At 35.3% G+C, this 144,179-nt stretch overlaps 3 protein-coding genes and 1 pseudogene across 9 annotated transcripts; 3 read left to right on the top strand and 1 right to left on the bottom strand.

The window, feature by feature from the left end:
• Positions 1-7,579: 7,579 nt before the first annotated feature.
• LOC149538672 (putative pentatricopeptide repeat-containing protein At3g13770, mitochondrial) lies at positions 7,580-94,588 on the top strand. 7 transcript variants are annotated; one of them, XM_089800001.1, is made up of 5 exons: positions 7,580-11,012; positions 12,543-12,633; positions 14,759-14,859; positions 79,188-79,261; positions 94,317-94,588. In XM_089800001.1, exon 1 carries the CDS (start codon positions 7,918-7,920, stop codon positions 10,654-10,656), a length of 2,739 nt encoding a protein of 912 aa, XP_089656127.1. In that variant the 5' UTR covers positions 7,580-7,917; the 3' UTR covers positions 10,657-11,012; positions 12,543-12,633; positions 14,759-14,859; positions 79,188-79,261; positions 94,317-94,588. The 7 variants fall into 7 exon arrangements, with proteins under 7 accessions (XP_089656127.1, XP_089656132.1, XP_089656131.1 ...); XM_089800006.1 differs by lacking the exon at positions 94,317-94,588 and having other exon boundaries at positions 7,580-9,781; positions 10,169-11,012; positions 79,188-79,774; XM_089800005.1 differs by lacking the exon at positions 94,317-94,588 and having other exon boundaries at positions 7,580-9,289; positions 9,458-11,012; positions 79,188-79,726.
• Positions 18,734-21,800, bottom strand: LOC149538673 (uncharacterized). The gene is made up of 6 exons (XM_089802486.1): positions 21,590-21,800; positions 21,098-21,485; positions 20,598-20,896; positions 19,743-19,965; positions 19,479-19,617; positions 18,734-19,045 (listed from the first exon to the last, which is right to left on the bottom strand). Exons 1-6 carry the CDS (start codon positions 21,798-21,800, stop codon positions 18,734-18,736), a joined length of 1,572 nt encoding a protein of 523 aa, XP_089658612.1.
• Positions 30,547-31,575, top strand: LOC149538674 (uncharacterized). The gene is made up of 2 exons (XM_089802914.1): positions 30,547-30,770; positions 30,877-31,575. Exon 2 carries the CDS (start codon positions 31,035-31,037, stop codon positions 31,461-31,463), a length of 429 nt encoding a protein of 142 aa, XP_089659040.1. The 5' UTR covers positions 30,547-30,770; positions 30,877-31,034; the 3' UTR covers positions 31,464-31,575.
• Positions 94,589-102,111: 7,523 nt separating the features above from the next.
• On the top strand, positions 102,112-122,494 carry LOC149538675 (uncharacterized; annotated as a pseudogene).
• The last annotated feature ends 21,685 nt before the right edge of the window (positions 122,495-144,179 follow it).

Here is a 144,179-nt window from a genome sequence, read left to right on the forward strand (position 1 = left end):
AGCCTCACCTTGGAAAACTTAGGAGGAAATTAATCACTCAACTAAGTTACATCAAGGGGCACATACATCTTCAGGATTGTTTCTAACTTGTCTCAAATTGTTGATTGACTGACTTTACTTAATACCAATTCATAAATTGTCTTGCGACAAGAACATTTTTGGCTTCCTATAGCAACATTTATTTTCTGCGCTGGCTTAACACATATCGACTAGACTCCTCCTCATTGACTTTGAGATATATGGACAACTTACTCACATTCAAATGTAAAATTGAATATCAAAACAAATACAAAGTGATTATAAATCAACAAAAAACTGCATTCAAATCCACATCATCTCTCTGCATGCGAGATATAAAACTCGAGTACAAACTGACCACCAACCATGAAATATTTAGACACTTACAACTTCTACATATTCCATATATAAAACAACAATTTCCCTTATCGCATATCGACTATGCGACTTTCAATATATCAATGAATACATAAGGATATTTACTGAATTCACTACTTTTGCTCCGCACAGGTATAACCAGAGAACACAAAAACAAGAAAACAAAAGAAAATGGAAACAATATGATACATATCCCTCCATGATCTTAGAAACTAATCATAGAGAGTTTAACATACTCCCATCAACTACTACGACCCTCAAAATAGTAAATGTTTACATTCACGGTTCTAAAAATCAAATGTTATGTAATGAATTTCGAAACAACAAATTTAATATAGATTCAACAATAGATCGATACTTTGTTATTCTAAAACAAGGTCATCGATTTGATCTTCTAATTTAGAGTATTGGGTTTTGGAAAGAAAACAAGGATTCACACATTCAAAATGAAAATCATAAAAATTAGGAAAAAACCAACTCAAACTTTCTATTCCTCTGCTATATTTGATCCTCAATCCAATTACAAATCTGCCTTTTCAATACTTTCCTATCTCTAGTGCGGGAAGATGAAATATCATCCAAAATCAAGAACACAAAGCCATTTTTCAAATCATGGGGAATCAGAATCTGCTGCCAACTTCCTATAGTTGTTGATTGTTTAGTTGGTTTAATTATTAAACACACAAACATACTTGAAGAAAACTATCTCAACATCCAAATGAAACACACTTTGTCTTAAGTGGCTATAATTGGAGAGTTTATTGAATCACTCCTCCCTTTATGCCACCACAACATAGGACTTTTTTACAAACATTTAAAATTGAAAACATACTTAAAAAATTACATTAATTTTCTTACATAACTTCTTATAGCATATTTAACCATGTTAGTTCCTATAACATCTGTTTGATCTGCCACTGCAACACTCTACTAGTACTTTTCCTATCATCAATATTACCTTCCCAATCTGCATTAGTGGAATAATATAATGTGAAATCCTTAGATTTGTCATACCATAATCCATAATTTAAAGTACTCTTCAAATATCTAAAAAATTCTTTTCAAACCTTTTAAGTGTGTTTCCTTAGGTTCAACCTCAAATCCTACAAGAATTCCAACTTCATTAGATATGCCTAGTCTTGTGTGTGTTATATATTGTAATCATCATATCATAGACATGTTTATAGTTTGAAATGCATCAATTTAATCATCAATAGAAGTCAACTTACAACCTGCAACCATAGAAGTACCCATTGGTTTACAATTTTATATTCCAAACTTTACCAACAAGTCCTTTAGATACTTTTTTTGTGATATAAAGATCCCATCCTTATTATGATTTATTTGAAAACTAACAAATAATTTCATCTCTCATATGATATACATTTCAAATTCACTCTTCATTTCTCCAGAAAACTTGTTACTCATATCATCGTTATCAACAAAATCACCAAAAATAATATCATCACCAAAGACTTCAACAATCAAAATAACTTTGGGATTAGTTCTCATATTCAAAATGTTCTTTGCACTACCTTTCCTGAAACCAAGATACAAAAGATACCTATCCAATTTTTCACAACAAGCTATTGGATCTTGCTTCAACCCATATCATGCTTTCTTCAATTTGTAAATTATTTCATCTTGTCTATTAGAGAAAATCCATTAGGTTTCTAAATTAAAACTTATTCTTCTAGATCCTCATTCAACAATGTAGATTTCACATCTATTTGATAAACCTTGAAATTCTTATTAGCTGCATAGGCTAAAAATAACCTTACTACTTCACTTCTAGCCATAAGAGCAAATATTTCCTCAAAATATATACCTTTCTATTGCAAATATCCTTTACACACTAATGTTTCTTTATTCCTCACCACTTCACCTTGTTCATTCATTTTATTCTTGAATATTGTTGGTTATTTTTGCCCCCATTCAACCTAACATTGATAATTGATTTAAGAGAAATTCAGCGGACTGGATTCCTTACAAAGGGATATCATCATGCTAAGGTTGGTGGCTAACATTTTATGTTAGCTTGGTTTGTTCTTGGTTGGGCTAACCAGCTTGCAAGATCTAACGGCTCCCATATTTTTGTACACTATCTCAACATCCTCCCAAAAGTGTGGGATGCTGCCACATCTCACCATTGCAACATTTCTTCATATTGTGGAGTCTCCACAAGGCTCCAAGGTCTAGAATTGTGCCACATATGCTAAGTGCTCCAAACAAGTTAACTCCAGTGGGTCTACGGGTGACATAGGCTTATTGTCTGTGACTGGTCCACACACTTCCATATCAGTAGTTGGCAAGGTCCAAAGTTTAATATGCATGCTAACGAGATCGTGCAAAGTGTTATTATTCTGACATTTATTCATGTTTTAGAGTCTCTATAAGGCTTTGAAGTTTGGAATTGTGCCACATGGTGGAGGATCCCATCTCTGATGCTTAAGTCAGCCCAATATGCACACTCATAGATTAACAACAAAGATTCAACAGCAGATTAAAAGATCACTGTCTGTTCTGTCAAACAACAAAACATGTCGACGACTCTCACATTATTGTGATACATCTGTCCATCCTCTTGGAAGTGCAAGATGTTGTCATGTGTTTCCATTTTGGCATTTCTTCATGTTGTGGAGTGTCAGCGATGCTCTAAAGCCCAAAATTGTATGAAAATCATTGGATGTGGTGCATCTTGGAGGGTTTCCTTGCCGCATCTGGGTTGTCCACCTCAAGGGGAAGATCTACACCGATGGTGGTGATGTAATCTCTTATTGGGGAGATTCCCTCACCATCTGGGCTATCTATTGCGAAAGAGAAGATCTATCTGGATAATTAGCATTCAATTTTGGGGAAATTAGTTTCCTCCCCACGGTCAACCCTGCATGTTGTGGGTGGATAACACATCCTGTTATCCTTCCTTGCATTTTTCTTTATCCATGGAATGCCATAAAAGGCTTATTCTTCAATGCCCAATGACTTCTTAGGCCTTGTGTCCATGATGCCAATGTACTCCATGCCTCTTTAATGCATGAAATGATAAGATTTTTGGCAATTTGATCTCTTGCAACTGGATGCATTATTTTTTGCATTGCCTATTCTTTCCAGTAGCAATTGCACTTCATGATTAGATTTCATTTTGATTCTCAATTATTGATCTCCTCTGCAACTCAACTCTACCTTGGTTGAGGTTTGAACTCAATGTAAACATTAGAGTTATCAATCTTCTTGCATTGCTTTAACCCATGATTCATCTCTACAAACTTCATTGAGAATCAGAATGAAACGTGATCATGAAGTGCATTGTATAAATTTGATCATTTCACATGTGTTAATGCCTCTATCATGTTGAATAAAGTGTGTTGATAATTTAACTCTATGGTTGATTTGAGGGTTCCTGAAGGGTTTTAATATGATACTTGCATCATAGATGTCTACCTAAAAATTCCACACTCTTCACAATATACATTGAATTTGTTTGATGTGAATTCTCCACCTCTATATGATCTTCAAACCTTATTCATTCTCTTTTTTCTCTTTGTAAATTTTGAACTTATCGATGGCTTCATATTTTTCCTTAAGAAATGCAACCCACATCATCCTAGAATAATTGTCAATAAAAAGAATAAAGTATCTCTCACTATAGTATGTTCTTGTCTTAGTAAGACCACATATATTTGTATGCACTAGATCTAATATTCCTTTAGTTGTGTGTCTCTTGCTTTGAAAGCTACTTTTGGTATGTTTTCCCATCACACATTCCTTGCACGTCATGTTAGTAGGATTTACTATCTTTGGTAGATCTTTGAAATACATTACCTCTAGTCTTCATACCAGATGTGATCATGTTTCCTAATTGATATTTGATTGTACATATTCCATCCTTGAACTGCAAATGATAACCCTTGTCCACCAAATGGACAACATTTAACAAGATATGCTTAAATCCATACAATAATAAGACATCCTTAGTGTTATCTTTTTCCATCAAGAGTATAGAACCTTTTCCTTTAATCAAACAAGGAGTGTTATTACTAAATATAACAACTACACCATTATACTTAGTCAATTGCACAAACTTATCTTTGTCACTTGTCATGTGATATGAACATCCACTATCTATGATCCATTCAAATTTATTTTCAACATGTGAGACTAATGATTTTTCCTCGTTTATAGGACTTTCATCTTTAACAACAACAAAACCAATTTCATCATCATCACTATCTTCTAATTCATTGTCTAACACTCCTTCACTAGCATAATTGAATTCTTTGGGATATTTAGACTTGTAAGGCTTTGGCTTGTACTTAGGCACTCTATCTTGACATACATTAAAAATATTTTAAAGACAATTTTCCTTCATATTTATCTTTACTTCCATATTCCCTTTTTTTGTAACCAATGCTTCAAGATCTTCAAGCTTCTCTTCTTCTTCCACTATCTTTGCCCAATCCTTTGCATACTCACCAAGATTACCACAAGCTTTACTAGTAATAGCGCTTTTTGTTAGCATCTTCTTATCTTTATGAATAATAGCCTTAAAAGAAGATTCTACTTTAGGTAAAATATATTTTAATCTAGAAGTTTCAAAAGCTCATAACTTACCATCCAATATTTCCTTGTTGAATCACTTGACGAGAAGTATCACTTCTTCAATAACCATGATCTTGGTGCCATAAGTTGGTGTCAAAGATCTCAAAATATTTTGTATAATCTCATCTTCCATTATGGTTTCACCACTATTCCTTATACCAGTAACAATCTATCATACCCTCTAAACATAAGATTTGATGGTCTTATCCTCCTCTTGCAATCTTTTATTCTCTAACTTTTCTTTCCAGTTCTACAACATGCCTACTTTATGTATTTGTCTCCTTCATACAATACTTCCAACATGACAAAATTACATGAGATAAATCTAATTCCTTGACCTCACTAAACTCGACTTCAGATAAGGCACTAATTAAGACTTCCTTGGCAATCATTTTACATGTGAATGCTTTCTTTTCCTCATATCTACATGAAGATAGTTCATTCTATAATTTTATATTCTTTTTATTCTTTGTAATTTCCAATAATCAATACCCAAGTAGATCAGATGTGCTCTCACCTTTTTCTTCCAGTTAGCATAGTTATCACCATCAAAGATTGTCCATCTTGTAAGTCATCTTGGATCCCTTCAAGTTGCTAAGCTTCTTTCTTAAAGAGGACCACAAGCCTTGATACCAATTATTAGTAATAACAATCCACACCACACAACTAGGGGGGTGGGGTGTGAAGGAGTTGTGTGCAATAATTATAAACTTCAAACTTCTTATCAAGTCATCAACCAAGAACAAAATAGCTTATAACAAGATAAAAGACAACACCATGACACTACAATTTTTGTTTATGATGAAGATCCTGTTAGGGGAAAAACCTTGGTGGGGATGATACTAACAAGGGGATGATACCGACAAGAGCATGAACTGATATGAAAATGTCCTTTTTAGAAGACCTAACCTTGATAGGAGTCAATATAGTACATTTAGTACATTTGTCCCTATTAAAGGACTAAACATTAGCTAAAAGGTAACCTTGTTTAAAGGATTTGATGAGAACAAAAGACTCATTGCCAAAGCACATTGTCCAAAGAGAAGGTTAAATCCACCTTCAAGAATACTCATTGTTTGAGATGTGAAGGTTAAAGCCACTTTCAAGGACTTAAAAAATCTAAATAAGGAACTAATTAATGACAACACACCTGCCTTAATAATTCTAGTGAAATTCACTTAGGATAACAAATTTCACCCATATCTAACCAATGACAATGCACTTGCCTTAACAATTATAGTGAAATTTACTTAGGATAACAAATTCCACCCATATCTCTTATCGAAGAATCAAATAATTCATCATCTCTTCTCTGATATTCAACATCAAGGTTCGCACACATAATAATCATCCCATACATTACAACCAAGGAAATAGTTTCCTTTAGACAAGTTACAACCAAGCAAGTAGGCCGGTCTATTAGAACTTCCGCAATGCACAAATAAACAAATAGACCAATGTTAAGATGCACACAACACCTTAAACACAATTCTACAACAATTACATTAATCAAATTATGCACCATGATCCACAATTAACACTCACCAATTTAATCAACATGCTACACCAACACGTTGGCTCCTAAAAGCAATAATGCATATGCCACACACTAGCATTAACCCATCATGAACCAAGTGACTCACAAATCTTGAAGCATACACTATGTTGTGTCTTCTACCATGCTCTATGCTTGCAAACCTTACGTCCAACTCGCCAACATGCAATACCCAAAATATAGCAACTAGCTTTGGTACAATTCTCTAGCACTAGCCTACAACTAGTCTTAACCAAAATATTTGTAACTCACTCAAACCATCACATAAAGAGTTGCAACTGTAGATATAAGGTCCTACACTCTTCTTGCGATATACATCAAAGCTCACGTACTCATTAATTCCATACACTATCCATATTGATCTAATCAATAGCTTGTAACACACAAAATCTAAGTCTATCTAGTTCCATTCTTAAACTCTAGGATAAATGTTGACACCAATGACAACACCCATGACAAAACCTACATGCCAACAACAATTCGAACTCAATTATCTCAACAATCTCCCCTATTTTCAATATATGCTTTATATATAATAAGACTCTTAACATAATCAATTTATGCATCTATGTAAGTATTGATTTGAATGACTATTGTTTTTTTCAAAGAATATGCATGTACAATCCGCAACCATGCTACATAATTTTAGAGGTATGCCCTCGTATCACTACCACTACTCTATAGTACATACAACCTTAATATGTTTGAATTTTAAAATTTTGATTTAAGACTAATTTTGCATACACCAAGATTGACTTGCAGCTCATAGAATTGACTTAAATTAACAAATGCCAATTTACATGAATGAATTAATAATACCAATAATGAATGTGTAAAAATAATTGTAAATGAGTTAATAATAATGAATTTATAAAAATAAGTGTAAATAAAATAATAATTATATGTATTAGAAAATGTATAAACAAAATACAATATATTATACTTCTTTAAACTATAGTTTTAAATTGATATTGCTTTTATATTTCTCCTTAAATTTTTCATCAACATGGCACTTTATATAGAATTAATCGTGTTTTTTAATATTCTACATCTTCTCCGCATTATAGATCATAAAATGAGATTTCAAAGATTGTTAGAAAAACTTGAACACGATTAAAATCAGAAACAATATCAATTTAAAATATAATATAATTGTATGAAGCAAAATAAATCTAAAATAAAATGAAAATGAGTGTTGCAAATTTCCCAAACCTGGATTTAAATTGCAGATTTTGAACGACGCGCGTGGTCTTACTTTGAAGAAATACAACGATCGCTTTAAATTCAGCCTCATGAAATGCTGGAGAGAATCGTCCCATCTATACTGTTACCACTGAAACTATGAAGTCGATGCGAAAAACAAAAAAATGTCTATATCTGCTCGACGCACTTTTCTGGAAAATAAGCTTATCAACATGTATGCCAAGTGCGATAGTTTGGCTGATGTTCGTAAAATATTTGATAAAATGACAGAACGGGATGTGTTTTCATGGAATGTGACGATTGGAACTTACCAAAAACATGATCGTCCTCGTGAGGCGTTGGTTATTTTTCAGAAAATGCAACAAACATCAGTTCACCCTGATCACTTCACATTTGCCACCATTCTTCCAGCTTGTTCTAAAATGAGGGATTTGCAAATGGGTATGGATATCCATCAAAGTATAATAGAGAAGGGTTGCTTTAATGATGTGGTGGTTGGCAGTGCAGTGTTAGATATGTACGTAAAATGTGGGAGTATATACCAGGCAAGGGAGGTGTTTGACAAAATGCATCAGAAAAACGTGGTTTCCTGGAATACCATGATTGGAGGATATGCTCAACATGGTCACGTTGAAAAGGTTTTGGAGACTTTTAAGCAAATGCAATTCACATGTGTAAAGTCGAACTCTTCAACATATGTGAGTATCCTCAGAGCATGTGCCAAAACTGGCGCTTTGAATCAGGGTATGGAGGTCCATCAAAGAATATTTGAAAGCGGATTCTTGGGAGATGTCTCCTTTGCAAATGCCCTGATTGATATGTATGCAAAATGTGGAAGCATGCAGAAGGCTGCAGAAGTGTTTGACAAAATGCTTCAAAGGGACACGGTCTCGTGGAATGTGATGATTACAGGACATGCAAAAAATGGTGATGTTGGCGAGACTTTAAGGCTTTTTAAAGAAATGCCTCAACGAAATGTGGTCTCATGGACTGCATTGATAGGAGGATTTGCACAAAATGGAATGGCTGAGAAGGCCTTGGAGACTTTTAAGCAAATGCAATTGGCAGATATAAAACCAAATTCTACAACCTTTGCGAGTGTTCTCCCAGCTTGCACCCAAATGAGATCTTTAAAGGAGGGAATGCATATCCATGGAAGCATAATTGAAAGCGGGTTTTTTTCAGAGGTTGTAGTAGCAAGTGCCCTGCTAGATATGTATGTGAAATGTGGAAACATGCAAAAGGCACGAGCAGTATTTGACAAAATGCCTGAAAGAAATGCGGTCTCATGGACTATGATGATTGCAGGGTATGCAAAAAATGCTGTTCTTGAAGAGGCTATTAATATTTTCAAAGAAATGCCTCATCGAGATATGATCTCCTGGACTGCGATGATTACAGGGTTTGCACAAAATGGGCTTGTTGAAAAGGCGATTGAGACTTACAAGCAAATGCAATTGGCAGGTCTAAAGCCAGACTCCACGACTTTTTCCACTCTACTCCCAGCCTGTGCCAAAACAGGAGCTTTGAAATGGGGTATGGACATTCATCAAAGCATAATCGAAAATGGGTTTCGGCTAGATATTGTAGTTGCTAGTGCTCTAATAGATATGTATGCAAAATGTGGATACATACAGAAGGCTTGGGAAGTCTTTGATAAAATGTCTCAAAGAAATGTTATCTCATGGACTGCGATGATTGCAGGATTTACACAAACTGGCCTTGTTGAAAAGGCCTTAGAGGCTTTCAAAAGAATGCAATCGGCAAGTATAAAGCCAGACTCCACAACCTTTGCCAGCACCCTTCCAGCGTGTGGCAAAATGGGAGCTTTGGAACAGGGCATGGAGTTCCATCAAAGAATAATTAAAGGGAACTTTTTGTCAGATACCTTAGTTGCAAATGCCTTGATAGACATGTATGCAAAATGCGGTAGAATACAGAAGGCCCGTAAACTGTTTGACAAAATGTTGGAACGAGATGACGTCTCATGGAATGCGATGATTGCTGGATATGCAATGCACGGCTATGGTAAAGATGCTCTTGAACTCTTTGAATTAATGAAACAATCTGGAGCACATCCTGACCATGTAAGCTATGTTTGTGTTTTATTTGCTTGCAGCCATGCTAACTTAGTACAAGAGGGTTGTGAATACTTTATTGGCATGAGTGACTGTAATTACATTAAGCCTATAACTGATCATTATGTTTGCATGATTGACCTTCTTGGTCGTGCTAGCTATCTAGAGGAAGCCATGAATTTTATCATCAAAATGCCCATAAAACCTGCTGTGGTTGTGTGGAAGTGCTTGCTTGGCGCTTGTCGATCACACAAGAATATAGGGCTTGGAGTATTTGCAGCAGCTCTTCTTTTGGATCTGGATCCTAAAAATGCTGCACCTTATGTTCTTCTGTCAGGCATCTATGCAGAAGTGGCCAGGTGGGATGATGTTCAAAAGATAAGGAGATTGATGAACGATAAAGGACTCAAGAAGATACCTGGATGTAGTTGGATTGAACTCCATAAAGTAGTACATGGTTTTTGTGCAGGGGACAGATCACACCCTCAAAAACAAGAGATCTATGCAATGTTGGAAAAGTTGTCTTGGGAGATGAGGGCAGCAGGTTATTTTCCAGAGTCAAGACAGGTACTGAATGATGTGGAGGAGGAAGAAAAAGAGTTTTTTCTTTGCCACCATAGTGAGAAACTGGCAATTGCATTTGGATTGTTAAACACGTCCCCAGGAATAATTATAAGAGTTGTGAAAAACCTTCGAGTATGCTCTGCATGCCACACTGCAACCAAGTTTATCTCCAAGATCACTTCAAGAGAAATTGTTGTCAGAGATGCAAATAGGTTTCATCATTTCAGCCAAGGACATTGTTCTTGTGGAGATTTTTGGTGATGCCAAGTGAACTAAGCTGTTAACTGCATTGCTTTATCTATGACATGGTGCATTGTGCCAAATTTGCAGCAATACATAGACTTTTGGTTTTATTTTCCTTGTATCTAGAGTTTCGGCACCCCAAGCATTTGGAGAGCTGGTCTGGGCTGTTGACTTCATAAAATCAACTGCACTGTAAGCATCACTCCTACTGAAGTGGAAAACTTCACTTTAAAGTTCCTCAGAGGTGTCATGAAACTGTTTTTCTTGAAGCCGCTACATCTCAGGAATGGCAGGAAGAGCAGGTTGAAATCGGAAAAAGCTAATGGAGACCAATATTTGATGGAAACAGGAAGACTTGTCATCCGGCAGGAAATGTAAGAGAAGTGCTTACAATCAACCCAATATTTCTTATTGTCTTAAACACCAAATTTTGTATTTTGTATGGTTCTTTTTTCTATTGCAATTGTTTTATCTTTCACCTATGTCAGGTGTGCCATTTGTGATAAAATTATACATGGACCTGATTTATGTATACAATTTTGTATGTCTCTGCGAATTTTAACTACTTTCCATATAGAGATTTCTGTTACTGCTTCACATCGATTTATTGTTGTGCACTCATAATCTGTTTCTTTTTTTAATCAATTGATTGTATTCAGTCAGCAAAGTAACAAGAATCGGAATTGGCAAGGCCGAATCAAATCGTGAATCGGATACAAATCGGCAAATTAAAAATACCCTTGAAATTTAGTAACTTATTTCATAAACCCTTTATTGCTGATTCGATTCACCGATTCAAAAAAAATCGTTTGGCTTGAATCGAATTGCTGAATCGTGTGAATCGCCATGATTCTTGGAACCAGAATGAGAAAAATGAGTATATTTTATACACGCAGAAATAAAATGCCCATTTTGATTGTACTGCTTAAAATTCGTAAAATACCATTTATAATTTAAATAAGTCTTTTATAGGATGATATAACTGTGAGAGAATAGAGAAGTAAAAATCCTATTTATATAGCATTGTAATTACATGAACATCTATATTGTTTTAGAAAATTGTACAAAATAAGTTTTATAAGTATATAATTGTGAAAGAGTCGAGTTATGGATAATTAAGGGAAGCCCATGGTTTGTAGGTTCAATTGAATAGAGAAAGGAAGGTATTTGCCGATTCTAAGATTGAAACACAATGAACTCAAGAAAATAAGTACCAGAAGTACTTGGTAAACAACATAATAGGAGACATTGCAAGGATCTAGGACATTATAGTTATAAATTAAAATATCATCAAATTGGGTAATTTTCTTGAGTTGCAAACTTAAAAACTAGGATAGAGTAAATCTCATGTAGAAGACACTGAAATAATGAAGACACTGACATTATACTTTAGGTTTTTCATTAGTTGCATGCCTTAACAAAAGATAATGAAGACACTCACATTACACTTAGTGATTTTTATTTTCTTTTGCAGATTTTGGGATAAACTATTGTTATAGGGATGGAATTAAAACTTAAAAGTATTTAAAAAAGTAATTTAGGTCATTACTTTCTTTGTTTGGTTAACTGGAAGATGCTTGGATTTGGTCACGAGAATAGAATATTGCATACAATAAAACAATTTATTTTATATAGAAAACCAAGAATTTTTTTTTTTTGGATCATTGTTGGAAAACCTTTCCCCTTTTGAGTTTCTTAAATTGAGATGGCTGAAGCAAGTATTGGCTTTTCCAAGCTTAGGATTGTTACAGGGCTTTATATTTAATTTGTGTTTGACTTGTGCTTGTTTCACTGTGATCTTTTATGTTTGGAAAATATAAATACATTAAATGCATTTATTATGTATAAACACTTCTTGCCCTTTGGTACTGTTTGTCTTTATAACAACTACCTCCTTGTTATAGGTACATCTTTATGCAAGTATGAATGATGGCGCTATTAATGATCACGGCCCCAAAGAAGACTGACAAGTTTGTGTTGAATGTTTAACATGAGGTAATGATCTTTGTTTTGAGGATGTCCCTCTTAATTTCTTTTTGAAATGTTTGAATTTGATTCTACAAGTAAATTTGTGGAACCTTTTACGTATTGTATTTGCTGGAAAATAGCTTTCAAGTTGTGCTCAAGAGTGGGTACTGTACCACAATCTCATGCAATCAAATTTTTAGGTATATATAACAATGGTTTTTTCTTTTCCCTTTAATCAAGTAACACTGTCCTATCATGTCAAACCAGCTAGGTAGAAAAAAGCCTATTATCTCAAAGAATTTAATCCCACATGCGAACATGACGACAAAGAATATTTAGGAGCTGATATCAAAGGAAAGGCAAAAATCCTAATCGCTCAATTGAGATGTGGTTCCCACCGTTTGAGATGTGAAATTGGAAGATGGAAGGTTCCTAAGGAAGAGTGGGAGGGCAGGATTTGTAGATTTTGCAATAAAGGCATGGTAGAAACAGAGTGGCACTATTTGAAGGATTGTACAGCATACAAAGACATTCGCAGCCAACACAAAGAAACGCTAAAAGTGACCAACATAAAAGACCTTTTCGAAGGACCAAGACTCTTCAAGGGGGCCATCTTACTTATGCATATTCACAACAAAAGAGACAGGCTGGAGATATCACATCAGGCTGACTAGTTGTTTTACATGGGTTCCTTAGGCTTATGGCCTCGTGGATGTCATTAAAAATCTTTCATTCATTCATTCATTCATAAACATTACCGTTGGTTCTTTAAAAATACTCTTCTTGGTTTTTCAAAAAGATGAGCTCCAAATCCCTTATCAAATGGGGTTTCCTAATTTGTCCCTATCCCTTTAGGCCTTTGTTAAAATATTTGTCAAACCCTTGATGGCGTTTGATGTATCTCAACCAAAATAAATTTTACTCAACTCATCCTTAGAAATATGTTTATGTTGAGGTGGGTTCATCGAAGGTCCTTAAATGATCTAGAGATATTTATATTTGTGATTATTATGCCAAGAGGTATTCTCCAGTCACATACTAAAACATGTGTCATTTCTACATGACTAATTTAATTTGATAGCTGTTCTACAAGCTGTTACAATGGGAGAGGAATGTGATGGCAGTTACAAATGCAATGAACTGATTGCCATTCCATAGATACAGTAATGAATTCGACACAATCCCATTGGTATGTTCCACACATATGGCTTGCCACTCTGTAACGGCTGCAAGAGAACTGTGGGCATGTCCAACTTTATAGCAGCTCTCCCAAGGTCTGAATGGATTGGATCTTCCTCATCAGATTTATGACTTTCCACATTATATTTCATGGATTTAGATTTCTTGATTTTGGCTTCTTTCTTTGATCCTTGCCCGAATCCGTCTCTTTCAGTGATTCCTTGAAAGATGCCATGGCTGATAGTACCTATTATGTCCAGGCTCAAAATCTAAGGCTTTTTTCCTCTATAATGGTTTTATCCTTTCAATGATAGCGCACAGAAATTATTTGCAGATTGACACAATAGGAGTGGCAAAAGTAGTTTAGATAATGCCATGAATGGGAACAAGAGTGAGAATGACAACTGCATGTAGACAAAGGCAGGCTGGTTGGTTTAATCTGGAAAAGATATATAATTTAGTTTCTCATAGATTAATCACAAAAAATTGAGCTACTTCGGAATGAAGCCCATTGGTTTACACAATGTGCTCGTCAACTTAAATAATGAAAATTCGTTGCAGACAATGTGAAATGCCAAGATTAATGCCAAGGCTAATCTGCCTATGGGCACTGTCTTTCCTTTCTGCTGTCCCTGTTCCAGTGTTGCTGGATTTTCACTGCAGATGTGTCTCTCGGCCAGACTATATATTTTAATTTTAATTTATTTTTTCCATTTAGGTGATGCGTACTTCTTAGCTACTGTAAATGCAAAACTGCCACACATATTCAATGTAGGGAATTCATAAGTATGTGTATGTAATTGAACTTGAATAGGAAATCTTTTTAAACATTAATATATATTTATAATCAGCAAAAACAATTTGAAGAATTCATTGCTTTTATACTAAAGTAATATATTATTATTGGTTTTAGGGCTTGCTGGTCTGGATTCAGCTGGCTTTAAGTTTCCTTTCTATTTTTTTCTGAATCCAGGTTCCATGGATACAGTTTGTGATGCTTTAGGCAAATGGGGAAGCAGGTTGGTGGGGCCACAAAAATATCATGGGAAATAGCTGGAACTGTTTGGCAGCATTGTAAGTCCTACATTTTATCTCATTTCTTGATCTTACAGGTTTTGAATTAATTCTTATATGTTATGACTAGCTATGCTAGAATGAGCAGTCTGCAAATTAGTGACTCAATGATTATCATTTTGTCATCACAAAATGGAGGCAACACTACGAAACTATTCCAATTAAGTTTCAAATTTCTCTAAGGTAACTCACTATACGATTGGCAAAAATTGATCAATTAATCTTCCCCAATCCATATAGCAAGTCTTTTTACTGAAGGTTCTCGTCCAGTCGTTTTTGTTTTTCAGTTTGGTAACCTATACTTGATTTTTGAGGCCTTCAAAGTCCTTGAGTTTTTGAGTGTTTGTTTGGTTTGCTTTTGTCTTTTTGTTTCCTTCAACCTCTTGCTTTTGGTCATGCCCTCGTTTCAAGCTATCTTGGGACTTAATCGGAGTTGTTAATCAAAAGTTATTAAGTGCATGTGTAATTGGGTTTTAGAACTCCGACTTCATATTTTAAATATTAGACTTTATATATTGATGTTATGTTGCACTTTTTGAAATATATGACTGAAAATCACTTTATATTATGTTTTTAAGTTATAGAGTTGCACTTTATAACTTAAGTGATTTAAGTTATATAGTGCACTTTTTAATCTAATTTTATGTTGAGTTGCACTTCATTGTTTTAGCTTAAATCACTTAAGTGAAAATCTCACTTTTTCAACCCATTTACACATGACACATAAAATGTTAAGTGTAAATATGTAATAGACCCCAAAAATTGAGATTCACTCAAGTGAATCAATTAAACATGTGCTAAATAGAAGCAATAAGTTGTGCAAGTTATAAAACATGTAATTGCACCCAAAAAGTGTGATCTTGCTTGTGTTTTCTCACACCAAGAGGCAAATTGCACCTTCTTGAGACAAATGCATATTGCATATTAGATATTTTTGAATATGCAATGTATATTTGGTTTGTAAACCACAATTTGGCTTGCAAAATTACTTGTTTCTCTTCAAAACAACTTGGCTGGGTAGTTTTACATGCATTTCATTTTGCAAATCCATATTTGTTCATTTACATGTAAAATGAAATGTGTAATCCACCCGGAAAAGTGCAACCAGCTCTAGGCTTATATTTTTATGCAATAAGAAACATGTAAATGCCTTGGAGAAGTGTGATTTGCATATGAAGGCAAACATGCAATGTGTAAATAGTCTCCTAAATCACAATCTGCACTTTATCTTTGTTTTTAGAACATGTAAAGCACCATTAAAAGTGTGATTTGCATGGGAAGCTTAATGTGCAATATGAAACATGTTTTGCAAATCCTGATTTGCATTGGAGAAGCCATTTTAAATATGTAAATGGGCTGGAAAAGCCCAATTTTCACCAAATGCTCGCATTTTGACACAACTTCTCTCCATTTAGGCATTTGCATATACACTCCATTTTAGAAATGCATTAGGTCATATAAACCTTGATTTGCTGGGTGTTTGAGTTTTTACCTCAATTTGCTGGGTGTTGAGTTTTTACCTTTGCCTTGCATATTTTAAATATGTATTTGCTCACAAGAACCCTGATTTTGGGTGTTCTAAGCAAAAACGTCATACATAGAGAGGCAAATACACCCATTCTAGACATGCAAAGTACTTGTAAAAGTGCGTCTCTCTTGGGCGTTGAAGCTAGAAGCTTTTGATGTGAACATTTGCTGCACTTTTAACACATGCTAATGCCTGAGAAAAATGTGATTTGCATTTGAGGAGACATTTGCAATGACATTTGCATCATTTACATCATTTAACAAACGCATTTGCACACGGAATGTGTGATGTAAGGCTGGAGTTTGAATTTTTCAAAGACATTTTGATTTACACATGCAAACACATTTCTAAACCCCAATTTCGGAGGAGACTTTCATTCCAACTTCTTCTTGTTCCAAGTTTTACTCTTTGCTCTCCAAGTAAGTTTAAGATTTGGGTTTTGTTTGTATTTCTTGATCATTTTGCTTATTTGATGCATTTTTTTGCTCAATTCTTTACAATTGTCTAGTTTCAGCCCTAACTTTTTGTTCGAAGTTATTAAATAAGTTCAAAATTCTCATTCTTTGTAAATACAGAAGGTTTTTACATCCCTAAAACAAATTTGCATTCAAGAGTGAAGTGCTGAAAACTGAGTCAAACTTTTTGTTTCTTGTTTTTGTATATACTTTGTGTGTTTGTTTTTAGTTTTTTTTGTGAAAGAACATTGGAATTTTTCTCCAAAGAATGCAAGTTTTCCACATCCAATCCATCTCCAAAATTGTCCAAACTCTGCATTTTCCGAATGTGTAATCAGGCTTCTAAAACCTGATGCATATTTACATAAGATAAAAATAGTGAGTTTTTACCACATGTAAATGCATCTCAATAACCTGATTTTGGGAAAAAAGCTCATGTTTTTAACATAAAACTCTCATCCACATACATATACATTCTCCCAACTTTGCTTTCTTATCCATTCAAAGCAAAGCGCTGTTTTACCTACATTCCATCCACCTTGTAAAACCTGATTTTTGCCATTTTTGCCTAAAATACAAGCTGCTCCAACCATTTCCAACCTTCCAAAGTGTTTGATAAGTATCTAAATCATACATTGAATGCTTATCCCTCATAGACCTATCTTTGTGAATCAAATTCCAAAGCTTTCATGGAGCCAATCACATCAGATGAGGTTTTCACTCTTTAGAACTTTCATTTTTCAGCTCAAGATATGTTCGAGAAATATGCACCTTCAAAAAGGAAAAGTAAGAATGAAATACCAATGTGACAAGGAACAACCACATAGTGCCCCATCTCAGGTTTCATCCTCCTTTGATGAGATCATTAACACGGAAGTTGGTCATGTTGATATGGCAGATTCCTTACAGAGGATTGAGATGTCTTCTTAGCAAGACATATTGCTGATCAAGAGAAGTAACACTCACTTGGCCTCTGCCTTTCCCATGGCAGCTCTTGAGCCTGAGTTCATAGGGAAATGTGCAAACCATTTTGATGCCAAATCTAGGACAGTGAAAGATGCAAGTGAGACAGTTGTTCTCAACCTACATCTAGATGTGATAGAAAAGATTTTCAAAGTTTCAGAAAATCTAGAGTGCGTGGATCTAACCACTTTAAAATCTTTGCAGCTATGGAATGAGAACAAGCCTGATTACATCAAACATTCTAACGATAAGTGGTTGATCAACAAGAGAGAAAATTTCTCTAGATGGCCTAAAGTAATGTACATGACTGATTTCTCCCAAGAAGTTGACAACTTGATCACTCTTCTAAGTAGAGTTTGTGGCTTCAAAGAATTCAATCACTTTGAACCATGGATGTAAGTTCATCTACTAGATTCTTGAAAGGAGAGAACACATTTATTGGGGAGATATCACAAGTACAAAAAGATGTGAACAATTGGTTAGTGTGATGAGCTCTCTCTCATTCCACACGAGTTCTTATCTGGTTTACATTGCTGCAACCGTTGATGTAAAAATCGCCTGAGGAGATTAATTGCCTAGGCCTGAAAAAGTTTAATCGGGAAAAATCGGGAAAAAATCGGGAACTAAAAAACCACTAAATTTTAATAAAAGAATGCGATATTTTTACACAATCCAATGTTTTCTTGCATCTAATGACTTAATTACTAACAATACATTAGAAACAATCATGTTTAGATATATATCAATGCAAAAAGAGTTATTAATCGGTAAATTACTAACAAGTAAGTAGTGACAAGTTGTAAATTACTAACAACTAACAAGTTCACAACACATGAGAAGTATTCTCATGTGTTAAAGCGTCAAATGTAAAGAGTTCAAATAAGCACATCAACATGACTACAAATAAGTACAAATGTCAAATACAGGACTACATCTTCCTCTTCCCAGTCGCTTTACTAGCGAGTGCGGGAGAGGGTAAAGCTCTAGAACTAGAACCCCGCAGGGTTTGTGCCCGTGTCTGTGTCTGTGCCAATGTAGGAGATGGTGTAGCTATAGAACTAGATGTTGGTAGCTCCACATTCGCTGCGCGCAAGATGTCAAGGTCCTTTGTAGTAAGCTCAATGTCATCATCCTCATCATCGCCCTCCTCGATGTCATATCCAGTTCCACCCCCTTCCTCCTCTGCAGCCTCCTTCTCCAAATTGGAGATGTCCTCTTGTGTAAATAAGGGAGCCTGCTCCTGTGCCGTTCAATCATAATAAGGATCTATCGCATCCAAATCAATTGGCCCAGGAGGATCTTGTTGTGCTTTTTTCATGCGCAATTTAAGATTATATTGCACATAGACCATGTCATTCATCCTCTTTTGGGACAACCTGTTTCTCTTTTTTGTGTGGATGGCCTCAAACAAACTCCAGTTGTGCTCACAATGTGATGCGCTGCAAGGTTGTGATAGGATTTTGAGAGCAAATTTTGCAAGATTTGGAGTGCTTGCACCCCAAGTGGTCCACCAAACCATTGCATCACAAAAATTGAACAAGTTAGAAAATACTAATAGACAACAAAAAGTGAAACATAAATGTTAATTTAGCATTTGAGATTCAGAAGTTTGCAAATGTATTACCTGGGGTTTGTGTAAGCCTTGCTCTCTTGCAGAGAGAAGTGGAGAACACCTTGCCCCTTGCTAAAGTGAAGATCTCCTGCTCAGCGATGATTTTATCTCTTGTTTCCTCGCTGGTTACCATCTTTTTGACGCACTCACTTAGGCCTCTGATGACCTCTCCATCAGGATCTGCATATGTACCATCAGCCCTAAAACCAAAAACCAAAAACAAATAAGTCATGCAATTTTAGTACACACCCAACACCCTACGAAAGCAAAATGAACTCAAGTCTTCGTTAATTTAAATTTGAGTAAGAATGAGCTTACAGTATACCTAAAACGTGGGTTGAGGAAATATCCTGCTGCATGAATGGGTTGGTGGAGCTGATTATTCCACTTTCTATCAATGATCTGCCAAATGGGTTCATATTTGATGCTTTCCCCCTTGTAGTAATTTTTGACAGATTCTTTGGCCTTGTCCATGGCCTCATATAGTTCACCCATTGGCGTTTGGTCTCCATCAACCAAACGCAGAACTCTGACTAAAGGCTCAGATACTTTCAATATAAATTTAAAATTAGTTGACAAGTTACAAAATTATTATTTACTTGAGTTACAAACTTAGTATGTTATAAAGTTGTGAAGTGTAAACTAAAACTTAAAGTTTTGTAGTTACCTTTACTATTTCATCAGCCTTATCTTCAAAATATTTATCAAACACAATCTGCACAACATTCTCTCCTTCACTCTTCTTTGAAAATGTGGAAGCAAGCCATTTTTTGGAAACAAACATTTGCTTCAAAGAAGCCAAATTATCGAGAATGCTTTGCAATGTCAAAAAAATCGTTGCAAACCTTGTAACGGCAGGCCTGACAATTTCTTTTCCATCAGTGTGCTCTCTCATTAGGCTAAGGACCCATGGGTGATTGTATATGCATTTTGTCACCCGCCTTGCATCCTCCACAAATGGAGTGACCCACTCAAGTTTGCCCATGTCCTCCAAAAGAAGGTCAAGGACATGTGCTGCACACGGGGTCCAAGAGAGAGTGGGGTGCCTCTACTGTAGGAGTTTTCCTGCCAATTGTAAAAGCAAATACTAATTAGTTTCCAACTTTTCAAAAATATCAAACTATTAAAAATTCTTCTTGTGAAATTCACAATGCACATGCAACATAAAATTACGGTTTACCGGCATATACATATGTAGCAGCATTGTCTGTGATGATTTGCACCACATTTTCAATGCCAATCTCTAAGACCATGTTCTCCAACATCAATGCCAATGTTTGAGCATTTTTTACCTTGTTGGAGGCATCGATTGATTTTAGGAACACCACATTATCATTACAACAGGCCAAAAAATTAATTATGGTCCTGCTCTTCCCACTCGTCCACCCATCAGAAAGAATGGTGCAACCAAATTTTGTCCATTCTTGTTTCTGTTCTTCAACAAATGCTTTGGCCCTCTGAACAACATTTCCAATAAGCCTACAAAAACAAAATTTAGTTATGTCTTAGATTCTTAGTAATTTAAAATTGATTTAGACTTTAGTAATCAACATTATAATTTCTAGATAAATTAATTAAAATTTAGAACTAAGTAAAAAGTTAAAAATTAAAAGGAAACCGAGTGTAATAAAATTATTCGCTTATCTGCCACCCAACACAAAACGAGGAGGGGACTTGTACCCCTTTCTTGCAACTGTCAACCTTGTGGCCAAAGCCTCCCAATAGGGACGGTCAACAACACTAATAGGAAGGTTGTTGAAAACCCAAAAATCTGCTAGTGCATTGTCCAACTGGTCATGGACCTCCTTATTCCATCTAGTGGCCTCTAATGAAGGTTGTGCACTAGGTGTGTGCCTCGGCACAAAATAGCTCCCTATCCCAGAAGCACCTGCTGATCCTGATGGTGTGGAAGTGCTAGGAGGTGTAGGAGTGGGAGTGGGAACATAACTCATGAAAGAAAAACCACCTTGTTTGCGGACACGCGGCCCACGATAAGAGCCGGCCATGCTCTCAATGGCTGCCTCCTCCTTCTGAACATCAATGAAACTGCCCTGGGTCTCTGCTATGGCTGCCCTAACATGCAATTTATTCCGCTCTCTTTGCAATTATTTTTCTCTCCAGCTGCGAGCAAGGCATTTGAAAACCTTTTTATTTCTTCTGTTGTACTCTCACAAGGATTCGTATCATGTTTTGAGATCCCTGCGATGTGATATTTGAACCGGTAAATGCCCCTAGATATTACTTTTTCACATCGAATGCAAATCACTTTGGTTGGTTCATCGGGTGCTTCATAGGCATATTTCCATGCCTGATCTCTCGCATTCTTTGGCCTGGTGCCAATGTAGCCTGAGGGGCATGGAGTCAATGGCCATTTGTCTGCCATTTAAAACTGCTGCGGGCTGCCTACACATACAAATTTTTAAAAAAAACTATAAATAAATTATAACAAGATCAAAGTTAACAGTTAAACAAAGAATTCAAGCAACATTCCAATAACAACGCCAATAAATTGAAATCCAAATAACATTCAAACAAACTAGCTGCTAGGGTTTCAAATTTTTCAAAAAAGTGCAAATTTCTAGCATAAATTCGATCTAGAATGGAAAAAAATGCAAATCAATGCATTTAATCTTTCTTACATTCATCAAATGCATTCCTAACTAATTAGGAATGTATTTTTATCCATTTACATGTAAGAAAAAAAATACAATCTCTTGCAAAAATAAAAAACAAAGATTCAAATCACTTACCTAGTAACGAAGAAATCAAATCAAAAGGCCTCCAAATGCACTCGATTCCACCTGTTTCTTGTCAAGAACTCCTCCTCTATCCTCTCCTCTCCAAAACGCCCTAAGCAATGTAAAAATAGAATGAAAAAAATGTGTTTTTTCGTCACTTTATGTGACTGCCAGGTGCGGGCGATTTTTTGCAACAAATCGCGATTTTTAGGCGATTAATTTGCGATTTTTTGGAAAAAATCTGCAAAAAAAAATTGCGATTTTTGGGGCAACTAAATCGCCGGCCCCAAAAAGTTGCGATTTTATCTCGCATCGCCGATTAATCGGCGATACTCACATCTATGGCTGCAACTATGGGGACATTCTTAGGACTCTCTACCAAAGGAGACAGGCCCTAGTTCCTATCTGGAGCTCACTCTTACATAGAATAAGTACCACTATAGAAAGGGCACATGATGCCTTCTATGGGCATTTCAAGTGTCGCTTTGACAAAGATGAAGAGGGTGTCTAAGGAAGCATGGGGAAAAGTGAGTAATAATGGATGCATGTTACTATAATTTCCAACTTTCACCTACATGAGAGTTGGCTGCTTCGAAGGAGAACCCAACACTTTACCATGGTATCCTACTGATAGGATTATCTTCATGGAATTGGCAAGACAACTCATGGCGGTCTAGGCATATCAAACCAGTCAACACAGGCCAGGATTTGGTATCTCATCCACAAATCCTCTTCATATAGGCAAGTATTCATTGACCACAGTGCACAAAGCCAAGGCTATGGAATTTGAGCTTCAACTAATCACATTGAAAAAGTTCAAATCCAGGGAAGATTTTGATTATAGGGGCACAAAATGAAGAGGGCATTCACCCATGTTCACTGCATGGAGGATGTTTGGATAGATCTTTGGAGTGAGATAGATATGACCCGAATGGACTATTGTTGGCTCACATTACAACAAATTGTCGATCAAAACTTAGTCCCTATTCCTAAAGGGGTTGAGGATAATGACACAATCTTAGACTAAGAATATTTAACTAATTTTAAGCCATCTTGATAAACACCAATTCATGGCTGAAAAGTAAGTGTCTAAAAAGGATAAAGCTAAAGGCCGATGTAGATTGCAACCATTTCAGTCCTATAGGCAAGAAATCTCAAGTTGAAGGTAAGAAGAAAGACAATTCTGTTAGCATGAATGCCAATGATATTCCTATGGGGGAGTATCCTAGCATTTGGGAGATTTTTTGTTTGTTCATATGTTGCATTCATGGTAGTGTTTGTCATTGATGTCAATATACTGAAGATTGAGAGGGCAACATACAAAGATTGAGACCATAAATTGAGGATTTAAGATGAGATAAAGTGAAGTTGAGGACATGTTTTACAAAGTGTCCCGATGCTATGGCGAAGAGCGCATGCATAAAGTTGGAGACTGGTAACAATTATTCAAGATTTACAAACGACAGAATACAAACAAAGTTCTTGAGAAGTGGTTTCTGGTAATCTAATTATATATCCTAACTAGGATAGAATCTGGTAGAGCGAAGCTAGAGGTAGAAGACATCCTGATGATGATGTTAGTGAGCATGCGGAGTCTGAGGTCACACGTGTTACGAATTTGTAAAGACTCTGAGCTGACAATGTTATATAATTATGAAAAGATGTAATGTAGCGTGTATTGTTTTATCTTATAATTGTAAATTGGGAAAGCCTCAAGGCCGACTCAATGAATTAATTTGAGGACTTGGTATAAAGGAAAGTTATTTTCCTTGTGATTGTTGAATATGTAAGTGTTGCATTGAAGTAAGAAAGCGAATTGTAAGTGCGAATTATATGCGAGTAAGCGATCAAAGAGATTATTGTGATGCGAGTTTATAGATTGAGATCTAAGAAGTATTTGGTGTAGTAGAGGCACAATGAATGAGCGCAATGATTATATTTGATAAAGACTGCTAGTGGACAATCGATCATTTGCTATTGTTCTAAAAGGAATAATATAGAGGCCAGTTGGACAGTTAGTTTGGTGGTCTTGCCCCTAAAGTTTTTTGGATAGTGGGTTCTTCTACCTTCCACAACTCCTAACAAGTTTGGCATAACTCTTAATAGGGTTAGAATCTCCTCACAGAGATTCAAAGTCTCCTAACAGGGACGGATATGTTCTAAATGTATTTCATTGGCTCCTAATAGAGTCCATTGTCTTACAAGGAATTTATATATTAGTACATCATTTTGTTGGTACCATTTCCATTAGGGTTTTCTTTCTAACAAATTTGGTGTTATTGTGTATGGTCATCTTCTAATGGTTATTGCACTTGCTGGTCACATGTTTTTAGATTTAATAAGGATAAGAAAAGTTGTTTTGATTGTATAACTGATTCACCCCACCCCCCTACAGTTATCTTCATGGACTTTACTTTCTAACAAATTCATCCAAGTCAAAGCCGAAAAAGAGTTTCATACTGAAGCTCACTGGAGGAAAGACCATCATCCCAACATCAAATTCTCCAGCTTCTCTCAAAGTGTAGGAATCAAATGAGGAAGTAGTGATCCTTTCTCCCCCATAACAACCAAACGACCAAGAACCATGGAATTAAGTTGAACCATTCTTGGCTACGTTAGATATTGCTATGGATTCTTTCTCTATAGTGTTCACACCCACCATTCCTATTTCCAAAGTGTACACTTCAACATTGCCCATCTCTTTTGTGGCTCCTTATGTTCTCACACCGGAACAATGTGAAAGTTTTGAGAATGTGTTTGAAGCTTTCTCTACTTTTCCGGTTCTCACAAAGGGACAAATTTCCCAACTTGATGCCTCAGCTATAGGCTTTGAAATGATTATGTTGGAATCATCACAAAGAATGCCTATGGTTCCTACTGTGCAAACAAAGGCATGCACTATGACAACAAGGTACAATCAGGATCAATGACTATCATAGCCATCATCCCAGTCTCAACTAAAGAAGATTTCAGCTTGCCAGCATGGTTAGGCAATTTTACTGTGAAGAGGAGGAAGATTGAGGAACCACTAGATGAACATTTTCCAAAGAAAAACAAATAGAAACTTCCAGTTTGTAAGGCAAAGGTTGTCCCACGAATCCTAGTTGATTCTAAGAAAGCCAAGTATGCTGAAATTGCAGAACCTTAGTGGACAAGCCACCCGAAGAGCTTCATCGCTTGGATTACAAGTTTACAGAATTGAACTTGGAAGATAGTTGCAGGTGGGATTGCCAACAGGATGCATAAGATGCAGTTTCTACCTAGTCCAAACGAAACATTGAACTCTAGGAGAAGAACCAACTCAAGTTGGAGATTACTTGTCTTAATGAGATTATTCGCCAACAATCTTCACAATCTGTTGTCACCACACCACATTAAAAAACAGTTGAATCGAAGAGCTGAAGCAACAAAGGCTTGGTTTGAATAAATTATCATAGAAGGAGTTTAGTCCATAAAAGACACACATAAAGTTCTTGAACGTTTCAGGGTATTGAAGAAAGGCTTAATTATATGCATTCTTACTTCAACCAAGAACTAAAAACCTTGGATGAAGATTTGAGCATATGGGACAAAATGCCAAAAAGTGACTTGTATATCTTGGTCACATATGATATCATCCCATCTACAAAAATGTTCTATGAATACCAAGGGCTCATGGGTCATAAGATACGAGTAATTGAAGGGCTGGTAAGAGGTACAATGTAATGTCCCCCTTTTGGGAGATTAGAAGATTTAAAGACATATTCATATAATATTAAAATTGACTATGAGAGTGTGAATTAAAATTGACAAAGGTCAATTTAATATTATAAGGTGGGCTAAAGGTGATAAGGAGGGATAAGACGAAAAGTCAGGAAGGGAGTTGAAGAGTCAAAGCTTTGGGGATTAAAAAGGAGAGAGACTCATTCATTTGGGCATGCTTGGTTTATAATTCAGATTTTAGTTTCTCTTATGAGAGTTATTTGGAAAGCTTCAACTTTCATCCAGTGGGAGGACGTAAACCCTCATGCCGGTGGACAGTGGACGCAAACTCATTGTCCGTGGAGACGTCACATCAGGTGTCTTGCATGTGCTTACAGGTTCTTTCTTAGTATTCCAATTTGACTATAAAACTGTGTTTAAGATTGGACTTTTGAATGCTGGTTATTGTATTGTTGATGTATAATGCAATAGTGTATTTCGAGGTATTTTCTGAAAATCTATGGTTTTATATTATTGGTTTATGTTCTGATTATTATTTTGAGAAAGAAATCAAGTAAATATCTATTGGGGATATTTCAGTGATATCAGAGCTAGTTTTTCTGCTAGCGTGTGTGGTTATTATCTTCTACAAAATTATGGGAGCTTAATTTATAGTGGCTTAGTATCCTAAATGAAAGTCAATATATAATCTGAGGCCCTTCTATGGAAAATATTCGTGTGAGAAGTAGCTCTATGACAAGTCTAGAGGTGGAAATCTTTGAGCTTGCACTTCAGACAAAATCCCAAACTTATTTGGGAGGAGTTTACTTTAGGATCTCTCATTGAGTGTAGATGGTCTATAGCAACAAGTATAATGTAGGATACTTCCCTATGGCAGAACAGTGAGCAGGCATAGTTGGAACCTTGATTAGAGGAGGTTGGTTTGAAGAAACTATTATTCTTGTAGGAGAGGTACTGTCAGAATTGACGCCTTTTGGAAAGCAGCGTATGCATTCTTTCTGATATTTGTGCTGTGTTAGATACCTGCAGAGACTATTTAAACCATTGACGACTTGAAAATACTGAGAGATGGAAAGATATTGTAACTAGACTATAGTCCAAGGTTAGTCACCCATTTCCATTGGTGGAAGTTTGGATATCGAATTTTAAGGTAGTTTGCAGGTTCAAGTGGAGAAGAAAGCAATTCTTGAAATAATTCTTCTGGAGGGAAATATTGATGTGAAGGAGTTCCTCATCCAGCTTATTTTGTCGGCGGGGCTCGAAATACAGGTTATAGACGAAATTGAATGAAGGAAGTTTGTATATGGTTTGCTAATATCGTCATTTGCAAGTGATTTGTGTTGTTGGACAAGGTGAAAACATTTAGCATCCCACCATCAGAATCAACTTCACTGGATTCTCATAGCATCACATAGAGTGGTTTCTTGGGCCTCTCAAAATACGAGAGAGAAAGACGTTTTACTTGGCAAACTATTTTCAAGCAAGAATGATTACACATACTCGAACCTTAAGAAGAATTGACATGTTTGTAACGACAATAATTTATTTACGGGGAGCCTTCGGATCATCCACTTAACTCTGGAGGCATCGATGATCTGTTGGTCTTCACCTGGCAGTTGGAAGTCAAATCGTAAACAAGAAGGAATTCCACATTGGAGGAATTAAAATATTTATCAGGAGTCGAGCGTATGAAGACTATGTAATTTGGTATTATGTGGGTCCGATAATTATTATTGGTGATTAAATTCTGTTTTATGGAGATATTCGCAGTTGTTGTGATGGAAATATTCACAGTCCAATGGTGATGGATTAAAATTATGGGTAGAATCATAGATGTGAGTATCGCCAATTAATTGGCGATATGAGATAAAATTGCGATTTTTTGGGGCCGGCGATTTAGTCGCCCCAAAAATCGTGATTTTTTTTGCAGATTTTTTCCAAAAAATCACAGATTAATTGCCTAAAAAATCACCTAAAAAATCACGATTTGTTGTAAAAAAATCGCCCGCGCCCGGCAGTCACATAAAGTGATGAAAGAACACATTTTTTCATTCTGTTTTTACATTGCTAAGGGCGTTTTGGAGAGGAGAGGATAGAGGAGGAGTTCTTGGCAAGAAATAAGCGGAATCGAGTGCATTTGGAGGCCTTTTGATTCGATTTCTTCGTTACTAGATAAGTGATTTGAATCTTTGTTTTTTATTTTTGCAAGAGATTGTTTTTTTTTTTTCTTGCATGTAAATGGATAAAAATACATTCCTAATTAGTTATGAATGCATTTGATGAATGTAAGCAAGATTAAATGCATTCATTTGCATTTTTTTCCAATCTAGATCGAATTTATGCTAGAAATTTGCACCTTTTTGAAAAATTTGAAACCCTAGCAGCTAGTTTGTTTGAATGTTATTAGGATTTCAATTTATTGGTGCTGTTATTGGAATGTTGCTTAAATTCTTTGTTTAACTGTTAACTTTGATCTTGTTATAATTTATTTATAGTTTTTTAAAAAAATTTGTATGTGTAGGCAGCCCATAGCAGTTTTAAATGGCAGACAAATGGCCATTGACTCCATGCCCCTAAGGCTACATTGGCACCAGGCCAAAGAATGCGAGAGATCAGGCATGGAAATATGCCTATGAAGCACCCGATGAACCAACCACAGTGATTTGCATTCGATGTGAAAAAGTAAATATCCGGGGGCATTTACCGGTTCAAATATCACATCGCAGGGATCTCAAAACATGATACGAATCCTTGTGAGAGTACAACAGAAGAAATAAAAAGGTTTGCAAATGCCTTGCTCGCAGTTGGAGAGAAAAAAAAATTGCAAAGAGAGCGGAATAAATTGCATGTTAGGGCAGCATAGCAGAGACCTAGGGTAGTTTCGTTGATGTTCAGGAGGAGGAGGCAGCCATTGAGAGCATGGCCAACTCTTATCGTGGGCCGCGTGTCCGCAAACAGGGTGGTTTTTCTTTCACAAGTTCCGCTCCCACTCCCACTCCTACACCTCCTAGCACTTCCGCACCATCAGGATCAGCAAGTGCTTTTGGGACAGGGAGCTATTTTGTGCCGAGGCACACACCTGGTGCACAACCTTCATTAGAGGCCACTAGATGGAATAAGGAGGTCCATGACCAGTTGGACAATGGACTAGCAGATTTCTGGGTTTTCAACAACCTTCCTATTAGTGTTGTTGACAGTCCCTATTGGGAGGCTTTGGCCACAAGGTTGACAGTTGCAGGAAAGGGGTACAAGTCCCCTTCTCATTTTGTGTTGGGTGGCAGGTAAGCGAATAATTTTATTACACTCGATTTCCTTTTAATTTTAAACTTTTTACTTAGTTCTAAATTTTAATTAATTTATCTAGAAATTAGAATGTTGATTACTAAAGTCTAAATCAATTTTAAATTACTAAGAATGTAAGACATAACTAAATTTTGTTTTTGTGGGCTTATTGGTAATGCTGTTGAGAGGGCCAAAGCATTTGTTGAGGAACAGAAACAAGAATGGACAAAATTTGGTTGCACCATTCTTTCTGACGGATGGACGGATGGGAAGAGCAGGACCATAATTAATTTTTTGGCCTGCTGTAATGATAATGTGGTGTTCCTGAAATCAATCGATGCCTCCAACAAGGTAAAAAATGTCAAGACATTGGCATTGATGTTGGAGAACATGGTCTTAGAGATTGGCATTGAAAATGTGGTGCAAATCATCACAGACAATGCTGCTGCATATGTATCAGCAGGTAAAACGTAATTTTATGTTGCATGTGCATTGTGAATTTCACAACAAATTTTTTTAATAATTTGATATTTTTGAAAAGTTGGAAACTAATTAGTATTTACTTTTACAATTGCCAAGAAAAATCCTACAACAGAGGCACCCCACTCTCTCTTGGACCCCGTGTGCAGCACATGTCCTTGACCTTCTTTTGGAGGACATGGGCAAACTTGAGTGGGTCACTCCAATTGTGGAGGATGCAAGGCGGGTGACAAAATACATATACAATCACCCATGGGTCCTTAGCCTGATGAGAGAGCACACTGATGGCAAAGAAATTGTTAGGCCTGCCGTCACAAGGTTTGCAACGATTTTTTTGACATTGCAAAGCATTCTCGATAATTTGGCTTCTTTGAAGCAAATGTTTGTTTCCAAAAAATGGCTTGCTTCCACATTTTCAAAGAAGAGCGAAGGAGAGAATGTTGTGCAGATTGTGTTTGATAAATATTTTGAAAATAAGGTTGATGAAATAGTAAAGGTAACTACAAAAATTTAAGTTTTAGTTTACACTTTACAACTTTATAACATACTAAGTTTGTAACTCAAGTAAATAATAATTTTGTAACTTGTCAACTAATTTCAAATTTATATTGCAGGTGTCTGAGCCTTTAGTCAGAGTTCTGCGTTTGGTTGATGGAGACCAAACGCCAATGGCCGAACTATATGAGGCCATGGACAAGGCCTAAGAATCTGTCAAAAATTACTACAATGGGGAAAGCATCAAATATGAACTCATTTGGCAGATCATTGATAGAAGGTGGAATAATCAGCTCCACCAACCCATTCATGCAACAGGATATTTCCTCGACCCACGTTTTAAATATACCGTAAGCTCATTCTTACTCAAATTTAAGTTAACAAAGACTTGAGTTCATTTTTCTTTTGTAGGGTGTTGGGCGTGTACTAAAATTGCAAGACTTATTTGTTTTTGGTTTTTGGTTTTAGGGCTGATGGTACATATGCAGATCCTGATGGAGAGGTCATCAGAGGCCTAAGTGAGTGCGTCGAAAAGATGGTAACCAGCGAGGAAACAAGAGATAAAATCATCGCTGAGTAGGAGATCTTCACTTCAGCAGGGGGCAAGGTGTTCTCCACTTCTCTTTGCAAGAGAGCAAGGCTTACACAAACCCCAGGTAATACATTTGCAAACTTCTGAATCTCAAATGCTAAATTAACATTTATGTTTCACTTTTTGTTGTCTATTAGTATTTTCTAACTTGTTCAATTTTTGTGATGTAGTGGCTTGGTGGACCACTTGGGGTGCAAGCACTCCAAATCTTGCAAAATTTGCTCTCAGAATCCTATCACAGCCTTGTAGCGCATCACATTGTGAGCGCAACTGGAGTTTGTTTGAGGCCATCCACACAAAAAAGAGAAACAGGTTGTCCCAAAAGAGGATGAATGACATGGTCTATGTGCAATATAATCTTAAATTGTGCATGAAAAAGGCACAACAAGATCCTCCTGGGCCAATTGATTTGGATGAGATAGATCCTTATTATGATTGGACGGCACAGGAGCAGGCTCCCTTATTTACACAGGACATCTCCATTTTGGAGAGGGAGGCCGTGGAGGAGGCTGCGGAGGAGGAAGGGGGTGGAACTGGATATGACATCGAGGAGGGCGATGACATTGAGCTTACTGCAGAGGACCTTGACATCTTGCGCGCAGCGAATGTGGAGCTACCGACATCTAGTTCTATAGCTACACCATCTCCTGCATTGGCACAGACACAGACACGGGCACAAACCCTGCGGGGTTCTAGTTCTAGAGCTTTACCCTCTCCCACACTCACTAGTAAAGTGACTGGGAAGAGGAAGATGTAGTCCTGTATTTGACATTTGTACTTATTTGTAGTCATGTTGATGTGCTTATTTGAACTCTTTACATTTGACACTTTATTTATGAGAGTACTTCTCATGTGTTGTGAACTTGTTAGTTGTTAGTAATTTACAACTTGTCACTACTTACTTGTTAGTAATTTACCGATTAATAACTCTTTTTGCATTGATATATATCTAAACATGATTGTTTCTAATGTATTGTTAGTAATTAAGTCATTAGATGCAAAAAAACATTGAATTCTGTAAAAAAATCGTATTTTTTTATTAAAATTTAGTAGTTTTTTAGTTCTCGATTTTTCCCGATTAAACTTTTTCAGGCCTAGGCGATTAATCTCCTCAGCCGATTTTTACATCAATGGGTAGAATATTTTGGCAAAACAAAAGTTTTGGAAGTCATTAAAGAAGATTAGTGTAGCCCATATCCTAAAAGATAATTGATGGGAATTGAAGGCATTCCATTTTATATTCCAATGTGCCGTGAATAAGCCTATTGCCATAAAAGTCCGTCTTGCAAGTTACACCAATCATCACCAGGATTAAGTTAAATTAGGGATTTGTAACAATAGTAGCAATTTGATAGTCATCTTATATGTCTTGTGGGAAGATTAACAAGTGTTGACAAACTCTGGTGATATCAACAAAACATTGGGAATTTTAGTGTCAATACACCCCTAGAGCATGTGTAAAGAGCACACATCATTGGTTATTGATGAGTTACAAACAAAATTGTCCTTCTAAAATATTGCCAAATTTGGAGTGCGTTAATCATCTCATGCGAGAAGATGTTGGGTAATGATTTAAAATTTTGTGGGAGAATCAAAATTTTGGTGGTGAATGGAAAAGTATTTGTTGAAGTCCAATTAGTATTGGGGGTGCGAAAAACTCTCTAGTTGGCATAAGGACTCATGGTTTTGCCTTTAACACTTGTCGTGAGCCATTCTGGGAAGACTCTTGATGACCCTTGCCACCACTTTCAACTGTTACAAAGGAAGCTGCTGGAATAAATAGTCGACTGTTTTTGTGGGGGCCAATTGATACTTTTGAAGGTATGGGCATTCAAGCCAAAGTCCCATGCAGTTGCATACAATGAACTGGGTTATTGTAAAAAAATAAACTCAATGTGTGGGTGGTTGTCAAGCGAGCCATATTCCGGTTGTTGTTTGAGAATGAATAATGTATGGAGCATAGCGTTAGAGTTTTTGGTTAGGAATCTGCAGTGAAACATCTCTTCCAGCCGTGGGTTTTCTTAATGGAGATTGGTAAGTGGTGAGAGCCAAAGCTTGTTGACCGTATCGGTTCATTTGTATATCATTTAGGTTCTGTTTCATTTGATTATTTGGAGTGAAAGTTTGAAGACTGCAAATTTGGGAGTTTTCACAAAGTTTTGTTTGCTGAATTCTTACTTGAGAACAGGTGTATGAAAGGGGGTATGCTAAGCCACCATGACAACTTATTGGTCGACAGTGTTGTTTCAGATTGATATCCACACTTGTCACACATATTTATACACTCTAATTCATGGGCTCAATTTACAGTCTAATATTCTTTAAGTTAGCAAGGACAAATAGCAAAGGACAAATTCATACTGGTGTCTTTCCTATTCGGTGATATTGCATTCTAAGTTGCCATGAATCTATGGTGACAAGAGACTTGTAGAATTTGTTTTCTAGATTGAAGCCTGCAACATGAGTCTTGCAATGGATTTCCATTTGAAGCAAACTGATTAAGCTATTTCTGAACTGTGTATCACTATCCAATCTGCTCTATTCAGAGCTACTAATAAGAGTGGGGTTGGGAGAACGTTAGCAACATCAGATTTGCAATTTCAAATTGGCATCAACTAATAGCTTGGCACGAGTACTATATGAAATAGGTGGTATTGGGAAGGGGTCATTAATTTTCAAACTGAGCATACCAACAGATTGAACAACTACAACAATGCTGGGAGATTTGTTTTCTAAATTGAAGGTAATCGCAGGTTTTACGTGATAAGCAACATATAGTTTGGTTGATTTACACAAGTGAAATCTTGTTTCAACAATCACTACAAAAGGAAATATATTCTTTAATCAAACGAAAGCACAGGTGATTGGAGTGGTCATGAAAAGTCTGAAAAATCAAGTGTTTCTTTTATAATATAATGACACCTTTAATGGTGAACAACTAAGAAACTTGCAGAAAGAAAAGCAATTGGGTCGGCTATATGTCCTTGGGTGGCAATTAAAACAAATGAAATCTTCAAATCATGTTCTTTCCAAATTAGAAGAGAGAAATATATTTGACCAGAATAGAGTTGACAGATGGTAGGCTTTTAAATTGAGCTTTACAACCTTCAATGGTGACCTTGGTCCAGCCTAGGTTTATGGAGCATCCAGAGATAGATTAATCTTGTGGCTGCTTCTTGTCTCAATGAGATCATGCGAATAACATCTCCTACAACAACCTACAATGATGTGGTGATGAAGAAATTTTTGCAGCTAATAGTGAAGAACTTGAAGGGTTTACAAGTTAAAGGAATTCCTGTGAGGTAGGAACAAATTTGCTTGACATGTGAGGACACTAGTACACCCGATCATGTTTGTGGGATTTGTAAATACAAAGAGGAGGCTAAAGAAATTCAGACCAGCATAGGGAAAAATGTAGATAAGATGATTTTAGCTGTGGATAAGGAACAAACAAGTTTCTACGTTGGTGTTTTGGAGGTTAGCTTTGACAAACATGTTGATGAGGCTGGTTGTACTCGAAGTAACAACATTTTGGAGTCTTTATATGATGAACCATATGTTTCTTATATGCATGATATTAACTTCAATGAACAATCCAAGATAACACTACAAGACGATGGGTTGTATCAACATGACAATAATGAGATGCATGTCTTAAAAAATCAGCTGAAGGTTAGTGAAGACATGGTTGCGACATCTTTGGTATGTTATGACAGCACTCATAAGATGGTGAAGGATCTCCATAGGAAGGCTCAAAAGGGAGTGAAAGGAGATTTGCTTTTTGCTGATTTGTAGGTAGTCAAAACAACCTTTGAATTTATGAAATCAGATTATTTATGTTTGCTTTCCAATAGGGATTATATTCTTAAGGTTGCTGAAATATATGTTGATTAGTTGAATAAAGGAAGAAATGAGATTATGGAGCTCAATAGGGAGCTTAAGTATGTTAATGAGGCATTGGATGATACTCAGATTTCTTTTCAAGAAGTAGAAAATCAGGTTAGGATCACAAATCATTTTCGAGAGCATGAGGGTAAAGAGAGGTAGAGTATTTCCAAGAAGTAATTGATGAACTTGATAGCATTCAACAGAGTTATGACTTGGATAGTTGTCCCAAAAGACCAAGTACCAAAATTTCGGATCACATTCAACTTGTAGACAAGCCCATGTTTGAAGTGGATGCTGATTGGGCTTCCGATAATCCCCTTTTTGAGATAAACGAGGGAACTCTTTTTGATTGTCATGAAGAGGATGATCTTGACTTAAGAATATTAGATCTAGATATAGTTCCCATCGGTGAATCTTGGTCATAGGATTGGTGTATTGAATTGACTACGGTTGTTTGTCCTTTGATCAACACAAATATGGTTCCCGATTTCAACCCATATAAGAGTTGGATGGATTTCATACATCAACCACTGAATAGATCTTGGTGGAGTATTGATGAGAGTTATGTTTCAATTATAGGGAATGGTTTTTCATCTTCATTCTTACTCATAGCACCTATGTACTTAGGGTCGTCTAGATTGATGACAACATGGTATTTGATGTGCCCATGGTGTTCTTTCAACTTTTGAGCAGCTCGTTTCTTACATCAACCATTTAGGTCGGGTCGTCACCATCTACTGGGTTATACATAGCTTCTTGATACACTTCTACCTCATCATATCAACTAGTCACGACAATAGGGTCTGGGATCTAGGTGTTGACCATATGTATCTATGGCATTTTGAGGATTTTGTTGTAGTTCTACACACCTTGAGACTGGATGCAATTATGATCAGAATCGTACAGCCTACAGATGTAGTGATACTTCATAGATTAACATGGGATCTAGGGATCTTTTTGATGGATGAGTTGCAATTTGACACCATGCTTTGCAGTGTGGTAGGATTTGTTTTCAGATTGGGCTACAAAGCTACCTGTAGATACATATGGGATCCTGATATTGATTGCTTGAGGACATCCTGATACTGATTGCTTGAGGACATGCAATCTTGAGGAGGGAAGATTTGTAATGTCCCCCTTTTGGGACATTAGAAGGTTTAAAGACATATTCATATAATATTAAAATTGATTATGAGAGTTTGAATTAAAATTAACAAAGGTCAATTTAATGTTATAAGGTGGGCTAAAGGTGACTAGGAGGGATGAGACGAAAAGTCAGGAAGGGAGTCGAAGAGTCATAGCTTTGGGGATTAAAAATGAGAGATTCATTTATTCGGGCATGCTTGGTTTATGATTCAGATTTTAGTTTCTCTCTTACGAGAATTATTCGGAAAGCTTCAACTTTCATCCAAGGGGAGGATGTAAACCCTCATGCCGGTAAACAATAGACACAAACCCATTGTGCGTGGAGACGTTACATTGGGTGTCTCGCGTGTGCTTACAGGTTCTTTCTTAGTATTCCAATTTGACTGTAAAACTTTGTTTAAGATTGAACTTTTTGAATGCTGGTTATTGTATTGCTGATGTATAATGCAATAGTGTATTTCGAGGTATTTTCTGAGAATCTACAGTTTTATATTATTGGTTTATAATGCAACTTCCTATGTTTATGTTTTGATTATTATTTTTAGAAAGAAATTGGGTAAATATCTATTGGGATAATTTCATACAAGAAGCCCTTAGAATATGCAATACTATGGAAACTGACATCGTGAATGATCTAAAGTAGATGGGATGCAAGGTGCTCACTGTGGACAATAATTTGGTGACAAAGGAAGACATGACTTTAGAATTCAACGATAGGTCAATGCTGAATTTGAATTAGATGATTTAGAGTACAGGTGATGAATATGTTCTGAACATACACATGACGATAATTCTAGGGAATTCTTTTGAGACGTCACATATGCTTGTATCATGCAAGGTTGCTTTGTCCCTTGCTTGATTGTTTGAAGACTACTCCATGTGTCACTATCTTGCTTGGAAAGAAATTTCTTTTAAACATCAAACTTGCTATTCTATCAACTATTGTCAAACTTTGTCAACCAAGTCAAAGCATCAAGTCTTAACATTTTTCTTGTGTTTCTTGCTAAGGGAGTCTCATCATTTGACTTTGATTTGCTATGTCTCTAGTTCTTGAACATGCTTAAAGTGAATCTTTGGTCTTAGTGCTCATGGTCTTCCTATCTTCATGGTCTATGTTTGCTTGCTAGTTATCCTTTTGCTAAAATGGTTGCCTTGATTTCTTGACTACACTCTTGGGTTCGAAAGTGTCCCACTCTAAACCCTTCTATCCAAACGATTCCATGAGTTTGGAATGCTTGGATGCCGACTTAGAGCTCCCTATCCATGGAGTGCAAGAGAGTATATTTCAAGAATAAAAAGGCTCTCAGATGAGCCTTAGAGATACTCTTCTTGCTAGTAAACCATGCAATGGGAGGTTCCAAAGACAAGATGCAAGAATGCAAATGTCCCAAGGAGTTCCTCAAGGATGCAATGCAAATGAAGATTAAGCTAGAATGAGAATGTCAAATGCAGCTATGCTAGAATATGAATGAGAGTGTTACAATCTAAATATTAAGCTATGTGAGAGATTATTGCAAAATAGAAGCTAAACTAACATGCAACATGAATCTAAGCTAAAATGCCATGGATGAGAGAATGTAGACAAGGAAGAGAAGTTCTCCACAAAGCTCCAAATAAAACCTGTTAGAAAACCTGCAGCATAACAATGTTCAAAAGATTTTCACAGGTATACCACATTCGAGAACACATCAAGCAATATCTACCTAGAAGTCATGGTTCATTACTCAACAACTTGGCCCACACTTGATGCTCCTTTGCCTCACACCAAGTGGTTTCCCACAAGAGATATTGGCTTTGTCATGGAAGTGCCATAAGCACAACCAAGGGGACATATATGGTGAGTGTAAATCTTGGGGTGATCCGGGTAGTCCACTAGGATCGATCCTTGCACCAAGAAGTTGAGCGGCTAAAAAAGGTAGTTACTAACTTAGGATGTTTAGATAGGGCTTCCGTTCATAGTGTTCCTCTTGCTCCCAATTACGGGACACCTCACCTTGCGATGAGTAACCGATCTCGCGATCACAAGAGTACCTTAAGCATTCTTGCCTAGTGATCTCCCTATGGTCAAAATCCCATAAGCGATCACACTAGACGAAGATAAACACTACGTATACCAAAGTTTTGTGTCCTTGGTAGCCTTGAGTTTATAGTGGGTTGGAAGAGCCAGGTAATCGGCTTGTTCCCACTTGGGTCGTTCCTCTCAGGTTGTCCGAGAGCAGGCCCTCTAAAGGATTCTAACTACACAAAGTGGATCAAATTTTTGAAGTCAAGATTTCTGGTTCACCACAAGGGTGAAGAGCATACTCTCCTATTCCAATCATTTTCTCCCAAACATGCCAAGAAGATTCAGTTACCCCTTGCTTTTGAAACCAAATGGCAAGTCAAGATTTCTGATTCACCACAAGGGTGAAGAGCATACTCTCCTATTACCAAAAGACTCCAATCACAAGTTTTATGTGCCTATAAAAAATGAACAATTATTCAATGCCACACATGAAAACAAAAAAGCAAGAAATTTGGGTTTTTATGCTTTGGGCAGCCCTGCAAACAATCGTTAGTAGCCCTTGTGCATTTGAAGCTTTGACATGCGTTCTTTTTATGCAATGTTTCAATTTTTTTCACAAGGATGGCAACCTGAAATCACAACTTGTTAGCAACAAAAGTTAGTGTGAAATAACATAAAAATCTGCAATAAAAAGTGGTGAGTTGCTTCAAAAATCTAATTTATCCTCCAACCAAGTACATGCAAAGAAAGTGCAAGTTAATCACAAATGCTTTCATTTTTACTCTTTGAGTTTTGACCTAGTCAACAAGATTGGACTTTTTTGCTATGATTTCGTATCCAAAAATGAAAATGAAAAAAAGAGACCCCTGTTAAAAATCAGAGAGCTTTCCAAAAATGCAAGAAATTTTAAAAAATCTCTTCATTTGCTCCCTAGAGATTGATTTTGTCAAAACAGGCCAAATTTATCAAATCGAATTTTTTATCCTTAATACGATCTCAAAATTCAAAACACAAAGAAAGAACCCCCATTAGAATTCAAAAATCTTTCTGAAAATGTAAGTTTTTCCAAAAAATGCGCTGATTTGCGATCAAAAATGGCTTTTTATGAAAAATAAAGAAAATATCATAACTTCCGAAAATCACGTCAAAATGCTCTGAAAATTGGACTGAGACATTTTGAGCATATACCCAACCTGAAAACAAAATTTCAGAACCAAATTCTAAGCGGTTTAAAAGATATGATCAAATCTTTAAACCAACTAAGTTTTTGGCCTTCAAACCAATTTACTTATGGCTTGGCCTTAAAACCAAAGTGAAAATTCTACAAAAGCATTTGATTAGACCCAATATGCTGCTGTAAAAAACCAGAGATAAGAAATGAAAGCAAATGGAGCTGAAAATTTGATTCAAGCCCCACGGTGGGCGCCAAAAATGTGCACTCGAAAGTGTCCCACTCTAAACCCTTCTATCCAAACGATTCCATGAGTTTGGAATGCTTGGATGCCGGCTTAGAGCTCCCTATCCATGGAGTGCAAGAGAGTATATTTCAAGAATAAAAAGGCTCTCAGATGAGCCTTAGAGATACTCTTCTTGCTAGTAAACCATGCAATGGGAGGTTCCAAAGACAAGATGCAAGAATGCAAATGTCCCAAGGAGTTCCTCAAGGATGCAATGCAAATGAAGATTAAGCTAGAATGAGAATGTCAAATGCAGCTATGCTAGAATATGAATGAGAGTGTTACAATCTAAATATTAAGCTATGTGAGAGATTATTGCAAAATAGAAGCTAAACTAACATGCAACATGAATCTAAGCTAAAATGCCATGGATGAGAGAATGTAGACAAGGAAGAGAAGTTCTCCACAAAGCTCCAAATAAAACCTGTTAGAAAACCTGCAGCATAACAATGTTCAAAAGATGGATTGAGGAGGAAAGCTCTCTCCCTTTTAAAGATGTATGGATGGTAGAGATCAAGATGAAGATGGTGGATGATCAACGGTGGAATTTGAAAAGAGGAGTGATCCATGTGCACACACAAATCAACCAATAGAATATAAATTGACTTGTCATATAAGACAAAAGTCACAAAGCCTTTTCTTTTAATTGCAAAATGGAAAAAAGACTTTATGTGTGCACTTTAAGTGGGTTAGAGGAATGGGGTCTTTTATTTAATTAAAAGGGGACATGTTCTTTTAATCAAATAATGAACTTAGGATAGCATAGTCAAACTATAGGTTATAATCAAATAAATTGATTATTAGCAATTAGGCTTAGGTAAGTGATTAAATTAATTTAGCCAAAATGTTGAAAAGGGGGCTAATAGTCTAGATGACCATTTTTAGGTGATTACAGATGGGATGCAAGGTGCTCACTGTGGACAATAATTTGGTGACAAAGGAAGACATGACTTTAGAATTCAACGATAGGTCAATGCTGAATTTGAATTAGATGATTTAGAGTACAGGTGATGAATATGTTCTGAACCTACAAGTTTTGAGCGAAACACCTATGGGAGTTTATTGCAGAGAACTACTAGATCATCAAGAAGTGTTATACCACTGCGCTCAAGGTGAATGCAATTGCACAGAAGATGGGATTTCCAGATCCTCTAATGCTCTTCAATTGCGTTACAAAATACAAGGACATTTTTCAACTTTTTCTTCAAGTTTCTTCAAGTTCGTTTAAGTTTTTTCAGCTTTGTAGTTTCAGAAGATACGTTGCATGTAATCCATTTGCATGTAACCCAACAACATGTATCTTCAATCATGTAATCTAATAAATCTTCTTTCTAAGTTTGACTTAGTCAAGGTAGTTGAGTTCCTCCCACAGTCAAGGTGGTTGAGTTCCTCCCACCTTTTTCTCCATTTTTCTCTCACTCCTTTGTCTAAATAAAGGAGTACCCTTCATTGTAAATAATCATCTTTTATATATGCAAGAGAGCTCTACCATTTTTGTGCAAACAAAAATGTGATTTGTTGTACAATTTGAAAGAAAAGTGAATATAAGAGCAATTTATTTCAAAGTTGTGTCTAGAAGCAATTGTCATAGATCAAATTGAAAGCTGTGATTGCAATTTGTGTTTGCTATCTTTAATTCATGTTAATCTTGTGTGTATTTAGAGCAAAGCGAGTATGAGAAGCGATTTGTTTTGAAGTTGTGATTGGAAGAAATTGTCGTGATACAAACTAGAAGTTGTGACTATAGTTTGTATTGTCGTCTCCTATTCATGCAAGTTATTAGAATTATGTTATTTTCATGTCTGTGAACTGAAATAGCTTATAGGATAAGAGTTTAGAAATCATCTACTTCTGAAAATTTGTGCACTCCGATAGTAAAGATTTACCTTCGCAGAATTGCATAGGATTCAGTGAGCTTCATATTTGTTCTAACTTTTTATAGTGTAGAAAAATAGACAAAGACCTAAGCTGGTACACTTTCTATCAACTTGTAAGTTGGTGCGAGTTTCACAATTTTAAGATAGAAATGTAGTAAAGAGGTCCATCTTGCCCATTAACTGCTCCACGAGTAAGTGGATTCTTTCCTGAAACAAGAGGAAAGAATATCGGTCACAACCCTTTAATAGTACCTTTAAGTTGATCCAAGGAACAATGAGAAAGGGGAGCCTTCCCTTTAAGGTAGGAGAGATTCTGTCTCACACATTGTGGCTGGTAATCCTATTTTGCAATGAAGATTATATAAATCATAGTTCAAACTCTCGTTCTCTACCACTTATCGATGAGGCCAAGTAATTTTTTCTCGGCAAATTTCAGAGAGAAATCGACAACTTCTTGGAAAATAATCGAGAATTTTGAAAATGACTTAAATTTAGTTAAAAATGCAAATTTTTCACAAAATTCAATAAGTAGATGCATGTAATGAATGAGTAAATGAGTAAACAAACCAAACAAGCTGATTAGATATATATATATATAAATGCAATAAGTAACAAAATCACATCCTTATGTGGTCAGAGACTCTGAACCAGTGTTATGGGATTCAGACTCGCCTTTGACTTGGAAAGTCAAAATCTGACTAGGACTCAGACTCGGTGACTGAACTCGGCAAGGACTTAGAAAATTGAAAAACCCATGAAATTCAAAGATTTTGAAGGATTTTAAGATTTTTTCATGCATCTTTTAGTCAATTAACATCAAATACACAATAATTGAGATAAAGAGAAGCTATTTAATACACATACACAATTTTGCATAGATCACATAAGTATAAAAACAAATTTTTGAAGGACAAAAAGTGGATAACACAATATAAAGTAATAAACATAGAGTCATTGCAGTGTCAAATGTCTACAATATTCATGGATTACGAAATCCATGGTATCAAAAGTTCAAAATATATATCAAAATAACTAGTGAAGGCTCATAGTAGCCTATGTCCTCTCACGAGTATGCCTAAGATAAGTCATGGATGACTGTAGAGCCATCCTCCCTCTCCCTCACCTTCACCCACATAATCCTCATCATCAGACTCGGATCCATCACTCGAAGCCTTAGGGTCCTCCACTCTGTCTCCTCGTGCTATAGCCTCCTCGACTGCCATCACTACTGTCTAAGCCTCTTGATTCACTTGATCAACCCACTCCATGTCTTCATCACTGAAAACAAGATCGACAATCTCTGTGTTCCACTCTGCATGTGGATCAACATTCTCTAATACAATCGGTGATGTATCGGTGCCCAAGATTTGTTTATGGAGAAGGTGAAAGTTTTAGTGAACAAACACAAAATCATTTAAATTTTGCACTGCCAACCTACTGCACCTTTGCGAGTGTATATGCTCGAATAGACTCCAATTACGTTTGTATCCTGATGCACTAGATGGCTGGGTCAAAATGTGAATCACAATCCTCTGTAAATTTGGTACCTGAGTGCCAAACATCTCCCACCATGCATCTGAAACCAAAAAATTAATCAATTCAATAACTTTGACTTTATCATTAAAATGGTAATAGAATTAGAAATTAGAATGTAGAATCATAGATTTTTACTAGGCATCAATTCTGTTGTATTTTTCTTGCACAACTTCTGTGCAAATAAGTTCCCTTGAGCTTTCTTAAACAACTCAATCTCGCAGACTACAATTGTTCCAACTCTTGAATTAGGTGACATTCTCTCTACAACATAGAGGCCACTCCACACCTCATCATCAGCCTTGAAATGTGGATTGAATTGGTATGCTAGATTAAGGAAGTAGATTACTGCATGTATAGGCCTGTGAAGTAGATTGTGCCAACGTCTATCAATGAAATCCCATATAGGCCCATACCTATCTCAATTCCCTGCAAAAAAAGAGCGAATGACCTCCTTCACCCTATCGTGCCCTCATAAATGTAGCTCATTGAGGGCTTCTCTCCATCAACAATTAATAGCAAAACAACAATTGGCTTTATGAACTGCATTCATTATGAAAGTTGAAAGAGAAACAATTAGCTTTAAGTTTTTTCTTTAAAAAATGAACAATAATTTATAACATAATTTCATAAACAAAAAAGTTTGAATGAGGACAAAAAGGAAAATTACCTTCACAATCTTAGTGATCGGTGTCCAAAAGGAAGCCTCATCAAAAATGCAATCAGCTGTATCAATCCCTGCAGTGGTCTTTGCATATGATGATGCGATCCACTCCTCACTTACAAACATGTGTCTCAAACCTCCCTTTGAATCAAGCAAGGATTGCAATGTGAGAAAATTGGTTGCAAATCTAGTGACCCCTAGACGAGACAACTCCTTTTGTTATGTGTATTTCTTCATGAGGTTGAGGACCCATGTATGATTATTTATGAATTTGCATACACTTCTTTCTTTTTCCATGATTATTTTTATCCAAGGGAGTTTACCAAGATCCTCTAACATGAAGTCAATGCAGTGAGCAACACAAGGGGTCCAAAATAAGTGAGGGTGTCTCTCCATAAGAAGCCTTCCTACAACAATATAATTTGCTGCATTATCTGTAACTATTTGCACCACATTCTCCTCACCCACGTCCTTTATGACTTCATCCATTACCTCACAAAGATATTCAACATTCTTTGTTTTTTCTGAGGCATCAATTGATTTCAAAAAAATCGTGGCAGCTAAACAAAAAGAAACAAATTAGTATAATGATCAATGATCAATCATAAATTCATAATTTATAAACTTAATCACTTAATAAAAATTCTAAATTTTAAGTACAAGTTCTACTTCTAAATCTTTAATGTCTACAATTACCTGATGAGGAGACAAGAAAGTTGAGGAGTGTTCTACTCCTTCTATTAGTCCAACCATCAGTCATGATGGTGCAACCCTTTGTCGTCCACACCTCATGTTGCTCCTTGATTGCACCTACTACATCAGCCACCCTTTGGGTCAAAATAGGGCCTCCTAGCTTGTCAGCACTTGGGGCTTTGAACCCCGGACCACAAATAGTAACATCATCGATTGTAATTTGCCAATAAGGGGACCTAAAAAATAATAATTAAAATTTAAACAAATTGGTATATTATTACTATTAAATTTGAAAACAAATTAAAATAAACAAAATAAGCATATTATTGTCTCTTGAAACTTGAAAGTAAGAGAAATAGCCTTGTTCCAACCGATGCTCTCAAGTGATGGTTGTGCACTTGGCATCGTGCGTGGAACAAAAATGGAATCAAGTGTCAATTAATGCTTATGAATGCGTGGCCCAATGGTTACACTTGTAGAAGCAGTAATAGTAGTAGGTGGAGTAGGGGATAATGGAGAGCGAAAACTAGAAGATCCTTGTTGAGCTAGTTGTGCCATTTCTTCTTGTTGCTTCTTTTTCAATCCCTTTTTCTCCATTTTTTTCTAGAAGAGCTTGCATGTCTTGCATAACATCTTGGGGTACTTCGCATTTTTTTAGCATCACGCCTAGGTATATGTGCTAGTGATACTTCAATCTATTTATGCCTGCTCCGTTATATATTACACTGCAATGTTAACATGTAACAACTCCCTTTTTGTGGCCTAGGATAGTATGTTTCTAAGCCCTATCCCTTGCTATTGGAGCTGGGTTTGCATCAGGGTTACATGCAACCCTAGTTCCATTTCCACAAGGCTCACCTTAAGGCATGATATCAATGTTGCACAAACCATCAATGTTGCTACAAAGTTGCACAAACCATCAACAATCGATATGGGAGAGCCAACCGATTTGCTAATTTCTCTTTCAAAACCCCAATACTCTTCTCTAACTCTTTCCTCTTTATTACAAGCATTAACAAAGGGTGGAATGACCTTTTTAGGTCAAATGGATGTTATACAAAACAAAAAAAGGCAATTTAACTTTTTATTTAATTTTTTTTCACTTTTTTGCTTCAGCTGCCGGTGAGAGTCTTGAGCTCAGGATTCAATGAGTCCACGTGGACTCTACTAGGACTCGACCGAGTCCAAGTCCAAAGGCCATTTGCCTCGAAAAACTGGACTCTGCCTCGGACTCGCAGAGTCTTGTAACTATGCTTTGAACTCTAAAGCAAACTACAAATACTGAATTGTCTTTTTGTAAAAATATAAGCAAATACAAATGTCAATTCATTATGAAACTAGTCTACATCTTCCTCTTCCCCTTCCCAGTAGTTCTAGTAGAAACTATGGGAGAGGGAGAGGGTCTAGCAGCTCTAGCCGTAGTAATCTGCGGTGGTGTTGGTGCTGGCCCTGGCAATGACTCCTCATCCTCACTATCACTCTACTCACTATCAGTTTCCTCACTCTCATTGACCTCTTGAATGTCATCCAGTCCCGCAACAAAACCATCCTCCTCCATAGCTTGCCTCTCCAACTCATATATATCATCCTTGGTGAACAATGAAGGGTGCTCCTGTGTTGTCTAATCACCAAAAGGTTCTATCTTATCTAGATCAAGTGGCTCAGCTGTTGATGACATTACCTTTTTTATGCACAACTTGAGGTTATAATGCACAAAGACGAGGTCATTTACGTAGTTTTGTGCCAACCCGTTCCTCTTCTTTGTGTGAATGGATTCAAACAAGCTCCAATTATGCTCACAAATGGATGAACTACATGGCTGACATAAGATGCAAAGAGCTAGTTTTTGCAGATTTGGTACATTTCCACCCCAATTTCACCACCCAACATCTGCAAGATAAATATAAAAGAGTTAGAAAGGTGAGCACAAGTTTTTGTTGCTTAGTATTTATCTACTTATCATGCATGTGAAAGACTCTGAATTCCAAATATTGTATGTGGATTTGAGTTTGTTTGCTCTCTTTGCCAAGGTTAAGGAGAATAGTTTGCCCTTTGCATTTTGATACACTTCCATCTCTGCCACAATGAGGTCTCTCATCGCAATGTCAAAAACCATCCTCTGCATACATTCATTGAAGCCCTCCATGACCTCTCCATTGGGATCCGTGCATGATGGAGAGAAGCGGTAACAAGGGTTGAGGAAATACTTCACTGCATGAATGGGTTGGTGGAGCTGATTGGTCCACCTCCTATTAGTAATATCCCATATGGGCCAAAATTTTAGGCTCTCTTCCTTGCACTTATTTCCTACAACCACTTTGGCCCTATCCATGGCCTCATAAAGGGACCCCATTGGGGTTTGTTCCCCATCTACCAAGTGGAGAACTCTAACCAAGGGCTTCACCACCTACAATTGAAACATAGAAAACAATTTATTATCAGAGTAGGGTTATAAATTAATAATGAAATACTTGATTAATAAGTACAAAAAAATAAATATTCAACTTTTGAAATTTCCAAGTTATCTCCACAGTTTCTGTAGCTCGAACCAAAAACTAGATGTCAAAGACAATGTGTGCAACTCTCTGTATAACTTGACTATAGCCATTTTGGACACACAAATATTTGCCTCAAAGGATTCATATGAAGAACATTTTGCAACGTTAAAAAATCCTTGCAGATCTTGTGATCGCAGGTCTAACCAACTCCTTGTCTTTGTTGAAGTCGCTCATCAAGCAAAGGACCCAAGGGTGATTGTAGATATATTTTTTTATTATCCTTGCTTCCTCTACAACTGGTTTCACTCAATCCAATTTCCCTATATCCTCCAAAAAAAGGTCAATAACATGCGTTGCACAAGGAGACCAAAAGAGTGTGTTATGCTTTTCTTGTAAGAACCTTACCCGTCGCCACATATGCCATTGCATTGTCGGTTATGATTTGCACCACATTTTCAGCCCCAACCTCCATCACAACATTCTCTAGCATTAGAGCCAAAGTCTCAGCTGTCTTTATCTCGTCCGAGGCATCCAAGGATTTAAGAAAGACTCTACAACCGGTTTCACCCAATCCAGTTTCCCTATATCCTCCAAAAGAAGGTCTATAACATGCGTTGCACAAGGAGACCAAAATGTGTTATGCTTTTCTTGTAAGAACCTTACCCACCACCACATCTTCCGCTACATTGTCAGTTATGATTTGCACCACATTTTCAGTCCCAACCTCCATCACAACATTCTCTAGCACTAGAGCCAAAGTCTCAGACATCTTTATCTTGTTCGAGGCAGCCAAGGATTTAAGAAAGACTACTTGATCCTTGCAAGAAACCAAAAAGTTGATGATGGTATAGTTTCTTCCATCTATCCATCCATTTGAAAGTATGGTGCAGCCATACTGTTTCCATTGTAACTTTTGCTCTTCAACCACATCTTTACCTCTAGAAACATCTTTCAGCAATCTACAAGCACAAAATAAAAATGAAATGAAGTACACAAAATTGATTAAAAAAAACTATTTCCAACAAAAATAAGTAAATTTCAGAACTCTAAAAGTTTTTAAGTTTGAAACAAGTAAACTAATTTCCCACTCAAGGCTGTAGGAGTAGGTGGCTTGTAGCCCTTTCCTGCTACCATACAACCAATCACAAAATTCAGAAAATATGGACTTGTTGCAACATTGAAGGAGAGGCTAAGAAACTAGAAATCAGCACATTGAATGTCAAGTTGCTCATGCACATCACGGTTCCTTCCAGAACCCTCCAGTAATGGTTGTGCTCTAGGTTTGTTTCTATGCACAAAATAACCATCAATATAAGAGTTTTGTAGTCTACTAGAACCAACGGCTATGGAAGTTGAGCCTGAGGGCTTGCCATGGGTAGGTGCAGCCCGTGCGTGGATCCATGGGCCACAAAAAGAGCCCACTATCCCCTCAAGTGCATCTTCATCTTTATCAAGGGTGACTGGGATACCTGGTCACAACGCACATTATTTTATTATGAATTATGATTATTGTTTTAGCCCAATCATTAGTCGTGATTAGAAAATGATAAATGATTCTTGAAAGGAAACATACCTTGCAATTTGTAAATGGATGCCCTCATGGCCAATTTTGCCCTTTCATTTTCAACTTCTCTTCTTGGGCATTGAGCAAAGCAATCATCTCTCTTTTTATTTCCTCTGTAGTCGCCTCACAAATCCTTGTGTCATGCTTTTGTATACCGGCAAGGTGGTACTTCAAATGAGATATGTCTCCACAAATTTGTTTTTCAAATTTCATGCATATGACACTATTATACTCCGTTCCTTCAAAGACATATTTCCGTGTAAAGTCTCTAGCCCCTTTGGGGTACGTGCTTACGAATCCAGATGGACATGCTATGGGGCCACTCAGAGATGTTGCAGGTGACCCAGATGTAGAGGAACCCATAATTGCCATCTAATGTAAAATCAAATTACACATACAAAATAAGCCACAAATTTAGAAATTTAATAAACATATTTAGTAACAAACTATATTAGATTAGAACTTCAAATAAGTTTAAACACAAGCTGGAAATTCATAGAATGAAACAAAAAATGTATTAGATTATGAAATTATTGAGAAAAAACTGATTTTTTTTGTGGAAAAATTTCAAAAACATGGTGTTAGATCTTTGTCATTACACTCTAAAATGTATTAGAGAACATTACAAATGGTATTCCTAGAGTCTTAATTAAGTTAGATGCAAGATATGCAAGTATGGGAAGACAAAACGATTTTTAACTCAAAAGAACAAAAAATTAAGAAACTTACTTGTGAATCTAGATTTTCTTGGAAAGAGCTTTGGATCCGCTTCAAACCCACTCCTAATCCATTGGAAATCGTTTTAAATCAATGCCAAATACTTAGGAGGTATGCCTAAACCCTTCTCCTCCACTCAAGAAGCTGAATGCAGCATAAAAAACAATGAAATGCCGGGTCTGTGTGCAGGTATATACTGGCACGCTGTGCGCGAGAATTGCCTAAGTTCTCGCCGAGAAATCACCAACTTCTCACGGCGATAAATACCAAATCTTGTCCGGCCAAAATGGCGATAAAAACTCAAGTTTTCTCATCACCTCGAATTTCTCGCAAGAAAATGATACATAGGTGAGATTTTGAACTATGGTACAAATTGTCATATACAAAATTTCCACCCAACAAAATTAAATATCTTTATCAATGGAGGGGACTGATTATATGAAGCATGTTTTTTTGAAACTGATTGATGCATTAAATAACTTTAATCTCTTTAAAAAACGATTGTTTAACACATAATTGCAAATGGCCATTTCTTATGTCAAATTGAAATATAGGATAGCGTTGAGGCTTTGGGAATATAGAAAAGCATCTTGATATTGCTTGCTCTGTGTCTGATATTACTTTAAGTTTAAAAATGATTCTTTTATTTTTTATTTTTAAGTCCTAAGTGGTTCCATGGATGACAGTTTCCACATTTTTCGGATAGTGCTACTCAGTGAATTTAAGATAATATTGCAGTTAAACAGTCCCATGGGAGACACAGTTTTCCCACTCTGCTAATGGTTTTCTGAATCTTTCATATCAATTAAACAGAAAATAATTTTAAGCCACAAATAAATTTTCCAGAAAACCTTCCTTCCAACTGTGAGCATCAACCATAAATGGCCAACTGTCAGCATTTAATACTAGTGGAGATTCCTTAAATACAGTCGCTACAAATTTTTAGGTACAGATTCCAAAATCTGATGTAGGTCATTTTTTTTTGCTTAATATGACTATCTGCAACATTATAACATGAACAGTGACTATAAGTCCACCAAGATTCTTTTTAACCACATTTTAATTTTGTTTGCAAATTATTCGTGGATTGCTGATTTTGGTGATATCTCGGGAGTTTGGCAATATTTTGAGCAAATAGTGGTGTCGCATAGTGGCAAGGAGATGTTGTAACTGTAGACCAACACATTTGTTTTACTGAAACTTCTCTCATGTAAGACTTATTGGCATTTTAATGTCCATGAGTGTTCGTGAATATGCGAGGATTGGGGTGGGCCAGCTTAAACTACTTTGTAAGAGATCTGTCATCAATCATTATTCACTGAGGGATTCCAATGTTACTTTTAGAACCAGAAATGTATTGGAAAAACATGCAGAAATCTTAAAAATACAAGAACAGACAAAATAGGAATTTTATCCTGGGAAAATCTTCCAACCTGGAGAAAGACCCAGCCACAGCCTAAAATTGATTCTTTAATAAATAATCAATGAGACTGAGTACAAAGCTCACAAGCTTCGCTAGAAATGAATCCAATCCTCCACAGAGATTGCTAATACTTAACCATCACTAATAGAATGCCTTTTACAATCATATCTATGAACTGCTTAACACATATCACATACAGAATGCCTTTTATCAATCGCTGATATCACACACAACAAATAAATGCATATGATATTCATAGACTCTTTTAATCAAAAAGGGTTGTGGAAAGGTATCAATATTATAGGTACATCTTTGTCCATGACCCATTCTCTTTTTGCTGACGATACTTTACTTTTTGGATCATCTACATATCAAGAAGCACAGAGTATGAAGAAAGCCATTGAGCTATATACACAAGTTTTAGGTCAATGTATCAATGCAACTAAATCTAAAATTTATGTTTTTAATACATCCCAATTGGAATTTCAAAGAATAATCCATCTTCTTGGTTTTCCTCGTGATCATTCACCTTCTACTTATCTTGGTGTTCCCTTTTTTATTGGATTAAACAAACCCTCTGATTGGCAATCTGTGATTGATCGTATCAAGAGTAGAATTAGTGCTTGGAAGGTTCGCTGGTTATCCCTCTCAGGTAGAATTTTGCTTATCAAAACTATTCTTTCTGCCATTCCTAACTATTACTTCTCCATTATACAAGCACCCAAAGGTATCATCTCTCAAATTGAAACTTTAATCCACACCTTTCTTTGGTCAGATAATATGAATGGTCAAAAGAAAATACCACTAATTTCTATTCATGCCAGGTCAACCTCTTATAGAACAAGAGGTGTCGGACTTCCCAACATTACCAATAGGAATAGGGCTTTTGGTGCTTGAAAAACCCTTTGCCAAATGGTGTTGCTTTTTGCAAGAGAAATATTTAGATAACTTGGAACCTTCTAGAGTTCTTACTGTGCTAGACCCGCCAAAGGGGTCTATCATTTGGGATTTCATGATGGCTTCTCGAGAAGTTATTACTTCATTCATATAATGGTAAGTGAACAATGGGGATAGTGTCAATTTTTGGTTTGATTCATGTAATGGGTTCCCCCCCTTGCCACTATTGATTCTCTAAAGGATTTTTCAAACAGAGTGATTTAAGCTTGGGGGACATCCTTTTCTACTTACGGCTCAGCTATTCATAGGTTCATAGGGCTAGTCATTTGGCAAGATCCCTCATCTCTTCCTATATCTCACAATCAAGCTGCTTCTTTTAAACAAGTACTAGCTGAAAGGAATGTCTTTATGTCTAATCATCCAGATTGCCTCTTTTGGGTTCCAGCTAAAGATGGTAAATACTCTATTAAACTAGGATACTTGGCTCTCCAACACAACTAGTATAATCAGACTACATATCGTGTTTTGAATTTTGTTTGAATAGCTCAGTTCTGCCAAAAGCAGGATGCTTTGCATGGCTTGCACTAAAGAACCAAATTTTAACTAGTGATTGTCTTCACAGATTGAACATTTCTGATCTCTTTAACTGTGTGCTCTGTCTGCAAGTTATAGAAACAACATATCACCTCCTCTTAAACTGCCCTTTTCCCCAAGATTGTTGGCATTTTGTCCTTGATAAGCTTAATTTCCATATGCCATTACCTAATTCTCTATGGGATTTATTCCAAGCACGGCCAATTCTATACTCTAAATCAATGTTTTCATGTCTTTGGAAGTGCATCCCTGCATTTGTAGTATGGGCAATTTGGTGGGAAAGAAACAAGAGAATTTTTAGATAGCCATCATCTCCAATACCTCAATTTTTGGAAGGATTAGAGAGATCAATTGTTGAGCTTGTTAATGCTTCAGTAAGTAAATATAAGGCTAAATATGTTTTTTCTCCTTGAGATGGCTATGTTATTCAGTGGTCGAAGAGTTTACTTTTTCCTCATCTTCCTGCTCCATTGTGTCCATCCAAGATTCCTCTTATCCGAGCACAAACCAGATTCCTCCAAATGAGGGTTATTTCAAACTCAATTTTGGGCCTCTAGAGGAAATCTAGGCAACTTTGGCTATGGCATAGTCATGAGAGATTTTAAAGGTCATGTGATTGCAACAAAATCATCTTCTCTCCCTCAGTGCACTAATAACAAAGCTGAGGCCTTGGCCCTGCTTTTTGGTTTGGAACTTGCAAAATCACTTTCTAGATCTAAGCTACATGTTGAAGGAGATTTATCAATTATTATTAATGCGTGTATTAAACGTCATATATATAATTGGTCCATACAGTATATATTACATCAAGTATGGTCTCTTCTTGATTCAATCTTTGAATGTTACATAATGCATACTTATAGAGAAGGCAATCTTTTAGCTGATTGTCTGGCTAATTTGGGTATTGACGGGGTTTATATTAACTCTTTACTTTCCCCACTTAACCTCCTTGATCTCCCCAACTTGGTTAATATTATGACAAAAGAATATGTTTAGAATAAGGCTGAGTCTTCCTCATATTTCATTTGATAGTCAACCATGACTTCTCTATGATTTAGCATATTTTTTCTTTTATGTATCTCACTTGTTCTTTTGAAATATTATATGCAGGTTAGTGTCTTGGATTTCACTTGCATTAGATGGCTTTCTAATATCATGGTCTTAATTGAAGTTTTGGATGTAGATTAGTGATGGTAATCTCTGTGACATTTTTTGTTGGGCTCTGGGTCTTGTCTCTGGCACCAAGCAATGAATTGTATTCATATGAGTTTTGGGCTCCTTTTAATTACTATATTCTCGATTTGAGAATCTCTAAGACAAGATTCATTAGTGTTGATAGATACTCTCTCTTGATGCAGTATTTCTTTTTTTGCATTCTTTTTTTGTATTAAGCTATGACCGGAGTTTTTTTTTTCCGGTTCTTTTCTCTGGGAGCTTTTTTGAACCAGTTATTATTAATATAAATATAATGTTTCACCAAAAAAAAAAAATTAAAAAAATGTCCACAATGAATGTCTATAGAAAAACTGCAACTATCTAAATCATATATCCACAATAGTTAACAAATGACACAACACAAAGCTAAAAGAATTCATGATAGCATTCCCGCCCCCCTGCAACAGCAATTATGATTTCATTCAGCACTCTTAAAAAATAAAACCAAAGGAATACATGCCTATTCACCAATAACAGGCCCAACGCTAGCATAGGACTCCTCTATTCTAAAGAAGGTGATACAACTGTGATAATACTGCCACACCCCTGCAACAACAATTATAATTTCATTCAGCACTCTTCTAAAATACAACCAAAGGAATAGATGCCTAATCACTAATAACAGGCCCAATGCTAGCATACGACTCCTCTATTCCAAAGAAAGTGATACAACCTAAGTCACAAGGTTCGAATTCGAATTCGAGTTCGTTGATCATAAAATTTGGATAAAATTCAACAAGGGTAAAAATTCAGAAAAAAATCGATATCAAATTTAACTTATATAAATTTTTAAATATAAGTAATATATCCACAAAATTGTTAAAATAGTTTGACATTGCTAAATAATTAAACTAAATAACTCAATGTTATATCAAAATAAAAAATATTATTATAAATAACAACATTATATGAAATATCATAAAATTCGGATGAAGTTCAGAAAGGGTTAAAATTTGCTAAAATCTGAACTTCGTGGATGAAATTCAGCGAATCCTATGACTTAGAATGCAACTGTAATAATACTGCCACAACTGCTATGTAAGCAGCAGTTACCGAAGACTTTTAGAATTCCTACCTCTACACATGACAAAGGAAGCAGGGTCTTTCATTTCCGACATTTACGTAGACAAAGGACTCTTAACTTGCCAAAGGCCACGCATGCTAAGACTCTTTGGAAAACAACAATCACACACACACATATTCCTTTGATGATTGGCAATGACTCTTCAATCATAGAGGTGATCCAGATCATACAAAGTCTCCATTAAATGAATGGATTGACTTTAAGAAGCCTCCCAACTAATGAGCATAAGAAAGATAAGTTGTAGACAATAAGGAAAGACAACCAACATAGTCTTCAATAGAATATCACATACAATAGAACTAGAGACTGACATTATCACAGAAATAAAGATTCCTCCCGATGCTACACATTAGCATCCTTATGTTAGGTACAAAACATTTGTTGGGACTCAAAATTGAAGCCCTAATTTTGAGTACCATCCTGAAAATTAAGCCTTATAAGCGCTTTTTGTGCATGTGTACCCGGCTGTCATTTTGAAGCCTATGAGGTGTTTTATGTTTCTAACACCTTGCATTTATTATATCCATGTGTCCCCTGATGTTAGATTGTCATTCCGAGTCATTCCGTGAAGGTTCGTCTCAAGCAATGTTCAAATCTGCATTTTTGATTAAGTGTCAAACAGCGACAAGAAACTTATTTTGCATTTGAAAATCATGTACCCGGTTATGTTTCCTGACTTGCCACTTTGGGAGTGTTTAGTATGCATATCGAAGAACCTATGTTTCAGTTTTTAAGTCATTTCGATACATTTTGACTAGGTTTTGAATCCCTCAAAGTTGATGGTTGTTGTCATGTTGATGCATATTTCAGGGAATTTTGGGAGGCCTTGTTTGACCAATTATAACTTTGGCCGAGTTGACCGAAATGAGAAAATTCTTATTGCATTACATTCTAGAAGCCAGACACATTATATGTTTCAGTTTTGAGCCTATGACGAATCCGTTTGATTAGTTTTCAAACGCGATTTCAAATGCAATTTATAAAGTTTTACTGGTGTCAAAAGGTGCAGATTGATTGGTAGCCCTGTTCGAGATGTCATAACTCTGAATCCGTGGTAGATGAGACCAAATGGTTTGTACCACTATGATCTACTCTGAAAATTCTTTTAGTTTTTCGAGTCTTGACGAATCCGCCTGCACACTTTTCTAGGTCCATTTCGTTTGATAAAATCACTTTTCTGCCAATGTCCCTAGTTCTGCAAATCCAAGTACCTAATTCTGACTGCTTGCCAAATGCGCCTAGTTATTCGTCATGAGCTCAAATCACAAAATTATATTCTCGTGATAGTGAACAAATACCCCAGTTTTTAAACCCTCAAGTGTCCATTTGACATATTTGCGAAGCCAAAACCAAATGCATTTTATGGTTTTCTAATGTATGTGTTTGCAGGCAGTTTCGACTGTGCAACTTTGACAGTTAATATCTTTTGACCTAGATGTCGTCATGAGAGGAAATCTGACAAGGTGCAAGAATGTGGAACAAAGAACAAATATGTCATATTTTAGAGTTCAATTAGGTGTTTTGGTGAGTTTTTAAAGCCAGTCTCAGAGGCATCTAGGCATAAAATCACAGTTTGCAAAAAGTGGTAAAATGAGTTTTAAATGATGCAACAATGATTGAATTAGAATTTAATCAATGTGAGGCGATTGATAAATCAAAATATTAGTTCAGGTGTTTCAGTTCAATTTTTTTTTCGTGAGACCCACTTTGGGGCCCAACTAATTTCATAAATTTGATAAGGTATAATGGAGATTCAAGATGTTAAGACAAAGTTAAAATTGGAATGATCATTGAAGATATTTCGTTATGTACACAAAATCATTCATGATTAAATGGTTGTAGGGAAATATTACAATGGTAGTTCATGTGATATTTGCCATCTGAATACTTGTCCCATGAGATGATGTTTTTTGAGTTCTTCATACATGAGATGGAACTTACCTCATGCAGGCCATTGTGCATTAGTCTATTAATGATTGATCCAAGTCAGGAATCTCATCATCGAATGTGCTCTCCAGTTTGCTCACCAAAACACGATAAACTAGGCAAGACTCCTCTTATCCATGTTGCTTGAATGGGGCATTTAGATACAGCTAAATACCTTTTGGAGTGTGGTGCAGATCCTGCAGCAACGTCCAATCAATTGATAGCAATAGCTTTGCATCATGCAACAGGGACAGGTTGTGTGGAGTTGATAATTTGTCATTGTCAAAGGGTCTGCCATTAGATACTCCTAGTGATGCTAGTTTGCCACTAATATGGGCTGCTGGCAGTGATAGACCAGAAGCAGTTGAAGCTGGCAGAAAATTTCATAAAAAGGTAGTTTCGGATTCTTCTCCTATCTTGAGCGTTTGAACTAGATTCATTTTGTAGACTGATATTATAAGGTGGAGTTTGCACACTGCAAGGCATTGTTTAGCTAAGAAACAACAATATGGCCAATATTTAATATGCATTGGAGGTGGCAGGTAACATGCAAAAACCATTTTCAAAACCCATGTGAATTGCCCAAATTGCACGTTGAAGGGGCATTGTTTGTTGCATGGAGTACATAGAGCAAAGGGATGAATCTCACGCTAGAACTCGATGAATGGAGATCAATTTCCAATTCAAAGCTGTCGTCGTCCCTTTCTGCCAAGATAGATATGTTGTTCCTGACGTAGAGAGAGTTTGAAGTGGACATCATTTGAGTGAATAAAGAAATTTGAATGGAAAAGGTGCTCCTACATGCAAAAAAAATCAAGTTTCATGACCAAACAATGAGTCTGAGGTGTACGTGGAGGAAGCCTGAAGCCGTGTGAGGATTGTTAATCCCACATCGAAGCCGTTGAAGTTTCTTCTAACGTTTAAATACCTCGATGCATAGCTACTTAAGTGTCTTTAAGACACGTCTTCGAGACAAGACATAAGGCTCGCGTGGTGGGGCCAAGAGCAGTGGTGCAAGAATTTTGGGCACCCAACCAGTCAAAAGGCGACACGTGGTGCAACCTTGGAGGCCAGCATATGATTGGGAGGATGAAGTTTGAAGAGTTGCAATGTCATGATTGTTGTGTGGTCAAGAAGGCTAAAATGAAGCCTTACGATGCTACGATGGTTGTGTAGTCAGGAATGTAAATGTTTGAAAGTTAAGATGATACGACATGGCATGTGATCGGGAGAAGGTAATTTTCAAGTTAAGATGCTATAAAATTGTCGTGAGATCAGGATTAGCTAAACATTGAGTTACGATGTTACGAGATTTTGGGTGGTCAGGAGCTTGAGAAGATAAAGTTACAATGTTACGATTATTGTATGATTGAGTGTTAAAATTTGAGGATAAGATGCTACGGGAAAGCGTAAGATCGTGAGTTCGTGAGATCGGGAAGCAAGAAATTCAAGTGTTGCATAAAGTTGAGTGGGCCCTGCGATAGGCAGTTTGACCAACGAAAATATGGCAAGTGGCACCTGGGGATTAGAGGGATAAGGTTAGGTATAAAGTGAATATTAAAATTCAATTGTCTTTTCAATCTAAACGCACATCCTGAGATTGAAAAGTTTGACAAGTTAAATGATTATGATTATAATGTATAGTTTCAACCAAGATATTTTAAATTTTTCAATTTAAATGTCTAGTTTGTTGGTTATCAAAATCGTTGGTTAGAAACCTATGAGCCTTGCCTGCTCGATGATGGGTATCTAACTGATTTTGGCCAATGTGACAGGATTGAATCAAATCCTCTGTGCTTTTGGTTCCGCTGGACCAAGGATTGCAAGATGTATTATAGCGGATTATAACACAAAAACAAACTCCTTAACTGGCAAGTGTCAAGGAAATTATCTAGATTGTGATTAATGATTATTTATCTTCAAACTTCGATTAATTTACTAAGATTTGCTTATTTTCTGAAAGAAAAAGGTTAAAACGAATTACTGTTAAGAAAAGATTCAATTTCTTCAAAAGGAAAAGTTAAAAAAAAATGCCAACATATGAGTCGAAAATAAGGAACAAATTAATGACCAATGCCAAAATTTTATGGGTAATAGAGTCAAATGTATATTCTTTATACAACTTAATGATATTAATGATGTTATATTTGTTAATAACTTGACTATTAAGATGGCACGAATTATTACACCTTTGCACATTCAGACTAGTTTGCCATGATTTAACTTTTATATGGACACAACAGATACAATTAGAGGAAAAGTTATATCCTGCAATATTCGTATTTATCAAATCTGAAAAGCAATGTATAATTCTATGTTCATTTCAAAATATTAAGTTATAAACAAATAATCATTAAAATCATAAAGGACAAGATCCACTCCTTTTATCTCTAAATAAATAAAATTTCTTACTAATTTTATTGCCGGATTTGGCTTATACGGAAGACACTCAGATTCGCTGATGCTCTATTCAATATAGCTCAATCATAGACAACGTTCAATGTTTATGCTCAACAATCTTCAGACTCCCAATTGCTTTGCTCAATATTTCAACAATATCTCCTTTAGGCATAAATAAAAACTTCAATAATGCCAATACTAATAGGTGTGCCGAAATTTTTTGCAAGGAAATCTGATGATGTCTTATTCAATTTTTATCACATATAAATAAGTAACTAAAGGGTGTCGGTTAGATCTCCCAAACATCACACCCTTTGATAAATCATAACTGCCGCTCTTTTACAAGGATTTAATTAACAACCCAATTGATTTTGAAATAATAGAGCAAATGCGGATTTATGACTATCGCCAAACACCGAGCAATAACATTTTCTTTGCCCGCCGTTTACTTGCTTAGGTATGCGCTGCCTCTGCTGTGATGGTAAAGCATTTCATACTCAGATTATCTAATCGTTTACAAAGCTTGTTCATGCTTCTGCAGGAGATTAACTATGCTTTGATCGAATCATGCCATGAACATCAACCCGAGCATACAGAATCATCCGCTTGCCCAAACGATCAATATATCTCGTACATGATCTGCGACTTGTAAATGCCTCGCGTCCACTAATCCACACGAAACCTTTTCAACCTGTAACAAAACAAAGGAAAAGTAAGCCGCTGGGTAGAAATAAAGATTAACATCTAAATGCCTCTCCTCCGGCGAACAAATAACTGTGTCGATTCTTCCCACATCCGCTGAATGTCAATAAAGACTACCACCCGCGAATCCTCAATGAAGACTGCCACCACAGGTAATTTTTGTGTTTTATTCCACAAAATTAGAAGATCCATCAAGATATCAATCCATTCGGGTAATCCTTGAAGACTTTTCAATCCAATCGTCTCCAGGAAAGAGCTACGAATGCTATCAGCGGGTTTTGATTCTTTTGATTTGCAGATTGCTGGGACTATGTGGTGGCTTTCATCAATTTTGAACACAGATCCATTCCAAACCCTTTTAATCTGATCAAACTTCTGCTTCTCACCTAAAACATGGAATCAAAACTGCATGTCTTTCGCTCAGATAATATCATGAAGAAACATATTTCTTATGTCAGATGCTTCACTGAATATTTCCACAGAATGCTTAACAGCCAATGAAAAGATGAAAACCACAACTCGTGTCAGGATTGTCATATAATTTGCAGAGTAAATTCCACAAGAAGGTGACAAATTCTGAATCTTGTTCTTAAGGCGCCAGTGATAGGAATTGAACAACAAAATGCGTGCATGAGAACCATCTCCAAGCCTATAAATGCCGGACAATACCTTGTGTAATTCAGTACTACTAATCCTCGGTTGCTTAACAATTTGAACAAACTGTTCAGTAAGCCTGCCCTTCCACTTAGAAAAAACAGATTGATACAATGCCAACAATGAAGATGAAATGTTTCTTCTTTTTGAAATATCTCTCCTCTGCTTCTAAGATAGACAAAACTTCCACTTTTTTGTGTTCAGACAAAAGAACACCTAAAATATCTGAAAGATGGTAGATGTGGTGCTCTATTTCACTTGAAGGTTCATGGTCAACACACAGAGATCCTGAAGACATATCAGTCCATTACTTGATAATGATTCAAGAGAAATGCTATCTTTCATATCAAGAATCCCTTGTTGAGATATATGCATTTTCAGTTCCATGGGCTCTCATTCTAAATCTGTGACTTCTTAAAACATTGTGACAAAAGCTGAATGATTTGAATACAAACTTCTTTGTAACTCTTCAGTTTATGCTTTCTTCAAGTGTTTATCGCATAGATTAATTAAGAATTGCACACAGATAATGGACACGAACACGAACAGCAGAACTCTTCTTATTATTATTCACATATGCTAGAACATTACATTATGCTTGAATGATAAGATGATTACAATGCTTCCCGAAGGGGTTATAAATACTTTTTGAAGAACTTTCCCGAAGGTATCCGTCGGCCAGATACATTATGTCCGCTACAAACTATTTACCCATCGGCTACATAACAAGAACTTTTCCGAAGGGTCCTGTCGACTAATACACAATTTGTACCGACGACATCATCCCCCCCAAAAAGAAAAGTCGTCTCCTGACGACTAGCAAAATTAGGAGACAACCCATAACAATAAAAGAAATACTAGAGAGAAGAAGGAGGTGTCCCAAAAGAGTGCTGCTAACGATGTAACTCATACACTTGGTCAGTCTGGATGCGCAGATCTGTCTGAATTTGTGAATTAACCTCTACGACCTCCTTCAGTAGAAGCGCAGCATCCATAGCCTGTCTCCTGGCCAACTGCAACTCATGCTCTGCTGCATCTTTATCTCGGATAGCCACGTCCTTCTCCTGTACAACTGCTGCCATATCCTTCAATAGTGCTGCCCGCTCTGCTACCCATGCTGCCTGCTGGTTGGCCAAGTCAGCGGCTAACTTTTTTCTTGCCTCTTTCTCACTCGCTAGAGATCTCTGAGCTGCAACACTGTTTGCTGCCCTATCAGCCTCCGCGCGCTGCCGAGCATAGTAAACCTCTTTGTACAATCCCATGATCTCATGTGCCAGCTTCATCATCGAAGTGTCACTCGGTCCCAACTCTGGCTCAGTGGCCCAATCTGCCAACATCTTTGGTGTCTCAACTGCCGGCCAACTTCTATCCACAAAACAAGTTTGAAATCACTTAGGACAAATCCCACGAATATATACTCGGATCAAATGCCACTCCCTTCGCTGAGTGAGAGCCTGAATCGCCACATCATGCCCCTTCTTCAATGCAGACTTCATAGTCTTGAGGTATTCCCTGCACCTGTCCTCATTCGACCCGTAATCCTCCTTAGCGAAGTCCTCCAATGACCATTCCGCATCACTATTCTCCTCATGCCCACATCCGGTGCTGCCTTGTCTGCTATCGGCGCAATCACGGCATGTGGCATTCCCTCCTCCTGAGACTGAGGCTCTGGTACTGGGAGATTGAATGGACGGGCCACGCCTGTCAGGAACGAGTCGGAATTGTTGCCTCAGAAAAACACTAGCTCTATCCATCACCTCTAGTTGTTTGGACTGCGCTGGGTCCGTACACTCCTACATTCCTCCGTTTGGTACGTTCTCTACTGGAAGTTCTTGAAATTCTGCTGACTGTGCTACGGTAACAGCTGCTGCTGGCTGAATTATAGCAGGTGCCACGGGTGCTGCTACCTGAAGTGCTTCAGCAGGGGCTGAAGAAGTCTCTCAGGTGATGGGTGCTGTCAGGTGGGCAAAGCCTACAACAAATCCAACTCCCGGCCGGACAGGAGAAGGTCGTACCCCGTGTTGCCATGGTGCGGCTAGTGTGACTGCTTGGTGGGATCCACCAGTCATCAATATCGGTCGTCGAGTTTGTCCAAACCCAAGAATGTGAGCCATGTGTAGACCTCTTGGCACCAACTCGGAAGTCACAGGAACTATAGCACGTGGAAATAGCAAGGGGGTAGCCGTGACAATCTGAACCTCCTCATCATCCTCGCCTTCCCCTTCTTCTTCCTCCACACTGTCCTACTCAGAAGATGTCTCCTGTCGGCCGCTGTCCGTATCACCTGCCATGTCCATCCGAGGCCTCTTTTGGCCTGCAGAACCCTTCTGCCCAGTGGTTGTATCCAAGTGCTTTCACCGCATGATAGGAGGTTCTCCTGGAGCGAGTGGTCCAGGTTTTGCCTCTAACTCATCCGTGGGAACCATCCGTGCTGCTGCATCAAGGAAGAGACCAATTTCGTAACGGGGCATATAGAAGGTCCTGTGCTGGAGAGTTATAAACTCATGCATCCGTTCAGCCAGCACAGACGCCCAATCGTACACTTTCCCAGTCATTATTCCGTTCATCATGGACACCTGCGAAAATGAGATATCGGATGCCCTAGAGGATCCCGTGAGCTTGCTCTTGACCAAGTCCATCAGACATCGCCATGGCCCCTCCTGAATGTCCGTTTTCTTTAAACCCCTTCCCTTCGATGTCTCAGCTAGTGCTGCTTGCTTTGCTTCAGTCAAATCTCCAGATACTAATCTGATTAAAAATAGCTTCCCATCCTTTGGAATTTTCTTCGGCTGAACCTTCTTGCCCTGCTGCCCTGGAATGCCAAAAACACGTGTGAAATCGGCTACCTTGAATGATACCACCAAGTTCCTGCCCAGATACTGAAATGTGCTCCTCTGAGAAGCTCTGCCATATGTCTCAATCATGGTACGTAGATACCCTTCATAATTTCGAATGCAAAAAACAGGCATCTGAATGGCCCATTCAACTCGTGCCCTTCTGATGCTTGCTTTTATTGGATGATCATTGGGGCTTCTTGCCACCATTTCCGGCAATCCATTCCATTCAACCCTTCAAATTGTATAGTCTGTGGTGTGACTTCAGCTTCTGTAGGTGTTGTAGTCTTACGCTTCTCTTTGCTGCTGCTCGAGCCTTCATTCAGGTTACCTGTACCTGCCATGCTCCTGCCCTCCACAACTTTAGATTGTGCTAATTGTTTTTTCCACTATCGTTTACCTCCAGACTCCATCAGTTATATCTTTGTCTTTTCCTAACGGTCTTCCAAATCTGTACAGTGGAGAATTCTTTCAAAGACATATGGTGAATTGCAACCTTTGAGATGTAAATCCATACTCTGAAAAAGTTAGAAGGAAAATCAAATAACAAAGCCGTACCACCAGAAGATCACAAATCCGTACAACAACTTCCCTCCCCAAATCCGTACGGTGCTATTTTCAATGCCCTTCACTGATCAGCCGTACAGGGACCATAGTATGCTGAATTCGACTAGAACTGATACACTGCAAAAACCGCCTTGCTTATTGCTGAAATCCGTACTCCAACCTTTAGAACTTGTGATCTTATAATCCCAATGATATGGATGGAAATCCGTACAATTACTTGGCTCCAGAATTTTGTACTAAGGAAGAGACCATATAATGCTTTCATAAAAATCCGTACCTTGCATTCAATAATGAATTTGCTGGAAACCAAATTTTATATAACCCTTCGCTGAATTCAAAGAACTGTACAGTGGCTGGTAATTGAAATCCGTACGCTGCTCTTCACAAGGAATCCGTACGCTTGAAATGATGGAAATCTTCTGTATGGGTAATGATTTAACAAGCCGTATAGTGCCCTACAGAGTTGTGTATGGTAACTTGACCCTTCCTCCTGTTATAAAATCCGTACGGCTTCAAACTTGTGACACTGCCTATTGATTGCATATGGATGCCTCCTTTCACTTTTCAGCAGACCAATTGTACTGTTGCAAGGCAAGGCCTGGGATTTTACTCTGATTTTTCTTGGAGCTGCCACGCACACGGGTTTTGATGAAACAATTCTGAAGGCGTCTTCACTATTTCAATCTTCTGAAAAGCCGTACTGCAATATCCCACCATGTCTTCAAAATCCATACGGCAACTCTGTTGACAATGACAGAAGGCCTCAGAATGTTTGGAAATCATAGAAATATGGAGCTTGTGAGCTCATAATCGAAAATCCTGCTTGCATCAAACTAGTCACAGTTCGGCCAGTACATTTGAAATCTGTACGATGGATATTAATAAAAATTGGCTTCAAATTCCATACGTTAACCTAGAGTATTGTACGCTCCCAGACTCCATAAATTCGTACGGTGAGTAGTGAAATCCTCTCAGTGAAAAAATAAATCCGTACATTCCCAGGCTATTTAAAAAACCGTACGGTAGTTTACAATATGCAGCTCCTGAAAACTGTACACTATCTTCAAATATTGAAACCCGTACACCAAAAAGAAAACCGTACACTTGCTGGAAATCCGTATAGGAGAAAGCCGTACATCTCAAACTTTACAATCTGCAAAACCGTACACCTGCTAGAAATCCGTACAGGAGAAAGCCGTACATCTTTAGACTTTTCAATCCCCAAAACCGTACTCTTCCTCCAAAAATCTTACATCTCAAAATCTCAAAAACTGTACAACTCAAAAACCAAGTGAAAACCGTATGGTGAGCAGACAAAATTTGTACGGTATTTGTTTTTTTAAAAATTTTTTGTTTATTATTATTTTTTTTTTAATAGCAGAGTCAGTTTTCCCTTCGACCGTCAACGATGAAGGGGTCGCCTGAAGGCCATTCTCTGATGCAGAAGTCTTCCGGTCGTGGTATACCTTCAGCTTCGAGCCATTCACCGCCTGAGGCACTTCCTGTCCATCCAAAGTCCATAATTTTATTGCTCCATTGTCCCCTACTTCCCGGATCTGATACGGCCCGACCCACTTAACTTTGAACTTGCCGAGCTTGATCTCATTTCAGCCGTCGTACTTCAATACCCACTGTCCGGGCTGAAACCTATTTAGTTTCAGGTGCTTATTGTGCCATGCCTTTTGCCTGTTCTGCGTTACTTCAGTGGCCCACTGTGCTAATAATCACTTCTCCTCCAACCTGTTCAGTTTGTACAGCCGCTCCCTTAAGCTTTCCATGTCGCCCAACTTGTTTTCTAGTGCTATCCTTAGGCTTGGTATCATGAATTCCGCTGGTACTACGGCCTCCTGTCCGAACATCAGTTGAAACGGCATGTGTCCTGTTGTAACTTTATACGCCATACGGTAAGCCCATAGAGCAGAAGGTAATTTCTCCTCCCAATCCTCCCCTTCGACTGCGCAGGACTTGTATATAATTGATACCAAGATTTTGTTGGTAGCTTCGGCCTGTCTGTTTGCTCGGGTAGTATGGACTTGATAGCGAATGATAAATTTTGAACTCCGTGGTAAGCAGTCGGATCACATGATTTACAAAATGTCCTCCTCTATCACTCGTTAATTGTAACGGAATGCCGTACCTGGTAATTATTTGTTCATAAATAAACTTTGCTGTACTTACCGCTGAGTTGTCCGGTAGTGCACGCGCCTCCACCCATTTAGTCAAGTATTCCGTTGCGACGACAATGTAACGGCACCTTCTGGTTCTACTTGTCTTCAGAGGTCCTATGAAGTCCAAACCCTACCATTCAAAGAGCTCTTGAGCATGAGAAGGATTCAGAGGCATGAAGTCTCTCTTCAAAGGTTTTTCAGCTCACTGACATGTATCGCATGCAACAACCCATTCCCTGGCGTCATTGTATACCGTTGGCTACCATAATCCTGCTAGAAGTATCTTTCGTGCAGTCGTGTCCGGCCCCATGTGTCCTCCTGCCGGTCCTTCATGTGCTTCCTTCAGTACCCGTGGGATTTCTTCCTCCAGGACACAACGCCTTACGATCTGATCGGGTCCCATTTTGTACAACAGTCCATTAATCAACTGGAATGTTCTGCTCTGTATCACCAACTTTCGTCTTTCATTCGGTGGTATGTTACTTGGAAATTGTCTCGTCGACAAGTATTCGCCGATGCTTGTATACCATTCCGGTAGTGTAGCAATCTGAAACAACTGTGCATCAGGAAAGTCATCATTCACCCTGTCTGTCGATTCTCCTATTCTGATACGTGACAAATGATTCGCGCTTACGTGTTTCTTCCCTGGCCGTACGATGATCTTGAAGGTAAACTCCTGCAATAGGAGTAACCATCGGCTGATCCTTCCTTGAATGATTGGTTTGTTGATCAGATACAACAAGGCCTGATGATCGACATAGAACACGAACGGAGTAGCCAGCAAGTAATGTCTGAACTTCTGCACAGCATAGACCATCTCTAATGCTTGTCGTTCGGTCGTACTATAATTTTGTTCGGCTTTTGATAGCAACTGACTGGCGAAGTAGATCGGGTGATCCAACCCGTGGCTTCTTGTTTGCGCGAGGGTTGCTCCAATCGCATAGTTCGATGCATCAACATGCACATGACACTCCTTATTCCAATTTGGGTATGCCAAAATAGGTGTTGTAGCTAGTCGTACCTTCAGTCCTTCAAATGCTTCATCTTGTTCCCTCTCCCATCAGAACGATTCTATCTTGCAAGTTAACCTATCCAACGGATATGCTATCTTGGCAAAATTTTTGATGAAATGCCTATAATAACCTATATGTCCGAGGAAAGATTTTACCTCTGTCACATTGGTGGACGACTGCATCTCCAATATGACTCGCACTTTGTCCGGATCTGTCTTCAGTCCCTCCTTACAGACTATGTGTCCGAGCAACCTTCCTTGCGGAACCATAAATCTGCACTTCTTCGGGTTCAGGGCCAGGCGTGCACGTCGGCACCTTTCCATACATTCGCCTAATGCTACCAGATGTTTGTCCTTCGCGCTGAACACCGACCAATCATCCAAAAATGCCTTGAAGTTTTCGACGGACATCTTATCAAAAATGTGTAGTATGATCTGTTGAAATGTCGCAGGCGCATTGCACAGACCAAACGGCATCCGATTATAGGCATACACCCCATCTTCTACGACAAATGTCGTCTTCAGCTTATCCTCTTTTGCGATTGAAATCTGATTGTAGCCGAAAAAACCATTCATAAATGAGTAGATCTCGTGTCCCGCTACCTCTTCCAGGATGCTGTCCGTGAATGGGATCGAAAACGGATCCTTGATGGTGACTGCATTCAGGCATCGGAAATCGACACATATTCGGATCTGAATGGAGTCCTTCAGTGAGATCACTATCGGGGATACCCATTCACTGGTCTGCACCTTGAAAATAATGCCGGCCTCTAACATCTGATTGATTTCCTCCGTAACCTGTGCCGCATAATTTTTGTTCATTCTGTAGGGCCGCTTCCGTATGGGTACTGCTCCTTCGAGCAACTGAATGCGATGCACACACAACTCCGACGGTACTCCTTTCAGGTCCTTGTACGCCCATGCAAACACATCCTTATATTGTAAAAATATTTTGAATGCTGCTGCCTTTAAATCTGGGTCCCAGTTGTCTCCTACCAGTATGTTCCGTGGTTCGGCTTCATCACCCAAATTCATCGTCTGCAATGCGGCTTCATTGTATTTGATGGTTCCCCTTCAGTGAACTTATGTGCCAGGGTCACATTGAGTGACGCATCTCCTTCATTTCAGTGAACTCCTTTGGAAGTTCATCAGTACTTTGTTCTTCTATTGTCAATACGTTGCAGCTCTGAAACAATTCATAAGCCTCTATCTGCCAATGGTAGAGACCATTTACTGAATCCAAATCGTCATCTCCTTCCAGTCGTAGAACTCCCTCCTAATTTGGTTCCATGCTTTGCCCCTTTTCATCCTCTTCTCCTTCGGAATCTGACGATAGGGCTTCTTCCTCGACCATTTGAGTGTGCAGATTGATGACATACTTCCGGCCTTTGCTTTCGAGTGATAAAGTATTTTTTTTCCAATCGTGCTTTACCTTCGCTTGTATCAGCCACCCCGACCCAAAATAGCATCGTACCCTTTCCACCTTAGGGGAATCACGACGAAGTCCAACAGGAATGGTTGTGTTCCAATCGTCCTTGGTTGCGCTGTGAGTACTCCCAATGGCTTGATTCCATGTTGATCAGCTGTTAATAACTGGAAGGTAGGTGGCCACAACGTTGGCTGTCCCAACTTTTTCTAGGTATCCTCTGGCAGCACATTGACACTAGACCCTCCGTCCACGATCGTGTCCGTTAGCACAGTCCCGAGAATGCCCATTTCAACAACCGCCGGATAGCATCTGGATGAAAGAGGTAACATCGGATCTTCTACACTTGCGCCACTTTCCTTCTCCTTTTTGTCCGTTGTACTTGCTCTACTTTCTTGCTTCCTTCCATGTTCTCCTGGTAGTTGAGCAGCGGGAACGATGTTTGTGAGTGCCGATCGGAGCTGAGGCATAGTGAGCAACAGATCATTTATCCTGATGGGTATCTCGGCTTGCAATATTTGCCGTACAATGTTCTGTTCTGCGCAGTTCCGTACGGAGGTACTCGGCGTGTCCTTAAGGTGTGCCATTTCTATCTGCGTTGCTCTCTGAATCTCTGCCCTTGTTTCCTCCAGTCTCTTCTTTCCCTCCTTTGGATCGGGGTATAGCTTTGCCTGCTTCCGAGTGATTGCCAGAACTTCTTCCTCGTCCGTCCCGACGGTAATCAAGTTTACTTCGGACTTCGAGCACTTAGCGTCGTCATGATCGCCCAGTTCACACCATTGGCATAGCAACTTCGGTGTGTTCGCCGTTGTGCATTCTCGGGCAAAGTGACCCCACAGATTGCATGCGCGGCATTGAACAATTAGCCGACCATTGGCATCATATTGAATTTGCCTCCTTTCGCCATTATTGTTGCCGGTATTGTTGTTGTTGTTGTTATTGCACCGGTTATTTTTGTATCTGCTCGATGTGGCACCTTCCGTACTGGTGTTGTCATTCCCTCCTGACGGGGATGCCTCCTGTGTCAGGAACACTTGCTGCGGTGTTCTTGTTTTCAAATTGAAAGGGCATTCCTTTACCGGGTGTCCCATAATCTGGCAAATCTCACAAAATTGATCTTTCGGGCATGATCCTTTCGTATGGCCTTCTTTCTTGCACTCCACGCTCGTGCTCCCTCGGCACTCCGAGCCGTGTGAGTCAATCTCCTTCCGTTAGGATTCTCTTCCCGTGGCATATGCAAGTTTAGAAACTCCTCCCTCGCTTCTTCCACCAAATCAAGCCGTTGTCGAATCTCCTTCAACAATCCTTCCGCGCTCTTGTTTTCATCGGCAATCTTCTGAAATCTCCTTCGACGCTCTATCTGCTGTGCCAGAATTAAATTTTCTTGCGCGACGCGTAGTTCATCTTTTTCCTTCAGCTTATCCTTATTCTTGTTCAACTGTTTTGGCATTTAATTTCCATTCACCTGCCTGCGTACCTGGTCCATCGGGCAACGGCGCCAAATGTTTATCGCATAGATTAATTAAGAATTGCACACAGATAATGGACACGAACACGAACAACAAAACTCTTCTTATTATTATTCGCATATGCTAGAACATTACATTATGCTTGAATGATAAGATGATTACAATGCTTCCCGAAGGGGTTATAAATACTTTCCGAAGAACTTTCCCGAAGGTATCCGTCGGCCAGATACATTATGTCCGCTACAAACTATTTACCCATCGGCTACATAACAAGAACTTTTCCGAAGGGTCCTGTCGGTTGATACACAATTTCTACCAACGACATCAAGTCCAACAGTTCTAGGCAGAGATATCTTATTCCTTTCCATATTTTACAGAAAGTTTAGGAGAATCTTCTCTATCTGGAAGAGGGTTATACTGTACCACAACTGCTCATCATCAACATCTTTTCAAGAACATTTCTTAAATGGATATTCTAAAAAAAATCAGAGCTCCATCATAGTTCATGGCCCGGGACCTGGTATTTCAAACAAACACTAGGGGCATTATTTCTATCAGAAATATGGAGTATAATATATCGTTGGAACTGGGAGAAGCTGAATTTTCCATTTTCATAGTTATAATTTGCACAGGTATTAAGTGGCAAAAGATACAAGCAGATTTATAAATCCAGGGCATTCTCAACAATAATGAGGATTTGAAGTCTCAGATGTAATAAAATCAGATTTAGTTGAGAACAAATTCATTGAACAACCACCAAGAATGAAATAAATGTTTTGGGAGCAGTTGTAGATATTAGGGCTATGCCGAAAGAGGCAGTTGAAAATCTCCATGACGAAGGGTTTGATGTACTGCATTGATGAGATTTGATTGTTGGATGAGGAGAGAAGAGATGAGTCCTATAGCAATAGGAGGAAGAGTTTCATGTGGACACTTGGCAGTATTAGATATGATCTGGGAATTTCTTCTTATATATATATATTTCTCTTCTTTTCTCATTGTAGGGGTTTCAATTTTTATTACTGTGATACCACAAGGTTGGTTTCAGTTTTATTATTGTGAGATCACCATTCTCAGTATTTTCCTCTGTTATGAACAACATTGTAATATCTTTTGAGCATTTAGATAATATAGCCTTCTGTTGTGTATTTTCTGAGTTTTTCATACATTTGATGTATGGTTTCAAGGAAATGAATACAAAGCTTTACTGAAAGTTTCAATCTGAACATTGTCTCCTCTTTGTGGGTTTGTAGTTTTCTATGATATATGTACAAAGTGCGTATTGTCCAGTTGCAGCTTGGTTTTGAAGTTGTATGCCTTTGTGTATTTTGTTGTTGGGTCAAGGACTTGAGTAAATTGCTTGATGTGCATTGACAAAATTGTAGGGATCATAGGAGCATTTGATAAGTATGAGTTTCATTTTGAAGATAGATGTCTATTTGCAAGGTGAATGGATAAATCTGATATCTGGGTATATGATTATATTTTGGGTAGCCTTGTGTATGTTTTGACTTATTTAATGCCCAATGGATTTGGGACTGATCAGCTTGGAGATTGCATGTTTATTGTTGTTGCATATGCGGGTTGTGCTGGTTCAAATCTTTTATCAAATATCTTTTCCCTTTCTGTTTAGGAGTTGAAAAGAGTTGCCCTCACTTAGCTTATCAAATCCATGAGTTATGTTATTAGCTATTTCATATCCATGATTGTTTGCATAAGCATAGAAGAATTAGGGTTTTATCTGCTTTGTATAGATTCAAGTGTATGCTTTTTTGAAAACTGGTACTATATGAATGGATCTGAGGTTCACCCGCCTAAATCTTGCAAAGCCTGAAGTCGGAGTATAGCTTTATAGTTGGCCCCGGTGTATGAATAGGTACATTGAACATGGGAATTAGCTGCACCTAGGTGTATGTGTTCCTATCAGTGGGTTATTAAAAAACTATTAATTTAGGAGCCAACAGTAACCACACTTCCTCTTAGCTAGGGAGGTATCATTTCAGACTCATGTAATGGAATCTCTCAACATGACCCATTTTGAAGATAACAATTTTTTTCATATCATAGAGTCTTTCAACAAGATATTATCATGGAGTCACTCAACATGATGTTCACCATGGCTACTCACATGTGTGAAATAAACACAAACTTACATCACAGAGTCACTCAACGTGATGTCACGAAGTCTCTCAACATGACATCCACCATGGATACTCCCATGAGTGGAAAGAATAATGCCTCTGTCTCAGAGACAAGCAAGTGCTTTCACCTCAAATTTCTCCTCCTCAGAGAAAAATGCACTATAAGGGTTTTCATCTCATATTTCTCTATCTCAGAGAAAAATGCATTACAAGGGCTTTCACTTCAGATTTCTCCATTTAGAAAAAAATGCATTACAAGGGCATTCACCTCAAATTTCTCAATCTCAGAAAAAAATGCATTACTGCACATAATAAGAACAATTGAACGCTGAGACTCCCTCTCAACAAGGGCATCATTCTCACAACTTTGATTATCACAATAAATTACAGTTGGCTCCAATGTTTGACCAAACGAGAAACTTTCGAAGCCACATTACTTCTTGAGCTCACTGATCCTCTTCAAAGGACTTGACAGCCTCCATTTGCCTCTCAAGCTCCCTCTGAATCTTCAAGCACTTACATCAACCTCCTGACCTCCTTGTACAAGATTGCTTGCCTTAGAGAAATGGTTTTCAATATGCACCTTTGAAACTTCTGCCATGCTAGAGTCTAGGGTTGTCCTCCTCAACCTTATCCGAGATCACCCAACTTTGAATAAGTTTGAAGAGATACTAATGTTAAATACAAATTGACTGTGTGATTCAGTTCTCTATAGCTGAAGAGTTTTACCAAGGACTTTAGCACCTGGCCGTACAAGACTGCAACCCACTTAGCTGACATTTTCACTTCTTCACAGGACTCCCTCTTGATCCTTGCCTTTGAGATTGCAAATGAATTTTCTGGAAGTGAACTTTTCTCTATAGATCACAAAACCTTAATGCTCTCACCTTGAGCCTTGAATTCTTTGAATTTAACTTGAGCCTTGAACTCTTTGAATTTAACTCGCTCTGAATTTCATTTGCTCCTTTTTGAAGAAAGTGACCACTAGACAGTCTAAATAAATTCTTTTTGTTTGAGAGATGTCTCCAATTATGTGCCATGAACTCAGCCCTATGACAGCAATCTGTGTCTTCATCTTTCAGCCTGTGTGACTTCCTTAGAGGATGCATTGAGCTCTTTCTCCTTTGAATGCAATCTCTCAACATCCTTATGCTCCTCGATCCATCTTGCAAGTATTTTATAGAGATAGCTACTAGTTCATAGGATCAACGTATCTTGAAGGATAAATACCAATGTTAGAAGCACACTTGATTCACTATTCTAATGCATGAATTAATAACTACATAAAAATTCATGAACATTGTTCAAGGGTATGAAATACTTATCTCTTTATTGTCTAATCTTCCTTTTGTAGATGAAAATACACTGCCAGCAAAGAGTAAACATCAGAATGAGTGTATTCATCCAGCAACGAAGACCACATTCAATTCTCCACATATTATTGCCTCTCTGCTGATAAAAGATATGTCAAGAGTAGGAGTCCTGTTTCTTGAAGGCGTAGCTGTAGAAGAGTATGATTGAATAAACAAACTCTATGTTCAAAATAATGTACTTGAATAAAGGACCCACAATTTGTCAAAATCTGGGTGTATATGACAAAGATGTAACCCATGATTCCTCCAATATTTATTGAAATCAAACTTTAATTATTCCCTTCCATTGCTGTGAATTATAATGATTCAACAATTGCTCTCTAAAAGGAACACAAAAATGAAGATCCTGAAAAAACACTGCCTAAATCTAGCAAACATACAAGAACAGATAACAAGAGAATTTTACCCTGAGAAACCCTCCAACCTGAGGGGAAAAACCCAGCCACACCCAAAAACTGATTCTTTATTGAATAATCAATGAGACTGAATACAAAGCTCACAAGCTAAACCAGTTTTGAATCCAATCCTCCACAGAGATTGTTAACACTTAACCATCACTAATACGATGCCTTCTACAATCATATATACGAACTGTTTAACATATATCGCATACAGAATGACTTTTATCAATCATTGATATCATACACAACAAATAAGTGCATATGATTATCACAGAGAAAAATGTTCGCAATGAATATCTACAGAAAAACTACATGACGAATGACCAACAACAGGCCCAATGCTAGCATAAGACTCCTCTATCAGATATGGTGATACAACTGTGATAATACTGCCACAACTGCTATGTAAGAAGCAGTTACTGAAGACTCTTAGATTTCCCACAGCTACGCATGGATATGGCTCTTCCATTTCCGATGGTTACGCAAACAAAGGACTCTTAACTTGCCAAAGGCCATGCATGATGAGACTCTTTGGAAACAATGATCATGCATGTGATATCCCTTTGATGATCAACGATGACTCTTAAATCATCCCAAGGTGCTCCCTATCATACATAGTCTCCATTAAATAAACAGACTGACTAAAACAAGCGTTCCAGCCAGCGAGCATAATAAAGATCAGTTGCAGACAGCGGGGAAAGTCAACCAGCATAGTCTTCAATAGAATATTACATACAATAGAGAGCCAGAGGGTCCCATTATCACAGGAATAAAGATTCCTTCCGATGCTACACATTAGCATCCTTGTCACAGGTACAAAACATCGACATCCAATAGCACCATCTCTTGGGTAGAAATATCACTATATGATAGGCAACATGGTCTTAAATAGGACACACCATAACACAAAGGAAACCAGAGATATCAGATTTCTACAATCCATTATATTTACATTATAGCTTTCTGCACTCGTATGCGTATATTTGTAAGCATCGCTTTTTATACATCTCTTGCTCTCTTTCATCCTGATGATGGATCATGGAGTGTGATCCAAAATAAATACATACACAATTGAATCCAACAACCTATAATGTAAACATAAAGGAAATCCAGTCATTCCCCATGGCATTTCCTATATTGTATTGGGGTTCTTAACATGTCCCTTATTATTACCTATATTGTCTTGATGCTCATCATAAACAGCACAATACGAAAACCATTATGCATGTTATCTACTCTTAAAGAGTTCACATTTATTTTACAATATTAATTAGTGTAAATCTTATCTGCTCTCTCAGCTCTGTTATTTACTCTGTTAAGAATACTATGCTGTATATTCATCATCAAGTGAAGGATCTCTGTGTGCAATTTGGGTATAATTAGAATCTCGGATTGGGTTTGCCATATTATCTGATAAGTCACATCAATGTACTACATTAGAACTCAGATGTTATGTCCCAAATTTTGCTACATTAAGTAATCTTCTAGCCATTGGAAAAATTCATGTGAAGTTAGTTGTTTGGTAATTTGTTGAGAATAATGGTTCTTATGAAATTGATCTATCGATAAAGTTGTTGAGATATTTTATTCTTGTGAAATGAAAATTTGGTGGTTAGTTAATGTTTCATGTGACATGTTAGTTAACTATTATGATGAAATTAGAAAATGAATATCTTAGAAATTGAAAATGACTATGTGATATTTTATTATTATTTCAAATTATTGGAAATATGTTACTACCCGGGATCATTTCTATTTTATAGGAGCATGATGATAAGGGGAAGTGTTGCCAAAATGAGAGTTAGGAAGGGGACACCCAAATCCACTGTCAAGCTATCATGTATGAACCTAACACTTGGGCCAAGGACTAAACAGCTAGACAAGCAAGAAAGTATAAGGATGACCATGAGCTGTCCAGTTAAACTAAAACACTATAAAACTAAAATAAGAAAAATTACCTTCATTATGTGGACGATCTCAATATATCTTGCAAATGCTATCATGTCTTAGTATAGTAATATTGTGTCTATACTCAGACTTGTGTAATTTCATTTTTAGCGTTTACATATATATGTATGTATGCGTGTATGTATGTATGTATGTATGTATGTACACATGTACACACACACACACACATACCTACATATTAAAGCTACTCACGCAAGCATGAATATGTAAGAACGACATTAATATACCAAGGCATGGGTGTGTAGGATGTTGCCACCTTTATTTTTATATTTTTCGATCTTGACCATGGTCATTTATATATTTATTTAATTGTTGGGTGGTCACCATTTTTTGCCATGACCCTTCTTAGGCATTGGGCTTTATGTTGATCATTGTTCAAAATGAAATTGGAAACCTGTGCAATATTTCTTGCCACCTCAATCTTTATTACATAACTGAGCATGTGTGGGCGACTTCTTGATTTCTTGGCTCGCCTCTATGAGGATGGTTTTATATATTTCTCCCATTCCCTCTTGGGCACTCTTTGTATACATTATTGTTCTTGCTCAAAACTTTCTTCGTTCATGCTAAGTTCTTCTCGGTCTTGTAACGAGTACGGTCATATTGTGATTGAAGTCTGTTAAATATTGCCAAGCCTATGAGGAAACTAGTGTATTGTGCTTGATCAATTTGTTTTTTGCTAACAAAAGCGGTGGCATCTTTCTACACCGGTTCCTACTATATTCAGCAATTCGTATATGCCAAATCAGGTCATGTCTTATATTCATGCATAACTGACCATGTTTATTTAATGCATTTTGAACTGTCATTTTGCTTTAGAGCTGTCCTTGCTTGCTATTACTAAAAGCCATGATCGAATGGAGTTACTAGATGTATTTTCCTTCCATTTATATTTTGTTCACAAAAGTATATATGTGATTGCCGAAGGGCTATGCATGTGATATGTTTGGAATTCATGAGTACCAAACCATATAGGGATATGTTTTATATATCCTTATGATAGGAAAACTGCTCTATATATGTAAGGAATAATATTCAGAATAAAGACAACCTTCTTATGATGCCATAGGCCAGAAGTGGAATGAAGATGGCAAATGTATAAGCACCTTATTTTAAACAATTATCATGTAACGAACCTCCCAAACAATCATCCATAAGGGCCAACGTGGTCGAGATGAAGGGAGAGTGGGAAGAATTTTGCAATGAAAGAAAAATATACAGTAAAAACATTGAAATGCAATAAAAAGATAGCTCATGGAAATCCTTTGTATTAAATCTTGTTGTCAAGATGAGCAATGGATGATCGGGCATATAAGTTGCCCATCCAAAATCCTTGCTATTACTAAAAGCCATGATCGAATGAAGTTACTATATGTATTTTCCCTTCCATTTATATTTTGTTCACAAAAGTATATATGTGATTGCCGAAGGGCTATGCATGTGATATGTTTGGAATTCATGAGTACCAAACCATATAGGGATATGTTTTATATATCCTTATGATAGGAAAGCTGCTCCATATAAGGAATAATATTCAGAATAAAGACAACCTTCTTATGATGCCATAGGCCAGAATTGGAATGAAGATGGCAAATGTATAAGCACCTTATTTTAAATAGTTATCATGTAACGAACCTCCCAAACAATCATCCATAAGGGCCAACATGGTCGAGATGAAGGGAGAGTGGGAAGAATCCTGCAATGAAAGAAAAATATACAGTAAAAACATTCAAATACAATATAAAGATAGCTCATGGAAATCCTTTGTATTAAATCTTGTTGTCAAGATGAGCAGTGGGTGATCAGGCATATAAGTTGCCCATCCAAAATCCTTGGCCAAGCAGTTAATGACATGTTTTCCACCATGATCACCAGAGGTCAAGGTGCTAGCAATTGTAAGATAGGCTGATTGGAAGTGTCCACAGTCTTGATAGTTGACTAGTTGACACTCTAACACCAGGATGTTCAGTGGCTCGATAAGGGTGTCCCAAGCCAACTCCCAGGGTAGAGGCCTTCTCCATGGAGATCGTGTGGAGATACTAAGGGTCCGCGGTTGGGAGGTTAAGCCCATGGCAATGCTTCTTCTCTCTTCTAGATGCCAAGGCTTGTACAACACAATGTCATCAACTGCATATTCTCTGGTAACCTTTTCATGTTTCTCGCATTTCATTTGATAAACATGTTGATTCCATGTATTTGAATATTTCCTAAAGTCAAGAGGTTAGATTAGGAAATGCAAGTGAAATGGTAGTTAATAATTGAATGTTATGTGAATCTATTAATTTTAGATTATAGTAAAAGCAGGTTTTGAAGGGGTCCATAAACCCTTTAACAACAAGAGAAAAGATATAGCAATAATAACCACCAGGAAAAACAGTCCTGAAACCTACTGAAAAACAACATCAAAATCAGGTTTTACAAGGACCTGAAACCACAAACATAGTCCAATAAAAGTACCCAAGTTTTACAAGGACCTGGAACCTCAAATATAGTTTAGACCGAAAACCAGTAAACAGGATAAAAAACAAGAACCATTTACTACAACCAGCAAATAGGACCAGTTAAGGAACAAAACCAAAGAACAAGATCCAAAGCTGCTATTGCAGCTCCATAATCATCTTGACAATCTCTTTACCAATCGCAGTAGTATCCTGGATGGAGTTAGCAACCGAAACAACAGCAGCTTTCAGGGTTATCTTCCTCGAGCTCTGCCTTGTTCTCTTGCTTGGACCTTCGAAAGATATAATTTCTTTATTAGCTCTTTTGCCAAGGCTTGCAGCGGCAGCACAGATACGAGATGTAACCTGTTTCATCTTTGTTCCATTTTCCTTGATAAGCATTCTAAGATTTTGCTCATAGTCTTTAAGTTTATTTGGGATATCTCCCATTTGCACCTCCAATTGGCTGATTTTGGCACGATCAGTATCCTGGTTGTGTTGCAAAGTTTCCAGTTTCTTCTTCACCCCCATCAATTCATTATAAATCCATGAATCAACTTGTAGAATGGAGTTAGATTTGAGCTTGGCAGAATGTAGGAAGGAAAGCTTGGTTTCCCTCTGCGGAGAGTCACTGGTGTCTTCTGCAATCTCATGAGGAGGGGAACCAACCTTGTCGATATGTTCCTCCCTTTCCATCTATTCCTCCTCCCTAGTCTCAACAGGGTCCTCATTGTGAACAAGGTCCTCCTTATCTTGTCCCTCAATCTCCGTAGCGGGTGAAGTAGGCTTAACCATATGATCCTCCTCTCTCATATCAACAGGATTCTCAACTAAATTTTCTTTGTCTTTATCACCTCCACTAGAAACAGTCTAATTGCCCTCATTATCAGAGTTACTTTGTTCTGAGTTTCCTTCACTTTTGTTTTCCTCATTCCCTTTCTCATTTTTTCCTTTGGTCTCCGGATACCATTCCAAATTGGAACTTAAATCTCCAACATCCGTACCTTCCTCTTCCTCAGGGATATCATTCTCAGGGCTTTCAGTATTCTCAGACTTAGAATCCTTGTCCACAATTTGTTTTTGAGAATCAGAGGGTTTAAGTTTAAGAACCTTCTCTTTTCCTTTAACATTGTCCTCCTTCTTACTCTTTTTAGAGTGAGAACCCTTATGTTTGTCAATAGGAGTGGAGGCTATGGATTTATTTTTACAGTAACCCTCTATGAGAAGTATCAGACCTTCGTGCAAAATAGGACGAGACTCCTTCTTCCTATGAGCATGCAAACTTTGAAGCAAAGAAAACTGCAGATAGAAAGGGAAAGAAAGTCATCCTTATGCCTGAAATGGTTGAGAAAAACAAAATGAAATTTATGGATTCTTTTATTTCTACCATCGAGGATGAAATACTCACGGATACAGCATAGCACATCCTGCCAAATTTCTTTTATCTGTTGCACATCAAAGAAATCTCCATTCTTTTCCAGTTGTTTCTCCTCAGCATGTGAATCTATTAGTTAAACGGTTGTTAGTTTCTAATTATTTGGAAATGTAAATTATAGTTAGCTTGTCTTTCCATTTCATGTGAAAGAGTAGAATAACAATTTAACTGTATCTCTATTCTTTCATTTAAGATTGTGATGTTATCTCTTTTATTTCAAGGTTAACTAGTTTCAGAATTTTAGCTTGTTACATTAGAAGCATAACACACATATTGAACTGGTTTGATCTCATAATATGTCATAATATGCAGTTCCTTTTGGTAGATGGGAGGTCAAAGTATTCCTTACCTCATAGCTGTCTGCCTACGCTGGTAAAATTACAAAGGTATCATTTGGGTCCTATTTGATACTAACTCAATTGGCTATTTTCCACCAGAGTCTGCATCAAATATTTTAAGCAAGATGATACATAGGAAACATGAGACTAATGGGTTTTTATATTTGTCCCTATCTATGAATTTGTGACTTATGATTATAAAGGTCAAAACCTTTATAATCATAACTGTTGAGGAAATGTACCCGCTTGTCACAAATGGAGCAAAGAGATTTATCATCCACAATTTTCCCAACATTATAGTTACAATGTATAGCCCTCTCGTGTTTGACAGAACTCCTGTAGTATCAGTACTCTGCCATTGGGTAGTTTATGAAACTATTGAGTGCACATGAATTTTTTTTCCACATAAGCTGATACAAATGTAAAATGTATTACAGACGTTCAGAACAGATGTGATATTGTCTTTTTGTTTCAGTAAGTTCTGTTTTTCTGCTTACTGATCTTCACCCTTTATTTGGGATTCTATATAAAATTATAATCAATTTGAAATATTAACAAAAAGATTGATTTTGGGTGTATTTAAAGTACCATATGCCCCATCTGTAGACACTGCTCAATTCGGATAGTCTATGTAAATGCTAATTTCTTCTTTGAAACTACTCTTATAACAATAGTACTGATAACTGTAAGGAATGTAAGGTAATGAAACAACTTCCTACACTAATCTTGAAAGGAAGCTTATGCAAGCACTTTCTCAGATCTTTACAATAGTTAAGGAAACTTAATAGAGATAAACGAAGTTGCCGGTTGGGATTCCAGTTGGGATTCAGGTTCGACATTTGTTCAATTTTTTTTGCACTGAGTTCGGGTTTGTTTTGGGTTCTTCCGTACAATTTCTTTTAAATAAAATAAAATAATATATATGCAGAAATATGCTGCAACAAATAAGTTCATACACCACTATGCTAATATTAAATCAATTTACCAAAATAAACTACACTTTTAGTTCAAATAATATGGCAAAATGTCAAAACACACCACCATATCATGTTTACAGTTTACATAACAGTAAATTTTACACAGCAGTGAATTTTACAGAACAGTAAATTTCAAATTTGTAAAATAATAAATATTACTACTGTATTAGATTTTAATAATTACAATTTACAGTAAAATTAAAAAATTAAAAAACAACATGGCCCTGTATCAGTAACGCTTATAGTGTGTTTAAGGCGTTGATGTTTAAACATGCGAGATATATATATATATATCCTCTCATTCCCAACATCGGTATTATATTAATATATATAAACATTTAATAAACAAGCATATAAGTTCATACACTATCGAAGATATTCCTCCTGCGTTTTTTCGTTGTGGTCATCGTTTTCCTGTGAGCCCGCATTTTTTGGTTTGAGGATATGCGGGTGACTTTAAACTTTAGGTGAACAAGCAAAAGACAATACACAAATGACTTTAGGTAAACTAAAGACCAAAAAAAATCACGTCACCTTCAAAAAAAGAATCCATGTCAATTTCGGTTGTTATAAACAAGCTCCACGTCACCAAAAATTTGGTCAAACAAAAGAATTTCGCCAACTGCATAAAAATTCGTCTCCAACTCGCCCGACAATTTTACCATTCGGTCAAATTCGTTGGACATTCGACCAGGGTCTCGCCCAACATTTTTTGCAACGTATACGATAGGGAAATACCGAATTTGAGTCGAATTCGAATCGAATTCGAATTACCACTGAATCAACTTTTGAATGTGGGTATACACCACTGAATATGGTAACTTAGGAGATAAACATAAATGACATGCATACCACAATACAATGATTTGCATGGGAAAACCTTTTCAGTAGAAAAACCTCACATTCTAAAAGCTACCTACTACATTTTTCAAAAAAAAAAAAAAAATTACAATATATTTGTTGAGCAAATTTCTCATAGGAGTATCGCCAGTGGAGATTGAGAGGCAACTCAATCGCTATTAGATTCTCAAAATATATCACCATGCTCAATTACAATACAATGCCCTTATAATATAAGGTTGGGTAAACAAAGCGTACAAAATATCCAAGCTAGATCTATGACCTAATAAACTATAATGTCCCCTCTTTGGGACTGTCCTAATTTTACCCTTAGAATCACACGTATTGGCCCACTTGTGAACCCCTATTAAAAAACTTTCAAATTCAATTTTCCTCATATATACATGCTCAGACAATGAATATTTTGTCTCTAAATATGCATGTTATTGATAATTAAGGCTACATACTCTTTTGAACTGGTCTAATCTGGTTCAGATCGGTTACAAACTATTTGATATCAAGTACATGCAGGTACATTTGGGTTCAATATATTTCTAATAGGTTCATACAGGTTCAAGTTTTAGTTCCAGAGATGCAATTTTTGTGACTCAAGTTTTTAAGATTGGTTTCAATATATTTCTAATAGGTTCATATAGGTTCAAGTTTAAGTTCCAAAGATGCAATATTTGTGACTCAAGTTTTTAAGATTGGTTTCGATATATTTCTAAGAGGTCCATACAGGTTGAAGTTTCAATTTTTGTGACTCAAGTTTTTAAGATTGGTTTTAGTGCATTGCAATGGTGAACCTCTATAATTGTGTTGAGCTATTGTTCTTTGGACAAAAATCTGATGAATGACATGTGGTGATCTAATTTTGGTATTAGTCATGCATAATGAGAGAATTAATAGATGTTATCATGGGAAACACGTGGGGTCATTAAGATGATGTGATTATGCTTTGAGCATAGCCTAGAGATTCTACAAATTCATATGAATACCCCATAAATCACAGTTGCTTTTTGGGGAAGATTTGAAATCTCATGTTCATGCTTGTGATTATTGATAAGGGGAACAACCACCCAAGGCAACACTTATGGATGAATCAGTATTTATGAACCAAATTGAACCTGCAAATACAAGATAACATGTCTTTTTGTTACGAAGGCACTTTCTGAAGTCTTGAAGTGATTGTAATAAAATGAGTGAATGTTAGCTCCAAATTGGTCCATCAGATTTATTCTCTGCCAATAATCTCGAAATGAATGTTGAAATGTTGCAAGAGTAATAGCAGCCTGATGTGTTGAGGGTAAGATCGGAGTTGCATAGGCTTCAGTACTCATGAACACTTCCGAGAATAAACGACACGTGCAACAAGTTTCAACGTTCCTGACTTAGGGTTTGTACTTTTGAAGTTTGGTAAATCCAATATTTTGGCGCTTGGAACTTTTGTTACCTTGGCCGATTGGCACAAACATGGCTTAGGGCATCTGATTTGAAACTTGGGAACAAACTACTACATTGTAGGCTCTTCTTGACTCATACTTATATAATATGATGGATGCAGGACTCTAAGAAAATTGTCAAAGCCTATTGTTTTGGCTGAGTTTATTCTATATAAAACATCATCCAAACAAAGTGTTATCGGGTTCAAGGATTACAAAGAAGTTAGGCTGCATGGAAATATGTGGACGAGTAATCGGGCCCCTCTATTTAGATCCATAGTCTGAAACCTCCATGATGGATGAGCCTCGAAGATAGAAGACAGAATGCCAAACAATACATGTCCCCAAATAGCTCAAAAATTAATAGATGAGTACGGTCCCAATTCCGAGTTAGCGGTCATGGATCTTATTAAGAGTCTCTTAAATTTACTGTTCATCCCATTTTCTCTAAAAGGAGATGATCAGAATAGAAGAACTAAAGACGGTAATGGAAATAAATTGAGTGGAAAAAGTTCCAGATCATTATCACGCATAAGAAGACACAACCTTTCCGAGAGGGCGAACTATCATAGTTGTGAAGTTTTGGGGTTTGAGTAATCCAGATGCCTTTCACATTAGAGCATATATTCCTCCTCATGGATTCCATTGGGTTACTTAGAATCTTCATTCTTATTGTGATGCATAGAATCTTGGGGCATCCTTATTAGTTTCCCTAAAATCATGTGAATGTGTCTTTTGTTAAAACTTGGGAAGATAACTCTTTGAAATGTTGCAAGATTGCTCTTATATGCAGACGATCTTATTATACTTGCTAGAATGGCTAAAGGTTTGAATGAACACTTGAAAGCACTAGAAAGTTTTTGCCATGAAGTGGGAATGCAAGTGAACACTAGCAAAACCAAAGTTATGATCTTCTCATAGGGGTATACAGGACGAGTTCTTGTTCGAGGGTAACCCTCTTGAGATTGTGGAGGAGTACAAATGTTTGAGCATCAATTTTCATAACAGACTCAATTGGGATACATACAGATAAAAAATAATTCAAGGGGGCTGGAAGGCATTATATTCTTTACAAAAACAGGTGCAAGAACACAGAATTATGGGATTGGACGACCATGAAAACTCTTTTTGGTTTGCTGGTCACTCCGATTATTCTATAGGGATGTGAAGTGTGGGGCGGTAGTATGTTCGGACATAAATGGTGACAAGTAGAAATAATTCAAAAACACTTCATCACATGCAATCTTAAAATCAAGTCCATAGTGCCGTATGAGATCTTATTGGCGAAGGTGGGCTCTTTTCCATTAGAAGCCATAGCATTGGTTCATATACTAAGCTATTTAAAGAAAACTCAAAGTCTAGAAACACATTGCTGACCCAAGCTAGTTGTATAGGAAAATCTTGTCAAATGGAAAAGCACATGGATGAAGCATAATGACAAATGGATGCGAAAGTGGGATATCAACATCTATATTTGCTCGGATAACATTAAAGAAATAAAGAAGTTTGTCATGGAAACATTTTGCAATATTTTATGGACAAGGCACATAGGGCGTAAAAAATCCTATTACATTAAAGAATTTAACCTCACTTCTAGTCATGATGAAAAGGCCTATATAAGAACACTATTAATTGGAAAGCAAAAATGCTGGTGGCACAACTCAGAACTAGTTCACACCGGCTGCGATGTGAAATTGGTAGATGACAAGTTCCAAAGGAAGAGTGGGCAGACAGAATGTGTTTATTTTGTAATATGGGAGTAGTAGAGATGGAGCAACACTTTGTCGACGATTGCCTGGCATACAGTGACATCATATCCGGTTACATAGAGATATTGCAAAACAAGGACTTCAACTACTTATTCGAAGAAGATCAAGTGAAGAGAATGACTCTGATTATCAAACTTCAGAGAAGGAGAGACAAGTTAACCAAAACTTTGCAGCTAGATTAGTTCCACTCCTGCCTTGGGGGGGTGATCGTGTGGGTCCCATAGACTACTTTAGCCTCGTGGACATCATTAAAATCTATCATATCATATCACTCTATTTTTATCAATAATATTCTTTATTGATGTAGAGGTCTCTTTTTTTCCATTAATATTCCTAATAATATTTGCATAATCACCCTCTAACAAGACATTGTCACACCCCATTTCCTAATCCAACATAACAAAGTGTAATGCTGCCATTGCTTCAGCCACGTGGTTAGTTTGAGTCACTAGTTGCACGACAACAATGCCAATACAACATCCAAACAGGGTTTTTGAAGAGATGCAAATTTGGGCTTACCGATAGGAAGTTGGGTCACATTGAATGATTGTTATACTTGATACTACTCACCTAGAATTCTCCGGCACTTGTGCATGAGATTACGAACCAGATGTCCAAGCGGGGTTCACTACATTCCCTTATGGATGCTATTAACAACATGTTAGCGTTGACAAGTAGAGGACGTTCAGAGCTCAAACACCATGATTGTTTAGTCGTAGGACTCCTATCCCCTATAGTTGTAGACAAATACACATACATGGATAATATATAGTATTAGGTAGAGCATCGCCACTCTTCCAAGAGGTTGACATCCGGCCCGAATGACTAATATTGTTTACGAGATCAAAAGTTCTAGATATTAATTATTGTTAGTTGGACAACTGTTATTTCTGACTCGGAAATAGCAGTAGTATTTATATGTAGCTTGGACAGCTGTTCGTCCTTATCTATGTATTAGTTATGGGTAGTTTGGACAGCTGTTTGTCCACTTGCCAATAATTAGTAAATGGTTATTGCAAGGATAATTATTTACTAATTTTAGTGATTCCTTTTGGACACCTTGCAACCAATTCTATTATTGGCTGTCGAGTTGTTTTAATATTAGCCGTTGGTTTGATTTAATCTCGGTCATTGGTTTTTCCAATAGGGTAGTATAAAAAGGGGTCATTGGATCATTTGGAGATAACAAGTTTTGGAGAAGCATTTTGCAATGATAGCAAATTGTCTTGCAGTGTTAGCAAGGGTGCAGTGTTAGCGTGAGGATAGTAGTGGGAAATATCAGCGGGAGAAATTAGGAGGTTGTCGGAGTTCTGCCAGTGAGAGGCAATGAATTTTGTATCTCTTGATTTTGCTGAAGTTTAATATAATTTTTCATCTGTAGAACTGGTTTTCCCTTAGGGGTTTTTCCAGGGACAATTTGTCTGAAAATATTGTGTTCATTGTGTTGTTCATTTCTTTCCATATTATATAAGTGAAGTTGCAGTTGTGTTATTTTTCAATATTAGCTAGAAATTTGTTTTCAGCAGTTTAATAATCGTTTATGATAGGAGATTAATAATCAGTGACTGCAATAGTTGATTTTTCACACTAGAGTAGCCTCAACGACTGTGAAAAGGCATGCAAGGTATATAGCCTTCATAACATATCAAGGGACATGTTTTCGGGTATATGGCCAATTCAGAACAAAGAGCTTGATTGTTTCCAACGGGAAATATAAATAACGATGCCATTGGAGTTTAAAGTTGATGCCATGGTATAGAAGATTTGCGAAGTTGTTTCAAATATTTTATTTATGTTGAGGGATACAAATTAAAATTTGGAGAATATTAATTATTGACCAAATTATTAGTTTTACAGCCAAAGTCAATGAATGTCTAAAGTTAAAAATGTAGTTTATTTTTAAATTAATTTCATGTTATAAATTTCTATTTTTTGATTGGCTTGGGCTAATTATAGTAGGGGTATAAATTGTTGTTTTGACACTAAAAATTAGAAAAAATAGTTTTCAGAGACTTCTTTCAGATTTTCCAGAAGAACTCTTGAATTTTCATTCCTCCAAAGATAACATGATTCGAGATAAACACCTCTGTCCACCTGCCGAGCCAATCTCAAGTAACATTGCTTACAAACCACATAAGCAATCTTCATGGAGTTAAATTTAAAGTGCTGCAGTGTAGACAGATGAAAGTACGTTGGAATATCGTTAATCAAAGTAGTCTACAAGCTATGCACTGAATTCTGGCGCCACATGTAGATTTCCTTTGCTTGTTTTCAGCCCTCAAATCTATACAAGCACGGGCCATTTCCAACTCCCTCCTAGTTCAATGCCATTTCACCTTTTCCTTTATCTTCTTCCCGTGGTATTTTCACAGAGTTCTCTCCTCTTATATTCCTGATCAAAAAATGCACAAAAAATAGTAATTGTTTAAATCTACACGCTCTAGATGTGTGTCAATAACAATTGCAAATCACAAGAGTTTCCTGGGCATGATCAAAAAAAGCGAAAAATTAGATATAAATTTGAAACCGCATAAAAAGGAAATCCCAGATAAGATAATCTTTAAATTTTATTGTGGGACAATCACAATTTTTATACATGAAAACAAAGATTCATTTGGAAATTTTCAAAAGAACTCAAAAACGAGAAAAGGTCTGCATTTCAACATGCATTTGAAATCTACTGTCACCGATGTTAAGATGAAGTAAGAGTTGGAAGATGGGAAAAATCAGAATGTTTGTTTTCGGTAGATGTTTCTTGAATGTCAACTACAAACATTCAATAGGTATGTTTTTTTAATTTTATAAACATGAGAGGTTTTTGTGGAGACGATAGTGGTATTGATCCATTGCTTTAATTTGTAATTTTTTTCAATTTGTGAATAGGCCATTCATTATGTCTTTCCAATTAATATTAATATTATATTCTATTTTCTATGAGTAAATTCATAATTTTAATTTTTGGGAGCAAAATTAATAGTTGAGTTTACTTTTGTCATTATTTTATATTTATAATTTTAAATTATGAATTTGCTAATTTTTTTATAGTAAGTTTTTAAAAAGATTGTGTATAATTTTTTCAAAAATGGAATGTTAACATTTAATTAATGACAAATACTATAATTCTTAATTTTTGAACTCATATTTATAATACAAAAAATAAATTATTAAAAAATTGATAAAACAAAAAGCTTCACAAATTACATAGGCAGGGACTCAAGCTCTGTGCATAGAGCTCCTGTTATTAAATTTATATTTCATTATACACTCAATGAATTATAGCTTTTAACAAAGCATATAAAGGCGTCAATATAGTAAAAAAGGGATAAAAATGAAAGAAATTTCAATGTTCAGTTATAAAATTGAATGATGCTCTCTGATAGAACTATATATCAAAGAAGATAGCATAAAAGGGGCCTTTCTTTTTAGAAAAGTCTAAGTGGTTTAGGAAGGAGAGTTTGGGGATCTTAAAAGCCTATAATTGAAAGGGGGTTTTCAGCTTTTTCCAAAAGTCTTTGAGCTACAAGAAAGAGAGAAAGAGTGGGGATTTTTGAGTTTCTCATTGTAATTGAAGAGAGGGAGATGGATATTTTATTTTCAAATGTAACTTGGGTGCAGGGACAATAGGATTTATAGGAGTCTTTTTGTGTGTTTAAAGAAAGGATATATATAGAGACACAAAGTCACACCCCTATGTCCCTCTCCCCCTTCCATCCACACATTAGATCTTTGAGTTTGGATATTTTTTCTTTGATTGAGATTAATCTTTGAATTATTTTAGTTTTCTTTGAATGTCACCTTGTACCATTTCATTGCGTACATGCTTGTTACTTGATATTTGAGTCTTATTCATCATTGTACCTAAAACTAAATGATATCTTCTTGTTGTTCCTTTGTAGTCTGAAGAACGAATAAGTGGCCTTGGTGTCATTTATTGTTCATATTTAACTATTTAATCTAAAATTGTGTTCATTTTATGTTTGTGGATGTTCACTTTATCGCTTAAAATGCCTTTTAACAAGGCAAATCTTGATTTGGGTCTCGTAATCACAAAATGAGGGACGAGCTTATAAATATATTTATACAAAATAATTAATTGTAATATAACTTGCCTTAAGCTTTATAAATTAATTATAAAGAGATTTACAATCCTATCCTAGGAATTAATTAACTATATTACACATATTTAGGTTTATCAAAGAAACATACTTATAACACTTAGCTTCCATGATCTTAACCATAACAAGGAATGAGATAAGAAATACATGATGAGGTGCCCCCATTGTCTCAACCCTAGGCCTATGAGTAGAAACTCTAGCCCCCTTGGCTCCATGGATCATGGGGCTAGTGTGCCTACTAGAACCTTTACATTGTTCCCCTCCACCACTCTATGTCACTCACCTCATATTTTTAAAGTTACTTTCCTTTGCATTCACAAAACTCTCCTATATGCATTACTGGAAGGATTACAGTAGGGTGTTGTTAACCTTGGCCAAGGAATAGGCCAAGGAGTAGAAACTGTCTACCATGGCTTCATGCTTCATAAGGTAGTGTACCTACTAATTCCTCATAGTTCCCCCTTATTGTGGTTGCTTCCTATCCATATGGACTATCCATCACAAATAGTTCCTTTGTATGATGTAGCCCATGTCCCTTCTCTTGTAGACATTATCTGTTTCTTTTCTCTAATGTAGCCCATGTGCATTCTATTGCAGGTTTTATCCTTTTCCTTTGTATGATGTAGCATGACCCATTTCATCACATGCATTGTCTCTTGCCTTTGTATGGTGTCGTATGAACCGTTCTACCACACAATTTACCTATCTTGCAAGGTATTAATATTGCTTTTCATTGTTACATTTGAGAATAATATATTATTCTCGGAATTGATCTCCCCTTTTTTAAAATTTCCTTCAAATGGAACCTTCTCCTCTTTAATACCTCCTTTGAGTGAAGGGAATGACTTTCATTTGTTAATGTCATTTATGAAAGGGTCACATCCTTTGGTCATTAAAAGATTCATTTATTTAACAACTACTGCCCCTTTCAATCTTTATTTAATATTCACTTATCTGTCATATCATATTTATCTTTACTACTTTTCAAATCTGCACGTCCCATTTAAGATCTGCATATCCTCCTCTTATTTTCTTCTTTCCTCTTCAATACTTATGTCAGACCCCTCCTTATATTTCTGCTCTAAATCTTCTCTAGATCTCCTCTACTTCTTTTTCCTCATTCCATTTGATCCTTCTTCTCCTTTGTATCTTCCTATGTGAGGGAGAGATCACATATCTCCATCATGTTTTCCTTTTGGCAAGAGTCATGACCCTTCATAATTCTCTCTTTCAAAGAGTAACAAACCTTACATGACCCTTCATAATTCTCTCTTTCAAAGAGTAACAAACCTTTTGAAGAGTCATGACCCTTTATGATTACAACCCCTTTGAAGAGTCACAACCCTTAACCTTTTGAAATTCACTTCGTTATTTTCCCTTCCCTTTCCCTTAGTGCCTCAATTTTTATGCTCCCCTTATTCTTCCTCCTCCCATTTTTTTTTCCAAATGAAGTTCTCATGTCTTCCTTTTATACTTCTCATTTGAGGGGGACATAACATTTCCACTCTTGCCTTTTGACCATGTGTTTAACTTAACTAATAATTAATTTTGTTTAGTACCATTCATTTGTATTTCTAATTTAATTACGATTGTTTATTATTTAGTCTTATTTCAAGAAGGGGACACGACAACCTACTCTTCCCAATATTGCTTTTCCTCAAGCAATTATAAACTAGGATGGTTTCTTACAAAAACACATTAGTTATGAACAAAACATGGAGAGTACTCATTAAAACATGAAGCATACACATGGATATATGCAAGTATGAAGCATACACATTGTAGACACCTGAAAGTACCTAGGCACAAGGCATATGCATGAAAACATAAAGCATACATATGAATACATTTAGACATAGTTCACTTGCCCTACAAGAGGTAGGAATGTTCAATCAAGACCAAATTCATCTCTTAGGACAATTAATTCATCATAATGTCACTCAACCTGACATCAACATGCTTTGATACCATTTGTAATGTCCCCTTTTTGGGATTAGCAATTTTTACCTCAGTACCACAAATTCTATTAACATAAAAGTGTAAGATGAGCAGAGATACAATTTCACTTAAAATGCCTTTTGACAAGGTAAATTCTGAATTAGGTCCTGCAATCACCAAATAAGGGACATGTTTATGTGTGTGTGTGCCTATATATATATATATAGACACACACAATCTAATTATATTTTAAATGTAATATAATCTTATTTAAGCTTTATAAATTGATAATACAATGAGTTATACAATCCTAACCTAAGGCTTAGGTAACAATATAATGCATATTTAGGTTTATGAAAGAAACATACTTATAACGCTTACCTTCCACGATCACCATAATGACGAATGGGGTAAGAAAGACATGATGAGGTGCCTTCATTATCTTTTCCCTAGGAGCAAGAGCAAAAACTTTGTCCCCCTTGCCCTTATGCTTCATGGGGTTGGCATGCCTAGCAAAACCTTTATATTCCTCTCCATCACTATATCTTTCCTCAAAGGTTAACGATATTTTCCTTAGCTTTCAAAAAACTTTCCCATACACATTGGTGGAAGGATTAATTTAGAGTACCCTTAAATAAGCCCTAGGCTTAAGACTGGAACTTTGTCCCCTTTGGCCTCATGCTTCATGAGATGGTGTACCTAGTGAGGCTTCAACATCTCCCCTTATTGCAATTGCTCCCTATTTATATAGACCATCCTTCACATACAATGCCTTTGTATGATGTAGCCCATGCTAATTCCACCACATGCCTTAATTCTATTGCCTTTGTATGATGTAGCATCGCCCTTTCCACTACTCGACCTACCTATCTTGTGTGGTATTAATACCACTTTTCATTGTTACCTTTGAGAATAATAGATTATTCTCCCAACTGATCCCATCTTATCAAAACAAAATTAACATAGAAAAGAGGGATGTAATACTTGTGATAAGTTGACTACATTGATTAGATATCATCCTTTCTCAATGTTGTTGGCAACTAGGAATTAAGGTTCCCTTGGTCATATTTAGCTATTAATTTTGATAGTCTTTCTACTTTGAAGGACGATATTGCCATAATTTCCAAAACCCTTGTCCTCACCACCCTTTTCATTTGATTGTCATTGTGTGCTTCACAAGCTAAGACTGTTATGGTAAATTGATGTTGTTGTAGTTGTATTAAACAAATGAGAGGAAAGCTCCTTATATAGATTTACAAAGATGATGTTTTTAAAAGAAACAATCGTGAACTAAAGATGGAAATAAAAACTATCTAATAAACTAAAGACTAACTAAGATGGCAACTAAAGAAACATTATAATATTCTCCCGTAATGGTCATTGTCCAATTGAAGTTTTTTTGGTCACAAATTCTTTAAAACATTTTGTTGTTGGTGAGACCCTCCTTAGATATGTAAAATGCTAATGACCGAGAGGCCAAAATTCACCCATAAAGGAATAGAGAAGGGTGCCCTCTTCTTCAAAATGCTTTGCAACAAGAGATGAGCTTGCCACTAACTCTGCCACTGAGATGAGTTTGCTACTAACCCTCCCAAAATCAGCAAAACATATGACTAAAAATCATCATAAAATATTGAACTTGATGCTGGATAATGGAGCTGCTCTTCCATGGAGACAAAGACAAACATTGAGAACAACTAGTACAATTTTGAAGAAAAATTGACAAACCCTTCAAACTTTGCAAGTGAGCACAATGCCCCAAAATAGATTGCAAAAAACCACGATTTTTTAAAGGATAAAAATCAACAAAAACCCAACACAATTTTTTAGGTGAAAAATTGATCAAAACCAAACATGATTCTTGAGGCAAAAAATCAATCAAGACTAGACAACAAAGCTTTTTGTTTTTAGGAAGAATGATAAAACTGACCAAATGATTTTTTAGCAAAAAATTATAAACCCATAAAGGAATTCCGCACAACTTTAGGAATTATAGAATTTGAATTTTTTGACGGGAAATTTTTTTGAAAACCCATCAGAAAAAGTTTACGAGCAAAATTTATGAAAACCCATCAAAAATTTATAAGGGCATCAAAACATGAGACTTCACAAGATAAACTAGCACATGCAAGCAACATGCAAGTACATAAAAAAAAAACACAAACTACATGCAAGTACATGCAACCCTAAAAAATCAAAGACTTTTGGTGCAACCAAGAAATCGCAGGATCAAAACCTTTAACTAGGCTTGCAATTTCTAGCAAAAATCCTTGAAGATGAAGCACAAAAGTTTCTTAAAATACCTCTAACGATCTTAATTTCTAAAAATCAAAAAGAAAACTTTTGAATAAAATTCCAGATCAAAAGAAGCTCAAATTTTCCTTAAAAATCTTCCAAATTTTATGGAATGAAAATCCCATCGACCGGCTCTGATACCATGTTATGGTAAATTGATGTTGTTGTATCTATATTAAACAAAAGAGATGAAAGTTCTTTATATAGATTTACAAAGAGGATGTTTCTAAAAGAAACAATCGTGAACTAATGACGGAAATAAAAACTACCTAATAAACTAAGGACTAACTAAGATGACCATTAAAGTAATATTATAATATTCTAATAAAGACTATCACCATCCTCTTTGTACCCTTCTTACAAATCTCTAAGATATTTTCTTCTACATAAAAGGAATTGGCTAAGGGTTTTGATAATTTCATATTGACATTAAATAGGGTTTTGGGAAGCTTTCATAGTGAGGGTCATTGACTAACACCGAATAGCACATGGTCTTCAAACAATGATACAAAATCAAACTGCATGGATTTATATCTTCATGTGTAAACAAAACAATGAATGGGTGAGGTTTAGCCTCTTTCATCTATCAGAGTACACCCCTTTCACCATTCTCCTTTAGCAAGTGATTGACAAGAGATAATTGTCATTGTCCTTTACAGTCTCTCATTGTTATAATGTCATAGACTATGTTTTTCATTATCATCTATCAGTCTTCATGAAACCTTGACCTTTAAACTTTTGACTACCATAACTTCAATGCCCTATGACTACTCTTAAGACGATCATAAAAATGAATCACAAGCCGTACCCACTATGCGAATTCTCATAATATTACCATGTCTTCACTGACATCCCACATTTAGTGTTTGACAAAGAAATACAAGAAACTTCCCTCTTGATGAAACTTCAAAAATGTGAGTCAACCAATTTGCTGCTATGCAATCTCATGAAAAATATCAAAACATTGACAAAATTTCGGAACTAATTAGATGGTACAATTCTTTTTTAGAAGAATAAAAATTTATATTTATAATCAAAACATACAAATGTATATTATTATATTTCACCATAAAAACTCCAAATATTTTAAATTGGCATCCCATCTAATTGTTTTAGTAGACATAGTTGTCACTAGTTGTCACTATTTTAGTATACAGAGTTGTCACTTTTACTTATCCAAATTTTAATATTTATTGAAGGCTTTGTTATTAGCCTTTTTTTTCATTGGAGACCTTGTGAATCTGCCTCCAAATGGGGTTTCTCAGTAACATCGCAGTATATTAAAAAAACAAAAATACTTTCATATTTTAGCATTATAATCACACATTTTACAATGATAGCAGAACATAACAAAGATAAATATATAATATAGGCGAGCAACACTTAGGGGGCAACGCTTGAATTATTGCCGTATTGATTTTGTCATATACAGAAGAAAATTGACAGAACACATAGTAATTCAGGTGTTTATGAATACTGATAACGCTTTGTTTCATAACGGCAAAACATAATAGTAATACATCTTCTCCTTCTGTAGTAATTGTAATGGCGAAAGGCCTTTATGCGCTTCTCATCTTTTTATTGGTCACAACATCTGGTAATACAATTTTTTCCCTAATATATCTATTGTGGAATACGTACTGATTAGTATTCTTATAATTTTATTGCTAATATAATCTATTTGGAAGACTTACTGATTAGTAATGTTATGTGGGTAATAATTGCAGTTTTCTGTGATGATTCTTGTGAGATCTTTAGCGGTACATACAAGGGTGTTTGCTTCATTCCTATAGACAATTGGGACTGCAGTGATACCTGTATAAAACAAGATAACCTTGACGGGGGATACTGTAAGATGACATGGAGTCATGGATCTGCTTGTGTATGCTATGGTCCCTGTCATAAATAAAATAGTAATATATCCATTAAATTTCTGCAAGTACGACAGGATCCTTCTTAATGAATAATTGAACTCGATTTCAGGGAGTAAATCTTATTAGACAACTCCAAAAAAAATTGTTCTTCAGGCTAACCAGATTTTGGTTGTAGAAATGATAGGCAATAATTAAGACCCAGTGAGATTAAGGGTGATGTATGTTGAGCTTTAATTGAATTAGAAGTATATTTCTATTTGTTGCTCAACTCTCAAAGATGTGTACAAATTGTTGTGGATTTGAAAATCTTATAAAAATACTTGAGTTTTTAGTCTTGTAATTAAAAATTGAAGTTTATTGCATAATCTTTTATAAATGAGAGATTATTGTAAATTTTGACACAAATATTTTTCATTTTAATATTTTACAAGAAAATACATCTATGAATTTTTGTAGATGTGTGATTTCATTAGGGCTTATGTATTGTAATTTGTAAGAAAATTCATAAGATATTATTTACAATGCATAAACAATAAGAAGTTTTTTTTTTTTTTTTTCAGTATATCTCTGCCTTTGACAAATGAGTAGCTTGTTATTTATCTTACTCAGTATAACCCTGGCATGATAATATGGACTTCATTTACATGGTTCTCTAATGTATCATGGATCATTGCTAGGATCCATAATTAAGATAGTCATGCTACATGGTCTTGAATAATTTATGACATCCCTATCACATATTAGATGTGTAAGAAAAATGGTTTTGAAATTTTATGCCTTACTAGCACAACCATCAAGTTAGATTGTGGGGAGGCCTATGTGTTAAATGATAAAGCTAAAATGGAATAAAATAAATACATGTTCTTGGCAGAATGAGAACAAGATGTGTAGATTCTACACAAGGCTCATCAAATAATAAAAAGTAAACTAACATAGATTTGATGTTTTCACTGAGCTAGATTTTATAAAAGTGAATTGTCTATTAGATGCTTGGCATTACAATCTAACCTTTCTAGATGCAAGCTAGGCTGAGTAAGTTTTGACATTGTAAGAATTCAAGTACACAATTTAGATTTTAGTTAATTGATAGAAAAAACAACATGAATAATCTAACTCTACAACCCTTTCAAACCTACCACATGGACACAGTGGCAACCAAAATAAAATCTTACATAAGCTCAATTCAATATGAGGTCAATAAAAGGACATTGGGGTCCAAATAGTACAATATTAACCTCGACTCTCACCTTCCAAGGGCTTTTTTTGTTAACTCATTATTGCTTCTAATAATTCGACTTGACAAGCACACAAAATAATAATAAATGGTCCTAAATATTCTCAAGCCTTAAGATATAAGATTCTAATTATTACCTACATATTCAAGCTTAACATATATCTTAGTTGAGTTTGTCACATGATCCCAAACACGTAGCAAGTTGTTATGTAACTAGTGGAGGTAAGAATGCTATGAACATAAGATTTACTTATGTTGTAGGGTCCCAAGATTATTAATCAAACTTGTAGGGAGTCGTAAAATATGAGACACCTTATAATGTTAAGCATAGGTCAACTTTAAAATGTGAAACTATTTATGCTAGAAGCTCCATTACCAACCAAAACAACAAGGGGGCCCCTTACGGTAGTCAACCCTAGAGGTCAAAATAACAATACATTACATACCTTTAGAAAATTACTCTTAGTTGTAGTAGCAATAGGTCCAACTATGAGCATCATAGAGACCAACTAGGTAGAGAGGATACCTATCCTATATATGATGCTAGCTCTTTGTGTGCTTGTTTATGGTGCCATGCTATTCTCCATGTAATTATTATTTTTTAAAGTAGATGACGCTCTTTCAAAACTGTGACATGGACATTACTTGAATTTAGTTAAAGCTATGTCTTTTCCTATTTTAAGTTTCCCACTACGTTTGGCATATAAGTGATTACACCTTGATGCTTGGATGATTTTTGAGAGGAAAAATTCCAAATAGTAAAACAAAGGCAATAGCAAATCTTCTTCCTCAAACTTGAAGATTTTGAGAGCAGTTTCCATCTCCTTATCTACCTTTAACCTTTACAATTATCACATCTTAATGTGGTAATTGATTACCCACCCATCACATGTAGTCTACATGGTTTTGATTAAGTAAAAATAGGTTTTGAAAGGACTCGAAACTTTGTACAAAGGGACAAGAAAGAAATAACAATGAAAATCTTAAACAACTGTGGAAAACCACCCAACAAACTAGAGGGACACACTAATGTTCCCAACAAGAGGGCAAACCATCCAAGTCACACATAGACCATCAAGATTTACAATTTGGTCTTTTCTTTTGAGAGCACAAGGCCATATCAAACAAGGGCTTGGAGGACTTCCTTTTTTTTCCCTTTAACTGTAGTCCAACCATCCTCCACCTTCCCCACCACTTTTTGCCAATCCCTGCTAACCCTAGACACCCCCCCATCCGAAGAGCCAACAATAGTGTTCTGGACAAAATCAACAACAGAAGGGACAACAACAAAATTCTGACTCAAAGCATGCAAAGAGTTAGGAACCATAGAGTCAATAGGAGACAGAACATCAACAACAATTTGAGACAAAACTGTGGATGGGCCACCATGCACATCATCCGAGACATCAACGACATGCTCATCCAAAGTGAAATCATTATGCGATGAACTATCCAATCCATTTCCAACTGAAATAACTTTCTGAATTGTATAATGATCATCTGAAACCCCCAACCACCAGGAAGGTGATTTCTTCGATTGAACCTTATCAGAAGAGCAACGAGAAACAAGATGACTAGTATTATGACACTTTCTACATCTGAAGGGAATACCTTCATAATCGAGAAGTTAGATCCAGGACCCACTTGAAGAAGCCTTCTTAATCATAACAAGGAGTCCTTTAGAGATATCTATCTCCACAAGAATGCGAGCATACATTGTCCTAAAGACATTGGAGGAAATTGAATCAACCATTAAGAATTCCCCAAGGCCTTCCCCCATAGCCTCCAATATTGAGTCCTACCATAGATGAAGGAGAAGATTCAGCAAATGAACCCAAAGGGTAATCTTATCAAAGGAATCCTTAGTTGGGTTGAAATCCAGATACCAAGTTTTGGCCATCTGGGGGAACTGTTCTTCCCAATAGAAACCATGACACATGATAGAAACCCTATCCTCAACATTAGCAAATTTCACAATAAAAAAACCCCTAGCCACAGGGGAGATCTGAACTACATCTAAAACAATTGGTTCCCAAAATTTGGAAATCCAAGCATGCAGATCTGCAAGAGAGGGCAAAAAACCCCTAAAACGAAAGATAACACCAGTAGTAGAGAAATCATCTACAAATGTATTAATCTCATCAACAATGTTTGATTCAAGTTGAAGCACGAGCGACTTACTAACAAGAACAGATAAAGACTCACGACTAGCCACAATCAGGCTGGACCCCTTTCACAAAGCCGACGCAATACTTACTTCAAAAGCTACCACATCTGCATAGGAGGTAACAGAGCAACCACCAACCACACAAGAAATGGTAGGAGAGGCTCCCACAATAGGAAAAACCACACCAGAACCATCAACATTCAGTGCAGGAAGGGGGCTAGAAACCCTGACAGAGGAAGTAGCAGGGAGCCTGGCTGCAACAGGGGCAACCATCACACCACAAGCCTCACACACACCATTGCATGCAGAAGCCGAAGCATCACAAGTGGGAAGGGATTTTTCAAAAACATAGGTGGGAAGTGTCACGAGAGCCATCCTCGATATCAGAGAAAAAAAGTGTAGTCTACATGGTTGATGTGGATTACTCAATTGAAATAACTTCAAAGTCACCCACAAACCAATGGCTAATGTATATTACTACCTACAATTATTATTATATTGACAAACATTTACAATAACATCTATCTATCTATCTATCTTGTATACTAATACATGAATATCTTGTTAGAGTAATTAATTGTTTATACTTATTAATTAAATCACTTTGATTTAATTAAATAAGTTTCCTATTACTCTAGTTTTCTTAAGCTATCTCTTAGGTGCATATAATTAATATTTTATATTAATTATATTGTGCAACCTAGCTTTTTTAGGCTTTAGTGCTTTCATTCACCGTTAAGGTTGAACTCTTGTAATTCTTTTTTCAAGCATTCAATTCAATCAATCTTGGAATATAGTTTTTCTGTCATCTTGTTGAGTTTTTCCAAGCTCTACTTTTTCCTTCTTTTTTCGGTTTCTCTTCAGTAGGTTATTTGCATGCAGGTGATCTTGGCAATCTATGAAGTTGGTTTTCACAACTTCTACATGGTATTAGAGCTGCCCTACTGCTTCTTGTTCGAAGGATTTTTGAAGCTGTGATTCAGAGTTAGAAACCCCAGCTTTTTTGAGGTTTTTTTCTTCAATCGGGAGGAAGAGTGACTTTTCGGGACACTTTGGGCCATTGGATCCGGAAGGCTGTTTATAGTTAGAATGCATATAAAATTTGTCTTTTTTGGCTTTCAGGCATCTGAGAAATTTTTTTAGCGCCCCCCCCCCCCTAAGAGGCCGCACAAATGCATTTATTGTGAAAAAATATTAAAAAAATAATTTTTTTTTCTTTTCGGTCGCTACGCCCAGCAGCCACTTGTGCACCACCCGCATGCCACTAGTGGACCGCTTATGCCCAGTATGCTTGCAGCTGCCGCCGACGCGCCACCACAGCTTGGCCACCGCCCCTGTGGCCACCACCGCATCGCCGACCCTCCACCCTCCACGTGGCACCATCGGATCCAGCCACCATTGCGACCACCGCCACCAGTGGCCGCCGCCCTCCTGCGGCCCTGCCTACTCAGCAGCTCACGTGGCATTTTTGGCCCAGTTTGTAGCTGATACGTGGCCAAGGGTGCCACATTGGCACTTGCCACGTCAGCTGCCTAGTTAGCCTCTACCACATGGACCTTTTTTGCTGTGACGGCCCCATGGTTGTCAAATTTGTTGCCCTAAAATGCTGATGTCAGCACTACATCAGCACACCTGCAGGCTCTCGAGGGTCCCTTTTTAACCTACTCACACCTTTTTGGTCATATCTTGAGCATACAAAGGTATTTTTTCGATCCGAAAAAAGTGCCAAAAAGCTAGTTCCAAGACGGAGAGACCGGTGCAAGATTTTTTTTTGTTTTGATATAGTTTAGTTTCTTTTTTTTGCAGTTAAAGTCTAAAGTTCTATTTTTGATTCCGATGAGTGTTTCTTGTGCATCCCATCTCTTATTTTTTGAAAACGTGATATTTTTGGAAAGTTGGTTCTGTCTATTTTTCAAAAATGATGTAATTTCTTCTAGATTCTGCCCCATGCTCTTTCTATCATGTTTTTGACATTTTTTTCTCTATGATGCATATCTTGGGTATTTCAATCCGAGGATCATTTTATTGGCATGGGATCTCTTCTTTTGGGCTATACTATCTTTTGTAGTAGCTTTTTTCCTATTTTGATCATTGTTGATATCATTTCTAAGCATTTTTATGCAAACACACTGAGATAAAGTGCCACTCTTACATTTCGAGATCCTTTTTCATCATTGTGGTTTGTTGTACTCGCACTATTTTATAAAGTGCCATGGGGGGGATAGTTATTTGTCGATTTTGTGCTCTCTTCCTATTTTTCCTTATGCAGTGTCGGTGACATGTGCTTTTATAGGTGTCTGTACCTCACTCTTGATGTGTTTGGTTCCTGTGTTGTAGGAGATTTTTGGCCCATCTTTTCAGTTGCCTATCACCTCACCCTGTCCGCATTAAGGGGGGGTTTTATTGTTGGTTCTAATGCTTCCTTGGTTCGATGGTTCATTGGAGTGAGCTATGTATTTAGTATTTTGATCCTATATACTAGACGATTGCAGTGGCTGGCTACCTATGCATTTCGGTGAGATGGATCACCTACCATATAGACACTCTCAGTTCGTGCCTTCTATTTTCGTGAAGGATCTTCAGATCAACAATTTCTTTTTGACAAAGTTTGCGGCTTCTTCTGCTTTAGTGGTTTTCTTCATGATCTTCTCTTTGTTCCTATCTTTTGGAACGTTCTTTACAATCTCTTTTTGGAGAGGGGTTTTTCCCACTGGGTTTTCTCCTTTGTCTCCGGTTTACAGAGATTTCCTTATTTTGGGTACCTGATCAGACCTTCTTGTTGGGACTCATTTTTTCTTGCTTTCTTAGTTGTGCTAGGTTAGCTTACCTCTCGAGCTTTGCTTAAGGGGGGGTGTTAGAGTAATTAATTGTTTATACTTATTAATTAAATCACTTTGATTTAATTAAATAAGTTGCCTATTACTCTAGTTTTCTTAAGCTATCTCTTAGGTGCATATAATTAAAATTTTATATTAATTATATTGTGCAACCTAGCTTTTTTAGGCTTTAGGGCTTTCGTTCACCATTAAGGTTGAACTCTTGTAATTCTTTTTTCAAGCATTCAATTCATTCAATCTTGAAATATAGTTTTTCTCTCATCTTGTTGAGTTTTTCCAAGCTCTACTTTTTCCTTCTGTTTTCGATTTCTCTTCAGCAAGTTATTTGCATGCAAGTGATCTTGGCAATCTATGAAGTTGGTTTTCACAACTTCTACATATCTATGAGAAATACCTCATTTATTTACTATTACAAAGCTTTTGCAACGACATACCCTTGTTTTACAAAAAATAAAATTTTTATATTATGTCCTTATTTTACAATTATTGGATATATTTAAGTTAATATTCTAAAGGTAACACTCCTTAATACTTTACAACCCAATCTTCACAAACAAACACACTTACTTCAAGAAATTTGTTAATGTTAGTACCACTATGTATTATGAAAATTTATAATATGCAAATATAAAAGATTCTGAAAACCATGTGCTCTATTACTGCCAAACTTCACTTATCCAAGTGTTAAATTTTAATGAGAATGTATATGTTACACTTATATTTTTCTTTAGCCTTAAAGTCAATTGTTTAAGTCATGGGAGTGCCTAAGTTGAAGTTGAAGTTGAACCTTCAGAATAGTTCAAGTTCAACTTCAAGTTTAGTGGTTTCATAATGCACTTTCTAATGTCGAAGTTGAAGTTGAACCTTCCATCCAATTCAAGTTTTGTCACAAGCAAAAAATGTTAAAAGAAGGCCAGCCATTCTCCTAGTCGTCTGCCTTTCTATTCACATATTAGAAAGTTGAAATTGAAGTTGAACCTTCAGGTTAGTTCAACTTCAACTTCAAGTTCGTGTTCAAGTTTACAGAGTCAAAATTCAAGCTTTAAGGTTCAAGATCAGGATTCAAAGCTCAGTTCAGAATTTTAGAATCAAATTAATGGACACTATTTCTTTGGAATTTCAAGATACAACTTCAGTGGAACCTCAAAAAATCCCAGCTCCAAACATGTCATGATCATCTTAGCAAGGCATAGTGGCATAGTCCTCTTTAAGGCTCAAGCATGTTTAGATTCAATAAAGAGTGATATGTAAATTGTTTGATAGAAGATTCTCACTTCAAACACAAGTAGAAGGTGGGTAATGGGTATCATGGGGGCATAACTTTTTATCCAACCATTGGATCATGATTTATTTTGCATATGTTTTTACAAACATAATTTCCTATGATCTCACTGGAGTGATCTTCAAAATATGGCCAACGTCAAAAGTTATAATGGACTGTGTGCAGGTCTGTCAACATACCAGCAAATACAAATGTGCTGTAATAAAAAAAAAAGAAAGTCATGTTGCGGAGTCCATAGCTTTTAATCCGACTGTTGGATAGAGCTGAATTTTGGATATGTTTGAGGAAACCTCATTATCTAATTTCTCTCCATGCCATTTTGTAAAATTCATCATGGATCAAAATTTATGACTGTTTAAGTGCAACAGTATATCAATGACAGTCACAAGATCGTGACAACAATTTGTTACTAGCATATGCCACCTGTCCAAGAATGCACATGGGATTCATTTTAATTTTGGTAAATCTATTTGTTATAATCTATGAAACTTTAAAATTGATCAACTATTAAATATTCTAAAGTGATAAGAAGAATATTATTCGTGAGAATGATTAAAATGATTTTCAAGAAACAATTACTAGAACTAAAATGCAAGTGAAAGTTGTTATTTATTGTGAAGATTTCTACACAATGGGGGTTCTTCCCTTCATCAATAGTTCTATAGCTAGAGGAAAGGGAGAATACATTTTTATGTGCAACGATTGTAATAGGGAGGAGGAATAGAAGTGTTATTTTTATTTTTCTGCAACTTAATTGTAATGACAGAGATAAAATGATATTGTTATTGTTTTGTTATGCATATGAACTAAAAGAGAGTTTCATATACTAGATTCTAAAGTTTGAATATGATTTTCTTGGATTGAAAATGGTTATACAGTCAGTTCTTTCATGTTCTAGGTGCAGTTTTTCATTATCATTCATATTCAGCAGAATAAAATAATGTTTCTTTGTGCTTCCCCTATGATATGAAAGACTGGATAGATGGTCATGTGGTTGTTTTTTCGTTTTTCTCTTCTCATTGCCTAGTTTATAAATCTTATAATCATATTTATCCCATAGTGATGGGTAAATGCTAGAAAGCCTTTCTGTCTTCTGGTAAAAGACATAACTAGCTATTTAAATTCTTTGAATATCTTTTTAAGAGGGAGTTGTACCTCTCAATTCAGAGGAAAGCTATCAATCTCATGATAGTATTTCTAACTGTTAGTAGCAATTGTTCTTCTATTTGGGCATTTTGAGTCATTCTTTGTATTTAATTTTGGAAGGACAAATCTGTTTACTAACAATATAGATCTAATTTTTTAAATGTATAAGCTTTCTTTTATTAGAGTAGCATATAGAAGAAATATGAGCTAGATGCTATAACTTTCTAGAGCCTAATAATCTCTTACATGGTTTATATATTCACCAGCTAAACTTTGAAACATTTGTGCAATATTTTAATCTTAATACAAAGTGTGTGATCCTCTAGATTCTAGTTTGTCTATAAGTAAATAATAGTTTCTTTAAACTCTTTTTTCTTGTATAATTTTAAACTACATACTCTATTATTCATTTTCCATATTATTAGATTTCAAAATTAAACGCTTCATGATATCTTTTTATGACATGGAATTAACTTTAACCTAGTCTACAATTTTAACTTTTTCTTTTTTATTTATAATTCCTTGTGATTTCAAGGATATGAAACAACACTATTTCATATTACACTTATATTTCCTCTTTCTCTTCAGATTATGCTTTTCAATTACTATTTTCTTGACTTTGCAAAGACATAGAATAGTTTGGTCTTTTATGAAATTTTGAGTTTTCAACAAATTAAAATTGAAATATTTGTAATTTATTAAAATGCAAGACAACAATATTCAAATAGAGAGTAGTCATGTGATAATTAATAAATGAAAGGATTGGTTAGTTTTGTGAGTAAATAATGAATGCCAACTAACAAAGTGTTAGAAAATATGTTGGAAATTAGTGTTCATGTGCTTTATTATGTGTAAATATTGTAATGTGTGTAGTTGTGTGTGATGATAATAACATGAGTTGTTTAATAAGAATCACATACAACATTGTAAGGATTTAAGTTGTTAAAAAAATTCATTATACTTAGGAGATTTGTAATAAGGGGCTTCCTATATAATATGATATCTATGTCCTGTATATATGTAAAAGTTTATTGAGTAAATTGGGGAGATGTGATAATATAACATCATATTATTCTCTCTACAATCTATGCAAGCTACTAAAATTCTTCCTTTTATTCTAATATTGGAGCATTTCTTGACAAAAATGATGTGATTCATATGCATACGAATTTAGAAAGATTTTGGGATATAAGATGTGAAACTAAACAATTCTCTTCTCTACTCTATGTTGGATTAACTTCATTGACCTATATTTTTTTTGCAGCTACAAAATCACTTTGTATCCACAAACATAATTTCTAATTATCTTTAGACATTTCCTTAGATTTAATCAAGCAATACTAACAATGAGACATTCACACTTTCATTTTTTTTTTGTGAAGTTGATTGTCCTTGAAAACACCTTAATAAAAAACATGTTTACATAGTTTAAATGCGTCAATAGAATTTGGAATTCTGATTATACTATTAAATGTCCTATTAAAAGTGAGTCATTACATGTGTTAGTTTAGTAACTTAATTGTAGATTGTTAACTCCAAATGTGAATGATTACTATTGTGATTCTCTATATACCAAGGGATACTCTTTACTATTCTAAAATGAATATAAATTTGTTTATTTCTCTACTTGAACCTAACACTAAACTATGAAGATTTATACATAGTCCACTCATGAATGGAGTGTAAAGAAGGCCATTGGAGTGAACTGCTTGACTTTTATTTGAGATGGATCAAGATTAAAACTACATGTTGAAAGAGAAACTACAAAAAAAAGTATTAAAATATATGATGATTAATTTATTACCCTCCTTCACTAGCATGCAACTAGATTTGTTCCAAAATTTATTTAACCTAGAATAAAGTTAATTTGATTAGCATTCATAAAACATTGGGTCCTCCTAAAAAAATTGAACTCTTAAAATATTCAAAAAAATCAATCGATCCTTTTCAATGAATAGACGAATTGAATTATGAGTAGTAAATATTTGTAAACAACTCCAAATTTTACACATGAATCATCATTTTCTAACTAGACTTCGATCATACAAATGATATATGAGAGTTAAGATCTAATGAGTTTAGATATGTAGTATGTTGAACTTTTCTTCAACCAAAACTATAATTTTCTTGCTCTTCAATATTACCAATCAAGCTTGTGACTTCTCTCCAAAGTGTTATTGCTCCAACAAATGTTAGAATTTCACAAAATCCTACCTAGGTTTTTAGTTTTCTGATTGAAAATTAAATTCTATCAAAGAATCATATAGATCTAAGATCTATTGGAAAGTGTATACTAGTTCATCATACAACTGTTTTCATTCATGGAAACATTTCCTTTTGGTATAGTCACTAGTCATGATAATAAGTTTTGGTGGGTCAGATAAGTGAACAATGCCATAGTCTAAGAAGGCTTTACAAAGTACAATTGGACAATTATGGGTAGCAATGATTTTGAAATGATCACATACGTCTATAACTTCATGGATATGATATATGGGATGTATATGGCCTACTTTGATGATCACTAGTTTTGATGTGATGCAACAAGAGTTAGAGTGTTATGAAGTGGCACATGTCTATAAAGGCAATGATACAAGGAAATTTTAGTAATCAAGTTAATTGGCTTAGTAAATTGAACCATTTTACCAATTTAATTACTTAGCATTGAGGGGACAACATCCAAGGTCTTATCTCTTGGATAACATGGTCTTATTTTGTATTTTGATTTGGTTATGAATTTGTTTTATTAAGTCACCCTAGAGAAGAGTGAGATAAATAATTGAAGAGACATAAAGGAATATATCTTGGAATGTGAGAGTGTATGTGTGATGGATGATTTTGATGTGATGTAGTGATGTGCGAGCCTTGATATTGGATTGTAGAAAAAAGTAGATGTGAGATTGCATTGGAACTAATTAGGCTTTGTGATTCTATTTATAGTACATAATTTTATGTAATACTATATTTTAATTCATAGTGAGTCCTTCAAGGTGTCTTTAACCTTCATCCTCACATAATGATCTCCCTTTTTGATCTCACAACTCCTAACATGGTTGAAGACCTTTAGAAGGTCTAGTCTCCTAATAGGGACTTATGTACTGGATATATTTTAAAAACTCCCAACAAGGTTTGGTCTCCTAACACAGACACTTTTATACTAATGCAACATCTTGTGGGATCAATTCTCACCAAGGTTTTCCCTCATCTAGGGTTTTCTTAAGAACAAATTATGATTTTATGAGTTCTCTTTTTGTATGGTTTATTACTATGCCTTATCATTCCATTTATTATTTGGTGTTGTTGCAAGAATATTAATTTGTTTAAAAGTGTTGCTACACTGATTCCCCTATAGTTTTTGCTTGATCTCAATAATTGGTATCAGAGCCTAGTTTCTCAGAAGAAGTCTCACAAATTGAGGAGGATCTTGATGGATTCAAGAAACCTATAAAGTAATTTTGAAGAAAAAACTTGAAGACTTGGATAAACAAAATCCCAAGTAAGCCAAGTTGAAGAATAAGCTTAAGGATGCAAAAGTCTACACCAAAGGCTCAAGAAACAAATTAATACTTCAAGTATCAAAAGGGAAGAACTTGTTGAGAAGATGAAAGATGCATCATAGAATATTGAGATTGAACCTTCCTCAAATCTAGTCGAGAAACTTTAGAAGGGAAAATGATCTCTTCAATATGAACATGCAATCACTTCAAGTGGATAAAGAGATTTATAAAGGGAAAAAATATAGAAAGAAGCTCAAAGAAACCTTTAAAACCAAATTTGACAAATGTCATAATCTGAATACCCAACTTGGGAAAATTAAGATGAAACTTGAAGATTCAAGATCTAACTATCAGGAACTTGACAGGTTTGGACAATAATATTATCAAGAGTGAGTTTGTTGATGTAAAGAAATACCTTGAAAAACTTTACTCAAGTAGTGATAAACTTGAAGAGAAGTTACAACAACAAAATCCTAAAGGTGATATGACTAGTATTCACAAACCTAAAAGTTCTAAAGTAGTAGGGGAAATGATAATGTAAAATAAAGTTTAGGTACCTACTCAGAATTAGTCTCTTAAGGAGCATATTAGGAAGATTAAATGAAGATTTTTTGCATGCAACAAGTATTTTCACATGCAAAAGGAGTGAAAAGATAATATTGATCCCAAACCAATCACATGAAATTGTTTTAATTGCTTTTTGTAGGGGCAAAAATCAAATGAGTGCAAATCTATATCAAATCAAAAGATAAATGAGAGATCCAATCCTAGAACTAATGTTGGAAGGCCAATTGGGGGTAATAATGTTATATCTATGGAGTCCCATGTTATAAGTGCAATAATATTTGACATTGTGCAAGAGATTGTAGATCGATTTAGGTGGAATGAGGTATGAAAATTCAATTGTTATTTAAAATGTAATAACGTAGGGCATACAACTAGATATTGTAGATTCAATGGATTTTTTAACAATATGAGAGTAACAAATGGTGAAAGGAACAATTATAATGGGAGAAGGAATAATAGATCTAATAAGTCAAAGTAGATGGACAATCTCAGTGATACATTTATGAAAGAAGGAAATAGTCACAATGAAAATGTATGGAAGGAGAAGAATCAAAATGATTCTTTAGGCAAGGAAGAACCATTTTCTTTAAGTTTACTCATGCCTTGTGTTGAACCCTCAACATCAGCTTGATTGTCCAAGCATGACCTTAGGGGGAGTATTTGAGTAATGATATATTCTTCTCCCAATTTGCAAAGTTAGAGTATGCAATGAAGGGATATAGTAATTCAAGGTTTAGAGTCTTGATGTCTTTGATCACATACCTTGATGTGTGTGGAATGTTGTTTCCATCAAATTTATGGTTACTAGTTATTTAAGATATTTTTAAGGAATGCAGCCTAATGTATTGAATGCAAAATTATATTGAAGTATTGAAGGATAAATTCTGTAAAACAAAATCATTCTTCACCATTTAAGAACAAACATTGAGTAGTGTGTGCAAAAAAGATATTTGAAGCAATTTGAGTCATGACTTCATATTGGAAGTGCGAAGCTCGATGATAGTGAAAGGTATTTAAATTCCTCTTGTGAGATTTGTTTAGTAGTTTGTTTGATATGCATACACCTCAAATCTTTGGCATTAAGGGAATGAACTAATATAACTTTAAGATTTTAGAAGTCCACTATGTCTCTTGTATCCTCTACTACATGCATTGCTTCTATTCCCACTCATCCAAGTTTGAATTCTTATTGGGCTCTATGTGGATGCCTGTCTCTTGTGATTCTAGTAACCTGTGTTCTATAGGCTTGGATGATGACCTGTGTCTACATGTTTCAGTGGGTTCATCTACAATGTTTAATGCTTCTTGTATTAGTGCGAATGTTAAGAAGGCTATTCCCTTGGATTTGGCTGTTGTGGCTAGGGATGTGGTGATGCTTATGTGTGTCCCCTCATTGGACTTGGGAGTGGGGGATTCACGAGGGTCTGATCTCTCATTCGCTCCTGTGGTACTTGCTAAAGATGATAGTTTGGCTATCAAGAAATAGCCTCTTATGCCCAATCTTTGTGTAATGAATTGGGTTTGGGAGTTTCAAAAAAACTTGGTAGTTTCTTGACCATTTTCCACCTTCCATTCAATTCTCTCGAACCTAGATGAAAATATAATGTTGGATGTTGAGAAATGATTTGATGCCCTCTCTAAGGATTTTATTTGTCAATTTAATGGATTTCGGTCCACCCTTCTAGTGCCCCATGTTTGAATCTCCAAGCACTAGGGACCACATATTTTAGATTATATTTAGATCTTTCCTTTGGAAAAAGGTTTTTCATTGCTAGATTCAATAACCTAGAGGGTAGGAGGGGCATTCTCTGTGATCATTTATTGAATTAGGAAATTTACTTCCTTTTGATGGTTAAACCCCAACATCCAAATTTTAACTCATCATGTAAATATTTTTGCAAGATGTTAATCTATGTTAGAATTCCCAACCTTCCACTTCATAACTGGATGGATTATGTTCTTCAGGAAATTGGAGAGGCCTTGGGTGATTTTCTAATGGTGGATTTAGATTCTTCTAATATGTTTCATTCTACACATGCAAGGTTTCTTGTTTATACAGATGCTTCTAAAGGCCTTTTGGTTGAGATTAAAATATGCACTCCAAAGGGATCTTGGATTCAAGCTTTAGATTATGAAGGTCTTGCTTTTAGATGTAAGAAATTCTTTAGAACTGGACATGGTTACAACAAAATGCAAGATTGAAAGAATCAAAGCTAAGAAACCCTCTTTATGGTGGAAGGTTTCTTTGTTGTAGCACTATACAATGGTAAAAAAATCCTTTCTTGAGGAGGTCATCCCCACATATGTTACTAGTTTTGATCAAGGATAGATTGGGGATGAGGTTCCTTCTTCTATTGCTATGTTGGATGATGCTTTTTCTGTTGGTTCTAGTCAAAAGGAGGCTACGATGCTTGTCAGTTATGCTCAATGTAGTTTTAATGGATCTGTGAGGGTTGATTTTCATCAATAGAATGTTGGTCATACTCTAGTTATTGGCAAGTTTTCTTAACAAACTTTTGGTGGTACTCTAGCCTCTTTGGGTACTACCTTCTCGGATATTGTTGATAATTCGTGAAATGATGGAAGGATCATCGCTCTTGCTAAATATGGTATCATTATCTCTACTTATCCTCCTTCTAGTAAGGTGCATGCTATCCTTGCTACAATATAAAATTTTGTTCCCTTTGGTTGTGTTGGTTCTACTTCCCTTGCCCAACCTTCTATCCCTCTCACTATTAGTACTAGTTTTGCCCTCTTGGGCAAGCCTATTCATGCTAGCTCTCATAGTTCTATGGATTTGTTAGCTTGGAAGTATGAGGTGGCTAAGGGGTATGTGTATGATCATGGTGTACCAAACTATACCCTTAAGTGATAGTGTAAAATCAACAAATCATGTTTATGCCAACTTGATGTGCAAATTTGAACTAGTTATGAAGTTTATATTAAAAAGTTGTAAGAATAGAATGTGTAGGAAATTAGATGTAGTATCTAAAATAATAGATGTTATCTAAAAATAATTTAATCTAATCAGTCAAAAATAAATATTTTAAGTAGTAGTACAAAAATATCATGACAAAAATAAGAAGTAGGTGTATGTCTGACCACCTTAAACACAATCAAATAATGATATTTTAAATAAGATTCTAGATATAAGAAGTAGACTCATGCCTAGATGTGACACATATTTTTGAGATTTTTTATTCCAAGAAAATAATTAATTATGAATTTTTTGCTATAAAGTTTTTAGCAAAAATGCTCATGTCTGACTACCCTAACTAATTTAAAATATTAGAAAATTTAACATTTTGTTTTTTTTACTATATTAGAAAAATTATAGAATGTGATGCATCTTTGGAATTCCAAAAAAGATTTTTTGTTTGAAAGATATAGTTAATTTTCAATCAATATGTCAATCAACACTTTATAGCTAACTCCATTAGAAAATAAATAAAACATACTTACTAAAGTCATAATTTGACAGACATTATATTGACCAAAAGCTGAGAACATTCTTAAGAAACCCTTTTCATTTCATTAAATTCAAGAAAAAAAAGTTGTCAGTGACATACTTGAAGTCAAAGACTCACAAAATTAGGATAAAAATATGTTTTTGGGATTTTTTTTGTGTTGACCCTCAAGCTTAAATTGGATAGCCAATTTTCCTCATAAAAAATAATTAATTTGAATATATATATATATATATATATATATATATATATATATATATATATATATATATATATATATATATATATATATATATATATATATATATATATATATATATATATATATATATATATATATATATATATATATATATATATATATATATATATATATATATATATATATATATATATATATATCTATTTAAAAAAACAAATTACATATGACCTCTTTTGAGGACCCTTAATCTATATTTTGTAATAAGGTCTTAGGACCCTTAACCACACATATATTGGTTCAAATAGATCAAAAAGGGTCATAGGGTACCCTATGATCCCTTTTAGCCCATTTGAGTGCATTATCTATGTCCTTAGGTGTCCTAGGATTGAACAGATCAAAAGGGGTCATAGAGTACCTTATGACCTCTTTCAACACATTCAAACACATTATCTACATCCTTAGGGGTATCAGGATTCTTATACATACATAATGTGATCAAATGGGTTAAAAAGGATCATAGGTTATTCTATGACCCATTCAAACACATTATCAATATCGTTAGAGATTCTAGGACCCCAAAGAAGACACAATATAATCATATAGGTCAAAAGGGATCATAGGGTACCCAATAACTCTTTATGATCCATTTGAGTATATTATATATGTTGTTAGTGGTCATAAAACACCTAAGTACACATCATGTGATCAAATGGGTAAAAAAGGATCATTTGATACACTATGACCCCTTTTTACCCATTGGAAGATATTATTTATGTACTTAATGGTTGAAAGGAGTTATGGGGTATCCATGAACCCTTTTGACCCAATCAAACATATGAGATATGACCGTAGGGGTCTTAGGAACCCTAGGGACATATATTGTTATCAAACAAGTTTAAAGGGGTCATAGATTATCCCATAACCACTTTCAACCCATTCAAACATATGCCATATGTCACGAGGGGTACTAGGAATCCTATGGACATTAGTTATGGTTGAATGTGTTGAAAGGGATCCTAAAATACCCTATAACCCCTTTCAACCCATTCAAACATATGAGATATGTTCATAGGTATCCTAGGAGTCCTAGGGACATATTTTTTCATTGTGTGGGTCAAAGGGCTCATACATTTCTCTATGACCCCTTTCAATGCATTAAAACATATGGGATATGTCCTTAGGGATCCTAGGACCCCTAGGGACATATATTGCCACTGAATGGGTTATAAAGGATTGCAGGTTTCCATATGACTCCTTTGGACCCATTTGAACAAATCAAATATGTCCTTAGGGCCCCTAGGGACATATATTATCATCAAATGGGTTGAAAGGGGTTATAGGCTTCCCTATGACCCCTTTTAACCATTTTGAACATGTGAGATATGTTTCTAGGGGCCCTAGGACCACTAGGAACATATGTTGTCATTGAATGGGTTGAAAGGGTTATATATTGCCTTATGACCCCTTTTGACCCTTTTAAACATATGAGATATGTTCCTAGGTTCCTAGGACCCTTAGGGATATATGTATTCATCGAATGGATCAAAAGAGGTGATAGGGTACCCTAGGGTTACCAAGGAACCCTAAACACAAAGATAATTTGATCAAATGGGTCAAAAGGGGTCATAGGTTACCCTTTGACATAGTTTGACCCATTTGAACATATGAGATGTGTCCCTAGTGTTAGCATGAATGTTGATGGTATTCATTTGGGGATTATCCTAAGCATTACTAGAGCATGTGGAGATTGTTAACATGATTGTCATGTTGCACTCATGATTGTGTTTTTCATTGATGACAACATAGTATGGTTTCTTTAAAGACTAACAGAGTAACAAAAAGAGATTTAGGTCATACGAACATAGAATTGATGGTCAGGTGACCTACGATTAAGGATGTGTTCTACACTATGTCCTGATGGCGAGGTTAAGTGTGGATCAAGTAAGTCGAATAAAGGCAAATGATATGCATGATTTACAAAGATCAGTATACAAACATAGTATCTAAGAACCAATTTTTGATAAATGGATTATATCTCCTAATAGAGATGGAACCATGATGTGTAAATTTGTATAGTGATAGTAGACAGTTTGATGGTGATATTAGTGAGTGTGCAAGTTCTAAAGTCACATGTGTGAGAAATTGTAAAGATTCTTAGCCGACAATGTTGTTTAATTATGGAATAATTAATTATATTAAAGAGGTCCTATTATAATTAATTGGGAAAGCCTCAAGGTCAAATCAAGAAATTATTTTGAGGACATGGTATAAAGGAAGGTATTTTCCTTGATTGTAAGTGTACATGTGATCAAGATAGTATGAACAAGAGCAGAGTGTTTGATAGATGCTTGTAAGAAATCCAAGGGATTATTGGATTCAAAGTTGGTTATTTGGTATTGAGATCAAAAAAAGAAGAGCAATCCAGTTGATAGGATAGAGGAACATGAAGTACAAGTATAATTCATTTCTATTATTCTGTAAGGAATAATAAAAAGATTAGTTGGACAATGAGTTCAATGATATTTCCCCTAAAGGTCCATATGCTTTCTACAACTCCTAGCAGGGTTGACACAACTCCTAACAAGGTTGACACAACTCCTAATAGGGTTGGAATATCCTAATAGGGATTCAAATTCTACTACCAGGGACTGATATATACTAAATCCTTTTATAGACTCTTAAAAGGGTCCATACTCTAACAAGGAATATTTATATTAGTACATCATTTTGTGGGTACCATCCCCATCGAAGTTTTCCATTTGATCAAGGCTTTCCCTAGTTAACATATCTTGTGTTATTGTGCATAAGTATCTTGTTGTGGTTACTGATTATATTGCTCATATGGTTAAGGATTAATAAGATTGATAATTGTTATAATAGTTGGAAAACTAATTCACCCTTCCTCTCTATTATATTAGTAGACTTTACATTCTAACAATTGGTATTAGAGCCTGCGGTCCTTGAAGAAAAAGCTTAGTATATTTGGGAGACCAATGGAGAGTCACTTTATAAAAGGAAGTCCTAAGTTTGATGGAGTTACCTATGACGACTAGAAGGAAGATATGGAGACTCATTTTCTATGCATGGGTCTAGAAAGAGATCTATTTATGTGCAATATGAGAGCCAGAGAAGCCTTATTGACAACTCTTTCTCAAACGAATACAGTTAGGTCAAATCACTAGAAACATCTCATAATATTTCGAAAGCTTTAGAATCTACTTGAAGGAGATAAGCATGCTAAAAGAATGAGATTGTAGAATTCAATATGTTTGTTTCAAGATTCTAAACTATTGGAATATAAATGCGTGAGAAGCTATATTGGTAGGATATTTGTGATTGTTGTAGGAATCAAATCCTATAATGGATCCAAAGAGGAAGATGAGATTGTGTGGAAGATCTTGAAAACTTTGACACCACCATTCAAGAAAGTAGCACAGATGATTGACTTATTAATACCCTACACTGAGAATTTCACCAAGGAGACTTGGAAGATTGGAAGTAGCAAAATCAAGTTTGAGACAATCTGGAGAATTGACAAGAGTAGAGACAACTTTTAGTGCCTTAAGTATTCGTCCTTGTTCATCCAAAAGTGCAAGAACCCATGGAGATTATGCTAGAAGCATCAGATCTAGATCTGAAGAGGACATAAATATTGAAGAGGGTATAGCCTTTCTTGTGAGAAGAGAACCATATGGTAAGAAAATATTTTAATGAATTTGGTCATTATCCTTCTAAGTGTCCTAAAAGAGAGAAATAAAATAAGAGAATTTTCAAGCCTAGAAGACCTAGAATTTTTTGTATGCAAATGAAGATGGTGAATTTGAGGAAAGAGTTCAAAGTGAAAGTGATGATGAATTAGGATTTGTGGCTATAAAGAAGAAAGTTTTGAGATTGAAATTAGAGAAGAAAAGGCTCTAGTTTCTCAAGTTGAAAAGAAATTTGATTGGATTATAGACAGTGGTTATTCACATCATATGACTGGTGGTATGAACAAGTTTTTTAAATTTAGAAATCACGATGGAGGTATTGTTAGAGTTGGTAATAATGAGGCTTGCCACATCATAAGGATATGATCTTTTGCTCTTGATGGAAAGACTAACACTGATGATGTTTACTTTGTTGGTGGTTTAAAGCATAACTTGTTGAGTGTTGGACAACTACTAGATAAAGGTTATCAGTTGTAGTTTAAAGATAAGACTTGTATTATCAAAGATAGGGATGGTAAGTTGATTGGAATAGGTGCAAGATCCAGAGATAATGTATTTCAATTGAATCCTACTGAGATGACATGTTTGGTTGTAAAAGTGGATAATAGTTGGTTGTGGCATATAAAGTTTTATCATAAAAAATTTGATAATATTGTAAAGCTATAGTACATTTGAAGTTAGAGATTTTCCTAGAATCATGAAGCCTACTAATGTTCTTAGCAAATAATGTATCATGGCTAAACAAAAGAAGGTATCATTTCCTAGCAAGAAGCTCACTACTATAGAGAAGTTTGAGATAATTTATATAGACTTGAATGACCCTAGTAGAACAAGAGGATTCTATGGAGAAAGGTACTTTATGATATTTTTTGATGATTTCAGTAGAATGATTTGGGTAACATTTCTTAAAGAAAAATATGAAGAATTTGAAAAGTTCAAGATATTTAAGAATAGAGTTGAAAATGAATCTACTATAAATATTAAACGTTTGAGATCAAATAGAGGCGGATAATTTACTTCTAGAGAGTTTAACATGTTTTGTGAAGAAAATAGAATTAAGAGACACTTATCATTACCCAAGACTCTGGAGCAAAATGAGATAGTAGAAATGAGAAACAAATCAGTATCAGAGACAACAAGAGAAATGATGTCTCTAAGGAAATTTGGAGAGTAGTAGTCAATAGTATACACCATGAATAGAGTGTAGATCAAAAAGGTACAAATAAGACTCCTTATGAATTATGGTTTGGTCACATACACTTAGTGAAGTATTTCAAGATTTCTAGAAGTAAGTGTTAAATAAAGAAAGATGATGATATTGGTAAGTTTGATCCAAGAAGTGATGAAGATATGTTCCTTGGATATTCATTGAAAATAAAATCTTCTGGTAGAACTAAGACAATTATTGAATGTGCAAATGTGAAAGTTGATGAAAAGTTTAGAGTTAAAGAGAGGATGATGGATTATAACTCTGATGAGGAAGAAGACAATCCTAAAATTGTTAGAGAGAATGTAGAAGTTTTCTTTTTGACTAACAATGACTTGCAAAATGATGTACAAATTGTTGATCCAAGAGGAGAACAAAGAATAAAACCAAGAGAAGAGATACGAGTTGAGATAGCAACTCCTACACCAAATAGGAATTTGAAAAAGAATCACCCCATAGAGAAGATCATTGAAAGCAAAGACAAAGGAGTAATGAAAATAAATAGAGTATATGAGGAATTTTGTTTGATTTTTCAATTTGAACTAAGAGTTTAGAAGAGGCATGCAAGGATGATCATTGGATTCAAGCAATAAAGGAAGAACTAATTATGAAGAATGAAACATGGAAAACAATTCCTAGGCCTAAGAACAAGAATGTCATAGGAACTAAATGGGTATTCAAAAATAAGATGAATGAACAATGTGAAGTTGTGAGGAACAAAGCTAGATTGGTATGTAAAGGATATAAACAAAGAGAAGGAATAGATTATGAAGAAACATATACCCCTGTAGCCAGAATGGAAGTAGTGAGAATGTTTTTGGCTTATGCAACAAGTACAAAGTTTAAAGTGTATCAGATGGATTTTAAGTCAACCTTTTTGAATGGAGAAGTTGAAGAAGAAGTTTTTATTGATCATCCTCAAGGATTCCCTTTAACTGAAGAAAAAGAAATGGTATGAAGATTGAAGAAAACACTATTTGGCCTGAAGCAAACATCTAGAACATGGTATGCAAGATTGGATAAGTATTTGGAAAAATTAGGATTTGTTAAAGGTATGAAAGATGATAACTTATATTTGAAATAAATTGAGAATGGTTTGTTGATCATTGTGCTATTTGTTGATTATATAATATTTGGAGTGAATGATTGAGCAAGTGATAAGTTTTCTGAAGAGATGAAGAATGAATTTGAAATGAGCATGATTAGTGAGATGAATTTTTTCCTAGGTTTATAGATTGTGCAAAATACTGATGGTATTTTAATTTCACAAGCTAAGTATTTGAAAGACTTGTTGCAAAGATTTGGCTTGGAAAGTTGTAAGCCTTTTGGTACACCAATAGTAACTAGTCACAAGTTATCTAGCAAAGATGATATGCCTACAATTGAGCAAAAAAAACTATAAATCAATGATTGACAATATCTGTCTTACACCAAACCAGATATAGAAAATGTAGTTGGGATTGTACCTAGATTTCAAGATGATCCCAAGGAGTATCATTATGTAGCAGTAACAAATATATTCAGATATTTGAAGGGTACACCTGATTATGGGTTATGGTATGATAGATCAAGTGATTCAACTTTATGTGCTTATATTGATGTAGATTGGGTAGGAAGTATAGATTGTAGAAAAGAATACTAGCAGTGGAGTATTTTTTCTTGGAGGAAGATTGATTTCTTGGCTGAGCAAGAAACAAGATTGCATTTCACAGAGTATAGTTGAAGTAGAGTACTTAGCAACAACAAATAATTGTAATCAAATCATGTGGATGAGGTAGAAACTAAAGGACATTGGGATAGATTTTTTAGATCCTTTTATCATACATTGTGATAACACACGTACAATGAGTATGTCTAAGAATCCTATATTATTGGAAATATAAGAGGAGTAATTGAGAGGGGAGGGGTGAATTAGTTACCGCTAAAATAAATCCTAGGTCCCTTAGATGTCAATACAAAACACAACTCTAATTAAATTGTATTATGTTGTAGCTCGATAAACACACATGCACTTGACTTACACTAGCAAATATTTTTAACTCAATAAACATTAAAATAACTTGGTAACTACTTAACATGAAAATATTTAAGATATTATCTACGATTGAACTTACTTAACTTAGTTGCATACATAAAAGAAATAGCCTGAACACAATTGACACCAAGATTTAATGTGGAAACCCAATTTGGAAAAAACCACCAACTGCAATTAGTTACTGATTTTTACTCTTCTGAAGTGAGACTTGTTAGGAGCCAACCCTATTAAAGGTTACAAAACACACTATTAGGTGTGACCCTATTAGAGAATTTAATTTCCGTGTTAGGAGTGGCCTTGTTAGAGGTCTTTAGATAATTCAATCTAGAAATGCCACCTTGTTAAAGGATTTACAAATAGTTGTTAAGCCAACTCGGTTAAGAGATTTAGATCACTACCAAAAATGGTTAGAAAGTAACAATGAGATGACCTGATTTCTGATTCAATTGAATTGCTGATTATAGATCTCAACTCTGGCTTGTATACTTGATCCTTCATGATTGAATGTATCTTTGTAGCTCAACAAGGATATTCTGTTTATCCTTCCAATTCGCTTCCTCTAAGCCTCATCAAATATTCTATTATGTTTCAAACATTAAATCCTCAAATTGACCTTATATTTATATCTTACACATTGTCAAGTCAACTTGAATACAACAAATAATTCAATTGAACTCAATATGCCAAAACAAGAAAATCCTTCGTTAGCTGACCTTGCTTAGTAGACACTAACTAAAAATGATTTTCTTGTGTTAACCAAGTGAACTCGGTTAACACTTCATATTCACAAAGTTCCTTTGGTAACCAAGTGAGCTCAGTTAACATTGGAACCATCCAACATTTGCTTCATTAACCAAGTGAGCTCGGTTAACACTCAACTTCTGCAAACTTTCCTTTGTTGTGTGAATGAACCTAGTAGACACAGTCTTTTGAACTTGGAAAAATTTGGAATACTCGAGAGACACAAGAAACTGTCTTCAATGCTCGAGTGAGCTTGACATACATTGACTAGCAATGATATGACATTTTGTGTAACATCAAAGACAATACAGAATTAATCAATTGTTCTCAACAATACTACATTTTAAGACTAAGCATATATCTATTACTTATCATGTTTTGAGAGAGAAAATTGTAGAGAAAGAAATTAGATTGGAGTATGTTAGTACAAATGATCATATTTCAAATATCTTTATGAAGCCTTTTCCTAAATATACATTTGAATACTTCAGATGTATGCTTGAGGTTATGCCCCTACCTACTTCTAAGTAGATGATGCTAATTTACATTAGTCCAGTGGTACATAGCACTATTGTTTGACTGGATTGAATGCTAATGCTTCCTATATAGGGGAGTATCTAAGATGAGCAGAGTAATCTAGAACTCTTGATAGTTTATTTAGAATAGTGTCTTTGGATAATTGAGGTGATTGAAGACTTGGAGGAGATGATTGACACAATGAAGCCTTTATCATTGATGTCAATGGGAGAGAGAATACATGAAAAAAATCTCCTTAGTACTATGGGGGAGAGATTTCATAGACAAGTATCATGAATGGGGGAGAGATTGAGATCTCCTATCTATCAGGTTTCAATGGGAGACACATTGAATGGGGGAGAAGTTGAGAGTTGTTTAGTGTGTGACAAACTGATGTCGATCCTAAAGAAAGAGATGTAGAAAATAACAGTATTCCAAAATATTGTAGATTTGATTAATGAAGAGGATTTGAAAAGAAGAGAACAACAAAACTTGCAATAGAGTATTATTTTCGGTATTCTTGGAACTTGGATGTTTTCATCTATGTTGCCATCAATGCCCAAGGGGGAGATTGTTAGCATGAATGCTAATGGTACTCCTTGTTAATGATTGGTACCTTCAGTCGGTTAAACCTATGAGACTAATATAAATAAATAAATAAATAAACATATATATAGTTATATGTATATCAATATCAATATATATATTTAATATATGAGATATTATTTTATTAAATATAATGGATAGACATGTTTCTCCATGTATCATTTGCAATACATATAAGAGGAGATTGATGCATTTGAAAAGCATATACCAAAATAGCAATGCAATTACATCTGCAAATGATCCTTATAAAATCAACATTCCTTTGGGGGAGGATTCTAAGCAATGCTAGAGCATGTGGAGATTGTTAGTGTAATCGACATGTTGCATTCATGACCATGTTTTCCATCGATGAAAATGTAGTATGGTTTTCGTGAAGACTGATAGAATAGCAGACATAGGTCAAGGTTGTGAAGACAAAGAACTAATGTTAAGGTAATGCATGGTTAAGGACATGTTCTACATTGTGTCTTGGTGGCGAGGTTAAGTGCGCATCAAGTAAGTCAAAGAAATGCAGAAGATATGTGTGATTTACAGAGAGAAGTATATAGACAATATCTAAGAAGCAATTTATGATGAATGGGTTGTATCTCCTAAAAGAGATGGAATCATGATGTGCAAATTTGTATAGTGACAATAAACCATCTGATGGTGACATCAGTGAGTGCACACATTTTGAAGTCACACATGTGAGAAATTGTAAAGACTCTAAGCTAACAATATTGTGTAATTGTTAAATAATTAATTATCTTAAATAGGTCCTATTATAGTTAATTGGGAAAGCCTCAAGGCTAACTCAAGGAATTGTTTTGAGGTTATGGTATAAAAAGGTATTTTCCTTAATTGTAAGTGTGCATATGATCAAGATAGTGAAAACACGAGCAATGTGTTTGATAGATTCATGTAAGCGATCCAAGGGACTATTGGATGTGAAGTTGGTAATTTGGTATCGAGATTAGAAGAAGAAGAGCAGTCAAGTTGACAAGACAGAGGAAGAGGAAGTAAAAGTATTGTTCATTTCTATTATTTTGGAAGGAATAATACAAAGATTAGTTGGATAGTGAGTTCAATGATCTTGCCCCTAAAGCTATTTTGACAATGGGTCCATTTTCCTTCTACAACTCCTAACACGGTTGGCACAACTTGTAACGGGGTTGGAATCTCCTAAAAGGGATTCAAAGTCTTCTAATAGGGAATAATATCTACTAAATAATTTTATAGACTCCTAACAGGGTCCATCCTCTAATAAGGAATATTTATATTAGTACATCATTTTGTGGGTACTATCCCCATCGGGGTTTTCCCTCTAATCAAGGGTTTCCCTAGTTAACATATCTAATGTTATTATGCATAAGCATCTTGTTGTGGTTACTAATTATATTTATCATATGGTTAAGGATTACTAAGGTTGATAATTGTTATAATAGTTGGATAGCTGATTTAGCCCCTTCCCTCTTAGTTATATTGGTGGATTTTACACTCTAGCACCTTTCTGAATTGATCAGTGTAAATAGTTATGCATATGTTCCAAATGCTATTAAAAACCAAAATGAAGAGAGATTAAAAGCTATTATAATGAAATAAAGGTTTGAATCATAATCCATGCATAATAGTTTTAAATGAAGAAAAAAATATCCACTCTCAAAGAGAGCTCACAATATCCATATGTTTGCAAAAAGGAACTTGCGAGACACTTAATCATAATAAAATAGTTATAGCTAGTTGTGAATTGAAATGTGTTTCAACTACAACAAAAAATTTCATACTAAAACAACACAAAAAGGGGAGGGAGGATATTAAATTTGTGTCAAGTAATACTAAAAGGGTGCAACAAGCCTTCTGTTTGAAAATGAGAAAGTCACTTAGAACAAAACTTGCCCCTCAAAAGAATTTGGTAATTTTTTTTGTACAAACTGTTGTCAAATCCATTCATAAGAGGCACTAGGAAAATACATTTAAGTTTCTTGGGATGCTACATGAGCAATCACGATATGATCCAAGCATAAATACATATAGAAATCTTATTTTCTTGCTTGGTAGGTGTGGGAAACCAGATCAAGCTCATTCACTTATCCAAATGATGAAGGAAGAAGGATGTCAACTAGATGTTGAAGTCTATATTGCACTCATTTATACTTATAGCAAAATGGTCTTTATAACAAGGCATTTTCTATTCTAGAAAAAATGAAAAAGAATTTAGTATGCCAACCTGATGTATTTATATAAAAAACCTTATAAAGTGTTGTTTTGAAGATACTATGTTCAATCATGTTGACACATTGCTCAAAGAAATGCAAATTAGTGGAATTATGCATAACACTATAGAAAAAATTATACTCATAGATGGATATGGAGAAGTAGACATGTTTGAATAAATGGAAAATGTTCTCTCACAAATGTGAAGAGATTCTAATTGTAAGCTATATGAATGGATGATGAATGCTATTTTAAAGGCCTTTAGTTATAGAGGGGAACTTGAGATAATGGAAAGATAGTACAAGATATTTCAAAATATTGAGATTTAGCTTGATATAAGGACATTTTTAATACTAATATGATAAAATGGTCATTTTCATAGAGTATATGAAAACATCTTCTCTCTCATGGACAACTAAAACTTATGATAGTGTCATTTATACATTTGGAGGAGCTAGTGAAATTGAGTAGATGTAGTTTGCTTCTAGCCAAATAAGATTCAAGGATGTGAAACCAAACTCTATAGTATTCATTGCTCTTATAAATAAGAATAGAGATGTGAATTATAATAATAAAAAAAGGCATATAACCTTCATTTCTCTTATAAAAAATTATACAATATGCTGAGAATAGAGAAGGGAATTATAAAGGTAATGATAGAGATTTGTTATCTCTAATAACTATGAGGTATTTCTGAGCTCTTAGAATGTATCGAGCTCATCCTTGCTATTCTATCTTTTCTATCAAGTTACTTGGCATAATGGTAGATTTCTTGTGGAGTATTGGTTAGAGAGAGGGAGTTGCTTAAAGGGTTTAAGGTCGACGTTCTTTTGATAGAGGGTGGGGTTCAAGTAGAAAAGCCCATGACATGAAGCCCACATTAAGGCATTTGAGATCACATAGACATTAATATCACAAGTTATTTTTCATAATTTATTGTTATGTTTCTCCAACTTCAAATCCTTATTAGTATTGAGTATTCTCTCTTCAAAGAATTTATATTGATTATGAAGAATATGAGTAATTTAAATGATGAGGGCTTTATGTTTAGATAGAAATATTATCATTATTAATTATTTTATTTTATTTATTCTTTTCTTTTTTCATAAAAGAGTCTTTTGAAACTCTCAGAATGGTCAATAAAAAAAAATTCATTATTAGGACATTAAGAAATAATGAAGACTCCATAGCATCCCAAAGACCAACATCCAAAGGTAGTTTAAGGATTTGTAGAAGTTATTTGACAATTTTAGGGATGTCAAGGGATCCCCCAGCATTGGTAATTAAGAGGAACATTCAAAAGTTGTTCTCAGGACATTTACATGCATCCATATAGTGCTAGTGGAAAATCAGACTAATCTAGTATAAATGTATCATTTAAAATCTGGCTAATATAATGTAAATGTATCATTAGCACTATTTGACAAGATAACTTATGGATCCCTTCAAGCTAAGATTTAAATGGTACTTCACACAGAAAACACACAATGAATGTTGGCAAATGCTATATGGATATTACAATCACAATTAATGGTTTGGGGTTTTGCAATTCCTAAAATAATTTCAACAATTTATGAAATGCAGATTGGAATAAGGGAATTCGTCCCATGTTAGTGTGGGATATGGTTTATGTTTTCTATGAGAGTGTTTCTTATACAATTTAAAATTTAAAATCAATTAGGCGATAGTTGTAATTTTGATGGGCTTGGAATGATCACAACTGCACACACATCAATTGGAGATTGTTAGTTTTTGGTTGGGATTAATGATTCCTCTATTTTTGTTATGTAAAATAGGATCACATTTTTGATAATCCAATGCATATTTCTTCTATGTACATTGGATTTTCTTAGCAATATATTTTAATTACTAATGATTGGTTCAAACAATCATTTTGGGTTTATCTTTAGTTGGTTCTCATATCTTATCTTATATATTCACTAACAAAAAATAACCTAGTTATATGGCTTAAGTACCTAAAGTGGTCTGATGCATCCTAGGACATGGAGCTATTTGTAGATATGATATATAGAGTTTAGTAAACTTCACATTATGTCCATGTTGCATTGGTTTTTTTCCTCAATGTCATTAAATTTTTATATTAAGAGTCCAGAGTTTAGAAGTGTACATATTGGGCTTGGGATTGATATTACCAAATTATGATTTTTTAAATTGAAAACATCACTATAAATTAGAATTTTGGAAGATTAAGCATTCAATTTAAACAATCAGAATCAATGATTATGTTCAATTAAATAGTTATTATAGTTTTAAACAAAATATGCATTTTCACCCTATTAATTATTTTTTCACCCATCTACATACACATTTTTTTATAACCCTTTTGACAATACCATTTGATTTTTCTTCATATAAACCTATTTTGCATCTTTAAGGTCAGGTAATTAATATGTACTTTATTACATGTACTTTATAGGTTCTATAAAGCCAAGTTCTCTCATACACTACTGAATGTAGATAGTGATTGATTAGAAAGCATATTACCAAATGAAGTCCTATAATCAATTTTACACTCAAAAAGTTAATATGTGTGAATGATTTTGTCACAACTCACTTCATGAGACACATAACAATTTAGTATTAAACTAACTGTTGTGCAGATTAAAGTAATAAATCATTTTCTTAAATTAGAATCAAACAACATTAATAATGTATTCATTATAACTGATGATGAGAGCTTTAAACAAATAGTTACAATTTTTGTCAAAATACTTCAACTAAAAGAACTCTTAAGACTTTTATAATCTGCATATCTTCACATTTAACAAGGATTATTATAGAAGGGAGAGTAGAAGGGGGCATGGATTAACTGCTAAAGTTAATGTTTGGGTACTAATTGATCACACAATATTCTCATTTCTAGAGCGCAGTTGGCATGTAATCAGGTATGTTTGACCAATTTCTAGATTGGCAATGAAAAAACAAAAAACTTATGACCATTTAAGAGGAAAGGGGGAACACTCTCTTGTAGTTCTCATCTGTGAGATTAGCCTATCTAGTGAGGGATTTGACAACAACAAATGAATTTTTTTTGGATTCATAGGAAAACAAATGCAACAATGACATTTTACCAGGTCATTATTCCCAAACTTGAATGCCTTTTGAGATATCATATTGCATTTCTTAGAAGGGAAAGAAGTGCGAAAAATGATACAACCACACTTATATTGATCATTACCTTGATTTATGATATTCTTATTGTGTATTTGATTCTCTTTCAGCTTGTTAGTGTTGTAAATTTGTGTGTAGATTGGTTGAAAAATTCTATCAAAAATCAAGATATTGTTGGGTGATGCGACGCGCTCCCTTGCCCATAGGTGGTTAATTATGTGGTGTTCCATGTTCATTAACAGTCATTGCTTTTGGTGCAACAGAAAATGGGCCCCACAATTGGTATCAGAGCCTAGTTTTGGCTTGGTCATGGGTTCAAATCTCCTCGGTGCCTTCCCGATCCGCATAAGCACCTGGTATGTGCGTCGAAGGGGAGATTGTTGGGTGATGCAATGCGCTCCCCTGCCCACAGGTGGTTAATTATGTGGTGTTCCATGTTCGCTAACAGTCATGGCTTTTGGTGCAACGAAAAATGGGCTCCACAGATATAAATCATATATACTCTTACCTAAACTATCTTCCATGACTTGTTGTAGCTATGAAAACTACTGAACCAGTATATTAGATCAATGGTTGACTCATGAATCCTCGCTTTACACTCTTTTAAGTGAACTGTAAAGATGATAGATACCAAATCTACATTTTATTTGAGAGGGGCTTATTATACTCAGACTTGTTGTTTTGGTTTATTTGGACTTATTGTGCTGATCCCCTGTAGCATTGCACTCTTTTCTCTAGACTGTAAGTGAATAACATAAAAGAAATGGACATGCCAATGAGATTGTGCTTGTGTTTTTGACTCTTAATTTCCCTAAACCAAACATATCTCCAAGCTAAAGATGCCCAAATTCTTGAGAATATGTGTGAAATCCTTGTGAAACTAGAGTCATCAAATAAAAGACAAGACCATAGTTTAGATCTATCGACAAACCATGTTTCATTCTCCAATGCACAGACCATTAGACTTCGTTACAATGTGATCCTGGGAGGATCACTTATTGTTAAAAGTCTTCCTTTCCTATGTTGTGTATCCGCTCGAACGGCTTAAACATCACACACTAATATTTCATTCCTAGAGTAAAAGTGTTAAATAGTCAAAGTTTGACTTACTTTTCCAAGCTTAATTTCTTGGTTAGTGTGTGATGTTTAAGGTGTATCCGCTACCATGTGCCATTTGGTTGATGGCATAGTAAATATGTCAAGCTGTCACAACTTGCCTTATGAAACATTTATTTCATAGCATACTTCTATGGGTAATTGACCATTTGACTTGGTTTTTGGACTTTGACTATAGCTCATTTTATTTTTGGATGATAATATTATATTAGTTTAACAAAATTGTGATATATTTTAATTTATTTCTTATAGCTTACTATATCCAGTCTGATATAGATGTTATGATCTATGATACTCATGTTACTCTATGGAATTATTTAAAAAATTTAGCATGTTAGTGAAAAAAAAAAACTAGGGTCTTCATCATTCACCATTCTTTGTTTTCAATTTTTCTTTTTTTTTGATGGAGATTCAGCTGTGGGCTCTTTGTAAGCTTTTCAACTTCATCAGTAAACCAAGGGCCCTTTGTTTTCAAATTTAATTATGCACCCACTCTTAAATCTCATTCTAGTGATCTTGAATATTTTATTGAATTAAAATAAATCTTGTGGTTAAGTTAAAGTCTAATTTATATTTCATGTGGAAAATTAGGAGAAATTAAATTTCTTCATTGCTATTTGAGGCAACTCTGCCCTACATTCAATACTTCACTTTCTATTTAATTTTTTTTTAGGTCACCTTGGAGTTTTTAAATTTTTTTTAACGATATGCATTCCCAACAACAATGTTTAATTACTTTATATTTGTTATTTTGTTTACATTAAATCTATAAATGAAATAGAAATAATTTAGTTTGTTTTATAATCTGAGAAAATCATAGAGATAAAAAATATCAATTTATTTAATAAAATCAAAATGGAAAAAGGAAATATAGTTTAAATTGTTTGTGTTAGACATTTATTTTATCAATAGTAAAAGATAAATGATCTTACTTTCTTAAAATTTAGTTGTGAATTTGAAGAGAATGATTTTTTTCATAAAAAGTTTTGAAGAAAATAAAATGTATGTTCTTCTTCTTCTTCATAGTTTAGGAAGGATGTTCTTATTTAAAAATTTTAACTACATTATTTTGGAAATTATTATTTATTTCTTTAAAGTAAGCATTAAATTATTGTTGAAATTGATTAGGAGATAAAATGTTCTACATTTTATAAAAGGTTTAGATGAGCCAACTAGATTTTGGAAATTCTAAATTCAATGAGATTATATATATATATATATATATATATATATATATATATATATATATATATATATATATATATATATATATATATATATATATATATATATATATATATATATATATATTCACAAAGATTGCTATGTGTTAATTATTTTATTTCATTTTATTTTGTTGAGAAATTCTATGGGAGGGGTATTAAATGTGGAACATCAAGGAAGGGTAGAATTGATAATGATGTGTATTTCATTATATCTGCTAGTTTTAAATTTTGGTATAAATGCTTTGGCCAAAGCCACTTTTTGCATTTGTATTTTATGCATCATTATTATTTCATCTCCCTACCACATTCATGTTTATGTTCTACATGTTAGCCATATGTGCTAGTGTAGTTAGTTTCACAACTGCACCAAACCCATCCGATCCTATCGTTCTGATTTGCTAGGCTTCTCGGGTAGGGTCAGGGTGTTCTTCATATTAGGATGAATCTTGGGGGAGTTAACCACTTTGTGGTTGGGTGGTAAAAGTGCCTAGACTACTCTCCCATCTCGAGATGCATATGGACATATGTTTGAGGGCTTAGGAGATAGGGACTTGTAAATGGATAGTTGTTTGAAGGCATTCATATGTATCATGAGGGTAAGAGCACAAAGTTGGGTCACAATTCCCTAGAAGTCAAATCTGCAGAATTGGACCTCTTAGAAATGGTACCCGATTTTGAAATCCCACTTTGGGCACCCGATTCACATTTCAAAAATCGGGTGCCCAATTTTTGAAATGTGGATCGGGTGCCCAAATGTCTTAAAAATTGGGCATGCAATTTTGAACAAATCGGGTACCCAATTTGAAAAACTACAAATCCCCCATTTTTGGCATTTTTTGTGCCATTTTTATCATTTACAAAATGTGAGCCCGATTTTAGAGCAATATGGGAACCTGTTTTTGACCTCTACTAACCCCCCTACTGTTATTTTCTGACATACTAGGTATTTATTTTGTTTTGTACTATTTTATTTAATTGTTTTTAGTTTTAAGTTTTATATACCATCAATTTATTTATTTATTTTTTTCAGTTTTAATATGTACATAATTTATTGTAAATTTTCATTCTTAACAATATTATCTTTAGATTATTGTATCTGTTAATTTAAATAATAGTTTCATAGATGTTCATTTAAAAATTATTATTTTAGATGTTTTGAAATGTATTTAATATGTAAATTACAATGTTGAATGATTATTAAATAGATATAAATTAATTTTTTAAATATGTAATTACATTCAATATTTTATATTTATTTCAAATAAATAGTGATTAATTATAGATTAGTTTGTAAACCATATAACAAAGAAAGTAAAAGTAACTATGTTCGTAAGTCTTTAACCTTGACCTAACCATAACTGTACAATAAAACCTTAAACATATGACTAAGTATTTAATCACATAACACCCCACCAAGGGATCCAAACACAAAACTTAGTATTTAATGATTTTGCTTATTGTATTGTACTTTTTTTTCATGGATCGAAAATGGATGATGTAAACTATTTTATAAATGTATATTCTTTCAACCTTTCATACCCTGTGACACGTACAGTGGATGATTGTGCATTCCAAATTAATGCCAAGTGGCATTCGAAACAAATGTATATTATTTAAATGGATTGAACTTTTAGTTATTCTTTCATGTGGATGTGTTATTTATTTTACTTCTAGTATAATTATTTAAAAATGAAATGTAAATGTGCTCGTTAAGGAATCGTTAAGGAATGTAATCTCTTATGTTTTTAATGTAAATTACTGTACATGTTATTGCTTGCTTAGTAAAACTTTAGGTAAATTCTTTGGACCTCTTGGCTGGGCATTACATAATAAAACTACACACTAACCGTAAACATAGTATTAACCTTGATGTAAAATCTCACTCTCACCATAATTCTAACCTAACCTTAACATTGATTAAAATTTTAACCAAATTATTTAATTAAAATTGACAAACTTAATTCTAAGCCTAACCCTAATCATGTTAATCAACTTAATCCTAAATGTTAAACCCTAATTGTAATTGTAACTTCAAATCTTAAACCTAACACTCTATCCCTAGCCAGGTAACCATAACAATAGGTATAATGGAAAGTAATCTTGATCCTAAGTTTGAAAACTATATTTAATGATTTTATATTGGGTTGAAGAAATATTATGGATAATACGAATAATATTATTTTGAGAATATATGTTATTAATAATTAGTTCTAAATAATGAAATGGATTGTGTATAAAAATTCATTTATTAATGTACTTATTTAATAGATATAATTGTCTTAAGTTAAATACTAGATCTTGGTACATTGATATTTTGAGACACTAAAACAATACCAACTATAAACTTCCTCTATCAAACTATTAAGTTAAGTATATTTTATAATTGTCCATTACTCATTCAACTTGTGATGAAGTCTACATTCATTACAACTTCAGCTATGAGCTTGTATGATTCTATTAGATTTTATAACCTTTTTAACCCATTCATTACTAAGATTTTGAGCCAACAAAGGTAACATTACTAAACTTTGTTTGATTATGAGACAAACATATAATCCATAATGAGAATACAATCCCCCAGTGTCACAAAATAAGTGTATATAAATATTGATCTAGCTACTTGAATATAGAAAAGGGAAACAATTTTGAGGAAAACAACCCTAGAAAAAACCCTAGAAAAAACAACAATCCATTATGGACAAAAATCCATTGAATTATGGACTGACTGATAGCATCTATGATATGCTAATACAACTCTAAATAAGTTATCAACTCTCTAAATTTCAATATATATTCTAGTCATAATCTCTTAGAGCAATCTTTAGTATGACATTCTTACACATCTTTATATCTCATACATTCATAACATCACCATTTTCTTGTAACATTAAAAAATAATTTCATCTTTATATACATGCAATTAACATAAAAAAAAAGGTTGATCTTAACCATCATATTAATTTTACAAAAATGAACTACAATAATCAATTTTACCCAAGATATGTAAACTAAGACATAGTTAGGACCCACATATATAATCTCCTAGGTATGCCACGATCTATCAATCACACTCATGATCTAATGCAACATGATAGCTAACTGAGTTGGGAACTAATACATCAACACATTCCAAGAAACCTTTTGAATCCAATCAAAAATCTCATTGTTTTCTCATATTAATAACATGATACAATTAAGAAACATAAATAAGCATTTTGAAATACCACATCAACAAAAAACACATCTCTATCTCATAATCCAAAAGAAACTCTACACTATTCATCATGAACATCGAATAGAAATATCTATCTTTAAATAAAAATAGCATGCACAAATAAAAATCATGAAGCTTTCTATCTTGAGATACACATACGAGTACTCGACACTTCACTTGGTTAGCACCAAAAAATATTACATAATCGATCCATCATCACCAAAAAAACTAGTCTCTGATCAACACATTGTAACTTAGAACTCAAATCATCATATTAATCTCTTCAAGCAACACTGTGAGTCCTTCCTAGACATAGACATGTTATTCTTATTTGACTCATCATGACTACTAATCATACCTGAGAGATATGTTTCCAACAATGGTAACATCTATATGCTCATTATTTGATGAAATTGCCTAGAAGTGAGTCCTTTATTTCTCCTTGGATGCATCCAATAAAATGGGAACTCCTAACATAAGAATTCATTCTTCTATACAATACTAAAAAATTGATTAAAATCATCATTATCATCATTGTTCATTTTTCTATCCTTAATCACACATGGTTTGTCTAAATCATCCTTAATGGTCAGTTAGGGGTCTAGGACAAAAACATATAACTGTAATATTTTTTTCAACAAGACTTTAAAAACTAAATAGAATAGGAATATAACTACTCTAGCATTCAATATAAAATATTAATAATGAAAAAATCACTACAATATTTCATAAAGTAATTCCATTTAGGATCTAGATCATAATCTAACAAAACAATGGTTAAACTATTGGGCACTTTCACATCCTTTTCCTTAATATCAAAAACATGTTCCCTTGAGCTTGCATAGACAAAACAAGTTTGTATCTAACATTAAAGCCAGATTTATATAATTGATTTGTTAATATAGTTTTTTGGAGTATTATTTTATAATTAGACTTTTAAATTTAGTATAATGTTCAATTAGCCTTTACATTGAAGTTTACTTAAGTGTTTAACTTTATCTATTTAATTGATATGGTTTTAAAGATGCACACATTTATATAATTGATATTTTAGATTTAAATTTTATTAAATAGTAATTTTGTCATTTTTATGTTGTTTAAACATATATGCAGATTATATTTGATGGACCCGCCGCCACCCCCTCCCCCTCCCCCACCCCTGCCTCCACCCCCTCCATCTCCACCTTGACCTCCACCCTCACCTCCACAACCACCTAGTCCTCCTCCACCACCCACCATAGATGATCTGCAAGAGAGCATGAGGTGTAATCTTAACAACCTCATGCGAGATATTGAGGCTATCGGGCACCAGCCCCACCCCCTCCTCACCTACTATGCCTTGTAGATAGCATGCAAGGCGTCGTTCAGTCTATAAAGCATTTGGATTATGATATTGATTCATTTAAATTATGGAGGCAAAATATGTGTGCCTTCTATTATGATGGCTTATCATATAGAGAGGTCCATAACCTCAAAATAGGTAAAGGAAATTTTAAAAGCTATTTTGCAAACCCTAAGATGGGTGAGGAGATTAACGAGAGGAAGCCTTGTATTTCTATTAGATGGTGCACACATCCACATATAGAAGCACACTTTTGGGAGTAGTGGTGGATGGTATTTGACCATCCACCACACGCTAATCATGAGGTGGCCATGTACTTCCTTAGGAAGCTATAGGCTGAGTTTGAATTGGGTTTGAAACCCAACTATTTTGATATGAAATCATTTTAGGGGGTTGGTGGAGGGATACCTCAGGATAGGCCTAGGGCAAAGCTGAGTGATAAAACAAGAAACTGCAGGTGGCCTCAGCCCCTTGTACCTCTTCCTATGCTCATTTTACCAACTCCACACCATCATCAAGTAGTTTCATCTAGTCTTACCTCTTTGAGTGCCCTTTTGGGCAATTTAGTACAGCAGTGGATGCAGACGACACATGTTCGTCCACTTGGACATATTTGTACTAGCTGTGGAGGCATATGCAGAGGCCCCTAGAGTAATGTTGATGCAACACATGATGACCATTATGATGAGGGTGTTGATTTTGATGATGATGTATACGCTACCCATGGTGATGGTAGTGATGATATTGATGTGTCATCATTTGTTGACCTCATGCAAGGAGAGTCCAGAGACAGTCAAGAGCAATAGGTAAAATTTTAATTAAAATTTAAATATAAAGTAAATAATTATTTACTTTCTACATACACGTGTAATTGTATTACCAATATTAATTTTTACTTTTGAAATAACAGAGGATGGATGATACTGTTCCTCCTAGGAGGCAGTATAGTCTTTTTTCGAGACCTATCATCCCTCATACAATATGCATTTTGAATTACACTGTACAAAGGTACATTCAAACTCAAATTTAATAACATGCACTCATATGTTCTTTTTATTTGATTTTGTAAGGATTGTCAGCTGCTACACAATTTGATGTTAGTATAGGTCCTAATCCAGTTACCACTGAGGCATAGCCTCAAATACATACGATATGAATTTTTGACTGAAGACAAATAATTTGTACTATTTTTATGTATTTACATTGTTATTAACTTATAATCTCAACAATTTTGACTCATGTATATATTTTATGTGTTTTGATTTTACGAACAAGAGATGGATCATGCTCATCCATACAGGCCTCGATATAGCTTATTTTTGACTCCATCTTTTGATCATCATGCTAGCATACCTTTAGACACATATGTGACATTGACTACTACTTAGATATGATATAAATACATGTTCTTATAGTGTATAAAAAATGTAGTGTACATATTATGTACTTTTTAGTTTACGTACTTTGTAATTATTCATGTATATATAATTTTGACTCAACATTTATGTATCCATAATTTTAGGACTATGTCATCATGAGTGTTGCTGAGAGTACAAGACTAAGCCAGATGGAGGTACCTCATCATCCTTTGAGGTCAGTATTATGATTTTTGTACATACATAGTTCATTATGCTCTATATCAAATTTTAAAAATGTATGTATTGTAAATTATAGGACGTCACCATTGCCACATTTGGTAGCTTTCATAGTGCACCTCCTCCCATTATAGAAGGACACCCGTCTCATGTGGTATTTATTTTATTATGTAGTAAATATTTAATTTATTTGCAAGCCAAATTTTGAAACCTTTTTCAATTAAGCATGTACATGATGAGATGTGCCTCATGCTATACTGGATGATCCATCTACCTCACAGGGTTTCCCACATGATGAGACAACTCATATTACATAGGATGGTCCATCTGAGTCCTCTTTGCGTGGAGTAAAGAGGACATTCGATTAGATAGATTAGGTCTTGTCAGCACCTTTAGATTGTGTTTTTATGACACATTGTTTATTTTGATACACTTTGTATTAGGATAGTTAATTGATGCATTTTTTGACTTCGTAGATCATGTTATGACATGTTAGACCATGTACTATTTTTTTACGACTTCTTATCATGCTAGTGTATGTAGTATATATTATTATGTTAAATCATGTTTTAAGTATTCAAACCATTTTCTTTATTGCGACATATTTTATTCATGAACATATGACACATTTTGTAAGTATATATGGTACATGAACAATAATTTTAACTATTTATAGAGCGTTAGTACTAATATCAAAAATATTGTTGGATAAATATCATATCAAATTTATGAATTGAGATTCATACAAATAAAATTGACCTACTATTATAAATATTTTTCATCCTAAAAATTCAAATTTCTAAAATTGAGGTAAAGATTGAAGATTTTTTTAATGAAATGATGGATGATACCCTTCCTTTCACACATTTTCTCATCAAAGCTATGTACGTATGAATATGATTATGTACCTAGGAAATTCATGTACCTAGATGGTTCCTTTGACTTAGGTTTTCTTACATCCCAAGTGTCACCCTGGCTAAAATGCCTATTTTTCTAGACAAGACACTTGATGTCTTATCAAGTTGTTACATTTTCTTAAAAATATTTACCTATGTAATTAAATAATTGATTGAGGTAGTTTTAATGTGTCCTAATTGGTCCTAATATATTCTAAGGTTTTGTAATGGGTCCTAGGGCCACTTACAATCCATTATGACCCCTTATGATACATTAGAATCATTAACATCCCATTTGTGTGTCCTACTATAGTTAATGTGTTCTAAGGGGTCCTAATAGGCCCTAAGCTATCCTAAGACCACTAAGAACCCATTATGACCCTTCATGATATATTAAGACCACTTAAAATCCAAGAGGAAACATTAGGACTGATGAAAACCACTTAGGAACTATTATGATGCCTTTGGACATAGTAGTGTATTGTATGATGGTGAATGTGTTCAGAGGGGTTATAATTGGTTCTTATGTGTCCTAATGGCCCCTAATGGATTATAAAGGTTCCTAATAGGTCCTAAAAGGTCATGGGATCACTTAAAACACATTAGAACCTCTTAAGACATATTAGGACCCATTAGGGCATATTATAACCTATTAGTGTGTCTTATGCCCCTTAATATTATCTAAGAGGCATTAATGCATTTTAATATATTTTAAATGGTCATAATGTGCACCAATCGTTATCTATTGTGATATATAGGACCAATTGGAACACATTACTATGTCTTGCAATGGTTAATGTGTTATAAGAGGTTTTAATGGGGTCTAATGGGTCTTGATGTGTGCGAATGGACCCTAATGTGTCATAATGAGACCTAATGTGTACTAATGGGTCCTAAAAATCCCTAATGTCCCCTTAGAAAATATGACTCATTAAGGCACATTAGACTTCTAAATGGTGTCCTACAATGACTAATATTCTATAAAGGCTCATAATGGGTCGTAATGGTTCCTAGGAGGTTGTAATTAGTCTCAAGGATTTCTAGAACCACTTAGGACCCACTAAAACTCCTTAGGAAAAAATAGGATTGAATAGGACACATTACAACCCTAAAGTGTATCCTACAATGATTAATGTGTTCTAAGGGTTCATAAAGTATGTTAATGGTATGAATGGGTTCCAAGGAGTCAGAATGGGTCCTAAGGTTTGTTATGACCACATATGACCCATAAAAACCTCTTGGAAACATTAGAATGTACTAGGACACATTAGAAAAGATTACTTTTAGGACTACAATAACTAATGTGTTGTAAGGGGTCCTAAGAGGTGCTAATTTGTCCTAAGGTGTCCTAATGGGTCCTAAGGAGTCATAATGGGTCCAAAGGGATTGTAGGACCACCTAGAACCCATTATAACCCTTTCTGATAAATTAGAAGCACTTATAACTCTCCCCATATCCCTCCCCCCCCTCTCTTTCTCTTTTCCTCCTTCCCTCTCTCTCACTTAACATGGTTAACATGGTTAAACATACATGTCAATTATCAACATAACAATAGCATACAATCATTACAATGAGTAATGATGTTTAAATTATCATGTACAAGTGAAGGGTTTAATATTACAATCAATAGTAATTTGAAACTTCAAGCAAACAATAATTTAAACATGCTTGAATGTAAAAGTAATGGAAAAAAATAGAAGGTCATTACTTAAATTGACAATTTTAATTTATAATATCAAGTGTATACCTTTAACTTTCAAATAGAAGTAAACTCCTACTTTAAGTTTGTTTATACAACATATTTCACAATATATGTAAGACAACGCCAATGATAAATTCATAAAAGTGAACTCAAAATATAAAATTGGTTCAACACATCTCTTCAAATGAGGTCCTATAAAATAAAATTGTAAAACAAAAACACATGTTAATAAACGTATAAATTAATATGAGGTATCTGAACTATGTAAATATGTGTAATTTGTATGTACTCACTATGTGGAATTGCACAAGATGTTGATGTTCGATCCACTTTAACATTTAAATTTGCATAAATTGTAATTGAGACCTGAATAAGAGGAATATATATAAGTTCTCTAATTTGGTATTGACAACACAAACATACATGCAATTAAATTATATAAGTACATATATAAAAATAATACAATAAAGAAAAAACTTACATGTGTTTGATTTAAATGTAGTCATCCCATTGTACCATTTGCATCCTCTCTCTTTTGCAATGCATCTATAATTGTCTTGTGCTCGTCCATTGAAATTGTCCATAATACCTTATTGGTGAGTCTCCCTTTGTATCTTTCTAATTTGATGTTCGTTGCCACAACCAAATGAGAATAGTGTAAAATCTTCTTTTTAGATTGGTAGTCTTAAAATACTAATAAACCATTTCTTCTTGTTAGGTATCTACATAGCCAAGTGCTAGCTACAACAACAGACCCAATTGTATACTCAAAAGCATCATCATCTACTTGATGACATATCAAATTTTTCTTAGGTTCCACACATCTAGCTAGCCAATACTTAGTTTGTTCATCGTTATCACTAGGTGCAAAAATAACATAGAAATGTCCTACAAGATAAGATAAAGTACAGTAATAGTTTAATCACATGTGTACATATGAAAATTATATAAATTGAAGCATGAGATCACAACAAAATCTAATTAAATTGTGCATACCAGGTTCTATGAGGTCTGAAATACGATCATAGTCTTTCGATGCAAAAGTAACATTTTGGCCTTCATTTACTATATCATCTTGAAAATGTGTGTTAGTAGGTGCTAATGATTTTTTTGGCCAATCTTCAACCCATTCTATATTATCACATTCTTCCCATTCACCTGCATGACAAAATTGACAAAAACAAGCAAGTTCCCTAGTCCATATAGTCCAAGTGTTAGAATCTAAACTCTTAAATGAATGCCATTTAGCTAACCTACTAATTGTATCATAGTCATATCTTGAAAGGATATTCTTCTCTTCAACTAGGTAAAAGAAATGTTTGATTATAGAGTTCTTACTTGATCTCGTGTATAAATATTTGTTACACCATTCGACAATCTCATGTGCAATTTTGAATTTAGCTTTTTCCTCAAATTTTAATTGCTCTCTACTAAGGGCTCTCTTTCACCAGCACCATCATGTTCTCCTTTACCATGTCTAGCCTCAAAAAAACTCCACAAATGTTGGACATTAGTTTTCCTATGTGTCCTACTCAACCAATAGAACATTCTAGCATTTTTGAATTGTCCTGTACAATTATCTGACCATATCCAATGTTGTGTCATTTGAATTTGTCTCTCTTTTAAATTATCATAAAAGACCTTGAAACAATATTGGAAAAAGTCAGATGAATGGAGTTTATCATCACTCATATATAAAAATGGTACTCTCTCAATATTTTTTGATCCTCCTCTATACTATCAGGTGCATGCCCATAAACTATATGAACATAAATTGTTACTTGCACTAAATTGCAATATTGTGGTTGTACCTCATCTTGTGGTGCAAGTGTGTATTTCTTTGAAAATTCAACAACTAAAAGTATAGTACCAATTGGAAATGTATTTTTACATATGCAAAATTGTCCATCAAGCCATCTAGCATATTGAGAGTGTTAACATATTTTGGTATGATCACACTCTTAAACTCATCCATAAATGCATGACAACTAACTTTATTTGTAACTAGATCACACCTTCTTCCAATTTTCCCATCCTTCCATGGATATTCAATAGTTTTGAATCTTTTTACCTCAACTAATTGTTGTCCAAAAGTAGTCAAAGTATTTTCATGCAAACATTCATCTAAAAAAAAAAGATTGTTGCACATATCACATGTACCAGAAAGACATGCATTGAAAAGAAAGTATTGATCATTAGGTGGCTTACCAAAAAAACCTAATATGAAATCCTTTATAGTTTGAGGTGGTATTTTTATACCACATTTCTGCAACATTTCTTTACTATGCATGATACCATGTATAGGTCAAAATACATCATAATGGTAATGAAATTGAACATGAGTTTTATAACAACATGCGATTCTTTCCTTGTTAATCCTTACATACCATGGTTTACACTTTTCAAAAGATCTTTGACTAATGGTAATATTTAATACCTTACCATCTACAAATTTTCTAAACAATTCAGTTTGAGTCATGTCCAAAAGGTGTTTAGGATGTGGATCATGTATTTTTGACTCAATTCTCAATTGAAGAACATCTCTTGAATTAGGTGATACTCTTGTATTATCATACCAAAAATTTTCAACCAAAATTTTGACTTCACTAGTAAGTTTCATATCACATCTCAGGAGTCTACCACTAAAAGTCCACAAAATATTTGTTGGATCACATTCAAAGTTAACCCTTCTCTTCACAACTCTTTCTAAAGTCTTACGATTCACATTAAGATATCCACTTATGTTGCTAATCAATCTTTTGTCAGTTGTTGATTTGTTAACTAAAGCTGTTGTTATTACTCGTCATGCTGCATTCTTATCTTTAGAGCAACTTCTCTTTCCGATAACATCAAAGGCACTAGCAATAGTGGATACAACTTGTTTCAAAGACTCAATTTTATTATTGGGTTTTTCATACATTCCTAACCTTCTCATTAATTTTTGCATTTCAGACATTTTAATTAGTTGCAACATCAACTGACATTGAAACCCAAATTTCTTATTATAAAACAAAAATGTCTATATAATATATTAGCATGTGTCCTAATTTGTCTTCATGGAACCAATCCCTCAAGATCATCTAGCACATCATTAGGAAAATAAAAATTATGTTCAAACACTTTACTATCATTCTAAAATGTTTGTTTAGTAGTTGTTGTTTCTATGTCTACATTCATGCAATTTTTATTTTCAATTGACATTTCATTTTCACTATTATTTGGGATTTGAATCTCATTTTCAATTTTTCTTGGTATTTCTTTTGGGGCACGCATTTCTATTGGAGTTTGTTGTGCATGATCATTTGACAATTTATTCTCATGAAAAAAATCTAAATCGTTTAAATCGTAACCTACTTCTATAAAATCACCAATTTCATCATGAGAAAAAATTTGAGGGTTTGGAGAGACACCTGTATTGAATATTTAATTAGAATGTGCACCTGAATTTCCTTGTATTGGGTTCTCTTCATTGGCCTCTTCATCCATCGTGGTATCTTCAATGTCTATCTCCTTTGAAACATTGTTCAAGTCTCTAATTCTTTGTCTTCTCTCTCGTTGATGTTGTGCTTCATTCTCTCTATTTTTTGCAATCTCCTCATTTGTTAGAACTTTTGTTTTCTTCTTTCTTCATTGTTTTGATCCCATGTTTGCACCAATTTTGAATTTGAATCAATAGCTTGCAAATTGTAGAAGATGATAAGAAAATAGAATAACTATGATAGAATTCGTAGTTACATATCGAAACTATTACTCAATCATTTAAAAAATGCTTGCTGATATAATAGAGAGGGTTTGTAGGGGGGGTAGGATGCTAATCAAACCCTCTATATGCCATTATAGAGATGGAAGGTTGGGCCATGATTAGGTGAGTCTTTTCCTTTTTGACAATTTTTATTTAATAAGGGTTTATGGATGCCCCCAACCCCCTCATGTTTTGCCTAGATATATTCTAGAAAGGTTTGGGACAATAGAATTCTTTTATAAATTAATAATGATGAACATAGAATATCTAGGTCCTACAATAAAAATGGGTTCCTTTGTTCCTAGAAATGTCAAAATAACAGATTTTGTCATAGAAAATGATGTTGCAGAAGAAATAGATGCATTTATGAGTGAATTCCTACTCCGAACTACTTTGCTAAAACATATGATCCTAATGAATTGGTTAGGCATGCCTTGAAGAAGATGAGGAAATATACCCTACCAAATAGTAAATCGTATTGGGAGGAGGATGTGATAATGATCTTTTTGGAGACAGAGGAATGTAGAGACAAAACCTTAAAATGGGGAGAAATCATGAGGGTGGAGGAGATGAAAATAACAGATCCCTCCTTTAAAGGTTTTCATCATAAAGAGAGGTGTCTTAATAGATACAATAAATTCCTAGAAAATTTTGATAGCATAATGTCTCAAGTCCCTCCCAAAATAAGAGACATGGCATCACCTGACCCCCCACAACATGATGATGTAATAAAGATTAATATTTAAGATGATCAACTGAAAAGTTCATCATGGGCCCAAGGAGGCAAAAAGAAGAAAAAAATGATATTATGGGACTGTTTCAATCATGTCTTGTGCTTCATTCCAAATATAATTTTCCTTGTAATTGCAGATGTATCCTTCTTGTTGTGTTTTGGGCTATATGGTGGGTGAGGAATAAACACATTTTTGCCAAGATAGAAATCCTAGATAAGGAAAAGGAGAAGGCATTGCAGATTCTTCCAAGAAGAACAAAATATTTTGATGATATTAGATATAACTTCTTAATAAGGTAGGCTGGCCATAATGAAAGAATCCCTAATAAGCTTGAGCTTGAGACAAGAATGCTAGATGAAAGGATAATCCATGCTCAAGAGTTTATGAAGGATGATGGATTCATAAATTCTAAGGAATTCAAATCATTCCTATTTAATATTAAAGAGAGTGAGCTTACTCTTCAACTAAAACGAGGAGACTCACCAGAAAAATCTTGAATTGGTGCAAAAATTGCAAGAGTATGACCCAAGAAGTAAGACTCTCTCTATGAATAAGGCCATGGAGCTAGTGTAGAGAAGTTGAATGTTACTTTTGTTGGAAATATAAGGTAGGCAAGGTTACTGAGAGGGGAGGTTTGAATCAAGAACCAATAATTTTTTTTACTTACTTCACCATTTAATCCTTGATATATTATTTTGATCTAATTGCATGCATGAAAGAATTAAAGCAATAAAACATTCATAATATTTCAACACAAGATATAGTGACCCAAAAACCTTCCAATTAGAAATTAAAACTAGGGTGGGGATGATACCCACAAGCCTTAGTACTATAGTATAAAGTTAACCTATTAAGGTTAACAATTGATCACTTCTGATAATCTACTCTGTCAGGAGCAATAAGTACTATGAGGTCCACCTTGTTAAAGGATTTACAAAGATACAATGAAGTATGCACTCTTCTAGGAGATTTATTAGAAGATTGTTATGTCAACTTAGTTAAATGATTTAACTGATACACCTATTAGAATGAATCAGTGGTTGATTATTGATCTACAACTTTGATTTGTTGAATGAGATTCCTTGACTTGCAATTATCACCTTGCTATAATAGTTAAATATGTTAGAATATGTAGTCAACTGATATAACTAGGGGGGGTGTGAATTAGTTATCCAACTATCATCACAAATATTAACCTTAAACAAAATTAACCATTTGAGTAATATAAACTAAAACCAAAACAAGATACTCATACATGATTAACACCATATATATTACCTAGGGAAACCCTTGATCAGAGGGAAAACCCCAGTGGGGATGGTACCCACAAGATGATGCACTAATATAAATGTTCCTTATTAGAGGATAAAACCTATTAGGAGTCTGTTACAATAGTCAATACATATGAGTCCCTATTAGGAGACTTTGAATCCTTTTTAGGAGATTCCAACCCTATTAGGAGTTGTGCCAACCTTGTTAAGAGCTGTGGAAGACAACTGGACCCACTGCCCAAACAACTTCAAGGTTAAGATCAAAGAACCCACTGTCCAAATGATCTTTATATTATTCCTTACAGAATAATAGAACTAAAATGTACTTCCTTTATCTATCTCTGGCCTATCAACCATACTTCTTCTCCTTCAAATCTTGTAACCAGATCTCATACTGTGCATCCAATGATTCCTTGGATCACTTACATGCATTCAGTAAGCATTGTGCTCCTTCTTGCACTACGCACTAATACTTCATATTCCACTCGATCCTCTTAATAAAGTATCATTACAAACAAGGAGAAAAACTTTCCTTTATACTATATCTTCATAATAATTCCTTGAGTCAACCTTAAGGCTTTTCCAATTAATTAAAATAAGATAATTAATTAATTCACAATTACAATAGCACTGTTGGCTCACAGTCTATACAAAAATTTACACGTGTGAAACCACATCTTGTACACATGCTGAAATCATCACCTAACTATCTTCTATCTCTTGCTGACTACACATCTCCTCATTATATCTTGGCTAAACGATATAATGCAAACATCAGAAACTACCAAATAAATGCTCTATTTTTGCACTGCTTCCAATAAATCAAGTGTAACTTTTGTATATCATCAAATCAGACTTAGTCCTTTTAACCATGTCATTAGGAAAACCTTAGGAACATATCCTCCTTTTCACATCATCTAAAACTTCTTGTGCTTCTACACATACTAAGATTATTGACTACTATTCTTCCAGTCTTAACAAAATTACTACCATGTTGACATCAATGAAAAATACAATCATGAATGTAACATATCAATACTCTACAATGCTTAGGATACCCCTCCAATTTAGTATCATCAGAATTCATGCTAACAATCTCCTTCTTTGGCATTTATGGAAATATATATGAAAAACATCTAAGTTCTAGGAATACCAAACTATATTCTATTGTTGTTATCTTCTCAAATCCTCTTCATCAATCTAAAATCTGAAATCCTTTGAAACACTGTACTATTATTCTTCTTCTTTTAGGATAAAAAATAGTTGTTCACAGTAAACAACTTACAATACTTTCTAGTTGCATTTGCACACTTACATTTCCTTCTACATACTTGCATTTCCTTCTGCACACTTACATGAATCTTTCTAAATCTCCCTAAAGAGATAACTCTCCCCCATTGCCATCTCTACAAGTGCTTCTCTTCCTATTGTTTATGTATGTTCTCTCAATATGTTTTTCATGTACATTTTCTCCCCCAAATCATAATACCAATTGTTACATATCAATTACTAATCATCTGCTCAAATGATCAACCATCTTGATTGTCTAAAGAAACTATTCAATACCAATTACCAAGAGTCCTTTATGACTCAAAACATACTAGATACTCCTCCTTTCATGAAGCATCAGTATTTAGTATAGTCTAACCATAGTGATCTATACAACTAGACTAATGCACTCCTTGTATCTTCAACTCTGAAATAGGTAGGGGCATAACCCCTAACACACCTCTTAGGTACTCAAAAGTATCTTTAGGAAAAGGCTTCATAAAGATATCTGCAATCTGATCTTTAATGCTTACATACTCCAACCTTGTCTCTTTCTCTACTACTTTCTCTCTCAAAATATGATACTTAATCGATATGTGCTTTGTCTTAGAATGCAATACTAGATACTTAGACATAGTTACTGTACTTGTCTTATCATAGTAAATGATAACAGGTTTCATAAACTCAATTCCAATAGCCTTCAACATTTTTTTCATACACATAATTTGATTATAGTTATTTTCCATTACAACATACTCTGCCTTAGTTGTACTCTAAGATATAAAGTCATGTTTCTTGCTCAACCAATAAACCAATCTTTCTCCAAGAAAGAATGCTCCACCATTGGTGCTCTTTCTGTCATCTATATTGCCTACCTAATTTGCATTAGTATATGTACACAAGGTAAAATCACATGATCTATCATACCAAATTCAATAATCAGATGTACCCTTCAAATATATGAATATCCTTTTTATTGTTGCATAATGATATTCTTTTGGATTAGGTTGGAATATTTCCACAATCCCAACTTCATTTTCTATATTTGATATGTGTGAGTCAGATATTACAAT

This window comes from Cupressus sempervirens, chromosome 9 (assembly GCF_028749045.1).
Source record: "Cupressus sempervirens isolate cs-2001-9-10 chromosome 9, ASM2874904v1, whole genome shotgun sequence".
NCBI classification, from domain to species: domain Eukaryota; kingdom Viridiplantae; phylum Streptophyta; class Pinopsida; order Cupressales; family Cupressaceae; genus Cupressus; species Cupressus sempervirens.

What these genes read in the sequence shown, in the direction of transcription:
- LOC149538673 (XM_089802486.1), bottom strand. Translation starts at nt 21,800, where the DNA reads ATGGCAGACAAATGGCCATTGACTCCATGCCCCTCAGGCTACATTGGC. An exon ending in TTCCTCAACCCACGTTTTAG is followed by an intron (nt 19,618 to 19,742) that starts GTATACTGTAAG and finishes TTTTGGTTTTAG; the next exon opens with GGCTGATGGTACATATGCAG. An exon ending in TCACTTTAGCAAGGGGCAAG is followed by an intron (nt 19,046 to 19,478) that starts GTGTTCTCCACT and finishes TGAACGGCACAG; the next exon opens with GAGCAGGCTCCCTTATTTAC.
- LOC149538672 (XM_089800001.1), top strand. Translation starts at nt 7,918, where the DNA reads ATGTCTATATCTGCTCGACGCACTTTTCTGGAAAATAAGCTTATCAAC.
- LOC149538674 (XM_089802914.1), top strand. Translation starts at nt 31,035, where the DNA reads ATGAATGACATGGTCTATGTGCAATATAATCTTAAATTGTGCATGAAA.